This window comes from Nicotiana tomentosiformis, chromosome 10 (assembly GCF_000390325.3).
Source record: "Nicotiana tomentosiformis chromosome 10, ASM39032v3, whole genome shotgun sequence".
Lineage (NCBI taxonomy): Eukaryota > Viridiplantae > Streptophyta > Magnoliopsida > Solanales > Solanaceae > Nicotiana > Nicotiana tomentosiformis.
This window is the reverse complement of record NC_090821.1, coordinates 1,260,561-1,403,789: the sequence shown is the minus strand read 5'-3', so window position 1 is coordinate 1,403,789 and position 143,229 is coordinate 1,260,561. Positions and strand designations below refer to the sequence as shown.

Sequence of the window (143,229 nt, the reverse complement as noted above, 5' to 3'; positions counted from 1 at the left end):
TGCTATTTATTTGAAGCTTGATCAAAATAAGTAGATTATGAGTTTGAGCGATCTTACGGGGTATTTATCCATTTTTTGTCATAGTTATTGTGTTACTTTTGAAATATTGATTCGGTGATTGATTACCATAACATAATTCTGATTTTCAGAGATCTTAAGGGTATCAGGAATGACGCCAAACCAGATTCTTGGCGAGCTAGACAGATTTCGGCATAGAAGTCCAAGCCCTATGACTTCAGCAAACGTTATGTCAAATGTTGCTGGAACTGGATTAGGTGGTTGGAGCGGACTTGCGCAGGAGGTAATTGGACTTTTGATCTTATATCTGACAAGTTGTCCACATGTGGTGGAGTTCTTCTCTTAAAAGGACTGTCCCTTTACTGTCTCTGCGTTACATATAGGTTTAATCCTGTGGTGACTTCGTAAACAAATAATGCAATTACGTGGTCTACTTAAAGTAATAGATATAATTGTTGGTATATTTTTACTTCACTGGAACTAGGTACTGAGGCAACTGACGTATACTGAGCTTTGAGAAGTAATAAAAGTCAAATGGTTTCAGGCTGCAATATTTTGTGAACTTCTGGTTATAAGCATATTTCTTGTTTCTGCATTTGAGTACAACAACAACAACAACAACAATAACTACACCTCAATTATGAGTTGGTTTTGGGTCGGTTGTATGAATCCTTACTATTCGTGTCACTAAATTTAAATGAATCTGAATACAACATCGTGCAGAAATGAATCATTAGCTTTTATGCATGTTTAACTTTCAGAAGTTTCTGACACTTTTTTGATCTCATTGTTTCTTGAATAAGCACTATCGAATTGATTTGAGCACCAAGGGAGTGTGAAGACTGGAAGTCGATGAATTAAAAGAAAAAAAGCCGTAGTATCAGAGCTATACAAATCTAGATCTATTGATTCAGCAAAAAGTTTAGTAGCTGGCAGGAATTTTATGATTTTTCTCCACAGTACAAGTTGGAGGTAAGTTGTTATTAAGTGGATAATGGCTAAGTTCCTATTCTTCAAAGAGCTTAGGTTCTTAGCTTTCGATACATACCATTAAAGACGTGGCGGTAGGACTTGAACAGCTCGTTTCTTCTTCCATTAGTCATTTGATGTTTAGCTAGTTAAATCTGTTCTGAGGTACCGCCGTTGTCACGGAGCAGGTGAAGGATACATGGTAATTACCCCAAAAAGCTTCACTTGCTTTGAGGCATTTGGAGGCTCGTGCAGCTCGACAAGTGAGCTGAGCCAAGCCCAAACATTTCAGTCACTACATATTTCATGTAGACCTCTTTCTGTTTATAATGGCAATGGTCTCTGGGTCAACTCATGCACACCTCAACTAATTCACTAGGCAAACTGCTATCCTAAAGCACAGTCACCAGGTAAACTTGCCACCAAGGTCAGGGATGGGTTCTTCGCTTAGTAGGAGAATGAACAAAATAATGAATCCTGGCATTCCTCCTTTCCAATTGCATGCTAATGTCCAAGAGTCCATAATCAAGGTCTGAACAAAGGTTAGCTGGAACCAACCCAAACCTGAGATGAGCTTGCCCAAATATTTGCCTAAAAGTTGGATAGTAAAGGTTTAGATGTTAAGGTGATGATTGTTCCAACTATTTGTGACCTTTATATACGTAAAGGAGAGGATATTATTCTGCAATGATCAGGTTTGGGACTTCTCTTGGTTCTTGTGATTACTTCACATGTCATTTTTGTCCAGTAGCATCAGAAGATGGTTATCCGTTTGATCTAAAAACAAGAATATTAGGGGTTTCTGAAGTTATTGACTTGCATTCCATGTAATACCGAGGCCAAGGTTGTGAATACGATTGATTATGGACATACAATTTGTCACCGACAAAAAAATATTAGGTAACACGATTGACATGAATGTCTGATTTGGCTGTCTATCCGTACAGCTTTGGAACAAGAATGTTTCTTTCAGCGGTGGTATTGCTATCAGTTTCTCCTTTAAGATGTCAATGTTCAAGTTAAATGTCAGAATATTGACAACCTAAAAGAGTATAGATAGACCCTTACACTACAGAATTGGCCCACTAAATATTTTATTTTTATCATTTCTTTATTTTTTTTAATTATGAGGAAAAGGGAGTAAATGTGTCTGCCGGGAGTCATTTCTTTAAGCATAGCAGCCTGAAGATCAGAATGTGAAACTTATTGGTGAATGTGTGAAGATACAGATTGTTTTAGAACTTTTGAGCCGTTATATCAAGTTAGCACATCCTATAATGAAATTCAATCTCTCACACTAGTTAAGCTTTAAACTGTGTGCATCTTTATTTTGCCCATGCTGGTGATTCATTTGATAGTTGATTTTTAATGCTCAAGAATATAGCTATGGATTTTTTGTCTTTTTGCTTCCAAAGTGTCAAGCACTTTGTGTTGTGTGTTAACCGGTTTCTTTTATTTTTATTTTTTATGTATTCTCCTTATTTTATCCTAAATACCAGTTTCTGAATTTTTTGCAGAGATTAAGTGGACCTTCTGGAATGTCAATGGACTGGCATGGGGCACCAGCAAGTCCTAGTTCATACACTGTGAAAAGGATATTGCGCTTAGAAATTCCATTAGAAACTTATCCAAATGTAAGGGCTTATTTCTTGTTTTCGCGCACTGGCTGTCAGTGCTGTATAGTTTTAATTGGGGCAAATAAATCCTTCTCTGATCTAATTTCTGTTTGGATTTCAGTTCAATTTTGTTGGGCGACTTCTGGGTCCGAGGGGAAATTCTTTGAAACAGGTGGAAGCTACTACAGGATGTCGTGTATATATTAGAGGAAGAGGGTCAATAAAGGACCCCGATCAGGTAACTAATATTCTATTCTTTCTCTGTAGAATTGTCTGATTGACTAGCTCATAGTTTCATGTGTATATAAATTACCAATTATTACCTCTACTAATTGCAAAGTATCCAAGATGATTTTGTTGAGTATAACTTTCTTTTCACAAGTAGTTCAGAACAAAAGCATCTCATATATCTAATCATCCCAATGAGATGAGATAATTTTAAGTTAATGCCTGTCCAGCAAAACTTCAGCAAACTGTGTTCTTTCTTCTTTTTTTTATTAATATCTGTACAGTTTTCTGGCCTACTTTCTCTTAGTTATCTTCATATAAGAAGGATTATATTGATCTTGTAAGCTAGGTCAGTAAAGAGATGAACTGACTAATCTAAAGTGAATATCATTAAAAGGTAGGTATGATATATTTCACCATCCGTTTTGATTATTGGCTGGAGGCAAAGTACCTATTAATTAAAACAAATAAAACAAGTGAAGGAACGACAAAATCTTGATTAGATCTCCCCCTTTTACTTTTTAATAAATAGCTGGTTTTTTGGTCATCACCTAAGTTGTATATTTATACATCTATTGACTTGTTAATTATCATTTTTCCTATAAGTTCACCTACTGTATTAGTTATCTTGAGCAATAGAGAAGACTATTTCTGATATTCCAGTAGTAAACCCGAAAAAAAGGTACTCCGTAGAAATGAAGGAGGTTAAGAGAGAGAGTCGATGGGGCCTCGGGAGTGGAAATCTTACTAGTTAGGTCTAAATGAAGAAATTGTCATGAGCATTAAAAGTACTGTTAAGTTTACGAAAAGCTAAAGATTGGTGTGGATCGAGTTTCAGCCAATTTTACAGAAACTGATTATGTGATAGATTTGTATTGCACCTATTAGAGCTTTGCTACAATGATCAGTTATGTACAAAACAGGAAGTATAGGAACGTTAGCGTTCAAATATTCTGTCTAATGCTTATACTCTTAAGTATTTTTGTTAAATGTGTTGAACCAAGTTTCAGATTAAGGCTTAGTTGATTTGAGTTATGGACCGAAATTGGTATCAATAATTTTATCTATAGAGATCAATGAGGACCAACTTAGACTCACTACTCTGCAGTTGATTGTCAAGTTACCACTCTGTCTAAATCAGCTTGTTTCTTTTACTTCCTGTAAACCAGATTTACTTTTGAAGGTTTCTTTCAAAATTTTAATAGGCCATTTATTCGAGCTGATAATTGGAGTTCTAATATATTTTTATGCTTGATAATCTCAAGGAGGAGAACCTACGCGGAATACCAGGATATGAGCACCTGAATGAACCACTCCATATTTTAATCGAGGCGGATTTACCAGCCAATATCGTGGATATTAGATTGAGACAGGCACAAGAAATAATAGAGGAGTTGCTCAAGCCAGTGGTATGTATCTCCGATTACCCCTCCTTTGAGATTTGTTCAGGACTTTATGCTATTAATTAAACTGCACATGCAATTAATTACTCCTCACGAAAAGGACACGATTCTCAAAATACTAACAGCTGACTACTTTATTTACACAAAGATATTACTGTAGTTGACTATATAGGTGCTCTATGATGGCAGAGCCAGTTTAAGTATCTGACACCAAAACAACTTGTCACGCAGTAGACAAAACTTGGCTGCGATCCTTTTGCCTAATTAGGCTCATTTCAAGACAAATCAAGATAAACCAGTTTGCATGTCGTCTAAACTTGCTGCCTTATTCTTATGCAATGCTACCATTTACAGGACGAATCACAAGATTATATAAAGAGACAACAATTGTACGAACTTTCCATGCTAAATTCAAATTTCAGGGAAGAGAGTCCTGGACCAAGTGGCAGTGTCTCTCCTTTCAATAGTGGTGGATTGAAACGTCCCAAGACCGGCCGTTGAGAGTTAGTTCAGACATTCAAGTTGTTGATCCCATTTTCACTTGAATTCTTAAAGTCATGCCAGAGTATTCTTCTCAACATATCTCATACTAAACACGTCCCTTGTGCGGGCGACGTTGTGGTTGGCTTGTGGACTTCTATTTATTTTTTTTTCAACAAAAGAAACAAAAAGAAAGAGAGTATAGAGGAAGAATAGATCTCGTGGGTTATATAGTTGGCTCTTTGAATTAGTTTTGGTCATGCCAGTTCTTGTAAACTTCTTCCATTGGATTTATTTTTGTGTTAGTAATTGCAATATAAGATATTACATTATTACTGTCTCAGTGTAGTGTTTTCTAAGCATATAGGTCTTTCTTCAGCTTTGCCATTTGAGTCGAGTTACATTGAAAAATTATTATCATAGAATTCACCCATATAGTTGCTTTTACTAGACTCAGATTCATGTATGTGGTTCTTGAAAGGTTATGTGCGGATTATAGCTTTACTTTCATGCTGAGGGCAACCTGGTGCACTAAGCTCCCGCAATGCGCGGGGTTCGAGGAAGGGTCGGACCACAAGGGCTTTACCCTGCATTTCTGCAAGAGGTTATTTTTACGGCTTGAACCCGTGACTTGATCACACGGCAACAACTTTACCTGTTACGCCAAGCTTCCCTTCAATGACCCAAGAGAATAACTTTGGTGGCTTATGATGTTGAGGGTACATATACCATTGTAATTTCAGAAAAAGGCCAAAAATGCCCTCCGTTTGTTTTTGGTATCAAAAATATTTCTGCCGTCTATGTTTTGGACCACAAATGGCCCTTAAACCGTTAGACTTGTCATTGAAGGTGACATGGCCGTCCAACTAGGTTAGATTTGCTTACATGGTCATCCACCTAAGCAATCCAGTATGACAAAAATATTTTTTCAGATTTTTTTATTAAAATACAAAATCAACACTTATTCCGAAAAAAGTAAAAAAATTCCGGAAAAAATATTTATTTTAGAAATATTTATTAAAATACAAAATCAACACTTATTCCGAAAAAAGTAAAAAAATTCCGGAAAAATTATTTATTTCGGAAATTTTTATTAAAATACAAAATCAATACTTATTCCGAAAAAGTAAAAAATTTGAGGAAAAATTATTTATTTTGGAATTTTTTAATTAAAATGCAAAATCAATACTTATTCCGAAAAAGGTAAAAAAAATCCGGAAAAATAAATATTTGGGGGTTATTTTCCAGAAAAATAAAGAGAGACATATGTCGTTTTCCGGAAGTTTTTACTTTTTTCGGAATAAGTGTTGATTTTGTATTTTAATAAAAAAATTTGGAAAAATATTTTTTTCGAAAAAATAATTTTGTCATGCTGGATTGCTTAGGTGGATGGTCATGTAAGCAAATCTAACCTAGTTGGACTGTCATGTCACCTTCAATGGCAAGACTAATGATTTAAGGGCATTTGTAATCCAAAACATAGACGACATGGAGATTTTTGGTACAAAAAACAAACAAAATATATTTTTGAACTATTTCAAATAGTTCAAGGATATTTTTGGCTTTTTTTTTCGTTGTAATTTAGATCAATTGGCTTCGATATGGCATAATAAGAGTACGAAAAGGTAACCCCGTAAATGTGGAGTATGAAAAGGTGACACCATATGACAAAATCAATAAAAGTACATAAAAAAGAACCTCAAATTTAGATCAATTGGCTTCGACATGGCATAATAAGAGTACGAAAAGGTAACCCCATAAATGTGGAGTATGAAAAGGTGACACCTTATGACAAAATCAAGAAAAGTACATAAAAAAGAACCTCAAATTTGACTTTAGTGCATAGGTTGCGGTTAGGGGTACAAGTAGGTAAGTTTGGTTCAGATTTTTCAATTATCAAATTAAATTAATGGTGTCGGATTTTTAAATTTATAAACCAAACCAAATCAAACCAAACCAACAAAGTCAGATTTTTCAATCTCGTTTTTCTTGGGTTTTTGGGTTTATTCGGGTTTTCAGATTTTTTTCCGGTAAAGTCTTCATAGCATATAAAATATGTAACTTGTGCTCCAAATATTTCTTAAGTCCTAGTAAAATACAATTATATAATGTATTTTCCAAGAAACTAACACAATAATATGAGATAAGTCATAGCATTATACTAAAATATTCAATAATAAAGATAAAATAATAAAATTACATAAATATTACTAATTAATAAGCCATAATAAAAATTAACATAATCTAAAAATACTATGTAGGTCATGCTTCAATAAGTCTAGCTAATAAGTACTAATATTAATTACATAACTAAGTACTAAAGAAAAAGATAAACTAAGTTATGCATTTTCATTATAAACCAATGTAAAACTAAAATAATTATTCAACACTATCGTCATTCCTAGTATTGAATTGAATTTCTTTTGTTAGCATTAGTATTGATTTGAACTTTGTTTGAGTTACTACATTTATGAGCTTTAAAATTTATTTACTATTCAAGAATGCTAAGTCTAAACTTGAAATAATACGTTAAAAGATAAAACTGTGAAAAAGTTTAAAAAATATTTATAAATTACATTACAATAAATATTTATATGTATAAAATATTTTTAAAAATTATATAAATGTACTATTGGATTGGTTTGGTTTCGGTTTGACTCTTTTTTAGTTAAAACCAAACCAAATCAATAATGGTCGGGTTTTATTTTCCAATACCAAACCAAACCACATCGAATATTTTTTTTCAGTTTGACTCGGATTATCGATTTAGTGCGGTTCATCGATTTTGTTTGTACGCCTAGTAGTAGCCTATTACCAAACTCTGAAAACGTGACAGCCAAAATTTGGATGGGCCTATAAGGCAGCGTGTGCTGGTATATACATGTTGCTTTCAGTTTGCGTATATATATAATTAAATAATGGTTAAAATAATTCTTTCTTGGTTTAACTTTTGTGACAGTTTTTAATGATGCACGATTTTAAAGGGAGAAAAATATCACATACCAAAATATTTTTTGATGAAGAGAAACTTCAACTAAAATGTAGGAACATACCAAAATATTTTTAAACTTATAAACGTATCATGACATCTTTATGGCTGACAATAGGGCTGATTAACGGGCGGATCCAGCGGTTATTTACTCTTAACAGTTTGACTTATCGGTTATCGGATTTTAAATGTATTAATTCGCTAGCCACCCGATAAGATATCGGGCGGATTGATTAACTATTATCGGGCGGTTATCAGTTTAGTTTCAGTTAATTGAAACTTAACATAATTCGACACAGTGTTGGGCGGTACATATTGCTGGAAATTAAATGAGCTATTTCAAACCAATTGTACTGTCTTCACATTCTTGTGCATTGATCTAATTACATTTGTAACTTGTTCAATATGATCTTCACTCCAACAAGACGAAAGGAGCACTTTTGTTGTTCCACCATATGGATAGCAACCTTCATCGATCATTTCCTCTAATATTTCTAAGCATCTTTGGTACTGTTTCTTTTTAGAGTATGCTTCAAGTCTGGAAGTCCAAGTAACCACATCTGGCTTCAAGTTCTTTGCAGGAAGTGATTGAAAAATCTCTTCCATTTTTTTGATAAATCCTGATCGTCCATATGCATTGATCAGGATATTGTAGGTGCTGATATCGGCTACATAAGGTCCAACTTCGATGACAGTTAAGAGTTCTTTCATTTTTGAAAACTGACCAAGACGACCATACAAGTTGAGCATGTTGTTAAGAAGAAAAGTATCTAGTTTCACCCCTTCTTTCTGCATTTGCTAATATATATATATATATATATATATATATATATATATATATATATATATATAACGGGTTAACGGATTATCCGTTAAAAAAATTGAATAATCCGTCCCCAAACCGATAAGTCGTTAATAAAAAAAATTTAATACATTCCCCGTCCGTTAAACCGCTAACCCAATACCAATAAGCCATTAAGCTTCGATTTCAGTTCGATTTTGAACATTCCTAGCTCACAAGCAAAAGTGCCATATAAAAGAAAACAAAAAAGAGTATATCTTAGGTCGTGTGAGTTGATAAGTACACAATTCATCGTTAACCAAAGATGTCGAATCGTCTTGTTACGAATTTACTTTCAAAGCGGAATTGTCTGGTGAATCTAAATTAGTTGGGTTCCAAAGCGCATACTAGAAAATCAAAAAAAAAAAAATATATGTTTAGCCGCTCTCAGAAATAATAGGCGATAAAATATAGTATATTTTTATATATATATATGTATATCGTATACAAAAAATATATTTATTTTATATACTCTTTAGCTAGAATTTTAGCCAATCGACTAATTTTATATTTTGATCTAGAAAGAAAGAGTATATATATCTTTATTAAGTGTAAATCTTTGAGCAAGTAAAATTAATTACTTTGTTCAAAGCCACCAACCCTGAGTAGGTGCTGATCAATGACTGAAGAAGTGAACCGACAACCATTTTAGTGATTTTTCCATTTGCCATCATTTAGGCCCAGTGGGCCATTATCATTACCTACTCTAAATACAAGGTTTTCTTCATATTTTATGCTACGTGTACCCTCCTACTGCTTCGCAGTTCAGACACCGTCCATTTGTCATATCTTTTTCGTTTTTTTAACCTCGCCTCTGCCGTCCTGTATTTAGGTCATTTTAATAGTTTCCCTTATTTAACCTCTCCTTTTGCATGCAGATCCCCATTTTAGCGCCGCTATAGGTGTAAAGCCACTGTCATCTTTTTTCCTCTGCTGATCTGAGAATCTGAGATTATTACATTCTGTAGCTGCTGAAAGAAATCATCTTTTTCCAAAGTAAAGCTCAGAAACCTCTCACAGGTAACCCCTTTTCCTTTTCTTGATTTCTTGTTAACTCCTAATACCCATAAAAATTTGATCTTTTAGTGAATGATCTTCTTATATGAAAGATATATTTTTTGCTGCCTTTGTTTTTTCAAGATTCCATTATTTGAGTACTGTAGATCAACTTATTGAATGTTGATATATAGTACTGCCTCCGTTACAAATTTATGTGAACCTGATTGATTGAGCACTTAGTTTAAGAAAAAATATTTTTTTTTGTAATTTGTGGTCCTAAACAATTCAGAAGGGCCCAGAGTATTTGTGTGTTTATAAAAGCTTCATAAAATTGTAAGTTTAAACAAAATTATTTCCAAATTTAGAAAGGGGTCATTCTTTTTGGAACGGACCAAAAATTAAATAGTTTCACATAAACTGGAACGGAGGTAATAGTAAATAATAATACCAACTATTTTATTTTTCCCATTTTAGGGTGGTGGTAGAGATGGTGGCGATGTCTCAACTTTGTTACACTCCACTTACTGGCTACTCTCAGAATCATAACTTAAACCAAAGTTGTTACATTTCTGGTATCTCAAACAGATTTTGTGGCAATAAGTTCCAGCAAAAACTCTGCTTTAACCCTTTAAAAAATAGCCATATTAGTTCTAATAAGTTGGATCAAGATTTGTTGCTGAAGTTTCAAGTTCCTTGTGCTGGTGGTGGTGATGGAGGAAGTATTGGGATTGGAAGGGGTAGTGGGGGTGGGGGTGGTGATAGTGGGGGGTGGAGTAAGGGTGGAGATTCAGAAGATTCAAAGTCTTCTTGGGATAGTATTGGACCAATTGGTGCTTTTGTTAATGGTTGGAGATCAAGGGTTGCTGCAGATCCACAGTTTCCTTTTAAGGTTCTAATGGAGGAATTAGTTGGTGTAAGTGCTAATGTTCTTGGTGACATGGCATCTAGGCCTAATTTCGGACTTAATGAACTCGATTTCGTGTTTTCAACACTTGTTGTTGGATCAATTATGAACTTTGTGTTGATGTATTTATTGGCACCAACTGCATCCGCTTCGATTCAAACGCTGCCTTCGATTTTCGCTAACTGTCCGCCAAGCCACATGTTTCAGCCCGGTTCTTATGGTTTGTTGAGTAGGCTTGGAACTTTTGTGTATAAAGGAACTCAGTTTGCTGCAGTTGGATTTACCGCAGGGCTTGTTGGAACTGCACTATCTAATGGTTTAATCAAGATGAGGAAAAAGATGGATCCGAATTTCGAAACGCCAAACAAGCCACCTCCAACACTTTTAAATGCTGCAACTTGGGCAATACATATGGGAATCAGTAGTAACTTAAGATATCAAACACTTAACGGTATTGAGTTTGTGCTAGCCAAAGGTCTTCCACCTTTGGTATTTAAGTCCTCGGTTGTGGTTTTGAGATGTGTGAATAACCTTCTTGGGGGAGCGACATTCGTCATCTTGGCGAAGATGACAGGTTCGCAGAAAGCAAATGAAGGAAAGATAGTTGGCGTTGAAGACGGATTAGTTGCAGAGAAAGAGAGGTTGCTGGACCAGAATGGCAATATGCATACTGTTGATTCTGCTTCGAAGTGATTATTATCAGTATTTGTTTCTAAAATACGCCATCCAAAACCGGCTTCCTCCCTCCTGGTTGAGCATTTCTTTCGTTTGTCTCTTATTATATGATCTATAAATAAGATGAATTATGTTAGTGAGTCAACCAAGAAATTCTGGGTTCTTGTACTTCTAAGGAGCTTGGAGTGAGTCAACCATGTCTAGCTTTGGTTCCCTAGAACAGAATAGGAGTTCTGATATTGGTTTGAGGTTTGTTTTATTTTCATTTCTATGGTTGAAGATGAGATATTATGTGAAAAACATCTAACGACAACACTCTGTTTCTCAATTGCTGCATGGAAAGGTAACTAAAGAGGAAAGGCAAGCAAAATGGTTTTCCCTGTTTTGTTGTGTGTTACTTAGCTAATAGGTTTGATAGCCTCTCTTTTCTTTTTTTCTGTTTCTTTTTGTGTGGAAATTATGAGTTAATGTTTCAACAACAAAAAACCCAGTGTAATCCCATAAGTGGGGTTGGGGTCTAAGAAGGGTAATGAGTACGCAACCTTACCCCTACCTTATGAGGTAATGTTCCAAGTAGAAAAAACAAGCTTATTGTTGACTTTACATTGAGTGGTTATTTCTGTACTTCTCTAGACACTACAATGCATCAGCTTTTACAGATCCAAATTAGAAGTTACCTATTAGGGTGAAAGCTTAATAATTGAGCTGATACAACATATCGGTACTAATGTTGCGTTAAGGTAGGCTATCTACATCATACCCTTTGGGGTGCGGCCCTTTCCCTACCCTACGTTAATACGGAATGCCTTATCCAAAAGGGGTGCGGCCCTTTCCCTACCCTACGTTAATACGGAATGCCTTATCCAGCGGACTGCCTAAATAAAGTGTGTAGTCCCAAATAAAGTATGTTTTACATATCTGGAAAATAAGGAAAGTTGTATACCTTCTGAGTTGTGTGACAATACCGTATTCTACATATTATTTTTTCTAATACAAAAGATAATAAACTATTCTACATGCTAACATACAAATAATAAGCAACTATTAGCGAGGCATAGTGTGTTAATACCCTATTCTACATACTGAATTTTCTAATATACAAAAAGATAAGCAACTATTAGCGAGGCATAGTGAGACTGACACCACTGAAACTGTAACCTCCCATTACATCAGATGATAGAAATGCATCTCTGCTAGTGGTTTCGGAAAATGAAGACGATGACTTTGGTTCATTAAACTTGGCTTTAGAATCTACTGTGTCGGCTTCAGTATCTGGAATCATGTTGAGAATAGATTGAATAGTTTCCAACTCCCTGACCACTTCTAACATTGAAGGTCTGTCTTCTGGTTTGTCCTCGCAACACTTAAGGGCCAAAGCCGCAAACTTTTCCATGCATTCAGAAGGATAAGGTCCCATTGTACTGTCCATGACTGAGTACATCTTCTCCGAGTCCTGAGCCAAGTGTACCTGCCATTGATGGTTCAAGGGGGTAATTCAATATTTCCGAAAGGGACTATTAAACATGGCAGAGTTGCTCTGTTTGCGACCTATATGTTACGGGTTCGAGGCATTAAGCCTCATTGCAGAAATGCAAGGAAAGATTGTGTAAAAGGTAGTGTTCGCACTTCCCCTATCCCTTCCCTACCCGGAGGTGGATGCACCATACAAATGATGGATTCAAACACCAAGTAAAACATACATGAAAATCACTAAAACGCTAACAAATATTAAATTCTAAAAGCATCATTTGAAAAGTGCAATGTATTCAGCGGTAAGAACTAAGAAGATTAAAAGCTGAACCCATCAAGTTTAAATTTCGAATTTGCCTTTGTCCCTACCCTTGCAATAGTCATGTGCGCGGATAAACCATCTATCAAACATATGCAAGCAATTGGACTTAAGTATTTGTCTTTGAAAGATATACCTCGCGAACAATGTTTTTCCCGTGTGAGATTGGGCGCATGCCGGTTAAGATTTCCAGAAATACAACTCCAAGACTATAGACATCACTTTTATCAGTCAATTTACGGGTCAAGAAATATTCAGGATCAAGGTATCCCTGCATATACAAGTGGAGTATCAATAGAGCCAATTCAGTGATACTAGTGTAAATATAGCAAGGTCAAATGGACAAAAAAAAAGAAGGAAAAGTTTAAGCATCCAAGGAATGGTATATTGTCTTTTTTGATACTGCAATAGCTGAACTTTTAGGAGAGGAGATGCTGTAATTTATAAGGTAGAGGAAATGTTATCTTAGCATTGTCAAAGTATTAAATAAGCCATCAAAATCTTATTGTAATTTCTGTCTACACAAACAAAAAAAAAGGGGAGCCCGGTGCACGAAACTCCCGCTATGCGCGGAATCCGGGGAAGAGCCGGACCACAAGGGTCTATTGTAGCAGCTTTACCCTGCATTTGTGCAAGAGGCTATTTCTGTGGCTTGAACACGTGACCTCCTGGTCACATGACAACAACTTTACCAGTTACGCGAAGGCTCCCGTTGTCTACACAAGTAGATTAAAAAAAGAAAGAATCAGTTGAATGATTAATGTAGTTTAGACTTACAGGTGTTCCCTTCACAATAGTTGATACATGATTAGGTAATACACCTTCATCATCTTGGACAGGTGCAAGCCTAGACAATCCAAAATCAGCTACTTTAGCTGTCATTTTAGAGTCTAGAAGAATATTGCTGGCTTTGATGTCCCTGTGGAATATCGGCGGGTGAGCTTCTGTATGAAGGTAAAGGATGCCCTTAGCTGCACCCAATGCAATCTGTAATCTTGCTCCAAACTTCAAACTCTCTTTACATGTAACTGTCAAAAAAAATGGGAAGGTATCAAATGTTATTTTCTATAATCAAATTGATCAAAAGTTGAAGAATAAAAGCAGCAACCTGATCAGGAAAACCATGAAGTTTACTTTTCAATTTCCTAGATGTGGTTGTTGGCTCTTATTTAGGTGATATCTATGTAGACATAGTGACATACAACTATTAGATCAAAGTCAGCTTCTTGACATCTGATCTCCATTTACACATAAAAACAATATTTAAGAGCATATATTACCAGTCTACTGTACCAATCCAAAGATAGTAGTACTTGTTTAAGGAATATAAAAATATATGAAATCTAGCTCCAAGGAGTGGCGGTCGAAAAGCCGGATAAAATCTTAGGGGACCGAAGTTCCAATCCCAACAGAGTGAGCCATCTGCCTATGTCTCAGTAGGTAGAATTATACCTATGTTGGCGAGAGGTAGCAGGTACTTAGTGAATTAATTAGTCGAGGTGCATGCAAATTACCAGGTATTTGGTGAATTAGTTAGTCGAGGTGCATGCAACCTGATCGGGATAACAACAGTTATAAATAAAAGAAAAGAAGAAAAATATCAAATGCCCCTCCCTGGCTCTTAGCTGCCTTTAATAAAATACTAAGAAAATGAAAATGATGGATCAGAATCGACAAGGAACAGAATCCAGGGAACTCTTTCCTTACCAGAAATCCAGTTTCGCAAAGTTCCATTGCACATGAACTCATAAACCAGCATCTGCAAATGCATAAACAGGAAGACACTAATTTATTCACTTTATGACTCTTAATGCATCAACAGGAAATGAATACTTTTACATTTAGGGAAAGGTTCCTAGTAAAGTGGAGAGAATGAAAAAGAATCCAGATATAAAATGTGTCGTTATTTCTGGAATGGTCTAACAAGGAAAGTGTGTCACATAAATTGAAACGGAGTATGTAATTTGCACACTAAGAAACGTGATGTCTGAAAGATTTCTAGCAATGATTTCAGGCGTATACTAAAGAAATGTGAGAACTAATGACTCGCAATTCGTAGGAAAAGATTGAAAACTAACAAAAGAGATGCTATAGCATACAGTGTGAGTGGATTGATCATACCTGTTCTCCTTCATCACAGTATCCTAGCAACGAAACTAGATTTCGGTGATGTAACCTTGATAACAACGATATCTCTGTCAAGAATTCCTTTTGCCCTTGTAGCGATCCTTCTTTTGCTCGTTTGATAGCAACGATTGTTTTGTCAGCTAAAATTCCCTTAAAAACAGTCCCATATCCTCCTTCCCCAACTTGATTTGAGTTATCAAAGTTGTTAGTGGCAATATTCATTTCTCTGAAAGTGAAGCTTTTAATGCCATCCATTTTTATAGAGAGCCTTGAGGCTGGAATTAAGATATTAAACCTTATAAGCTTTGTCAGTTTTGCAGAAAAGAGTCGAAAGAAACATATTCGTATAAAGTAAAGGTAAAGCTTACCAAATGAGAGAACTTACATAAACGTTTCCTAGATGATAAGATGCTTTGGTATTTGGCATGTTGTCTTTTGATTAACACAGCGATAATTGTTGAAACAAATGCAGCAAAAACACCTGCTACAATTGCAGCTATCAAAGCACCTTTGCTTTTATGTTTAGCTTGAATATCAGGATTCACTGCAGCAACACACGGATCCACATGATTTAACTCAATCGAGGAATCATTTAAAGTTGGACTAGAGATACATTGAAGCTACGAAAACTTACAGTACGAATAAGGTCCCAGCAGAGTGAAGTTAAGAAGTTCATAAGGTCCGAAAAGGTCAACTACACTGATATCCCAAGATGAGAAAAGCTCGCTGATACGAATGACCTCACTTTTATTAAATGTACTGACACCAACTGCTGGGAAAACCTTCAAGTGCATTCGGAGACGAGGTCCTTCTTCCCAAGAACTTGATTCAATCAACATTTGGTTAAGGTCCAAATGAAGATCACTAGTCATATACAGCAAAAAATAATGCGCATATGGATCAAAGTAAGAAAAACTAGGACTTTTCAGCCGCCATCCAACTCTTAGAGGTGAGGCACAAGAGCAAGGAACAGGTGATGTTGGGACATATTCATAATAGTTATCCTTAGGGCATGCATGAATAGGACAAGAGCCATTTACATTCGTCGAGTTACTTGTCTCATGTTCTGCTCTGGCTTCAGAACCACAGAATTTGATGATGTTTCTTACATTCTCATTGCTGCACACAGGATTTCCCTGCAACCTAAAAATTGTCTGATAATGTTAGGAGCAGAAGAATTGCCAAAAGTTAGCAGAAATCACTTACTGAGGTTAATGTCCTTTAATCATTGAAGAATCAACCTAAATAGCCATCCACCCAATTGCGTAAACTAAAAATAGTCCGCGGACCGAGAATGTATAATATATGTATAACATGTGTATAACTGTATATAATCAATCTATAATCTATGGCTAGGAAAAGTAAACAATGAATCTGGTCTGCTATTTGTGTAAAGATTCCTTTATTATTGAAATGTGGAGATGAAGTGAGTGAGATCATACAATGAGTAATCAATGGAATCTCGTAAGTTTTCTCATTGAATATGGAAAGGAAAACCATACCTTATAGTGACATTCGGAGGAGGTTCAAGAGTACTCGAAATGTCTGAAAGTGAATTATTCCGAAGATCACTAGGTTTGCAAAGAAGATAGAAGGGTTAGAAAACTCCCTCATAAAAATCCAGACCTCTGTGAAAAGGTTCATTCCTGAAGTAAATGATAGTACTATTTAATATCACAAATTTGATGTTACTATTTGGCATCAGATCTTACATCACAAGTCTGGAAGTTGAAGTAAACTTCTTTTGCCAAATGTCGGTAGAAAAGGAACCATTCAAAAGATTGTTCTCCACTGACCTGTGACAAGGCCGTCCAGTCGATTCGTTATACATAAATTGAGTTACAAAATACTAAAGAGATAATATTGCAAGACACAGTGAAGATCCTCACAGTTTCTGCAAAGAAGGAAGAGATTGAAAGCTCTTTGGAATAGATCCATCAAGACGATTGTGTGACAGAATACTGCATTATGAATATGTACAACGCATTAGATGAGGACAGATGACAGGAAAAATACAGAGAAATAATGAACTAAAAATATGGCTGAAATGAGACACTAGATATATGAAGAAATCATGTAGCAAGAAACCGCGGAGTATACATAGTTGTCATATTGTTGGAAAGCTTATTCTGAGGTATTGATCCAGACAGTTGATTCCAGCTGAGATCACTGTATAAACAGTAAGCAGGAAGTTGAACATTTCAGAAGATTTTTTTTTTAGTCAAATAATCATGAAGCAAGAAGTATAGGAAGTAGAAGAAACTATTGTAAACTTGAACTTACAGATAGCTTAGGTTCTGTATTCTGCTAAGATCAGGAATGGATCCTTGCAACTTGCAATTTCTGAGACTTCTGCAATATTAACAGAAGCATTGCATCTCCATTTGAGTAGGTGCAATAGGATTCAACTTTACGTCTTATTCTATCTACCCAATCCATCATAATAAGATGTACTGAACATTCTCTTTCATATACATTGTCCAATATATGCATGTAAATTAAGACTACTCACGGCAGACATTAAAAAAGGCAGCCCGGTGCACAAGATATCCCGCTTTCACGCAGGGTCCATGGAAGGGCTGCACCCCAGGAGGTGTGATGTAATTAGCCTAACCTAATGCAAGCATTAGTAGCTGCTTCGATGGCTTGAACCCATGACCTATAGGTCACCCGGAGACAACTTTAACGTTGCTCCAAGGCTCCCCTTCACGGTAGACATAACAATTTCAAAAATTGATAAAGGCAGTAAACAATTTCTAAATCGCACGTAATATTAGACAGGAGGAAGAAGCATTTGAAATTTCAAAGGCGCATAGCACAAATTTAATCATCGAGTCACCTCCCTCATTGCTCTAGTAGCTACAACCTTTACTGTGCTAGTCCTTCAAATGTAAAACTAAATAATGCTGTGTCATAGAGATAAATTAACCTCGTCTGGTCAAGTGAAAAACTAAAAGAAGGAAAAGAGGATAAGAAAAGAACAAAAGAGAAAAACATGTTCAAGGAGCACTTACAGTTTCACTAATGATGAAATGTTTCCATAAGAAGCTGGAACCTCGGAACGGGTGAAATTGTTGTTATCAAGTTGGCTGCATAAGAAAATTCAGAAAGAGAGTTGCTTGTCAAGATATAGTTATACCTCTTAAGAAAAATACAGCTGATCAAAGTCACACATGAGGTTCAATATATGCATATCATATATGTGTGTGTGTGTAGGGACTTACATTATCCGAATAGACGGAAATGCTGAAAACTCAGGAGGAAGGTATCCTGAAAGATTATTATTGTCCAAAAGCCTGTTGACAAAAAAGTATCATCACAAAAACATTACTCCATTAGTTTACAGGCAAAAACAGATAAAGTTATTCTAAATTTATGAAAACAACAACAACAACAAACTCAATATATTCGCACAGGTGGGGTATGGGGAGGGTAGTATGTACGCAGACGTTACCTCTACCCTGTGAAGGTAGAGAGCCTGTTTCCAATAGACCCTCGACAAACGTGTTCTGAGAAAGAGAAGCTAAGAAGAATCTCTTCCATTAACTTACAAGTGAATCAGAGTGGAGATATTGGAAAGCTCTTTAGGGATTTGACCACTTAATGAGTTGTTGTTGAAGTGGCTGCAGACACAAGATATGTTCACATAAGATAAACAAAGATAAAACCTTAGATTTCTTCCAATTTTCATAACAATAAAAATGAGTTGCACTCACATATGTTGCATACTATTTAAATGGGAAAAGGATTTAGGAATGCTTCCAGATATCTGGTTCTGGTCTATCTGGAATATTCTCAGGTTCCAGAGATATCCAAGCTGATCAGGTAAAGATCCTGAAAATCGGTTTCCGTTCAAGAGCCTACATCAACATAATTGCACTTGGATCAAACCAATGGACAAAGTTTTAGAACATATTCTTCACAAGCGTTAGGCTTTAAAGGGCAGCCCAGTCCAGTAAGCTCCCGCTATTCGTGGGGTCCGGGGAAGGGCCGGACCACAAGGGTCTATTGTACGCAGCTTTACCCTGCATATTTGCAATAGGCTGTTTCCACGGCTCGAACCCGCGATCTCTTGGTCGCATGACAACAACTTTACCAGTTACGCCAAGGCTCCCCTTCATTAGGCTTTAACATTAGTAAATCAAGATGGAAGCAAATAAAAAGAGGAACTGAATTCCGTTCAACTTACAGAAGTTTCAAAGACTTGATTTTTCCAATCTCTCCCGGTACACTTCCAGTCAAATCATTCCACATGAAATTCCTATGAGAAAGAGAATTATAAATATATTTTATAAAATCGTAAGTTGCATATATAATAGAAAAATAAGTTAAAAATTCCATTTTGTTATTACATATCTGAATAATGTTATATGTGAAATAATATAACTCACATAATTTTAAGATGGGATAGTTGTCCAAGCTCAGGAGCTAAACTTCCAGAAAGATTCATATTCATCAAACGGCTGCACAAGGAGAAAAAGATGTTTAATGTCGTTTCATGCATTGCACTCACACAAGATAGTAGTAGTAAAGAGACATCTTTTGCTAGAGGTTGCAGCTAATTATAAAATCTCGGGAAAATATCCAAATTTACCTCTCTACTATATCAAATATCTCAATTTTATTCTCTGTTATACTTTCGACCATTCATACTGCTGCCGTTAGCAAATGCTACATATTTACCCTAATTTTAACGGAGCTATAGACGGATGTGATTCCACTTGTCTAAATACTTCGGAAAAATCTTCTTTTTGAATATATTACCCTTCATTATATTTCAGGTTAGAGCTATGTTACGGTTAAGGGTAAATACGAGATGATTTGTTAACGACTAAGGTATGACGACGACAACAATAACAAAAAAAAAAAATCCAGTGTAATCCCACATGCGGGGTCTGGGGAGGATAATGTGTACGCAGACTTTACTTCTATCTTGTGAAGGTAAAGAGTATGTTTCCAATAAATCCTCGGCTCAAAGAAAGACGAAAAAGAAGCAGTAGCAATAAGCAATAACAACAACAAGATAGATACCAGAGCGAAAGAGACAAACATGAAGTAATAGAAATCTAAAGAATCATAAAATGCGAGAATATAGGACAGCCGAAGCGAAATCAGAGAATACAAGAATATAAGGAAAGATAATATTAAGATTTTTTAAATGGCATGAGAAATACAAATTAATCAACCTAATTATGCAACAATAAAGTTTCTTCTTAGTAGATTATAAAATAGAGAAGAGTAACATACAGCTCTCTGACATGCAAGTACCCATATTCTCCAACTTTGTTAAAACAATAAACTTCAGTCCAGTTTGATAAACATGGATCAGTACCCTTCTGCCAATCCTTCAGATACTCCTTATTATCAACTAAACCACTTTTTACAGATACCAAAGCTGAGACTGCAAATGGCAATATATAGGAAATGGTTAATATTCATAATTGATCATCTCAGTATGGAAAATGTACCCATAAAATAAAATTTTCCTTAGAAATTAAGCATCAGCTCTATCAAAAAGATGCTCAAACCTGCTTTTAACATGGACTAATACAAACAAGATGCCATATTTAAGTGTGAAAGTGATTAAGAATTTGAGATTGAGGGAACTGATGAAGTTAGTGAAGTGAAGGGAGAATACATTGACAACGTAAGAGAAATGGAGTTATTGAAAGGCAAGTTTGAAATTTATGTAGTAACAAGACGAGAGAGACGATGAAACATAGTGTTAATTCCAGCGCGCTTGAGCAGTAGTTTTTTTTTTTTTTTTTGACAATAGTGGATTGCTGTGGTGGGAGCCGAGGGTCTATCGCAAATAAACTATCTACTCTTGGTTGTTGTTGTTGAGTAGTAGTATCTAGGCAAGCCCTCTAGGATAGGTGCGACTTAGGTCATCTATATGGATGACCTCCGCCAAACCAATTGGGTCATCCCGAAGGGATAGTAGTATTATTTAGTTTTTCCGAATGCTCCAATTTATGTGACACTTTGGTTATTTGAGATTCAAACATCTTAATTTTAACTGTGAATTTAGTTATAAAATCTTTAAATTTTTGAGAAAAATTAACATATTTAGAAACAATTTAAAAAGTACGATAAGTTACATATTAAAAAGAATCACGGTAATAGAAAAATTTGTTTGACTCTTGAAATGATAACACCTTTCACATAAATTATTAGGACGGAGGGAGTAGTGTTATTCTTAATTTTCCTCTTCACGAATAAAACGCTACGATTTCGCAAATTAAAAAAAATGGTGGCATTCTTGCCTTGGCTGCAATCAAAAGGAGGGGCAAATTAAACACTACGTACAATGGTGCAAATAAAAAAATGATACCAACATAAGGAGGAAAATCGCAAAAGGACAAAGAATAGAGTACAAATCAAAAATTTGTGTGGGTAAAAAAATGCAAAGAACTAGTCTTTTGAGATATACCACATGAATTGTGGAGAACAGACCATTGTGAAAGTTAGCTCAAAGTTTTGTTGCAAAACATTTTAACCATTAATTAGCATAAAGGATCTTGTAAAAAATGTATCTACTTAGATATTACTGAAAGCACTTCTATTTTTATGAAATAAAAATAAATAATTGACAACAAAACCCTTTATGCATCCAAGCATAAATTAAATTGTGCTCAAGAATTCTGTAAGAAAGATAATATAAACTTTAATTAAGAAAAAGAGAAGAAAGCCAACCTTCAGAAGGATGAGTAACTTGAGCAACTGTAAGTAGCATAAAACAATAAATTGCCGTAGTAAAAACATATCCAGAATATCTTACTCCCTCCATCTTCAAGCTCTAGGAAAATATCTGGCCAAAGATAGGTTGCCAGTTTCAATTCTAACGAGCCATAAAAAAACATTAGGAATATGGAAAGAAAAAATTAAATAGTAATGGCCAAATTTTCTTTGGACCTAATTTTTCGAGTGCAACACTTATTATAGCAGCCAAAAAATTTCGAAACAGACAAAGCTGTTACAAATGAGTTTGACTATAGTTAAGGAAGTGCTAGACGTAGTAACACTTTGCTGTTCCAGAGAACCATTCTGAATTTCTGATTAGTCAATAAGCCAAACTACCTTAGCCTAATTACCATTATTTGCAACATGCAGAAGAAAAGTTCCGAATTTGTCTGCTCAACGGTTTTAAAGCAAACAGAGGAGAAACTACAAAATACACAAACATGGTTCTTTCCAAATAAACCCACATTATTTCACCACTTATATTATAAACACTCACTACTAAAATAAAACAGCAACTAGCGACAGACAAATTCTATAGTTACACAGAAAAATTCATCGCTAATCCCATTTAACAATAGTAGCCAATTCCAATTTTTTTTTGGTGCGACTAGAAGTTGGAATAATATACCTGATGTAGAACACTAGGCGCGCAACTCGACACTCTTCGGCAGTGTAATGCAGATGTATAAGTGTTAAATTAAATAATTTGCTAAACATCGGCTCTTATACCATGTTAAATATTCAATCCAAAACATCAAGGCAATGGTGAAGTGATCGACCAAGACCTTTATAAACTCCTTTGAATATCCTTTTGTACCAAATGCAGGTATAATCAACAACAGTGAGCTTCTTATTTCGTCCACAAAATTCAAACAAGACCCATAATTTTATCTCAAAAGAGAAGAGCGCAGGCTTTATATATATATGCTTGGGGTTGTTGAAGTAATTTAGCCATAATTAATAGCTATGGAGAAGTGGGATTAAGGATTTTGTGTGGGAATGCTTTGCCATGAGAGAGATAAGAAGGCTGATGATGTGATAGTGACATGGAAATATATATATATATGTAAATACGTTCGAAATTAAGAGATGATGGCAATATTGTCCTTGTCGTGATTCCTCCAACAATAAATACATAAACCAAACAGTGGATAGATACGTACGGGAAGAGAGAGAGAGGGGGGGTTGATATATTTGGAAAAAGAAAAAAGATGACTTATTGGTGTTTGGATTATTTTAGGTGAAATAAAGTCTTTTGAGCAGTTGGCTGTTGGATACTTGGATGCTGCTGGCCGACAGTTGAGCGGATCCGGGATTTAACCTTTAAAATTTTTAATATTAAACCTATTATATTTTTAAAATTATGAGATTATATCTACTATTTACTGTAATTTTTACACATAAATTTATAATCCGCAACGAAAATACGTGGAGACATAATAAAGTCTAAAATGGCAATACAGTCGAGATTGATGAAGAGATTGACTAATGACTACTTAGTAACCGGTCTTATTTTCAATATTATGATGTATATAACTTAAGTACTCAATATTGAATATGTATCAAAGCTGGGACGATGACTGCTCTGTTGTTGTATATAAGTATAGCGTCACGCAGAGGGGAAGTTAATTAATTCTCGACGTCCAAATATTTGATGACAATGGCTTTTACGACCTTTAGTATAGCAAAAGTCCCAAAGTTGTAACAAGCCAAGAAGAATTCCTAAATCGTAGCATGTCTCGTGACGTATATTTTTGCTGATATATTGTCGCATTCCAGTTTGAATCCTAATTATGTGATATATATATCAAGCATTTTCAATTATATATGCTTGTGTAGAATATATGCTTCAATAGCTCATTGTTTCTGTCTGTGTAAAAAAATTGAACGATAAATCTTGGTTCATATGTATTTTCATCTGTAAAAGTCAAGGACACCACTGGAGATTTAATTAAGTAAAAAAATAATGTATTATATCTAAAATTTTAAATAAGATGATCACATAATTCGCGTGTTTGACCCCTAGAAAAAAGAACTGGTATGTCATATGCATATTGAATATATAACTAAATAAATAAAAGTATATTCATTTTCTAATATGGTTCGATTTTTTAGTTAGATGACCGTACAATTTAACAGACTTGTGTTGAATATATGCTTCAATAGCTCATTGTCTCTGACTGTGTAAAAATTTTGAATGATAGATCTTGTTTCATATGTATTTTCAATCTGTGAAAGTCAAGGATAGAAGATTTAATTAAGTAAAGAAAAATGTACTATCTCTAAAGTCTAAATTTTTAAATGAGATGATTACGCAGTGTTTATCCCATAGAAAAAGAATAAATTCACCATAAGCATATTGAAAATATAACTAAATAAATAAAAGTGTATTCATTCTCTAATGTGGTTCGAACTTTAGTTAGATGACAGTACAATTTAACAGACTTTGACTTCAGTTTTCTTTATTCTTTTCCCTAATTTTTTGTTTAAGCCTTGGAAATGGTATTTCCATAGTGCACATACACACTCTGCGCTTAAATGTTCTCCCCTCCTTTTTAATCCATTTAAAACATAAATAATTTAATACAATTAGTTAAACATCACAATTAAATTCAAATGATCTAAAGATCTTGTAACATAATGAATTCTTAGGTTAGTTATAATATTCGTGTGGGGCATAATCTGAATATCTAATTAAACTCAAACTTTAAGGAAATATAGATAGATGAACCTTGTAACCTTTATAACTCGAAGCCCTTACACAACGCGTATGAGATGCTCAGATAATACTCATACAATGAGAATTAAATGCATTTTTCATTATGTTACCATAAAGCTGCCAATATGGGTTTGCCCACTGCGCTACCCCAATTCAGCGCCTGATTTAATATGATTAGGCTAAGATTTTTTGAGGACATTTCAAAACGAGATTTTAAAGGTCGACCCAAGTAAGTCCGTGGCGCATGATGCTTGACCAAGGTTGTGTTGGCTGGCCCGTGGGCTTAATGACGCATTTAATTAAAAATATAGGGAACTAAAAATAACAAGAAGAGTAATCCAATCTCAAACTCGTAATATTTTTTATGTGAATATAAATATTTTTGTTCTTAAAATTTTAGTTATTTCTTAATGTTTAACTAATTAACATTGCATATATTTATAGATTTAGATGAAAATGGATATTAAGATATCTTTGTTTCACAAGAGGATTCAAATATACTTGATGAAGATGATTTGTTGGTATTGGATATGCCATGAGCACCTTAAAAATATTTTTGAGTTATTTGTTTTGAGTATTGACTTGTAATGAATGAAATATTATTCTCCTTTTTTGTGATTTATAGTAATCTATTGGAAATATTATTCTCCTTTGTAGTAATCTATTGGAACAATGTCAAAAGTTATTAAGTTTTGCAGAAATTTTTTAATCAACAAGTATGTTTTTTTGACTTGTATATATATATATATATATATATATATCATTTTAGCTTAAAATTTAAATTTTTTAAAAATGGTGGTCCGACATGTGACCCACATAAGGCTGGGTTGGGCTGATCATTTTAAGGCTCATCAAGACAATGGGTCGGCCCAACCAAGCCGTCAAATTCCAAAGCCTGCCCGGACTTGGTGGGCTAGGCTAGGCTGGGCCAACACGTATTGACAGCTCAAGACTTACTATTGAAAAAGAATAAAGATGAACAAAGAAATAATTAAAAATGTCGGGTTATCCATATATCAAAAATTAAGTTATGCAAATTAGTTGCTATTTTTATTGGTTTTCAGATCCTTAATATATACGAAGAAAAACACCATAGATAATAATAAAAACACACAATTTTAACCTAATTTCCCAAGCTATAGGAAATTATTTCTCTCGCATTTTAGAAAAAGTCATTTTATTGTATAGTACAAAAAAACTGATAGGAGACTATTTTAGCACATAAACGGCCACCTCAACATATTTAGCAAAAGCATAAGTAGATAATACAGACAGAAAGTAGTAACATAAACTCAAAAGGAAAAAAGAAAGGAAGTAGTAACATAACCAGTTGACCAACTTTAAAAGAACGGAAAGTTAAAATTAAGAAACAATCAGTGAAAATAAAACACGAAAAAGCAATACACTAATAGGTTACTTTGACTCGTTCAACTAGTTCCTGATAATTATCGTATAAAAATTTATAATGACACGTTATCATTTTCACGTCATGTGTAGTAAAGAGATTAAAATTGATGAATAAAACAATTCAATAGCATGCAAATTTTAAAAATATCCTTTGGTGATATTTTCAATGCTTGATTATAACAATAAAAAATGTTAGTATATTAAACTCTTAGATGAAATGATAAAATCACTCCTATTCTGAATTCTGCCTATACTACCATGTTAAAAGCACAGGCGTGCAAATTAGCCGCATCAACGATCTCAATATATGATTCTATCAAATCTTGATCCAAACACTTAGTTGAAGCTATTGATAATCACTTATTATTGTCATAAAAAACCAGAGTGCATATCTAATGGAACAACAACAGCATTGATTATATACAAGTCTTTTATTCCTCTCACAATTGATTCAACTTGCTTATATATTTACATACCTCGGACTTAATACTGAACCTCTGATACTTCATAAGAAGGGTAGCAAGTCCTTAGACGCATCAACGAGGCCTGATGGAGGGAATAACACCACTCACAAGCTCAAGCTCAGTTCCTTGAAAATCCATAGTCGTGGTATTGGTGGTGGTGTGTCTAGAATAAGCCGAAGCTGGTGATGACGATGACATTCCAGATATGGAAACATCTAAATCGGGTGCAGTATTATTGTCGAATGCTGGAAGCATATAAGTGATGTTCTCTAACTCTCTCACCACTTCTAGCATTGTAGGCCTGTCCTTTTGTTCGTCCAGTGAACACCTGAGGGCCAAATCCAGGAATTTCTTGACACATTCTGAGGGATACGGACCCATACTCCTGTCAATGACAGAAGCCATCGTCCCTGATTGACATGCTGCATTCACCTGTCATTAGTACCAAAGTAACTTTTCTTACTCATTCGTTCCAAAAACAATGACATTTTCACTCTGAGGAGTCAAATTAATAGTTTCTTTTTTTCCTTTTCTTTCTCCAATTTTTTAAAATATATTTAACAGCTGTCATTTATAGTGTTCCTTTTGAATCAATGTCTGATTCACATGAAAAAAAAGATGTGTTGCTCCTCGTATTCTGAACTCCCCCATTCTTTTCAGGATGGTGAGTGCTAACATTGGATTAGCTAGATAATTGAGGACTTCACATATTTATCTGGAGAAACACTTATTCGATAGTATTTGAGATTAGAGGGGTGCATATATGGATGCTGATCGTAATTTGTATCACAATGTTAACATCAAAGCATCCAACTTACCTAGAGAGGCTACATAAAGTAATGCAAACAAAATTGTTGAAGTGTGTGACCAACTCAACTTTTGGAGAGAGCACACTTTTATACTTAATTATGTCTTCAACTCATCATGAACAAAGTGAAATGCTAATAAAACTTTAGGGAAAAATAGCATCAAGTACCTCCCGGACGATGTTCCTGCCATGAGATATAGGTCGCATCCCTGTTAAAAGCTCCAGAAACACAATACCAAGGCTGTAAACATCACTTTTCTCTGTCAACTTGTGAGTAAAGAAGTACTCAGGATCAAGGTAGCCCTACATAAGTGCCAAATTTTGGCAACTGTCAGCAATCTTTGGAAAGCAGAGAAAAAATAATTGAAAAGGTAAAAAGAAATTTGAAATACAAGAGGACTATAGTATGTGCATTCATGATTAAACCTCACAGAGTGAAGTTGAGAAAAAGAGGGAAGGAAAGAAGGAAAGAGCAACCAAGCAAGTGACAGAGAGAGACAGAAAAGAGAGGTAAATTTGGCCGAGATCCACCCACGCTTCATGCTTTTCTCTATATGTATATTATATTCATTATTGTAACTTGGCGATGGAATCGTACTTGATTAGTTAAGCTCAAAATGGTAAAATATCTGAAAATCATAAGTTGCTCATTGTTAATCACAGTATAACAGTGACAGATGTTTAAATCTATAATCCGTATGAGGCATGGTATTCTGATGTTCATTCTCAAACTGCAGGTCTTATTTCATTGCCATTTTCTAGCTTTTCTATTGCAGGCTTCAACGTATAAGATGAGCAAAGCCTTACTGGAGTTCCTTTCACAACAGTGGATACATGTCCACTCGTTTCAGCATCAGGTAATGGTGCTAGCCTTGAGATTCCAAAATCAGAGACTTTTGCGGTGAACTTAGAGTCCAAGAGTATGTTATTTGCCTTGATATCACGATGAATTATTGGTGGATCAGCTTCAGTATGGAGGTAGACAATGCCCCTGGCAGCACCTAAAGCAATGTATAGCCTTGTTCCAAGACTCAGAGGTACCCTATATCTAGCTGTAAAAATAAGTAAAATCTTAATTTGGAGATACCTGTTCTAATATTCATATCGAAACTGGCACATGATTAAAATTCAGAATATAAAGTTTAACACGACAAACTTGCCAATGACCACACAAGTAAAAAAAAAACAAGGAACTAATAGTGGTGATTGGAATGAGAGAAATCATAGCTTTACTTTCACCTACGCAAGCACACTACTAGAGGGATATATCTCTCACCCTCTTTCTTAGGTAAGAAATAAAACATCCTTTCCTCCGGACGAAAGAAAAAAAGTGAAAAGAGGAGAATTGATGTGCTTGCTTTTAGCAAAAGGAAGTCAAATGACACCATAAGCAAAGGTAGGATAGATGACGTACCCGAGAGAAGATCATGTAAGGAACCATTTGGCATGAACTCATACACTAACATCTGCACGCACACATAGTCAACTATTACAAAGTCACATGTAATTCGCTTCCCAACGGTCTGTTCTGGGTTCATTTATATGTATGTATATTAATATATATTACTTTTCCAGTTAGGAGAATCTTACTTGTTCACCTCCTTCATTACAGTATCCCACCAAAGAAACCAGATTTCGATGATGCAAACGTGACAATAATTCTATCTCAGTATAGAACTCTTTTTCCCCCTGCAATGAGCCTTGATGTGCACGTTTTATTGCCACTATTGTGCTCTCTGCTAAAATGCCTTTATAGACCTTTCCATACCCTCCTTGTCCAATTTCAGTAGTGCTGCTAAAACTGCTTGCTGCTGCCTCTAATTCCTTAAAACCGAATGCCTTAACACCTTCTATTCTCATTGGAAATTTTGGGGCTACATAAAGAAATGAAGGAATATCACTATGAGTTCCGCGTGGTCTTGTGTAAATTTGTTTAAGCATGAAAGACATCAATGCCATAGAAGATTCAATTACTCAGAACTAGATATCCATTGAAAACTTTATCTTGAAAAGTTGACATAAAAAGAATGAAAAAAACAGATTAGGGTAGGGGTAAGGTCTGCGTACACACTTCCCTCCCCATACATAAAAAGAATGCAAAAAACATATTAGGGTAGGGGTAAGGTGTGCGTACACACTACCCTCCCCATACTCCACTTGTGGGATGGCACTGGGTTTATTATTGTTGTTGTTGTTGTTGAGTGTGACATTAATACAAACGAACCTTTTATATGATAGTTGGCTTCAGCTAACTTAGTTCACTTGAAGAATATCAAGTAATCCTGACTAGCAAAGAACATTAATAATAGTCTAATTAATGTACAAATAACATAAGCAATACAAAAAGGGTATTCCTTAGGTATATATGTCCAGCACACACCTTCTATTTCTTTTTTTTCCACTTTTTGTTTTAGGGGGATGGGGGATGGGCGTGGGCGGAGAGCTTACTGTAAATATGCGCAAACTTTCCATAAACTGCAAATTCTCTGCCCATGTGAAGAAGCATATTGCTTAACTCTTTTCTAAAGAAAATTCTAAAGTAAATCATCCAGCAGTATCATAGTTAAAATTACAAATGAAGGTACTAAGAAAAATAATTTGCCACATAGGAAAAGATGGTCAATACTGGCAACTCTGTGTTATTCTTGATTATATAGAGAATCTAAACAAGTAGGGTACGGAAGACAAGATTGTACACTTGCTGGCAAATTTGTGTTCTTCAGAAGCTGGAAATTGTATGAAGCACTCAAAGAATGTGGTTTCAAGTCCCTTTTTTGGTGATTCATCAGACCATCCAAGAAAATATTGATGATAGGCTAGAAATATGAGTTTTTGTCTATTTTGCACCTATTATTTGCTACACTTTAATTGTATTTGAGCTAAAATGTGGACAATTTATACTCATTACGTATTTTTTGTTGTGTAGGTTGAGATTCCGGGCTAAGACGAGTTTTTGGAGTTAGATTGAATAAAAAGAGAACTTTGAAGTCTGAGTAAAATTTTGAGAATTAAATCGGGATCGAGTTCGGGGGCCGAGGACCGAGTACGTATTTGAAAGTGAAAGAAATAAAAAGCAGAAGAGGAGGAACTAAGGAATGAAAAGTTGGCAAGACACTTTGTGTCTGCCAACGTGCCAAACATTGTGGCAATTCAAACAAACACGACAAGCCACAATTGAGCAAGTTCTGATATTCTCCAAAGTCATGGCGTGACGTCATGTCCAACAAGGGGGCTGCCTATATACTTTGTTAGGCAGAAATGAACAACAGCCCTCTGATTTTGTCCATTGGCACGTCGTGCGGCGCAACGTGCCCGACGGCGTGTCAATGCAATTTTTAGGTCTGTGCAATCCTATTTCGACCCATTAAGGTTATTTCGGTTTAAGACTATTCCTACACGGTTTAAATACACAATAAACACGTTTTTGAAGGGGATTCGACCTAGGAACGATTGGAAGAGCATTGGAGGCTTCAAGACACAAGATTTCATCATTTTTCCACCAATTCAATACGGAAGTTTGGATTGCAATGCTGGATTTATTTTTTCTTATTCTTTAACTCTATTTGTGATGACTTCCTCCATGATTATGGAACAGTTTACCTTAGGATTTGACATGATTTGGTGACTTGATTGTTATCTGCCGATTTGATTCTTGTTTGATTGCTTGAATTTGTTGGAGGAGCTTTAACTCTAGTAGTAATTTTATTCATTATCGTGTTTAATCGGAAGAGGAGCATAATTTTGAATATTGTTGTATCGCATGCCTTAATTTATTTTGGTACTTCTTTAAAGTAATCGAAAGAGCTTTGTGATCTACCTTTTGAATTAAGATTGAGAAATATTCGCGAGAAATTTCTCTTAGACCATTCCTACCAACAGATTCTTGCAAGTTTCACCGCACTTCATATTAGCTTATTTGAATGGTTTAAGTTTAATCGAGAGAGGAACCTGAATCAGAATAATAGGATAATAACCCGTTGAATTCGTGAGAATCAATAGAACATTAAGAGTGAAATTTAACAGTGCCAATTCCAAGATAACAATCTTGCACTTATCATGTCATGTCCCTTATTTCTCACACTGGTAACCAACCAATTATGCTAATCTCTAGTTCTTCGCGATCAATTGTTATTTGCTTTACTTTTAATAGTTAATTGTGGTTCATAATTATTCCAATCAAAGTGTTAATCCTCTTGGATAGCAATTAACTAGAAATTATTCAAACATTATTTAAATCTAATCCCTGTGGAGACAATAATTTTACTATACTATCTTTGACTAGCGAGCATAAATTTTCTTGTGTGTTTTGCGCTTGTCAAATATAAACCTATTGACTACTTAACCAACAGGTTCTCGAATGGGGTGAGTGAAAGAGATGGAGAAGAAACTCTCCATAGCTGAGCAAAAGTCAAATACGATAACTGAAGATTAACTCACATGGTTGATCTTTTGAGACATGGAACCTCCGACGCATTTTAAGCAACACAAATGCTATGGCCGTAAGTATCACAGCTGCAGCACATAGGGACCCTAAGATAATTCCAACCAAGGTGGCTCTGCTGATTCTGCTTCCTCCTTCCCCTACCCCCACCGGGGGAAAAAGGACTGCAAGAAGAAAAGCATTAGTAATTTAACCGTGAGAAAGCAGGAAGTAAGACAAGAAGAGAGCAAGTTATTCTCTCTCTTATACGATAGCATATTTTGAAATTACCATATGGTTTAACTAAGATTTTACTTAATTAAGTACTTACAGTAATGTCGTCAATTCAGTTTTAGTTGACCCTACTGAATATCTAAGAGATCACTAGCATCTCTGTCAGTTTAGCATTTTTTATGAGGATGTTGAGAGTCAGAGCAGACACGGTGCCTAAAGAATTTCATTGGTTTCATACTTGCATACATCTATGACAACAAGAAGAGACTATGCTCTGTATCACAAGATAAACGATATAAATAAACATTTTCAGAAACGAAAAGGAGCACAACGGAAAGATAATTTTTATCTGAGCATGACTAGAAAAAGAAAAAAGAATTTAATAATAATCATAATAATTATATTCAAGAATCAGCAAGAATAAAATAAAAATTAGTCGTGCAGGCACATAAGAGTTCCAGAATTCCATTCTAGTTGAAATATATCCGAGAAGGCATTAAACACAAAATAAGAACTGAAGAAACAAGTTGTAAGATAATCAAAGGCATTTCTCTCAGCTTGCATGCTAATCTCAAACTTGGGTTCTTGTGCCTCCCTAGAGAAATTTGAACTAAAATTTGTATTTATCACTCTACATTCGTGACCTCAGTTGTAAAAAAAACGAGATTCAAATTGGTTTTACTTTAAATTCCTCAGGAAATCATTACACAACTACAACTAAACACGTCCACATTTTAATGAATTTGATCTGTCAGTAATATTACAGATTATATCCTACTTACGCAAAAACACAACGGGTTTGGAAACATACCAGAACTATACCCCATGGCAGTGAAATTGAGCAGATCATATGGGCCAAAGATATCAGTTCCAGTAAGATTAAACAAAGCAAATTTGTTTGCAATCCGTACTATCTCGCTGTCATTAAATTTGCCAAAATCATTTATTCTAGAATCATTTGTACGTGGAGGGTAGAATTTCAGAAACATCCCAAGCCTAGGACCGCTTTCCCATGCGACCGATTGAATGAATAATTGATAATAATCCAAGTTAACGCTTTTTGTTATCCACTGTTCAAAGTCACTATGATGTGGTGGAAAGTCTGAAATGCTGGGGCTTCTTAAACGTAAACCAACTCCAAAAGGTGCTGCACAAAAGCAGTCATCCGTTAATGCTGGGACATGTTCGAAATCCTTGTTGCAAGGCTGCTGTGCGGAACAACTTGGAATAGAGTTGTTCAAGCTTCCATACTCTTCATCTTCATGTTTTGATTTACAAAATTGTATAATCTGATGCTCATTTGCATTTCCACAAACAGGATTTCCATAAAGCCTGAAGTCATTCCATTAAAGCATCATCATTTATGGAATAATTAAGTCAGAACTCAGAAATATCAAGGAACTTCACTCTAACGTGTAATTCCACACTGGATTCAGAGTATGTTTCAGATGAATGTTAAAAGTATAAGATGAACAATATGAACATTTCATAACCCAATAAAATCAAAATTGGCTTTTGGTCCAGAAAGAATTTTGCACATCCGTTAAATATAATAAAGTGAAGTTTTCCTAATGAGGACTGCTGTAACGATTAACGGACAGCCCTTGCCTGTCATTACTCGTTTCTAACTTCAAGGTTTACAGAAACTTTACAGCTAGTGTAATGTTAATATCTATAACTTAGCTAATTAACACAAATGTTGTCATGGGAAGTTCTATAGCAAGTCTGCCTGAGAGTTCTTCATGTTAGTTATTCTGTTTAAAAGGGCAGCCCGGTGCACTAAGCTCCCGCTATGCGCGAGGTCCGGGGAAGGGCCGGACCACAAGGGTCTATAGTACGCAGTCTTACCCTGCATTTCTGCAAGAGGCTGTTTCCATCGCAGAAAATAGAAACTAAAGACTCCACAGAATTATTTCAGATATTAAAGCTTATAAAAAAACAGGACCATGAGCGATAAATAGCAATTGAGTTAGGGGAGCTTGATTCGCCACATACAATTATAAAAGCCGAGAACTGAAAGTAAGTACAATAATATATATGTACAAGATTATCGGAAATAAGGTCTTACATAATATCGACATTTGGAGGAGGATCAAGAATCCCTGAAATATCTGAGAGTAAATTACGTTGAAGGTTCCTGCACAAAGGAGATCAACTGGATAAGCCTGGCAATCTGATAAATTAACATTTGAGGGGCCCTTTCTAGTCAGACATGGCATGGTTTAGTAAGAGGACAAAATACACACTTTATTACCTACCTCTAACAAAACAAAAAGCAGACAGATTATTTTTTTTTATAAGGTTAAAAAAAAAAAAAAAAAGACAGATTTTTCCTTGTTGTATTTTAAGTTTTTAACTAGAAATTGTTGTTGCCAATGGAAACATTATTCCTTGAATGTACTTTATTTTTCAGGATACATTCTTTGTCTATCCAAAACTACATGTGAATTGAAAGCTACCAAACTGAAATTGGCACATAAACTTGACTTGATTAACTACAAAAAGCTTTTATCTTGGCTCCCAAGGCCTTGGTCTGGTAGTAAGAGCACAACTTGTGACATATGGGTTAGGCGCAAGTCACGGCTTTGATCCCTACTGCAAACAAAAACCTGGAATTTAAATGGATAAGGGTAAAGGACCATTACCCACCGTGTTTCAAACCTCATGGGCTCTTGGGGATTTCAAAAAAAACTTTTATTTTGTCTCTTATGGTTACTAACTTAAACAGCCAATAGATTGTGGAAAGTACAGAACATAAACATGAAAATAAAGTACTGATAAGAGGAATATGTACGAATGAGACTCTTACAATCTAAGTCGCGCGTCTGGGGAAAATGTCATATTCTCCCAAATGGTAGTTGGCACAAAACCACTTAACCTATTATTGTTGAGTGACCTACAAGAAAAATAATTTTGACGGAAGGAAATGTCAATACTGCATTTAATAGAGTATCGAATGAAATTTAAAACCTCCTGAGAAACAAGAAGCAAAGATTGAGCAAATGAAGCTCCTTACAGTTTCTGCAGACTTGGAAGGGCAGAAAAGTTCGAAGGGATAGAACCATTGAGCATGTTTCCAGACAGAATGCTGCAATCATCGCCAAAGTACTTAGTCCACTATTGAGAGTCTGATACCAAGAGTAAGTTACTCAAACATGAAAAAGAAAAGGGTGTGTATTAAGAACTAATGTACATTCAACCGCCTACTGGTAGATGTCGATAGGGAGTGGGGGAGGGGGAGGTGAGAAGAGGAAGGGAGTGAGATAAAAAGATGAGGGAATAAACCAGGAAAGATTTGAGCAGTTTCAAACTTTACCAGAAACTTACATGGTTGTTATATTATCAGACAGCTTATTGGAAGGTATATTTCCCGTGAGTTGGTTTCTGCTAAGGTCTCTGTGACATGAAAAATTTATATCAGATGAATCGTCACTGGTTGTAAATTTAACTCTCTGAATATCAGCACAAATGAATTGAGTGGCAGATGAGTTCAACTTCATCTGGTATAGAAGAATTATTATGCAGAATTTCACCGATATCAACACTATCAAGAGGTTAGCAAAACAGAAACATTTTAACTGGACAGAGAAATTTCTCGATGAAGTATGCTTACAAGTAAAGAAGGCCTGGTATTGTGCTCAGATCAGGAACTGTTCCTTGCAAGTTGCAGTTCCTAAGACTCCTGCAGGTTTGATGAAATATTATACTACGTAATTTTCATTAAGGAAAGGTTAATAAAATCATAGTATCATTACATTGTAAGCTTCATAGTATAGTATAGATTTCCTCCAACAATCTTTATCACTTTCTTTAAATTGTTACTCCATGTTATGTAAAAAGCCACTCTTTAAGAATGAAAACATTAGTGTAATTTTTCTCGTTTCGTGTGAGGGGGGGAGATAAAGACCTTTATGAAAATAAATTGATAATCATGGGAAGAAAAAGTTTTATTAATCCTCTTTTATGATGCTACCGTCTGTCAAAGGTTACATCAACGGGGATAATATTTATTTCAGAATATTCCACTTGGGGACTTATTTTCTGATCAAAATTTGGGATAAATAATCTTTAAGTGATGACAAACATCCTTTAGAACTATATATTCTTGCTTTGTGCAAACAGGCATCTATAAACAGCAGAACGAGAAGGGGGATATAAACCAATAAATGTAAGAGATGAATAGTAACATACAACTTCAAGAGTTTGGACATATTGCTGTAAGAAGCTGGAATCACAGAGCCTTCAAAGTTATTGTTGTCAAGTTGACTGCAAAAGTTGTTATTGTGGGGGAAAAGGGGTGTTGGGGTTTGCTTATTAATGCTGAAATGACATTAAATTATTGAGAAAAATCAGCAAAAGCTTAGAGTTAAAAGAGAGGTGATACAGAATCTTTAAGCTCGGCATCTGTGCAAGCTCTGGCGGAAGGTAACCTGATAAGTTGTTGTTGTCCAGAAGACTGAAATAATGCACATCCAAGTAAATCCAAACATGAAAATTGCAGAGAAAAAATTCCTAGCTCCTATGGCATTGTAACTCTGCTTGCCAATTTAGTCATACTAGGTGTTGTAGGTTAAGTGATTCTTACAAGTGTTGAAGCGGTAAAACAGAAAGCTCCGGAGGAATTTGACCGCTTATTGAATTGTTATTCATATGGCTGCATTCATAACAAGAAGGATTAATACAGAAACTAAACATATCCATACCACCATAACGAGCAGAGAATCTTTGGGTTCTAGTGGAGAACTCACAAATGCACAACTTTTGGCAATTTTGCAAACGATTTTGGTATTGGTCCCGATATAGAATTTAAGTCCAACTGAAATTTACTTAAGTTAGGAAGATAACCAAGCTCTTCTGGTAAAGGACCTGATATTTGATTTCCACTCAAAAGCCTGCAAGAACAGAAGAAGTGCACAATCCATATATGTTGAATACATGCAAGTTGTTTATTAGATATCTTCAGCTACAACATCTGTAAGCAAAAGCACTGATTGTAAACAGTAAGGCATATGCATATTCGGGCTTCAACTGAAGCAAGGATTCGAAAATGTTGATTGAAGTTTATATGGAGAAGTGAAATTCCAGTAAATGTTTATGTAACTTCTTATGATAAAGATAAGACTTCATTTCTCAATATAGATAATTTAAAAATTAGTTTTCTCTAACAAACTAATTTTTTAACCATTATTTTAATATTTCTTCAATTAGAAAACGCAATACACGAGTCAAAATAACACTTTAAACTCTGTCCATTCATACACTGTTACATTTTATGTTTTCTGTATTTTTTTAAAAATCCCGATCATTAGAAGCAATCTTCACTAGCACAACGACCTCGTCATAGCAACCTTCACTACGGTAGAAAATGACAATGAGTACACGAAGGCCATAGTTTTGTCCAAACTATTGATGTTTTTCAAATGATCATATCAAACAAAAAGGGGGTTCTCTTAACAATGATTAGAATGAAATGGAGGGAGTAATGTTTTTCCTAATTAAGCAGTGAAGAGACATACAGTAGCCTCAGAGCAGTAATGTTGCCTATCTCCTTCGGTATGCTGCTGCTAATGCTGTTCCACATGAAATTCCTATGAAAAAATGAGAAAGCAACGGAATCATTATCACCAAAACCAAAGCTGAAATAAAGGTAGTACTAATTACTGATACTTGACAAATGCTAATTAATATCAAATGGATGTAATATAATTGTAGGGACTCACAAGATTTCCATTTGTTTTAGCTGGCCAAGCTCAGGAGCTAGTGTACCAGATAACGATAAATTCATCAGACGCCTGCATTTCCGCATGAAACAGAAAAGGAAAAGCTTTCAAACACAATGCATTATGAGATGTTTGGTTGTCACAAATTTTGAGTAAGGTTATTCACCCAATATTACTACAGAAAAATACATAAAACAACATAGAGAGGGAGAGAGGAGATCGAGGTGCGTACAATTCTTTGACGTGCTGATAACCGTCAGTTTCGTTTTGAACACAGTGCACAAAAGACCACGAAACGCATGGGTCTTTCTCCTTTTCCCAATTCCTCAGATAACCCACCGGATCTTCTACTTTCCGGCGAATCGCCTCTAACGCCGTCACTGCACATTCCGGTAATGTCACACCAGTAACTAATTGCTACTACTACACAGTTATTTTTTCATCTACTACTTTTTTGTTATGTGACAGTTAAAAGTTAAAACTTATGAAAATTTAACTTTAGCAGTAGATAAATATTACTTTTAAGGGCTCATTTGGTACTAGGGAATAGGGATAGAGGTCTCAAAATTAAATTTAAGATAGTTTATCTTACGTTTGGTCGAGATAAAATCGTGATATAACTAATTTCCGAATTAGTTATCGTGCGAGTGTAGTGTTATTTTTATTACCAGGAGAGAGTGAGATAACAATCCCAACCAAACGACCCCTTAGTTCTTTCTAAGAATTAAAAAAGGCAGCCCGGTATACTAAACTCCTGTTATGCGCAGGGTTCGGGGAATGGCCGAACCACAAGGGTCTATTGTACGCAGCATTACCCTACAAATTCTATATTTGATACAATTTAGTTTTAATTTTTTCGATTTACGTTTAGTGAAAAGTTTCTATAATCATACAAATATTGTGGCTTGTTTAAGACCATAAATTTTAACAGTCTTTTTCTTTATTCTTATAGCCTCACAAATGTTGAATGTTAAAAAACATAAGGTTCAAAATTCTTTCAATCTTAAATTTCATACTATTAAACTACCTTACATAAATTTAAATGGAGGGAATGTGCAGCTTGATTCTTTTTTATTTTATTTTTCACCGGATAATTTAGTTAGTGGAGCATTAGTTAAGGTCAAAATTCCTTGAAGAGATGCGATAAAATAACAAAGAAAACAGTGAGAGAAAGTACATTCATTTGGATACAACAAAACCAGTTTAATGTGGTTTAAGGAGGGTAGACCTAGAGGGTTTGTTTCCGATAGATCGGCTTAAGAAATAGTAAAAATAAAGCAAATTACATTCATTTGGATCTGGAAGGAAATTATGAAGTGAAATTTAAGGAAGAAATGATAAGGAGGAGAGAAATTACCTTCATTTGGATCAGTGATCATTGATTGTCCATAAGCAGACCAAAATGTTGAAAGAGCGACAACCAGTAATATCAACTCACTGTGTCTTATTACCACCTTTCCTCTTCTACCTCTGTCCATCTCCAAATATCCTTAAACCAAAATATTATCTTTTTAGTTCTTTGAAAACAAATATTTTTTTTTCTAAGTTGCTAGGAAAATCCAGGAGGAGAGCCTTGGTCACGGGTTCGAGCCGTGGAATCAGCCATTAATGCTTGCATTAGGGTAGGCTGCCTACATCACATCCCTTGGGGTGAGACCCTGCGTGAACGCGAGATGCTTTGTGAATCGGGCTGCCCTTTTTTGATAGAAAAATACATCATGAAAACATTTATCTCTCATTTTGAATTAGTGTAGAACATAATTTAATTTCTAGATATTAATTATTGAACCTCTTACCAGAAACTTGAGAGAAATCGAAAAGTTAGAGAACTCAACCAATGTAGAAATGTCTGCATAAACAGTAGGAAAGAAGTAATCATTCTAAACATGTGGATGTAAGATATGGGAAGTTTGTTGAGAGTTGACACTGGCAATCTTGAACTTGTCAAGTTTTCCTCTTTTAATATTCACCAGAAAACGAAAATCAGCTAGTAGTTGGTAATGGCATTGTCAATATGAGTTGACAAAAAAAGTAATTGGACATAGTGATATATAGTAATGGCAATTTGCTGCACAAAATTTCCAGTTATCTGGTGTGGGGATCAGAATAGCTTGTCAGGGAATAAACAATGACTTATATGAACTAGGCAAAGGGGACTTGGTCTTTTCTACAGACCAATTAAGTACAACATTGGGCAAATGTTCTCTTGGTAGGTAACCTCAGCTTTGTCTCAAAAGCTATCTGATTCTGCTTCTTTATCTTGTATACACATTCTGCTGTTGGAATGCTTCCCATGTCCAGTTGACTCCCTATTTATCGAAACAAATAATACTTTTTATGCTCCAATTTACATTAAACTAAGACCAGATCTGTCAAGTTAGAAATGCAGATTTCTCATAGTAGAACATGCATGGCGCACTACCTCAAGCAGAAAGACAAACTGATATAAAGTTATTTTTTCCTCTGCTGCTGCGTGTATCATACTATATTATAAGTGGGAAGATTTTTAGGTAAAGTTATTTTACTAAAATATTCTTTAAAAATTAAATGACCAAATTACCCCTTGCTTAAATACTACCCTATAATATTCTTATACTAAAAATTAAAATTACCTTCCAAGAAATAATAAATTTATATTATGACTATGATAAATGAGAAGAGAGGCGTTAGATCCATGCAATAACTTAGTGAAGCCTATTCGCCTATTCAAATTCTTGGTGTTGCTTTCTCCTTCCAGAACATTACTGCAAATAAACTATCTTAACCTTTGGCATGCCTATTCAATATTTGGTTATTCATCTTCCAATAATTGTTACAATTTCATTCTTTTTTAACTTTATAAAGTGGACAACTAAATCAAGTAAAACAATTCTTCCCCTATCAAACCATTGTCAAATGGAAAAATCTTTTTTGATTCATAAAAGATACTTTTTTTATTAGCCAAATCTACTCACCATTTGCAACACAGCCCATTTACAAGTCAAATCAGTAATTATTTTCCTTTTCCTATTAGTTTTTATGAGTGTTATGCTAATTCTATAGTTTTTATATGTATTTTTCATTATTATTGTCATAAAATGAGTATCTTTGTTTAAGAAAATTATTTGAATATACAATACAGTCCTAGCTAATTTTCATTAGGAATAGTGCTTATTTTTTACTTAACTCCTTTTTAACGTAACCAGAAAATTTAATTTCAGGAATATGCTAATTATCGTCCATTAGCGGGCTTGACTTCTTTACGTCATCTTGTTTTTTTCAATTTCACGGTAAATATCTTGGGATGGGACAATATCCTAATTGTTTCCTTCTATTTTTTCTCCTTCATTTGTGTTCTTTATTTTGGTGTGGCTTGCTTCATTCCGGACAGTGGCGGAAGCAGGATGTTATTTAGTAAACAATATATTTATTTATATCATTTTTTCTGTTTATGTTTGTTGAGATCAATCGTGTTGTTTTTAATATAGTAAAATAAATTCTATAAAGTTGTAATATAGTTTATTAATATTTATTTTATTTTATTAAGTTTTATACAATTAACATGGAATACACGTGTGTCCGAAAACTAGTTTGATAAAAGAGAGCACTTTGTCATTGTAAATTGAGCCGAGGGTTTATTGGAAACAACCTCTCTACCAGGTAGGAATAATATCTGCGTACATACTAACCTTCCCAGACCCCACGATGTGGGAGATTACACTGGGTATGTTGTTACTTGTGCATTACTCAACATCATGTCGTCGAACATGTAAAGATAAAAAAATATGACTACTAATTTAGAAAATGGAGAGCAGCAATTTGTGCCACTATCAAGATCAGCCAAGGCAAGAAGCACCTCTCTTATAGTCCGACTTTATCAGGTGAATCCTTTATACAGTAAAGAAGCTCATTAAGCAAGATCTATTAAAAATTAATGAAGATACATTTTAATCAAAAGCAACATCTAATAAACTATCAGAAACCTAGTCCTTGTGTATATATACCGACATCCTCTAACAAGAATACAACATGACCCTCGATACAATCGCAAAGGTTCCAAGGTCATTATAATGTACATTACAAGATGGCCAAAAAGCTCATAAGCTTCCGAAGAATGCTGCATGTTGTTGCAGAATCCAACAGCCACATTCCCGCACCGCGCTGAGGAATTTGTACAGAGCAAGAGGCCAAAACTGTTGGTCCAACAATACATGCCTAATACATTGGATACCAAAACATTCCCTTAATACCCTCTGGATCAGGTTCAAAACCTAGATTCTTATAGAATTCCACAACTGCAAAAAGAAAAACGAAAGTTGCTTCAGAAGCCTATTTAGGTTAATGGAGAAACTGTAAGAAAAGATAACTTTTAAGATATAAGATTCAAAGAAGATTTAAAAGCTTTTCAACAAAAACTAGCCAATATGATTCAACACCAAACAAATCTTTACCGATCAAAGACCTTGGTTCTAATGGTACCTTGACTATCCGCGAACAATGAAATATTTCCAATGTCTCTTTGGAGAAGGGTCCTTATCAGTTTCTCAATAAGAGCTTTTCCAAGTCCTTGTCCCTTTGAATGTCAAAAAAATCCATCAAATCGACTATGTTAGTTCAAAATTAACTTCGAATTACAAGAAGATTATCAAGAAAACCATCAGTAATAGTTCCACATAAGTTTGAAAATAAGACGCATCCAATATACAAACATGTGAAGATAATGGTTATCATATAGCATTTACAGTCATTTCCTCTTCAAGATAGATAAGCATTTCCTAGTTAAATCCATTTTTAGTTCAATATTGCAATCATGGGAAGGATCAACAAGAACATCCCAAATTGTTGCATTGAAAGCATTTGTATAGGAGTGAACGTTGGACCCCTAAGATTCAATATATCCACAAGACGTCACAGAAATGTGAACGTTAAGCTGGATCTATGTTATATGGGAGTGAACGTCGGGCCCCCTAGTTGCTTTTAGTCTTGTTAGAGACTTGTATAACAATAGAAATTAAAGAGAACTCCTAGTGCATGAGAACTTAAATCTTAAAATATTGTACTTATACGCGTCTAAATGGAGCGACATGGTTAGTGAAGATTCATTCAGCCGACCCCAACTAGCTTGGGATTGAGGCGTAGTTGTTGTATTGCATTACTAGGAAAATGAAGATGTAAGGTTGACAACTTCGACCAATCCAAAAGAATCCGGAAAAAATACCTCTGCGCAAAAATCACTTGAATCATTTAACAAAAAACAAAAATTGTGCTACTACATGAAAAGTTTCAGGAAACCTATCCTGATTCCTGACTAGTACAAGCAATGACCAGTAGCCTCTAATTAAATAGCTATGACAGCACGGACAAATTTCTTTAAGGCGCACAGAGCAGATACCTGATAGGAAGGATCAACAAGAACATCCCAAATTGTTGCATTGAAAGCATGATCTGATGTTGCACGAGCCATGCCTATCAGCTTCTTTTCTCCGTTCCCCTCTGCCAAGTAACTTGTCCAAATAGACTGAGACTTTTATCACTTACTTATAAAACTCATTTGCAAGCAAATTCAGATAATTGGGCATAATACTAAAAGACAAACATATGAATCCCACAATAAAGTTGTTCTACCTACATACCTTCTCCTGAAGAGAACTTCCTGGAATGCAAAGTTGCAACTATATAGCTATTTTTAAGAGCAGCAGCTAGCTTAGACAGTGGTCTTCGAGGCCATCCAACCTGTCAAACCAATCACATCCTATAACACATAAGTTTAGTTTTGCAACATCTAAAAGGGGATTATTTACTCACGTATCAGTAGGAGCTTGAAAACACACAACTTTGCAGAACTTAAGAAGTGCTGGGTCCTAGTAATGAAAAGTTGCTTCAACAAAATAAACATCCACGGAAAGAATACACTTTTTGAATTTCGATTTGCATTTTGTTATCCTTAGCATAGCTACCCAAGTCCCTGTCTTAATTGAAGTAACAAAAGTGGCATATTAATTAAAAGAATCACTTGTTTAATGTGTCACTAGCCTTTAATTCTTTAGCAGACTGTACCTTAAATGATCCCATCTAAAGGAGAAACAAATGCTGGGAATAGACCTCCCATGCACTAAAGGAAAAGTACATAGACTAGTATTCTTGGAATCTGGTATGGAAAGAAGGAAATCGAAGTGAAAGGGAACTATCTTGTACGAAGCAACGATAGTTGGCCCTCTATCATCTTCTATCAGGTAGACTTGATAAAAGGGCCCCAGCTTATTTCCAGAATTAGAGTTCGACCGCGGCTTTCCCCATGGAAGAAAGCAACTCATAATTGCGGCCATTCTGGAGCTTACCTGATAATTAGGAGGAAAGGAAGAGGAAGGGCTTTTTATAGATGTTGTGAATAGGGGACACAGCTTGAGGCTTCTCGGCTGCAGGAATAGAAAGCAAAATCCTCCAAAAATGAAATGAGTTCGCCATTACTACCACAAGAAAGCTTGACGGGAATAGACCTCCCGTGCAATAAAAGAAAGTATATAAGGACCAGGATTCTTGTATCTGTAGATGAGGAACTAGAGAGATATTTTGGCACCGCAGCTAGCTATCACTCTATCTCGTCAATCTTGCTTTGGCTTCTTCTTTCTTTATGTTGTACTTCAAGCTCCTCTGCTCCACCTTTCCTTTGGAACTCAAAACTTGATGTCCAATTAGTTTCCAAAAAACGGACATTTACCAGGCAATCAGTACCTGTTGGCTTGAATTTTGTGTATTTAAATTTGTCCCCAACTCATGTTGCATTTCCATATATTGTGAATAAGAGGATTAAAAAAGTGCCAACAGAAGGTAAAACGGGTTCACCTTCTTGCTTCTTATTTTAGAGTACATGGATACGGCCCCCAGAATATGAATGAAATTTCTCGTGCCTTCCTGCTAGACTATTAACAAGTACACATGCTTCTTTCGTTTCACAAAGGACAAAATCATGACTGCAATTGTTCCTATAGCCTATAGCAGTATGAACATTTTCAAGTCAACCCTTAGAAGGGATGAAGAGGATGAACTTCACAATACTAACATTTTGTGTTATAGCATGTTGTGCATTGTAATTTCATATCTCCAGGCACCAAATCATCACTGTTTTTTCAATTGAAACTTATGTTGCCTAAACCTCTAATAAGAAAGCACCAAATTTTCACCCCAGTGCAAATGAAATTTGACAAATGTAATCACCTTATCACATAAAGCTTGGAGATCATACACATCAACATCTCCGCCAGAAGAGAATATAATCTGTTCAACTGTTCCATCTGGTTGAGTCTTTTCAATTAGCACAAATTCCTCAGGCAAAGGCTCTTCTTCCTCTTCTTCTTCACTGGATGGTGATTCTATAACCTGTATGGTGTTATTCTTAACAAACCTGCACTATGGAGCATCATAAGGCTATTTAAGCTTTATAAGTCTAAGTTATAACTCCAAGACGATCTTATTAGATCTTATTAAGGAAATTAATAGAGTCCACATGAAACATCCTGGAGACAGCTGTATAATCATTGTGTATCAATCAGTCTTGATTTGGGAAAGCACTTACGAAAGTGAACCTATCCCACCACATTGCACTTACTTCACTACTCAGAGCATGCAGCCTTTTTGTTGTTTATTTTTCCTTTTACTATTTGGTCAATAAGCATGTATCCTTTAACATCTCTTACGGCAAGATCTTGGCAAGTTTCCACTTAGCACAACAATAACAGCTTAAACTCAATATCTTGTACCAGTCTCATACCATTTCTTCAGACACATCACAGAAAATTAGCATAACCATATAATTGCCTCTAGTGAGGTTGATGGGAAAGCGAAAAATAACTTTAAGGAGTTAATATGTTGGTAGCAAACATTCCAAATATAAGCTTTAATGCACTTTTTGCCAAATGGAAAGCTTGTTAAACAATTATTTCAAGTACCCGGATCTGATGGATTCCCAAAATCCAGCCTTCAAGTTAGAAACCTTTGATTGCCTCTTAACTGCAAATACAATGAGAAGTAAAAGTAACTTTGCATTAGGAGACAAATTCTTGAAATTCAATAACTAAAATAACCATTATGTCTTTCCTGTCTGCTTGTGTTTGGTTTTTTCCTCTATTTCATTTTACGCAAGTCAAGCACCATGAAGTTTCCTACTATGTCAACTAAACAGAAGAATCAGTAGGAGACGAACTAAGGTTTGACTCAGATAAGAAATCAAGTTGAGGAGGAAAGACAAAGTAAAGAACCCCGATAATCAGGATTACGACATTGGAAAGGAAACAAGTTTTACATCCAAGAGTCACCCATGTACTTTCGACAATTTAGCAACTTACGATCACACAGTTACAGTAACTAAAAACCCATTACACATCTCAGTTTTCATCTACTGATTAAAGCTTTGAAACCATATTTCGACACTGAAAAGGAAACAGCTTTTACATCCAAATGTCAGCCAGATATTTGCCAGTGCAACAACTTCCAGAAGAATCAGCTTTCACAATGATGTCACCTTTACAATCACTCATCACACATCCAGATTAGAAAACTATAAAACTAAAATATGTTTATACATCACAAAAGGGAGCCTTGGAGCACCAGTAAAGTTGTCTTTGTGTGACGCATAGGTCACGGGTTCGTGCAATGGAATCAACCTCCGATACTTGTGTCAAGGTAGGCTACCTAAATCACATCCCAATGGAGTGGGGCCCTTCCACGGTTCCTGCGTGAACGTGGATGCTTCATGCATCTGGCTTATACATCACGAGGACTACCCACTGCCTTTAAATACTAGACCACCTTAACACATCTCAGCTTTCATATACCCGCTAAAACTTTTCAAGACCCAAATGGAGACGCCCCAACTGCCCTTGGGGCTTTTGCTACAGTTTTTCCTTTTGACAACACTGTTTATATCCAAATGTCAACCCGGGATCTTGACAATTTAACAACTTCCTAAAAATAAGGCTTCACAATGATCTTGCATCAAACAATCACTAATTGCCCATTACCAATTAAAGCTTTTCACACAAAATAGAGACCAATAAATCAAGATTGGAAAAATGGAACATTAGCTAGTAACACCAAAGTCAACTGCTTTGAAATGATAAATTGGGAGGGATTTTAATATTATTATTTTTTTTAAAAATGCTTTGAAATGCCAGCAAAAACATATTTTTCACAAATGAAACTAAATAAATTAAAAAAGGAGCTACCTTTCACAAAATCCAAATTAGTCTTGCAGGGAAATGGCAATGGATTTGAAAATTGACAACGGCAGCAATTAAGAGAAACAAAATTGGACCTGTAACACAACAACAAATATAACTATATTGAACAAAAAAATCAAAAAAAAAAACTGACCAGTGATTGGTCGTTACTTACAGTGAAGAAGAAGCAGTAACGGGAGAAGTGGATAGTAAGTAGAGAGTTTGCATTTGCATATCTTTTTAATGGAATTATTTGGGTAGGAAAGGGGATAATTCCTGAAAAAATATGAACGGTGTTTGCGTCCTTTGTGCTCTTATATTCCAAGTTCCACGCTTTATTTGTTTTTTTTTTCTTTCTAGACTTCCCATCCAAATTAATTTTAAGGCCTAGCTTCACACCCAAAAGAATATTTTTAAAATTGGTCAAAGATTACTTTTGGCTTAGGGATGAAATTATTTATATTCGATAGTAATAAAAGTATATAATTTTTTTTGTATATTTTTGTAATTAGTATATATAAATATATATATATATATATTTCGACTATTATTTTGAGAGCGATTAATTTTACAATTGAAATTATACTGAATTCTAACTCATAATCACAGAAAGTCGTCATGAAAATATACGTCACTAATTGAGTATATCATGAAAATATAGTTACGAAAACATAGGTCGCCATTGTAAATGGCCACTATACTACTTTTGGTCGCCGCTGGAAATGGCCAGTATACTACTTTTGGTGGCGACTTTTACCACCTTACCAGTTCTTTATGCTCAATTCGTAGGTATTTTAGTTTTTGAAACATAACATCTTCATTTAGTCTTCAATTTGTACCCCTGAATGCAAAACATGCTTTGAGTTGGTAAATTAACCAGCACAACCATATTATCCCAAAAGAAGAAGAAGAAGAAGCGGCTATTTTCAATTGCTTGAGATTAGACACGAAAAAATCTTAGAGAAAATGAGTGGACCACTGGCTACAACTATATATAGTGTCTTAAGCCCGTGTAGAAGACTAAGACAACCAAGAAAAGCAGACAACTCAAGACCCATATGTAAACTTGAAATCTTTAGCTTATTTAGACCGAGAGTTCTTTTTAAGATTTCCGTTACAACAGGAGCAAAATTGAAAGCAAGTATGTGTAAGTTATTGAGAAACAACTGAAGTTCTCCATGACTTTCTTCCTCAAGAAATTTAGGCATATGTATTGAAGATCCAACATCGAAATGTCTTATCTCTGACATTGTCCAGATCTCCAGAGGGGGCTAAGTGTCGGTCTATTGATACTTCCACAATTTGGCCAGTAAAGGAGTTTTGTGTATGTATGCAGTAATATATCTCAAATGCTCAACTTGAGGTATTACATTAGAGAAATCATGTTCCATAAAAGATACGTTTAATGTCTTTAAGTAAAAAGATTTCAACTATCATGCTAACTAAAAAAGATATATTATGAGGAGAAAATCAGGGATTGCATAATCAACCACATAGTTAAAGCGAGTAATTAACATGATTCGACTTTTGTTGTTGTCATTTAGAGATATTCTCCAAATCTCATCTATGACAAATTGAAATCTCCTACCCTTTAGACTTCGATACACAATTATCGCTAGTTGATCATGACTCATTTTATTATGGCTTCTAGTCCTATCTCGGCTAATTAAAGAGACAAGTTCTAGACTCATTTCTCTCATTATATTCTTCTAAGATAATGACCCATGAATGTGTATCAAATCGATAATGAATTGATGATTCATCATAACGTTTTTTAGTACAATTAGCTCATCTGTTTGGGCTGTGAGTCGATCTAGCAAGGATGACTCAATAAAACTAGTGGCTTAAACCCAAACTTTAAGAAGAGGTCCTTCTTCTTCTTTTTCCGTACTTTTTGTGTATAGTTTAGTATTCTTACAAAATATAATATCAGTATTCACATTGGTAAGAAAATTCAAGTGAATAAGATATTAGTCACGTGTTTGTAATATTATAGCTTGTATATTATTGTAAAAAAAATTCATGCACTAATACGAAGATTTGTGTAGCTTAATTCAAAGTTTTCTTCCTACTTTTATAATGATTTCGTACTTTTGTTCTATTTACTTATAGACACCTATTGAACTAAGCGGTCGTTTGGTAGGATGCACTCGATAAAATAATGCATACATTAGCTTTGCGTATTAATAATACCTTGTTTGGTACACATTTTGAACTTATGCATTAGTTATGCAAGTATTAGTTATACACCTTATTTGATATTATCGTATGCATAACTAATGCATAGGAAACCATGGTATTAACAATACATTGGTTTTAATGCATGCATTAGCTTAGTTAAAAACAAAATTGTCCTTCAAAATTTATGCTTGATTAAAATATACTATTATATTAAGGCAAGTTTGAAATAATCCAAGAAAGTGAAAAATAAAATTATATCCCTAGTAAATAAATAAATATTTAGCATATTTTTTTTAGGCCAAATAGGTGTACGGCCCCTTAAACTTGGCTCCAGTTTCCATTTTGACACCTTAACTTAGCTATTTTCCTATTGAATTCTTTAACTGTACTTTGGACTATACCATTTAAACACAATGCATGACCGGGCTATAAAAACTTAAGCGCGTATTTTTAAACGCTTCCCCCGTGGAATAACATACCAATAATAGTCTGACACGTGTTTATTTATTCAGGTCGGATAAAAAACCCCGTTTTTACCTTACCACATACCTCGCCTCACTTAATTGATCTTCCACCCAAAATTCCCTTTCTTTAGCCTAATAAACCCTAATAAACTACATTAAAACCGATTTTCGGTGGAATATTCATCGATTTTGAGTTAGATTCAACTGTCCGTCAACTATTTGGCCATTATATTACTAATACGGGTAATCGTTTGCTTCTTTTGACAGTGGTGGTGAGTGGAGTTGGTCGTAACTAGAGCTGGTCATGACTGGAGTTGGTCATGACTGAAGTTTCGAGGGTCTAGACATGTCTGCAGATGAATATATTCTTGTCGATTTTCACCATGGTGAACATATTGTCAAGGATCTTGTCCCGAGATATGTAGGAGAGAGGGGTGAGGATGGTCACATGATAGACAAGGACCACTTTTCTCTTTTTTGAGCTTCTGTCCTATACAAAGGATATGGGTTATGCTGAGGTAGAGGGTTTTTATTTAATTAATCCTAAATCTAATGACTTTGTCTTGATTGAAAATAATGAACAACTGTATAATATAGTTTGTCACCTTAATCATCTTGATCATTTAGATTTGTATATTAAGCATGTAGTTAATGAGCCTGTGTTGCTTGATGAGACTGTCCCATGTGGCCTTTTATGTGGGCCAGAAGTTATTGAACCAAGTGAAATATATTAAATAAAGAGGCTAGGGCAACATCTACTGTTCCAGAGGATATAAATGTCCAAGAAAGTGCTGCAGATAACACATCTGTGCCTGAGAAAAATCTAGCTGATGTTGGGGTTGCAGGTGAGAATTTACAAGGGGCTGAAGAAACAACAAACATAGATGCTAGTTTGGCATTAGATCTGTCAAGTAGTGAGTCTGAATTAGATAACATTCATGATGATGATGATAGTGATGTGAATGAAAAGCTCACTTCATTAAGGCATGAAAGAAGAAAGAAGAAAAAATAGAAGAAACAAAGAAAGAAACCTACTCCAACTGAAGAGATTATTCTGGGAGAAGCTGGAATAGATAAAGGCTTTGAGGATATTGGCAAACCATCTAAGAGGACAGGTTTGATGAAAAATTAGGATGGGATGAAGACTACTACACCAGTTCTGATATTAGAAGTGATGATAGCACAAATGAGTTAGATGTTTTAGCTGAAAGGGGTATTGACTTACCTCCTAGAAGGAGAAGTAAAAAGGTAAGATTTGACCCTGACTGTTACCTTGCTATTTTTGAGCTTGGTGTGGTATTTGAAAATGACGTAGAGTTTAGAAAAGCAGTAGCCTCATATGCTGTGGAGAACAAAGTGCAACTAACAATTAGGCCTAATGAAAAGGATAGGGTTAGAGTTAAGTGTAAAGGAGCCAAGTGTAACTGGGAATTGTATGCAAGCAATTATGGAGATTCGTGTGACTTTACTGTGAAGAAGTACCATCCAGCTCATAAGTGCAACACCAAAAATAAGAATAAATTATGTACTTCTAAGTACATTGCCAATAAGTATAAAGATAGGATTATTTTTCAGCCAAATATTAAGTTGTGGAAGATTCAGAATTTGGTGAGGGATAAGTTAGGTTTGTATGTTGGAAGGACTGTTTGTTACAGGGCTAAGTGTAGGGTGATAAGTCAATTCATAGGTGACTGAGGATGGAATTTAACATACTTGATGATTATGCTAATATTATTAAGCAAACAAATCCTAGGAGTTCATGCTGGATCAGAACAGATAGTGAGACTATTCCTGGCAAGAATCTGTTTGTCTATTTCTATCTATGTTTAGATGCTTTGAAAAGAGGATGATTAGAAGGGTGCAGAAGAATTATAGGATTTGATGGTTGTTTTCTAAAGGGAATCTGCAAGGGTGAGTTACTTGTTGCAGTTGGTAGAAATGGGAACAATCAAATATTTTCTATTGCATGGGCTGTAGTTGATCAAGAGACAAAACACTCCTGGAGCTGGTTCATCACATATTTGATTGCAGATTTACAGTTGGGATATGGTGTTGGCTTAACTGTTATGTCAGATATGCAAAAGGTAAAGTTACAATCAACTTTTAATTTTTCTTTTTCCTGCTTTATATATATTGTCCACTAACAGTTATTACTATTTTTTGTAGGGACTAGTACTAACTATAAAGGAATTACTACCAATGGCAGAATACAGAATGTGTGCTAGACACATTTGGTCTAACTGGTCCAAGAACTGGAGAGGTGAAGAAAGGAGGAAATAATTCTGGAGATGTGCCAAAGCATCTTATGAAATAAAATTCAAGGAAGAACTGGAAGCAATGAATAAGCTTGGTTATAAGATATGTGAAGAATTGTTAAAGTATGATAAAGAGTATTGGTGTAGGGCATACTTTAGAGAAGATTCAAAGTGCGATGTCATTGAGAATAACATGTGTGAAACATTCAATTCTTGGATAGTAGGTCCTAGGCACAAGTCTGTTATAACTATGTTGGAAGAAATTAGACATAAAATCATGAATAGGACTATTGAAATGAGGAAGTTTGCTGAGACTTGGGTGTATGTGAAATGCAGAACATGGGTTTGAAGTTGATGAAGGTGTGTACAGATTCATTGTTGATTTTAGGACCATGATATGTACTTGTAGATCATGGATGTTGAGGGGCATTCCATGTCAACATGCAGTATGTGCATTCTATGATAGAGAAATAGACCCAGATGATTATGTTGCCTACTGGTATAGGAAGGAAACTTTCCTTAAAGGTTATCAGCATTTCATTCAACCAATTCCCAACATGAAGATGTGGTCGGATTCAACAAATCCATCGATAGAGCCTCCGAAACCTAAACCTATGCCAGGTAGACCAAAGAGATGTAGGAGAAAAGCCAAGGATGAACCAAGAAAAAAGCATGGTAAACTATCAAAGAAAGGGGTAAAGATGACTTGTTCAAACTGCCAACAAACAGGACACAACAAATCAGGATGCAGGAAAGGGGTAAGTTCTGATATTTGTAATCCTGTCTTTTACATTCTTTTTTTGCAATTCTGATATTCTTTTCTTTTACTTCTTTTAGCATGTTCCAAGAAGTGCTACTCAACAAAGTCAAAATATGCCACCACCTCCACCAAGATCATCTCAGGAAATACCATCTCAACAAAGCAATCCATCCTTTATATGCGAGGATACAAGTGTTGTCAAAAGACAAAGCAACAACCAATCAACTGGGCTTGGTAGAGGAAGAGAAAGAGGAAGAGGCCATGGACTAGGTAGGGGAAAAGGAAGAGGAACTACACTAGGAGGAGGCTCGGCTAATGCAGCAACCATTGGACATAAAAGGCCAAGGCATACTGGTTTTGGAATTTTCACTGACACTATGACTGGAACTACTATCCTGAATGTAAGGGTGTATAGTTTATTATAATGCAGTTTTGTGGGCTGGAATTGTTCTATTTTTTTACTAATTCATTGTATTTTACAGCCTGGTATATCACCTGAGAGAGTCATATCAGATGGGGCATTCAAGGATACATCTGCAACTAACATAGACATTGGATTTAAGCCCCCCGGATTGAAGTTTAAAGGAAGAAATGCAGTGACAAGGTCACAACTTCAGCAAATGAGTGCAGCAAGGAAAAAAGGTTTTTCAAGTTAAACAAGTTCAGTTGCATCTACACTGTGAAGCAGACCAGTTTTTATTTATGTTATCTAAGATGTCACTACCAGTTTTTTGTTTGGGCAGTTGTGCTCTATTAGAGTTTACTAGTTTGGGCAGTTATATGTTTGGGAAAATAATGCTCTATTTTTTGTAATTTGTAGACCAAAACAATGCTCTATTTCTTAGCTTGGATGTAATGCTAGTCCATCACATTATGCAATGGAATGTTTAGGCAGTTATGTTTTCAATTCATGAATATGAATTTGCATTTCATTCATAACACATTATGGAAGTGCAGCTGAACTTAAATTTGCATTAAAAATTAGTCATTTCCATTTCATTCATAACAAGATAGTGTACATTAACAAAAGGCCAAATTCCTAGTACTTACTTCCAACATACTATATTTTTCTTGAACTAATAGCAGCAACTACAACACTATTAGCACTAGCATATCATAAAAATACTATATTGTTCTTCAAACCACCAGCATCACCAAAGCCAAATCCATAGAAACAGCACTACCACCATAACACATAACCACTTCAACTACGCAACTGTTTTCTCAGTTCTTTCGACTCTTTTCAACAGACCCCGTATAACCCTCTTAGCTTGGTCAGGCACTTCATCATCATGCCATCTGAAATATTTGTAGCCACATCGACCCTACAAAATTCAAAAAGAAATGCGGCCAAAAAAATTAAAAATAGATTTCTTTATTAAGAAATTCAAGGGTCTAACAAAAATAATACGATCGACTTACCAATTTACAACCATAAAATCGGTGACCTGGGTTTGCAGATGACCATGATATAGTCAGTGGCGCATTAAATCCACAGTGGCAAATTTCCATTCCATTGCGAGAAGTTGTTGATTTTTATGACATGGAACTGATAAACGAGAAAGATGAGGAAGAAATCAGATCAAGATTCAAGCTTGGGCACCTAAGCTTTAGTAGAAGGGGAAAATGGCGAATTTGCAAGGGAAGAAAACGAAAGAGGAATTAGGGCATTCTTGAGAGAAAAAATGGGAAAATCGGGTGTTTTAAAGTGGATCTAACGGGTGGATTTTATTTTTACCGTTGGAATATCCACCTAAGCAAATATTAATAACATTCACGCGCTTATTATGTGTGGACATAACGCTCCTTTGACCGGACATGCGTTGTGTTTAAATAGTATACACCAAAATAGAATTAAAGTGTTCAATAGGAAAAGCGCTAAATTAAGGTGTCAAAATAGAAACCAGAGCCAAGTTTAAGGGGCCGTCTATATATTTGCCCTTTTTTTATAAATAAACATTGAGTTTTATACTACAATATAGGCAGACAAATTAAATAATTTTTTAAAATTTTTTCATATAAAAATATTCCTCAACATATGTTTCTTTTAAAAAGATAAAATGATGAACTAGTTATGAGGGTATTTTTATAAAAAAATAATTCTTTTAGAAATTGTGCTACGCTTTAATACATCAGACCTAACAATGGCTAAGAAATATGTCAGCATAACTAATGCAAACATAACTAATGCCATCATAACTAATACGAACATTACTAATACACCATATTCAGCATTATTCTTATGCATGTATAGGGTAAAATATATTCATATTAAAAGCTCGCATGATAAAGTGACACGTGGAGCCGAAGACAAAAGGCAATCAGGTACGAAGGCAGTAATCTCATTTGTTCCCGAACGGAATGGTGTTCATAAAGGCGAAATAAATGTCTGCCACCTGGTAGCATTTAATGGATAATATTCTATAGCATTAAGTACATGGTCTGTTACAGAGAATATGGTATTCACTGCCTATCGTTACACATTCTTCAATAGCCTTCATAATTGTCATTTAAGAGGGGCTTGATTCTAGGACCTTGTTCCCTAGGTGCAGCTATAAATAGTGAGCTCTACAACCATTGTAAGGGACACGAATTTTCTGACAAGCATATACTATACTCTGTTCAAAGCTCAATAATATTTTATCTTTCTGCTTATTAATATTGTTACTATTGCCTCCGGAAGCTCTGCTCCCGAAACTTTACTATTTTATCTTGATTTCAATACTAAGTCCTACATTCTCGTTTAATTTTTTAAACATTTTAGGGTCAAATCAATTCACTTGTCTATAAACCACGTATAAATTCAACTATACCATTTTACGGGCAAACTATTTGGCGCTCACAGTGGGGCTTAGACAGTTGTATAATTGAGTTGATCCTTGCATCTATTACTAACCTGTTTGATTCTTTGTTCTTAGCAAAAATCATAGAAAATGGCAGATAATGATGTCAACATCGCACACAACGTTGAGGCCCACGGTAATCAACCTTAGCATGAAGATTCGATCAGACTCGCAACGAGGGGGATGAGTCCACGCCGGTTCATAGCGGGTAATATCCACGACATGTTCGAGAGGCAACTCCTTATGATGCTAAAGACGAGCACGTCGTTGAAACAGTAAGGATCCTGAGGGAGCAACAAAAGGCCATTATGGGCCATCTGTCACGACAGGATCAAGTCATGACAGAATTGAGACAAGCATTATCATACACTTCGAACAACATGAATGGACGAGGTCCCGCCCCTCCCTGTGCTCCCGCAAATCAAACAACGCAGAGGGTCGACAACAATACCCCGAGGGGAGAAGTTGGCTTTGACAGGGCCAGGGGAACGGTAGCGGATCCAGTAACAATAGTGAGAATGATCCCTTTAAAATTGAACTCATGCGGTTTGTGAGGGAAATAAATGCCTGAATGGATCACATTGCGGGCGCATAACCAGTATTAAAAGGACCAGACTCAAAGAAGTACACTCGATTGTCGTTCAAACCAAGCGCGGCACCAGAGTTGATCTCTAAGCAGTTCAAAATGTCAGACGTCCCGAAGTATGATGGGACTTTGGATCCTCAGGAGCACATCACCACCTATATAATGGCGGTGAAGGGAAACAATTTAGCTCTACATGAAATTGACTCTGTCTTATAGAAAAAATTCGGGGAGACCCTTATAAAGGGGCCCTGACATGGTATTCGCTCTTGCTCGACCACTCAATAGATTCTTTTGAGATGCCCGTAAATTCCTTCATCAAGGCCCATGCCGGGGACAGAAAGGTTTAAGCCCGAAAGGCCGACATATTTAGGATTGCACAAGGAGAGTCTGAATTGCTGCGAGAGTTCGTGACCAGATTTCAGAAAGAAAGGATGTTGCTCTTAGTCGTACCAGACGAGTGGGCAGCTGAAGTATTTAGTAAAAGGTTGAATCCGAGAAGTTCTGATTCTTACCGAAAGTTGAAAGAAAGTCTGATGGAGTTCTAGGAAACAACATGGGCAGATGTTCACAACCGGTACGAGTCAAAGATAATAATTGAGGATGATCATCTCGATTTCCCGGCATCAACCAAGGGTCGGGACCGGAAAAAGAATAAGGAGAAATTAAAGGATGATATTGACACAGATCGATGATATTCAAGAGGTTGGTTTTTACCTTATGAAAGGGTCGAAGGACGTGGTAGAGGTTTCCGTTCGACGGATAGATTCGCTACCAATAGAAGTGTTGATCACGGCCGGAATAACAGGTCATTGCAGGATAAGGAATTATTAGGTTCCCGAGATTCCTCTTACCTAGGCTTTCCGAACACAACTTCAATGTCAGCGTAGTGGAGTTGGTGTCGGCTATGAGGAATATTAAGAAAGAATGGTTCCCAAAACCGATGAGATCCGATCCTAGTCAGAGGGATCCTAGTTTGTGGTGTGAATACCATAGGACCAATGGTCATCGGACTGGGGACGGCGGGCATTTGCACGAAGAGATGGCGATGTTGCTAAAAAATGGCCACCTCAGAGAATTCTTAAGTGATCGGGCTAAAAATAATTACGGTCGCAATCGTGATAACCTGGAATCTTTGAAATCAGGAGAAGATCCTCCATTTTTGACGATCAACATGATTTTTGGGGAAACAAGATTAATGGTGTGATATTTTTTGCGGCAAAAAAGACGAAGGTGTCGGTAACCCACAAGTGAGACTCCGGGAAGTCGCTGAGGACGATATTACTTTCACGGAAGAAGATGTAGATGGACTGCTGCTACCGCACAACGATGCTTTGGTAATATCTTTAAATGTCTTATATTTTAAAATTAAACGCGTTTTGGTGGACATAGGAAGTTCGGCCAATATTATTCAGTGGAGAGTGTTGGAGCAAGACAAGTTGACTGAAAGTATCATTCCGTTCACAAAACTCCTCGCCGGGTTCAACCTGGCAAGCGCAACAACCCCAAGAGAGATCTTGCTGCCCACGAATGTCGGGGGGGTGATGAAGACGACCTTTTTTGAGGTAGCAGACGGCGATATGGTGTCACGACCTAAACCGGAGGTCCAGGACTAGCACACGGGTCCTACTCAACCGAGTGCCACGTACTTTATCCTTGTTTACTGTCATACTTGCCACGTGCCATTACAGGCCATATATATATATATATATATAACTAATGATATTAGAACTTAACTCGCATAACTAATTTAAAAATATTTATATAGATACATAGGGGTCGACAAGGCTGTTGACATGTCAAACCAAAAACTATACACAAGACATTGTTTGCAAAACCTCTAAGAAAACATGACCATAATATATAAGTCAGGACAGGGCTCCCGACATCCTCATAAAACAAAATAACATATACAGAACCCTGACTCGGCAATACTTCAGGAAGAAGTGGAGCTCACCAACCAAAAATTGATATCTGGAGACAGCCTACAGTGGAGGATCCTCTCCTTGTCTATCTACAACTGTGTGGCATGAAACAAAGCGCCCCCAGGCAAATGGATGTCAGTACGAAGAATTTACTAAGTATATAAGGCAGAACTGAAACATAACAATAAGTCAACATGAGTGAGAGATATATAAGAATTAACCTGAACCTCTGAAGTGCCAGTGAGGGCCATGATATGCATACTAATTATACTTATATATTCAATGTTTCTCTTTGGGACTATTACTCATATCATAAAATGACTGCCCAAGTGATCAGTGGTAATTGCCCTACCGGCTGTAGCACGGTGGTATGCATGTTGCCCGACTGGCCATAGCTCAATGGTAAATGAAGATGCATGACTGCCCAATCGGCCATAGCTCGGTGGTAAGTGCATGACTGCCTGACCGGCCATAGCTCGATGGTAAATGAAGATGCATATGACATTACATTATGACCATTAACATATTTATCGTCTGCCTCAATAGGGAATTAGAAATATACTTAGACGGTCTTGAATATAATTTTACATTGAATATCGTCCTTAACTACTAAGAGTAGAACCACTTATAGAATAACATTACGTTTACGTTTCGTTACTTGGATCATGCCCAGAGAAGGAAGGATTAGTCTTAACATACCTCAAATTCATCTTTGGATGACTTAGTGTTGCTGCTATTAATGGAAAGAGAATGCTACTGCTATGTTGGAAAGGAAATAGTGTTGCTACTATATCTCAAATCACAAAATATTGAGCCGAATTGAAGAAAATCAAATTAGAAGGTGTTGCCTCCATAACTCACGTTTCCACTGCCTAATATAAGGTACTGCATATGTATTCCTTAAGACCTCCATCTCCTAAAGTAAAATAAGCTACATATGTATATATATCACTCCCTCCTTCTTACACGTGGGATCCTCCCCCTTCCACTCTTTCCTTAATTGATGACACATGCTCATCTAAAACAATATCACAATAACATATATAAGATGATAAACCCCCTTACATGCACCTACATGGTTATTTTCCAATTAATTTATCTAATTCATTTAATAATCAACTCATCATATTTCTATTATTAAAAAATCATAAATGCTTTATAAATTTAATCTATACTAATATATCATAAACATTATGACATCTAGAAAATATATGTTATCAAATTATAATTTCTCCATCCAACTATCAGTAGTACAAATGTTTGTACTATAAGTTCTCAAAATGGTAAAAAGATAACTTTTTTTTTCTTATGAGAAGATAATTTCTACCATTATAATAAAGAAAATCTCATTTATAAACTTCTTCATATCACGTGTATAATTTAAAGCCTATCTAAAAAAATAGTAATATTAATAACTATATAAAATTATATTTACCAAACTTCTAGAATAATTGTTGCACTTAAAAGAAAATACAATATCAAGGCAATAGATAATGGTTTCGAAATTCATCAAACTTACGGGGTCTTATATCTATGACCTTATGTACGACCTTAATCTCTTCCAACTCACATGGTTTTTACTACGGCGCATCCAAATACTAAGGTACGTGGTGTTACGTTATATTGACGAAACTTATTCTCTTCTATTCGTTTAACTTCTAAACCTTCCACCATGTGCTATACATGGTTTTAAACACTCATATACTTAATAAATTTCTTGCTCTTTGTGCTTACCTGGACTAACTTATGATGAACTCAACATATAAAATTATATGATGTAACATATGGGCTATAATATTATCCTGGAGAGACCATGGTTGCACGAGATGAAGACCGTGCCGTCGACGTATCATCAATTACTGAAGTTCCCAACTCCTGAGGGAATTAAACAAATAAGAGTAGACCAACCGTCAGCAAGGGAGATGAATGCAATCTTAATTTTCAGTAGCAAAGGGAAGGAACGTGCAACATAGCAATTACAGGAACTAGCGCCTGCTCCCGAGCCGAGCGGAGTCAACCAGGGAGAGGAGTTGTCGAAATCCTATCAAGTACCAAGATATTTCCAGTACCAGAAGAAATAGTCGCAACAAAATCCACATGGAAGAAATTGAACAAATTGCGTTGTTTGAAAAGTTCTTGGAGAGGAAGTTTCACTTGGGACATGGCTAAACCTCGAGCTCAGGTCTAGATTTATGAATTTCTTAAATTCAATGTTGACTATTTTACATGGTCATATGCGGATATAACAGGTATCCCCCTAGAAGTGGTCGTGCACAAACTAAGCCTGGATCCCAACATCCCTCCAGTAAGATAGAAAAAACGTCATATTGCCGAGGTAAGAAACAAATTCGTCAAAGAAGAGGTAACTCGTTTGCTTGATATCGGTTCAATCTGAGAGGTAAAGTATAGTGACTAAATAATAAATTTTACATGTGTGTAGACTATAAGGATTTAAACAAGTCGTGCCCAAAAGACTCGTTCTCATTGCCAAGAATTGATCAAATGATTTATGCGACGGTCAGGCACGAGTTAATGAGTTTTCTCGATACTTACTTCGGGTACAACTAAATCAAAATGAATCCGGAGGTTCAGGAAAAAATTTCGTTCATAATGAATTTCGGTATGTATTGTTATAATGTGATGGCTTTCGAGCTAAAGAACATCGGAGCCACTTATCAGCGGCTCGTAAACAAAATGTTCGAGAAACAAATAGGGAAAACAATGGAAGTTTACATAGATGATATTCTAGTCAAGTCTTTGAGCGCACGTGATCATTTTAAACACTTGCAAGAAAGCTTTGACATCTTAAGAAAGCACAACATGAAGCTTAACCCCGAGAAGTATACATTCAAAGTCAGCTCTGGTAAGTTCTTGGGAATCCTGGTGTCGCAACGGGGGATCGAAGTTAACCCCGATAAAATTAAAGCCATCGAAGACATCACTGACTAGCTTTCAAGTATAAAAGAGGTACAAAGGCTGACAGGAAGACTGGCCGCTTTAAGCAGATTTATTTCCCGATCTTTCAAAAAAATTCCATCACTTCTTTTTGCTCCTAAAAAAGAAGAACAACTTTGAATGGACTCCGGAATGTCAGCATACCTTGAAGGATTTGAAAAATTATTTGTCGAGTCCTCCACTACTGTCAAATCCAGAGAAAGGCGAATAACTGCTTATCTACTTGACGGTCTCGGAGGTAGCGGTAAATGGTGTTTTAGTCTGTGAGGGAAAAGATAGGTAGTATCTTATCTATTATGTTAGTAAAATTTTAACTGGAGCAGAAACTCGCTACCCACATCTTTAAAAATTGGCCTTGGCTCTCGCAGTTGCTTCTCAAAAACTTAGGCCTTATTTTTCATGTCATCTGATAGCCGTGGTGACCACTTTTCCCATGTGGAATATTCTTCATAAACCTGAACTTTTAGGTAGGTTGGCCAAGTGGGGCGGTCAAAATAAGTGAATTTGACATAGAGTATAAACCTAGGACTACAATTAAGTCACAAGTTTTTGTTGATTTCAGTTCGGGACTGTTACCTTTAGCTACCAAAGAAGCAGTGATGGTGTCAAAATCAACATCAGGAGTTTGGATATTTTTCACGGACGGAGCTTCCAATGTGAAGGGGTCCGGGCTCGTCATAGTGCTAACCACGCCCTCGGGAGAAACCCTAAGGCAGGCCATATGAGCAGTTCCTCTCACTAACAATGAAGCAAAGTATGAAGCTTTGATTGCAAGACTCGAGCTAGCCCAGGGACTGTACTCTGAGGTCATTAAAATTAAATGTGACTCCCAATTGATAGTAAATCAGGTCTATGGGATCTTTGAAGCCAAAGAGGAATGCATGCAACTGTATGTAGTGAAAGTCGAGGCCCTGCTCGCACGGTTCAGAGAATGGTCAATTACCCACACCCCGAGATAAGAAAATGCAGAGGCATACACACTAGCCAATTTGGGATCATCCATAAAAATGAAGGGATCGGACTCCAGTACGGTCATGCAACATATGCATTCGGTATTAGACGCAGACAACTATTACAAAGTAAACGCGATCAATTTGGTCTGAGGCTGGCAAAATGAGATCATTGACTATCTCAAGCATGTAAAACTGCCTGAAGATCCCAAGGCATCTTGGGTACTGCACACTAAAGCAGCTCGGTACAACTTCAAGGGAGGTCAACTATATAAAAGATCCTTCCAAGGCCTGTTGGCCCGATGTTTGGGAGCTTCTAAAGCTAACTATGTCATGAGAGAGTCCACTAAGGGGTCTGCGGGAATCACTCAGGTGCATATTCCTTGGTGTTAAAGTTAATCCGAGCAGAATACTATTGGCCCCGAATGGAACAAATCGCTAAAACTTATGTACATAAATGTGATAAATATCAACGCCACACACTATTGATACATCCACCGGCAGAACTACTGCACTCGATTTTGTCTCCATGGCCGTTCATGAAGTGGGGGATGGATATAGTCGGTCTGTTACCCCGACCCCCAGTAATGTAAGATTTTTTTTGATTTTAACTGACTATTTTTCTAAGTGGGTTGAAGCAAGTCTTTATCAGAAAATCGAAGAACGCGGAATGGTAGATTTCTTGTGGGAGAATATAATTTTCATATTTGGGATACCAAAAGAGATAGCCTGCGACAACGGGCCATAATTAATAGGCGCTAAGATCACAAAATTCCTTGAAGGCCTTAAAATCAAAAGGATCACATTATCACCTTATCACCCGAGTGCAAACGGTCAAACATAATCAACAAACAAGGTGATTATTCAAAATCTCAAAAAGAGATTGGAAATAGCTAAAGGCAAATAACCCGAAGAACTACCAGGAGTGTTGTGGGCATATTGAACTATGGCCAAATCAAGCACCGGGGAGACTCCTTTCTCTATTGTGTACGATGCGGAAGCCATGTTCCCGGTGGAAGTAGAGGAACCTACCTTGAGATATTTCCGGGCGGACGAAGAAACAAACAATGAAGCAATGTTGGTCAAATTAGAGTTGCTCAACGAATGTAGGGACTTGGCACATATAAGGATGACAACCTAGAAACAGAAAATGGAAAGATATTACAATCGAAAAACCAACCTCTGTTATTTCAAAATAAGAGACTTGGTTTTAAGGAAGGTAACTCACAACACTCGGGAGCTCAACGCAGGGATGTTGGGCCCGACGTGAGAAGGCCCCTATCGGTTTTTAGGTGTCGCTGGAAAAGGGTCATCCAAATTGGAAAATCAAGACAGAGTAAAGTTGCCGAGCAACTGGAATGTGGCACACCTCAAAAGATATTATTGCTGATGAGCCTCGCCTATACTGAAAGTATGTGCTGCACTCTTTTTCCCTTTGCTTAGTTTTCTTCCCAATTGGATTTTTCTGACAAGGTTTTTAATAAAGCAGCAACAAAAAGCATACTACAAATGAAGCTTCCTCAGCAGGAATAAGACCTTTAAATGACAAGGCATGCGAGCACCAGGCCGCTATGAAGCGGTTAGATAGCCTTTTGCTCTATAGCAAAATTCCTACCGGGAAGCAAAGTTTTCTATGAGCCAAGAGTTACCTGACAGTTCACGAGTGCAAGCCACTAGGAGATTGTTAGATAATCTTTGGCTCGATAGAAAAAGTTCCTAAGGGGAAGTGAATCTTGCTATCGAACTAAAAATTATCTAACCATTCACTAGTGGAACCTTTAAAAGGAGAAAGACTTCCAGTGTTCCAATTCACATTCTTTACATTCAAACACTGGGGGAATGATATAAGAATATGGCAGTATGAATGCCACATCGACCGGGATTACAAAAACCATGAATAGTTGTATCATCGGGACCAGGGACTGCACGGCCAGTCCCGGAGAAATAAGTTGTACAAGTTAGCCACAAGTAATAGCAATTTCTTTGTTAGCCACAAGTAATGACAATTACTTTCAGCATAATGAATGCTTATATACTTTTGGAAATGGAAGGAATAAAGTAAAGTCCTTCTATGTTTATCTTGTTTCTTGTCCGTATGATGAATTAATTTTATCATTTGAAAGTTAAACAAGTACTTTAAATGCTAGTGTCATAATGAACATGAGACATCTTCTTCAAGAGCACCGTAAACATAAGAGGTCCCTCTCTTATTAAACCATCACGGTAAAGGGATGATTCCGGAAGAGTTTATACACGGAACCCAAGTGATTTCAGGAAACAATACACCTGAAGCCTCGCATAACTCGACGCAAAAAAGTAAAACTTGTGCAATACTTAAACGAAAAGTATGCAAAGAGAAAAACTTGCTCAATACTTAAACACTTCTATAGACAATAAGTGTGCGAAGCGGCACAAATACAAAGGTATGGAAAAGAACATAAACAAGAATCTAAACTATTGCACCCTCGGAATTCGGAGGAAGAGAAGCACCTGCACTCCCGGCAGAAGTAGGCGGATCCACCGCCGACTCAATATCTCGGCCTTCACCATCTTGTCCTTCAGCATCATACCCTTCAGGTTCTTATTCAGTTCCCGAGAACTAGGAACCGAAACCATAAGAGTCGGTAGCAATATGTTGGACCGAGAGACCTTTTTGGGTAGTTGACTCCAACTTACGAGCCTTGGCAATTTCGGTATCAAAGTTAATGAAGCCCGCTTTGGCCTCTTCCAAGGTTTTTCTCCTCATGTTGTACATAATATATGTCTTTTCAACAATGAGGGAAGTCGTTCGGCATTGAAGTTCTACCTTAAGGCAGTCAACCTCGGTCAAAAGTTTATCTTGCGCATATCTAGCGGCCTAGAGGCTGACATCAAGGTCACGGACAGTGGAGTTAAAAACTTTATTGTGCTCCATGACTCTCTTATGCTTCTCTGCCTCCAAATTATTCAATCTTTCAATAGAGGCAGCTTAGGGATCGGCAACGGCAAGAACAACATTCTGAACCTTAGACGATTTAGCCTTGGCTTCTTGGAATTGTGCACTTAATTGCGAGGCTTCCTGGCCGAGGGATATTACTTCTTCTTTGCTGAGCCGCAACCGATCCTCGAGATCATTCGCTTCGGCGGTCTTCTCTTTTAATATCGGAGACACGTGGTAAGTTAATCCCTCTCGGCCAATAGTTGATCCTGCTCGGATGTAAGTTTTTATTTATCGAGGATCAATTTCTGAAGGCCCTTGGAAGCAAGGAAGTTGGCCTACAAAGCAAAAGTTCAACTCAAAAATCTTGTCATAGCAAAGCTAGAAGAAACAGTAGAGAGAGCAAACATCATACCGTTGCTGCATGGTGCATGGCGTTGTTTATCATACATTCTCCTGAGAGGGAATATATTATTCGTATCTTCCTCTAAAGCAAAAAGATTCAGATAATTAGCAAGTTCCACTGGCCGGGATAACATATGACACCTAGTAGAGACCGAGAGGGAAACGCTCTTCCTCATCTGAGGATCTTCGGAGGGGGAAAATAATTATGCCCCAAATTCCCATGGACTAGGGACTGGGGAGGAGGGACATCTTCCTCTCGGGTGTCTGCGACCTGTGGAGATGACATAGCAGTTGCTGTGGGAGAAGGCAGAGTTGACGGAAAAAGGAGGTAAAGCTGATGGCGTTGCAGGTTGAGAAGCAGTTGCGCAAAAGTATTGCTAATTATTGGTTGCTCATCAACCAAAGATAGAAGAGACCCGGTACCTAGTCTCACTATACCGGGAACAACGACTGGGACTCAAAAATAGGAGTTGGCATCTTCCACTATATCACATTCCTCCCAAAGTGCTCGGACGTCGTCCTCGGATGGTGTAACTAACTCGATAGGTTGAGCGTCTTGTTGAGCTGATGAACATCATTGTCTTCTATGTATAGAATCCTCATCATCACTAGCTTTTTCATCATTATCGATCACCACAGTATCTGCGGCTGGCTCGGTCGAGGCACTCTTTGCCTTCTTATTTTTGCCCCCTGCCGAAGAGGAGCGTCGCCTTTTTGGTTGCTTATTCTCTGGTCGGAGACTCTGAGAGGAAGAACTTGCACCAGAAGTAGGCCTGACAAACTCGTTTAAGCAAAGGCCTCCTGCAACAACCTCGCCGCATCTAAGGGATCGGCCAAAACGTCCTCCTAGGGGATGGAAATAGAGCCCTGCGGTAGACTTGAATTCAGTATAAAAAGAAGTTAGCCAAAAATTCTTTCACGAAAGATAAAATGAGGTTAATTCGGAAATTAACTTACCATGATTTTTGGCCTTCCACCCGTATTTGAGGGTCAGTTCTTTCCATCGGCGGGTCTCAGGCATGGTAATATCTAGAATCTTCCGGACCCACTGGTCTAAGACCTCGACCCTTAGAGGTATACACCGAGTTATTGAGATAACAAAAAAAGAAGAGTCGGAAACGGCGTGAACAATTCTTAATCATAGAAAAGGGTAGATATCGAATTTACGTGTACGATTCCAAGATTTAGGAAAGGATGGAGTCATGGCCGGGATGATGTCCCTAGTGGCAACTACAACGAACCGCTTCATCCACCTACGGTCGTTGTCATCATCCATACTGGTAAGCAAAGCATGGACCACGTTTGTTGAAGTTTATCATTCCCCTACGAAAAATCTTGGGGGAATAAAGGTTCATCAGTCGAGCCAAGGAAAGCTCTTCCCCCATCTCCTGGCATAGTCGTTGAAGGCATACTACCTTCTGCCACATAGAAGGGCCCACCTGTGTCAAGCAGACTTGGTAACGAAGACAAAACTCTAAGATAACGGAGTCAAACCCCACACTCAATGAGAACGGGCCCAAAGTAAAGGGATACATATAAACATACGTAAAACCCTTCTTGTAGAAGGTCACTCGCTCTGCCAGGTCAGTAGCGATGATATTTAAATCTTGACAACCACACTCTTCCTTCACAGCATCTTCACAATCTTCACATCATGGATGCTAGAAGGACGAATGGAAGAGAGATATACGCCAACAACCCATGTTCGAGGGTTAGCAGAAGGGTACTTCTCTTCAAAATCCTTAGTTATAATAACCTTTCTCAGAATGATGGTGCTCACCATGGGAGGAGCAGCATTATCAGCACTTTCTTTGTTTTTTGAAGCACTGGAATATTTGGAAGAATAGGCCATTGTTATCTGAAGAAGAAGACTAGAGGAAGTGAAAAACAAGTATGAGTTTGAGTAAAGAGAGATTTAGAGAGTTTGGAAAGTCATGAAGTGTAAAAAGAGAAGGATGATACGTATAAGTAAAGGAATAGGCAGTTAAAATCGTGGCCATTTTTACCTCGATAACCGGCAAGAGTGTTGTTGAATCGTGGGACGACGCATTTTCGAGGCATTAAATGTGAAGAGACGTACGTCTAATCAACTGTCACAAACTTTTCAGAGGGGCTAAGAGAATTTTCCGCCAAGAAAGGTATCTTTACCAACTTCCCAGTGACACAAGGATATGTCACCGAAAAGAAGGGGGACTATCTGTATAGGGCAAAATATGTTCATATTAAATGCTCGAATGATAAAGCGATACATGGAGCCGAAGACAGAAGACAACCAGGTCCGAAGGCAGCGATCTCGTTTGTTCCCGAAGGGAATGGTATTCTTGAAGACGAAATAAATGCCTGCCACCCGATAGCATTTAATGGAAAATATTTTATAGCATTAAGTACATGGTCCATTACATAGAATATGACATTCAGTGCCTATTTCTTCAATAGCACTCATAATTATCATTTAAGAGGGGCTTGATCCTAAGACTTTGTTCCCTAGGTGCAGCTATAAATAATGAGCTCTACAACCATTGTAAGGGACACGAATTTTTTGACAAGCAAATACTATACTCTGTTCAAAGCTCGATAATATTTTATCTTTCTCCTTATTAATATTGTTACTATTGCCTCCGGAATCTCTGCTCCCGGAATCAGGATTTCTCTTTATCTCGATTTCAACGCTAAGTCATACATTCTCGTTTAATTTATTTATCATTTTAGGGTTAAACTGATTCACTTATCTATGAACCACGCGTAAAAATCAATGCACGAGGCTCATCCCACAGTTAGCATTTTCACTCGATTAGTTTGAAACGTTGTACTCTAAGTCTAAGCTATTCCCTAAAATAATACTGTCATGATATATAAATAGATAGATAAATTAAAATTAATTTTCTAGATAAGTTGAAGCAGTAAAATAAGCAGAGAGATTATCCAAAGGCAAGAGGGATTGATATGGTGGGAAGAGTTCCTATTTCCAACATATGAAAAGGTCTATTTTTATAATTTTGTCAAGTAACAAAATGGAATGTGAAGTAACTACCTAGCAATAGTTGCACGGAATTTTGGACAAGTAATGTCACAATTTAATCTTTAACCTTTTTTAAGTAATTTTATAGCTCAACTTTACGACAACAACAACAACAATAAATCAGTGTAATTCCAGTGCAGTATGGGTAGTACAGTGATTATCGATACCTTATATTTCCTAAACACGTTCGGCTCAAAGAACGATAGCTCTAACTTTGTGATTCAAAATTTTAGCATCATTATGTGGAATATAGTAGTGCCGAGATTTAGTTCAATCTTTCATACTTACTATAATTAGCCGATCTACGAGGCGAATCCTTGTGTAGAATTACTTTCATACTCCAATAGGATATATAAAACCGCAAAAAAGAAATTTTGATGAGCAAATACTCAAAGAAAAGACAAAAATAAGGAAAAGTTTGATTTCTCCAAGGAAATGGCAATTTGTCGGTACACTTTGTTTGCTACTATAGGGAGCTTGAAAATTGAAAGGTTCTTCAATTTCTTCTTATTCTACTGTTCATTATCTAAATATTTTCAGACAGTTCAGATTCATACTATACTTATGAGTAAGAGGAATTGCAATTACTCAAGCTGGGGTGCGCTCCTGCTTCTCTGCAGAAAAGTATTACATGTCCTCTTTTGTAAATTCTTGAGGTAAAACATTCAGTTTTTGGTTTCTTTTTACTATTTAACCAATATAGATCCGTTGTATTTTAATCTGTTATAACATGTAATTTGCTTTATGTATTTTGTTAGTAATCTCACTTTTTAGCGTAACTGGTATGGTTGTTATCATATCACCGGTAGGTCACTTTGTGGCAATATTTTTTTAACTTGATAATGTCAAATTCTATTGCACTATGTGAGTATAGAAGTTAAGCTCTTCTATTTATGCCAACTTTTCTTAAGGTATGTCCTAGGATCACTTATTAGGAGCAATGGACGTTCCTAAGTTTCTAATATCATACTGAGAATACAAGTTGTTTTCTATTTCTATTTGAAGATTTCAAATCCAATGAATGATGACAGCCTTAGGGGTCGTTTGGTTCGCCTAGCCCGAATGTTGCACCCTAGATGCCAAAAGTCCAGTAGCCGAAAGCATCACTAGCTTAGGCTCTAATCGCGTGCCTGTTGAAGAATGAGTCGGCGACTCATAGGTTGTGGCTTGGTTAAGTGAACCCACTGGAGTCGTAGTGAAAGCGAGTCTTCATAGGGCAATTGTCACTGCTTATGGACATGAACCTGGGTGATCTATCTATGACCAGGATGAAGCTTGGGTGAAACTAAGCGGAGGTCCGACCGATTGATGTTGAAGAATCAGCGGGTGAGTTGTGGAAAGATATCCCATGGGGTGGGATAACTAGAGGGTGTTTGGCTAAACTTATAAGCTGATCAAACTGGCTTATAAGCATATTTTGGCTTATCTACGCGTTTGGTAGACACCCAAAATGCTTATAAGTCAAGTGCTTATAAGCTAAAATCAGTCATAAGTCATAAGTTGGTCACCCCCAACTTATGGTTTTTCAGCTTATAAGCACTTTTGGTTTGACCAATGCTTTTACTAGTTTATCCTTAATAATATTTTTAATTTACAACATACTTGTCTCAAAATAAATTTTCTAACTTTCTCTTCGTTCCATATTCGTTGTTCATCCTTTTCTTTACAAAGTGACTTTTTAATTTATAATCTTTTATAAAAGATGTAAGGGTATTTTAGTCATTTAAATAAAAGAACAACTTATCAACACTTTTCTGCCAAACACATCAACTGTTTATTATCAATTTCAGGACAGTTTCAGCACGTCTATCCAAACACGTAAATGTTTAATTAAAAAATCATTTTCAGCACTTAAAAATACTTTTCAGCACTTTAAGTTTATCAGCAATTTACAATTAGCTAATCCAAACGGGCTCCTAATCCCACCATTTTAGTGTAAAAGTTATCCTGGGATTAGTTATTACCCCAAACCAAACATGGGATAAAGTTAATCCCAAATTTTTCTCCAGAATTATTATCCTTATGTCATGTAGCAAACTAACTCTTAGGGTGTTTTGTTGAAGAGACTTTCCACTTTGGTACTTTCTTTAGTAATTCTTACTTTTCACTTTAACTTTTTTACCACATATGTAACAAATGAAAGAGTGCAGATAAAGAAAAGCAGGGAGCTAAGAAAAGTAGGAAGCTTTCTGTCAGTGTCATGTAATAGTTTCTAGTGTTATATGTTTTATTAAGGCCTTGCCTCTTCTTACTATTTTCTTTATTATATCAGAGAATTTTTTATTTTTTCTTGGTCGGATAATCTATAAAGGAACTGTCCCTTTTAGGACATTTGATAAAATTGGAACGTTACAGTGAAGATTAGCATGACCTGCGCAAGAATGACATGCACAAATAGAGAAATTGTCTCAATTTTTACTTATCTGAAAAAATAATATATAAAGGAATTGGTAATATAGAGTGCATTTCAATAAGTGTGCATATTTTTTGGTTTTTTGTTTGTAGACTTCTATACTAATGCTCTATTTCTAATGCTTTGAAGCCAAGGACCACTATCCATCTGACAGTTAGCATGTTATCATTAAGGAGAAGGGTCTGGTTTTATTTTTTCACAAAGTTTTCTATTGATAATGACATCTGAGCCAAATTTGAAAGCCATATATCACAAGTTAATATCTGCCTTTATTCCTTAAGGTCAAGGTTATTAATTTGATCAATTTTCTTTCAAGAAGAAATGCATATCGATAATTGTTTTAATTGTTTTGATAAAAGAATAGAAATATGAATGTGTAGTTGCAGGGGACAGTGGATCTTTGCTTTCAAGGGTAGCTTTGATCATTCCCTCCTCAACACTTCTGTCCATTATCTTAAGCTTGTTGCTTATTCAGAAAAACCTCGGACACGTCCTGATGTGTGTGTGTGTATATACATATATATATATGCTAGGTTGTTCAAGATAACCTTAACTTGTCCATTGACTTGCCAACATGGTTAACCAGGAGAAAAATTTTAGTTCTAAATTCCTTTTTGTGGCTGCTAGTTTTCTACTTATAGTATGTACAAAGTATGTAAATCGTGCTCCATTCGATGAAGCAGTGAATCAGTTCCATTTTCTTGTTATGTTTGTAGGATTGTTTGTTTCTCTAAGTTTGATTTTGCATTTTTGAATGGATATAATGACAGGGGAGAGATGGAAGATGGAGAATGGACAATGGTGCAGAAAAGTGGGAACCAATTTGTGGTGAATGGCCAACCTTTTTATGTGAATGGATTCAATACTTACTGGTTAATGGTGTTTGCTGCTGATCAGTCCACAAGGGGAAAAGTTACTGAGACGTTTCAGCAGGCGTCTGCTGTCGGTCTATCAGTATGCCGGACTTGGGCATTTAATGATGGCCAATGGCGAGCTCTTCAGAAAACTCCTTCTGTTTATGACGAAGACGTTTTCAAGGTACTTACTTATCTTGTCGCCCAAAATTTTCGTATATATACATATGCTAACCTTAAAAGGACTGAAGTAACGTGGTCAGTGGGGATTCATTTAGCCGATCCCATCTTGCTTGGATTGAGACATAGTAGTAGTTATTGTTGTTGCAATACATATGCTAACCTTAAAAGGACTGAGGTAGCATGGTCAGTGGAGATTCATTTAGCCGACCCTAGTAGTAGTAGTAGTAGTAGTAGTTGTTGTTGTTATAATACATATGCTAAGCTTGAAAGGACTGAGGTAACGTGGTCAGCGAGGATTCATTTAGCCGACCCCAACTTGCTGGATTGAGACATAGTAGTAGTAGTTCTTGTTAAACAGAAAAGCTAAAAAGTATTGATGTTCTTGTTATTTAGGCTCTGGATTTTGTGGTGAGTGAAGCCAAGAAATACAAGATCAGACTGATACTATCACTAGTCAACAACTGGGAAGCGTATGGCGGAAAATCCCAGTATGTAAAATGGGGTAAAGCTGCTGGCCTGAATTTAACTTCTGATGATGATTTCTTTTCTCATCCCATACTCAAAAGCTACTACAAGGCTCATGTGAAGGTACTATTTTGAGTATTTTCTATTATAGTACCTTTTAGTGAACTCCACAATGCAGCATTGTCTTCAATGTCAAGTCTGAATTTGTTTTAATCTGTTTTCTACAGGCTGTGCTCAATAGAGTGAATACCTTTACCAACATAACATACAAAGACGATCCTACTATTTTCGGTTGGGAACTGATGAACGAACCACGTTGTGAATCAGATCCTTCTGGGGATAAACTGCAGGTTTGTCGCACTTTATTGTCAAAGCAAATACTAACTAGGTTTTGCGCTTGCCACTTAGATGTCATTCTTTTTGACAGAAGTTATTGAATACTGATATATCAGTACCTATTGATATTTTTATAGGCTTGGATAGAAGAAATGGCAGTTTATGTGAAGAGCATTGATCCGAAGCATTTAGTGGAGATCGGACTCGAAGGTTTCTATGGTCTCTCAACTCCTAACCGGGCTCAGGTCAACCCAAATTCCTATGCTCAACAAGTTGGAACTGACTTCATTAGAAATCATCAGGTTCTTGGGGTTGATTTCGCTTCAGTTCACATATATCCAGACTCTTGGTAAGCATACTTAAATATTGCACTATCATATTCAGAGTGAGGTCCAGGATTTAAATTTTATGAGTTTTAACTTTTAAAGTTCTTAACACTGAAAACATTGCACTTTTTACCTGTGTTCATAAATTTATATTTGTTAAAATTATAGTGACTTTTCACGTACAATATCTATGTTTCATGTCGAAAATACTGAGTTCAGTTGAACCCATTGTCTATAAGCTACATCCAGAGGTGGAGCCATGATTTCAAGCTTATAGGTTCGGGATTCTAATCGTTTTAAGTTACTACGTTCTAAATTAATAATTTATATATATTTAATGGATCTTTTAAGACAAATAGAAGGTTTGAACCAAAGCTAGTGGGTTCGTCCGAACCCGCTCCCGGCACTCTAGCTCCGCCCCTAGCTACATCTGCCTCTGATCATATTGATATACCCCTAATTTGCACGACAGCCACTAACTTTCTGTACTGTCTCAGGATTTCAAAATCGATTTCTGATGCTCATGTCGAATTCACCAAGTCATGGATGCAATCACACATTGATGACGCGGAGAACTATCTCAACATGCCAGTTATATTTGCAGAGTTTGGTGTTTCCGCGAAAGACCCTGGCTACAATTCGACTTACAGGGATACACTAATCGCTACAGTTTACAAAACAATCTTGAATTCGACTAAAAAAGGAGGAGCTGGAGGTGGAAGTCTTTTGTGGCAAGTATTTCCAGAAGGAACAGATTACATGGATGATGGTTATGCAATAGTACTTTCAAAGTCACTCTCAACCTCGAACATCGTCTCTCTTCATTCTAAAAAGCTAAATACCTTCAATTCCTTCTGTTCTTGGAAATGCCACTGGGGTTGCAGAAAGAAACATGTCCTACTAGACGACTTCCAATCTCGTGATGAGCTTTAACATGTTTGTGTAAGAAGATATGCCATTTGAATGAGATGTTTGCACCAGCTGTAAAAGATTACTACATATATGCATCTTAATGTGGAACATAAATCAAGTTTGTCTTATAAGAAACAACTATAAGCCAGATTGTGTGAATAAGGAATTTGTAAAGTTCATAGCTGCATTTGTTGCTGATTTACGTTGTCGTTATACAAAAGCTATCGCCATGCCCTTGGATCTTTTTTTTTTCCTGATGAATAATAATTAATGGAGTATTTTGGCGATGAAGGAGAGTCTTGGCGTAACTGGTAAAGTTACCTCCATGTGAATAGGAGGTCACGTGTTCAAGCCGTGAAAATAGCCTTTTGCAGAAATGCAAGGTAAGTCTGCGTACAATAAACCTTTGTGGTCCTGTCATTCCCTGGACCCCGCGTAAAGCGGGAGCTTAGTGCACTGGGCTAGGGCTGCTTATCGGGCGTATTGTGCGGTTAATTACTCTTAACGGTTTGGCTTAACGGTTATCGGCTTTTAAATGTATTAATCCGCTAGCCACCCGATAAAATATCGGGCGGATTGGTATCGGTTTAGTTCTTATCGGGCGGTTTATCGGCCTAATTCAATCTATATTACGTGCATTAATTGTTTGTTGACCGCCTAGCATACAAATTCAGAATAGGAAATTACACATTGAGTCCAGGCATACATGTTTGTTAGCGCCTACATAAGAATGATGTAGTGTGTCATGTGGTGTAGAGTGAAAAAAGCAGAACACATTGTAGTCCACATTACATCCCAAAGCAGACTATGAAATGATGTAATTAAGGAAAAAGTAGTTCTAATGGATATGCCACTGTAACTCTTGCTAGCTATAACATGGATCATACAAGGATATCAAATTTTATTGAGATAACTATGTGATTGCCTGGGTTTAGATGCAAAGGAACAATTTCAGTAGTTTAGCTCATTAAATATAATGGTATCTAAGCTTTTATTAATTTATTCATAGCACAAACAAAGCAAAATTACAATAAACGTGCGGTCCTTCCCTTTTTTTCTTGTTCATTTCTCTTAGAAAGGTAACAATATATTAATAATTAACACAAAGGTTGTGCTGGAGCCATATTTACAATTTTAAAAAGCAAAAATATGAGCTTGCTCTTCATACTAGGGCATTAAGATACAATGCTGGAAGCCTGGAAGTCGACGAGATAGAGTACTGCGGGTGGCTACTGGAGTACTGGTTGAATTTCTACTGAAGCTGGTTGAATTATGGTCGAATAAAGAGAACCATAATTCTGCTGGTGGCTGCTGGTTGAAGTTTAGGCTTTAGGGTTCTGATTATTTAGGAATTAAGCGTTAGAACTTAGAGATAGAGTACCGGAAGAAGTGGAAGGGTTTTTATATATATATATATATATATATATATATATATATATATATATATATTCTTAACGGGTTAACGGATTATCCGTTAAGAAAATTGAATAATCCGCCCCAAAACCGATAAGCCATTAATAAAAAAATTCAATCTTTTCCCCATCCGTTAAACCGTTAACCCGATACCAATAAAATTCGATTTCGGTTCGGTTTTGAACACCCCTACACTGGGCTACCCTTTTTGCTAATAAAATAAGCCAAGTTCAATGTTGTGGTATGCCATGTTCCACATCTGTCAAGTTTCAAGGCGTATAAGTGGCTTATTTAGTGAAAAATACATTTTAGCTATATACAAAGGCTTAAAAATTCTATAAAATTTCTTTTAAAAGGGTGACAGGTGACTCCTTTAAATTAAGTAGCAAGTCTTTATTATTTCAAGTCTTATCATTTGAGAGAATTCAAATACAGACTATCAAGGGAAAAGAAGATAAGGTCATCCTTTGAAATTTCAAAATGCAACAATCAGCCATGAATCTCATTTTAACAAACAGACGACCTAACCAGTCGTCGTAGTATCATACACCTGATGCAAGGTCTAAGATAAGAAGCCTCTGAATCAGTACCAGAAAGAAGAAACTGCAAATGAAACAACTTAAATAATAGAAGGATAGGTTTCAGTTTCCTGATAATGACCTTAACTGACTACTACATCCTATAGAGAAAATGAAACAACATAAAGTGTCATCCTATAAATCCATCCTAGCACAAAGGACTGCTCCTCTGGAGAAAGGATGCAGCAGGCCTCACGTAAGTATAACCCTGAAAAGGGTCCCCGTTATCCTTTGGACTGGAAACTGGAGAATCTACCAGTGACATCTCTGTCCAGCACTTATCGAAATTGGCAATGCAATGTATTCCAGCAATTTCAGGACGGAAACTTGGCTGTATCTCCCTCGCCTCCAACTTCTTCCAATTGATTGGTCTGAACCATTTATGGCCCTTGATATCATCACTTCCCTTCAGTGCACTGCCAAGCCGTTTACTTGGGTCTTTTTGCAGCAGCTAGAGAATTGGGAATATAGATTAATCTTATGGTAAAGACAACAAAAAAACTAAACTGAGAAAACATGAATAGCAGCATTTCTCTATCCAGGCAGGCATGACACTGTTATAGAATTGTAAATAAGTCATGAAATTCCAGCCTTCATAGAACTGTCAACAAGTTAAAAGATAACATCTTTACTTAACACATGGTGCGAGGATGAAAAGGACAACTACATCTGGTTTTCAGAAACAAGTGTACAAGTGACGTTCCATTCATAAAGACTCACAGAGAGAATAAGAGGAGATGAGGAAAATTACCCCTTTAAGCAGAGCATGTGCTTCACTGGACAAAAACGCTGGCAGCTTGAGTTTGTCTTTAACTATCTTCTGCTGAATCTTTTGCCTATTTCCACCCGTGAAAGGAGGCTGCAAATACAGAAAGACAAAGCATTAGCAGGGAAATTACAATTAAGTTTTCTGAAGAATGCGGCATTTTCTTCCAGGAAAATAAACATGCAACTGCAGAGTTTCTTGCAATCAAAAGAATCTTAATATTTGTTAAAAAAAAGTCCAATTGTTTCTGCTAATGATAGATTCCTCCCGTGCCCCACAAGTGATAGAAGTGATATATTACAAATTATTTAGTAAATTGTGCTCCAAATTAAAGTGGCGACAATGTTCTGGTGCAATCCCCACAGGACATCCCTTTATTTCTGCATATGTGAATATAGTTTGATGAGATTGCGGGAACAGGTCAAACCGAGAAAGCTTGTAGGAACAGCAGGTGGCTCTTAACGCAAGTCTAAGAACATAGTCATGCAGAATTCTTCTCATAAATAAAATGATCAAGTAATGCCTAAGACTTGAGACGAAAGGAACTTGTTCTATAGCTATATGTGCAGACACATGAATAAAGATGCTGACCTTCCCGGTGAGCATCTCAAACAACAAAATTCCTACACTCCACCAGTCTGCAGCCTTATCATGGCCCTTCCCGAGAATAATCTCGGGTGACATGTATTCTACTGTTCCACACATGGAGTTTGATCTTGTATCCTCCTTGAATTGCTTGGCAAGTCCAAAATCAGTCAACATGGCCTACAACAAGTAAGGGAATCGAGTAAATTAAATGCATAACCTTTACATGGAAAGGAAAAAATTGGATGGGTGAAGACGCGCATGCATTACACACACACACAAATAGAGGGAGAGGGGTGGATATACATGGCCATCGACATCCACTAGTATGTTTTCCGGTTTGAGATCCCTGTGCATTATTCCATTTGCATGAAGGTGAGACACTGCTGATACAATTTCTGCTGCATAAATTCGTGCCAGATCCTCTCTGAGAAGCAAAGCAGGAGTTAAGTAACTCACAGTTTCAGCTTTCACAAAGTGACAGAAAGCAAGAAGGGAGAATCTACCTGAAAAGGCCTTGTTTATAGAGCTGAAAGAAGAGGTGGCCACCATTAATGAAGTCTAGCACAAGGTAAAGCCTATACTTTGTCTGCAAGTTAAAACCATGAAAAGGGTGTCTGATTATCAAAAAGAGTTACAAAGTTAAATGATTGACTTACAATCATACAGTTCTAAAGATTCAAAACAGTACTATCCATGTGTGGTTGCTCAATGATTGAAGACCTATTGAATGAGAAAGTCTAGGAAATCACCTGGAATGAGTACCTAAGCTGGACTACAAATGGGTGATCTATCTTTGTCAAGATATCTCTTTCTGCTTTCATATATTCAGCATGGTTCTTCTCCATAATCTTATCCTTTCTCATCACCTTCATTGCATAAATTTCTGATGTGCCCTTCTTTTTCACCTGAAATACTTTCCCGAATGCACCCTGCCCAACAACTTTCATGACTTCAAAATCTTCAAGGCAGATGGTTCCAGCTTTTGCTAAATCAGTGACAGACAGCTCCTGGTCTTCCTTAATTGTCTGTGTGATAACATTCTCTACCAGTTCCAGTGAATCTTCTGTTTCATGAATGGTCAGCCTCCCAAGTTTGAGTGCTTGATTTTTGTATGAAGAAGGACCAACCAAGGAATGTGACCTACTGTGTACAATCTCTGGATCATCATAGACAAATTCACTCATATCTGCTGGAAAGACCATGCTTTCACATACTCCATTACTAGTTTCATTTGAGGCCAGAGAAGGAGGACCAAAGACATCAGAGAAATCCAGTTCAACCTGCTCTGATGGAACAACATTGGGGGCACTCAGTGGTAAAAGCAACTGCCGGTGCAAGGACTTCTGAAAGTTAGTTTTTGTCGGAGCAAAGAGCTGAGAAGAGACCATGTTTCCGGTTACTCTTTGAGGGATGTAGGTGGCCAAATATTAATACTATAGCAGGCAAGCCTTTCCAAATGCTTCAAAGGAGTGAACTACCAACAAAATCCTATAAATAGCCGTAATTGAAGTGAAGTCCACGTTCAGCGTAGCAGTCTTAAAGAACTTAGAAAGCAAGCACAACAAAATCCAGCAGAAAAATCCGTTCTTGTTTCCCGATTTACAGGAAACTGCAGATACCACAGTAGTTCTAGTATTCATGAAGATTCTGAAGTCAAATCTGTCGAACACGTCAAAACAGAGAGAGTGAGCAGCAAGTTAGGAAGATGTAGCAGTCGAATGCAAGTCCTGTTAATACTTTAGAAAATAGAAATTACTGGAAGAAAAAACCTGCAAAGGATGCAAACTCCGCGAACTATAGAATTCAATGCAGTATATAGAAACTCAATGCAGCACTTTGAAGAGATGTTCATCTCATCATTCAAGAAAATGAAGAAAAAGAACTTACTTGACAGATTTATCCACACACACACACACGGAGGGAGGAAGTAATATAATGCAGATGAATTATGGGCATATGCTGCACTATCTGCCTTATAAAAAAAAAATGCACTATCCCGTTTAATTCTGTAGTATTACCACAAGAACATAATCAGCAGATGAAATACGCTTCATTATCCAGTGTGATTCTCTAATATTATCACACAAAAACATAATCATCAGACGAAATATACTGCACTATCTAGTGTACTTCTCAATCTCTAGAAATATTGCACAAAATTTCTGTCTATCTCTCTCAAATCTCCTGCATTATTAGGCACATCTAGCTTATATATACACACTCAAAAATCAGGATTTAACAGAAGAAACCACGTACCACTTATCATTAATACCTTCTCTAGTCCTAAAAGGCAAGTCCTAATTGACAATAAAGAAACTCAACATCATTGTTCTACATGTTAAGAAAAATCTGCTCACTAGCATATTGAGTCAACAACAATATGTTACTTGTATTAAATTACTTTCCTTTCGTTTCAGAACATGTCTAGTCCTATTCCAAATTTAGGTCGCTCTTTCTTCTGCATTCCTTTTCTTTTATCCACTAGAAGGAGGAACAAAATACGGAGATTGTTAGAATGTCCCACACTGGTTGTCTCCTTACGTGGTATTGGCAATCCTCACCTCACGAGCCAGCTTTTAGGGCTGACTAGGCCCAATGTCCATTTTCTTAGCAGAGATAACAAACAATCTAGCAACTAAGACTACAATATTACGAATCAGAACATTTCAGATCTAATGAGTTCACTGAATTTAAGACCAGTTCCAACTATTTGCAGACTATATTGTACTAAAACAATAAAAGAAATTATTAAAGTATCATAACTAAAACTTATTAAGGTGCCAAAGTTCAAAACTACGAAATTTCAGCCAAATAACAAATATTGCGCCTATAAATCAACAGAATAATAACGAAATATGCAACAAATACTTTTTTTACTGGTCTAGGGAACATAAAATATGAAAACACGAGAACTTGCCGAATTAATTTATTTTCAGAAAGACAAAAAAGTGAAAAATCTGAGATCTGAGCCAAATACATCAAAATAAGAACAATTAGAATAGAAACTGTACATATGAATACATAATTTCATAAAAAGGTGACTTTTTTAAAATTCTAGATCCAAATCTGACAGAATTTCTATTGCTAACTAAATAACAACGATTAACAAATACAAACCTAAGAAAAAAACAGAAGAAAGAGGAGAAGGTAGAATCGTACCTTGGGAGAAGGAAGATGGAGATTTTTTTGTTTTCAGGAGAAAATGCGTTGTTTATGACGGGACCCGTCTAAAAATGCAAAAGAAATGGCGTCGCCGTGTAAATATGGAGGGAGTGGTGGCTAGTGGGTGGGGTTGGTGGGTATAGCTACACGTAAAAGGTGGATCACATAACACGCTAATCAAAGAGGTCAAATTTTTTATTTTAGTTTTTTGTTGATAATTGACTCAGCTGATGTGGCGTGATTCTAGTGGCTTAAGTGACCCAGTATTCTTAGCATGCATGTTAAAGCTCAGCATATTCTTTGAGGATTCCTAGCAATTGGTTGCATGTGGAATGTGTTGCTTCTTCAATTTCCTTTATTTATTTTCTTGCATTTATACGAAAAAAACCAAAAATGAGCAGGAGAGTCTAACATGGGCTCGTGGCGGAATGGGTATTCAAAATTTGTAACTTTTTTTTAGATACTCTAGCAGCCATTGACCTCGACTCGGAGTATATATAGTTTCATAGAAAAATTGAAGAAGCGAGAAAGCACCCATCATACTTTATGTCGGGTGGGTGCTTTGGTTAAGGATGAGCTTCCGAAGGTTTATGGAAGATTAGGGGGCGAGAGTTCCAATCCGACACCCAACATGCCTCTCTTTTTTTTTATATAAACTGGACAATTTTATTAAACAACAGTTAGGGCGTACAATAGTTATGATCCTGGGGATCATTACAAGAGGTTGATAATTCATGCATTGCATGCTCATTACCAACTTTGGCTACAAGTCTACAAGCAAAAATAGAGATAGTCTTTACATAAACATTTTCTCCCTTGTCCGCCAGCATCCTGGCCATGACATAGGGTGGGGGAGAAAACAAAAGACATATTTTATTGGAAGCAGTAAGGGTCTCTGCATGCTTTGCTAATAGATGAGCTACTTCATTGCTTTGTCTGAAGTTATGCTCGATCACACTACAAGAAATATGAGATACGACGATATTTAATTATTGACACTCGTAATAAATATTGGGAAAAAGTTAATTTCTTGACGTTTTTCAAAAAATGTTATTTAAATACAACATTTAATGAAAAATGACAAAAATATTCTGACATTTGATTTAAATGTCACATTATTAGGAGTAAAACGACATTAACAAGTGACATTTATAATAAAATGTCAAAAAGTAATTTCTTTTTCCAATATGAGAAATTAAATCTAAGTTTAAAAACATTGAACCCTATTTCGAGGGTATTTCGATAGGTTTAAAAGCTGGTCAAACTAGATTTTAAGCTTTTTTTATTTTGTGGAGTGTTTGGCAAAAAACAAAAACTGCTTTAAAAAAAAAGCTAAAAAGTGCTTTAAAAGGTCAAAAGCAACAAGTTGGGTGACCCCAACTTTTCCGATTTTGGCTTAAAAGCCATTTTAGTTTGACCAATAAAATTACTTTTTTTGTCCATTATAAGTTTTCATAATACTAAAATTACCCTCCGTCAAAGAAACCCTAAAACATTTTACTTCTTCTGAAGACAACCGTTCCTTTTCTTTCCTCTTCCTCTCTGCTTCATCTTCATTTTTCTGCACTTTTCCTCAAGTATTTCAGTGGAAATCAATCCTCGTTGTTTTCTGACTCAAAACATGATGTTGAACAGCCTACCTTCTAAATGAGTTACTAGTTAGCAAAAAAACATATTAAAAACGAGGACCCATTACTGCTGCTAATTATCGTATTAGAATCAAGGACCCATAACTGCTTTTTCCATTCATCACGCCCAATTGTATTCACTCAATGCTGATTTTAAATGCATACTGTGTTTCCTAAATCTCTTAGGACAAAAGAACAAACATGACACAGAATATTAGCATGCCCGAAATCCACAACTTTTAGTAGACATTTGTCAAATTTATTGAAATATTTTTATTAAGAGAGAAATTTCTTCTTTGTCAAGAGAATGGACAAAAAGGGAAAGAGGAATTCAATAAAATAATTTGATATTTTAAATAGGTTTGAGACTTTTATGAAAGTTTACTTGATTGAAAGTGGTGATAAATGAGCATTCAAGAATCATATTTATAAAAATTATCTAAAGTAATCAATTAAATTGAAATTAAATTAAAATATAAATTATTTTTTATTTGAATTAATTTATAATTAAATATATTGTAGTAATCAGTTTCTTTATAATGTTAACAATTTTAAGGATATTTTTATCTTTTTAATAGAAAAAAGTGTTTGCCAACACTTGTTTATCAAACACTTCAACAACTTTTTTTAAGTTTCAACACTTTTATCCAAACAAGTAACTATTTATTTATAAAATAAGCTCCAACACATTAAAAGTTATTTTTAAGCAAAAACCACTTTTTTTAAGACAATCCAAACTGCTCTTCGTCTAGGACTGTTCAAGCCGCCGAGGCACTATGAAACTTTCATCTCTACATCTTCCATTCATTCTTATCCCAATTCGCATGTAAAGGTATTTCAAATCAATCGAAGATTTATAAATCTCAATCTTCTATATTTTGATTCGTGGCTGCTTTTGACTGTTTGTCCTTAACCCTAGATTTGTGATCTATTTTGATTCTTTGAAACGTTTCAAACATAGAAGGGCCGCCAGCCAGATCTAAAATTTCAGCCACTAGCCGTTGTCAGTCTCGCAATTTCCGATCAGATTCATCTAATATAACTCGTGCTCTGTAAGTTTATCTTTTTCTTTTCGAGTGAAATGAGATTTGTGCTATTGTGATAACTAAAGCCCTTGAACTTTTTGTATCTCTTTCGTTGTTTATTTTAATCTTCTATATATTGGTGAATTAGCCGCAAAACAGTTTATAAGCATGGTAACTGTGACTTCTTATCAGGTAAACTGACATTAATGTTGTTTTGCCTTAATCTGTTTAGTGATAATTTTCTTTTTTGATTTCAGACCTTGGATACATTAGTTTTTTGAAGTTTGTGAGATCAATTACTATTGTGAAGAACCTTGTCTTAGAGAAAGCATGGAACACTTCATCAGGAAAACACATGGATGCTTGAAGCTTTGAATTACTGGTGTTGAAGTTTTTTAGGAAAAAGTTATGATTATGTAATTGTAGTTGCATGTTGATGTAATTGTTGTTTTATTTTAATTATCTATGGTGTTACTGGCGTGTGGTTATATGCCTTTTGGAAAGTTTTGAAATGAACAAAAATTAATTTATTGCTTTCTACACTACATAAAAGAGCAAAAGAGTAGTAGTTTTGACACTTATAACAAATGTATTTATTCTAATGGTAACCATAAATATTGATAGTGATATTAATATTCAAATCATATGTGAAAAAACTATAAATAATCTAGTGACATTTCTATACATGTCACGAACAAGATAAGTTAAGAGCTTAAATTATTAACATTTGAAAATGTCGTAAATAAATGTCGGTAGTGAGTTGCCGACATTAATTTAAATGTCGCAAATTAACGACATTGAAATTTTCGATAAATGTAAAATAAATGTCGGTAAACAAGTTTGTGATATTTAAGTGACTTATGGCGACATTTATAAAATGTCGTCGTATCCCGTATTTGTTGTAGTGTCACCACCATGCCCATTACAGATATTAACAACCTCGATTAGGGCACGTATTTCCTGACCCCTTTTAGTGAACTGCTGGACCGTGACTATGTTATGGTTATAGAGGATAACCATACCACCTGCTTGCCCTTCTGTCGGGACTTCTATAAGTTCTGAGAAGTTGAATTCATTGAGTAGGGTTGCATGTGCCGTCATCCTAGTTTCTAACAAGGCAACCATGCATGGCCTATGGGTGTCAATAAATTCCCTAAAATTCCTACGAAACTCGTCATTGTTTGCTCCCCTAACATTTCAGAAAATAATGATGGTGGCCCTAATCATTTCTAAGGTTTGGTGTTGGTTGACATTAGCTTCCATTTCCACATTGTTGTGGTTCCTCCTCCTCGATGGTACAAGTATCACTGCTTGTTTTCCCACTGTTGGATCCTGTAGTGGCCTTATGTGCATTGAGTATTTGTACATTGTACTGGGGCAGCTGAAGATGTACTTCTTGCTCCACAATTCTGGGAAGAGCAATATTTTTACCTCGTTTAGGCTTGAAAACTCCACACTCGATTCCATACCTTGTTGTGGGAGTTCTTCTTCTTCCCCTACTTGATTTGGCACTGGGTTCATGTTTGGTTCTTGTACATTGGCTTAGTGATTCGGGTGCAAATTGACTGGGTTGAGATTTATTGAATTGGCATGTTCTTGCTTTGCATGGAGGTTCCAGGGCATGAAGATAGGATTTAGGTTTGTATTTTCCTCCGATGGAAAGAAGGGCAGGTTCACTGGGAGGTTCATTGGTCTGTGTTGGTTTGGAATTTGTGGTAGGTTCCACTGGTCTTGCATTGCATGAATTAGTGTGTGATGCATGTTGGGAGCTAGTGGATGAAGGATGTTGTTGATCCATACTTGGTTTGTATAGTTGTTCATCGCTAGATACATTCCCTCCGAGATTAGTTGGGCTAGGCATCGTGAATTTTGAATTATTATCACCATCTCTTGGCCGTTGATTTGGATGTTGAAGGTGATGGCATAGCCCAGTAGACCCGCTTCTAGCCAAGAGTTTGGTTGATAATTTTGTGATTGTGGAGTGGATGTGAAGAAGAAAGGTTGATTGGGGAGATGGGGTGGCAGTGGTGGTAGGTTGCCCATTTTTTGGTTCCTTAGTTGGTGAGGAACATGTACTAGCCTGGACCTCCTCCTCGCTGTAAATGGTAACCTTGGCATCTTTTTATCTAGTAGAGGGGCTTATATTGGTATTTTCCTTGGTATTTAGTGGTGCAAAGGTAGTGATTATTTTTTTAGGTGTAGGTTCAATTTGCATGGAGATTGATTGGAGTGGCGTGTGAGATTTAAGGGGATTTTGTGAAGATTTGTTTGATGCCACTTGTTCCAGTGTTTCTTCCATTTGGCAATCCATCTTTGCCATAGACAAGCGATTTTTGACCATATTAGGTTTGGTGGTGGGGCTAGTGCTAGGAGATTGCCTATTGGAAGATTGTGTAGATGAATTAAATAAATTAATATTATTAATAGTAGTAGATTTTGTAGTATTATTTTGTTTTAATAGGTTTTGTTCCAATTACTAGGGTGAAGTTTTCAAAGTTTTAACAGTCTCCTTCACGTGTAAGGAGATAATATTAAGGGTGTCCATTTTCATGTGCATGCATTGGTTGGAGTCTTGTGTAACCGGTATTCTGGTGGTAGTTTTGTCACAAACCATAGGTAATTCTTCTAGAATGGAAAAATGGTTTGAAGACTATAAAGCTTGTTTGGAGGGGGGATTACCGGTTCTCCAAGTAGATTGCTTGATCTTGTTGTCAGGATTAGAATGATCAAATGCTTCATTTTCAATATATCTAAGTTTTTGAGTGTTGAGAAATTTACCTGTGTCAGCATCAAATATTCTTGCATTAATACCCGATGTTGTTGCCTTGGATGGTGGTGTGGAACGTGTAGTGATTGCCTTATTTTTGGAGAATGAAACTGTTATCCAATCTCCTTGACAAATGTCCCGTGTGAGTGTGTCTTGATTTTCCTGTAGCACTTTGGGCTGGATAGGCTGCATATTTGAGAATTGGCATTAAATACAGTTGTGGACTAATCTATCACATTTCTTGCATAAAAAATTTTCTCCTTCGTAGTGAATTTGTTGTTTATATTTCTCAATGTAAACAAAAGGCTTAACAGGCATATCCATCGGAACCGCCACACACAACCTTGCATAACGAGCTCTTAATGTTGATTAAGTACATGCATCAATTCTAAGCAACCTTCCAATTTTATTCTCAATTTTTGTAATATGGTAGCTTCATAAAATTCTGTTGGTAGTTGAGGCAGACGAACCCATACTGCCGAGAATAATTGTTTGGCTTAACTTGCTACAAATTGAGGTTCCATTTTTGTATTGAAAAGAAAAAACCATTTATGAACTATGGACCATTGTTTAAAACCTTAGACATGTTTTCCTCCTTATTGAATTTAACAATAAAGTAATCTGCTTCAAGGTCCATGAGGTTGAAATTTTCAGTAGGCCTCCAAAATTAATGTATTTTCCTCTAGAGATATTGGTGGATGATGCGCTTACCCATAAGCTTAATAATGAGTGAAAATTTTCAGGGTTGGTAAATACGTTGGAGATCTTCTACTGATAGGTTGATTCTTAGATTTTCACTAATTTCTTCAATTTCTTACGTACACAAACTTGCCTGGGCTAGATCTTTCATAGGGGTATCGAGTTGCATAGATTACGTGTGAGGTTCTTCAGATTGCATAGATATATGTGGTATATGTGTTGCTTCTGAGTCCATTAGTAGCATCTCCTTGAAGGAGAGTGTAGATGATTGGGTTTATGTGGTCGAAGTAGTAGGCAGTGATTTAGTCTCTCCTAGGACAATTTTATAATTACCTCTAACTGCAATGGCGATGTCAGGCGGCTTAGGGGAAATTTTTTGGTGTTGATTGGGGGAGAGTGGGGGGTTAGTCATTAATACAAGAGGTTGAAGATGATGATGTTTCTAGAAAGAAGTCAGACCTTCTCTCTCTATAAACTTTTGATCAATTTAAGATAGAGAAAATGGCCTTACCCAACATGCCCCTTTACACATGCAAATAAATTTCTTATACTCTTATATTTTCAAGCTACTTTCTCTTATTTGTTCTATGCAATTTTCACTAGCTACTTTTTTACCCAACTAGTTTTAATATACGCGCGTTGCACGTGTGTATAGTGTCTATCAACTAAAAATATATACATGTGACGTTAAAATAAAATGCAATATTTATTTAAATGATGAAAATATTTTTTCTCACTCTAACATAGTTGTTGTATTCATTATCATCTCAATATGCATAGATGATGAATTTAGTTAAATTAATTATATATATTATTTTATAATTATACATATCTTATAATATGATATACACATATGTTAAATTGTGTCTCATCTGATATCTTTTTTAAATAAATTTTGTCTTCTACTATTTTATCCTAATTTCTTAAAGTTAAAATTTTAACCATTTTAATTCTTAATACTATAACTGATTTTATTTTATATTATAATTGTTTTTATCATCGATGGTATTTTTATTAAAAATAATTATGTACTCTAAGATTTGTGTGAACTTGAAAATTTATTTTACATATACATAAGTTTGGAAAGGAATAAAAAATTGGATTATTTTGCTAGTCGGTTAATTTAAATCCGGGGAAAAAGTTGATTCAAATTTTTAGATGCCAAGTGATTAGGGTTCATGAATTGAGACCCGTGAATTGTGTGAGCCTTGAGGTTTGGTACCTCGTGGGGACTATTGAGTAAACCTGACGCGAAAGCAGTTACTCTTATCAAGTTGTTATTTGTCTTTCCTTTGTTTGTTTTTCATTGGATTTAAACTGTAACCAGCTTACTCTATTGTGTTATTACTTGTGGTGTCCCGTTGCAAATTGTTGCTTCTATTTCCTATTGCAAGCACCGTATTATTGTTGTCGTTATGCGTAGTTCTGTAGATATATCATACTATGTTAGTCCTATGCCTATACTTGTTCAGGTTATTTAGTCCAGTAGGTGTCTTGACTGTCCCTCGTCACTACTCTACTGATATTAGTCTTGATACTTATTGGGTACCGTTGTGGTGTACCTATACTATACTTCTGCACATTTTTGTACAGATCCAGGTAATTCAGAGTTAGTCGATCGCTAGCTAGCTATACGGATCTTGCTGTGGAGACTCAAGTAAACATGATGTTGCGTTCACAGGCCTCTGAGTCACCTTCTATATTGTACTTGCACTGTTTATCTTTATTTCGAAATAGTTGTATTTAGAGGATTTTTGTAATAAACTCAGTAGAGCTTATGACTTGTACTACCGGTTTTGGGAATTAAAATTGTGTATAAAATTTTTATTTTGTATTCTTCGTTTGATGGTTGATTTCTTCTATTAATTCAGTAAGTGCTAGGCTTACTTAATCTTAGATACTAGGTGGCGTCACGACATCCTACGGAACAAAACTGGGTTCGTGACCTAAATAATACTAACAAGCTTCAATATTGCAAATTTGTGATCGCTTGATCTTGGATAAATTAGTTGCGGTTACTATAAAAAAAAAAAATTAACAGTAACCTAGAGCCTGCAATCAAGCTTCTGTAAATAAAACGAAATGCCATATATCTTGAGAGAGAGAGAAAAGTAAAATAAAAGACAAACAAAAATAAAAGGTAGATATTATGAGCCAGTACCAGAATCTAGGATAATGAAATCAGGGGCGGAGCTAGAGTATTGGGAACGGGTTCAGCCGAATACAGTAGCTTTGGTTCGAACCCCTATATTTATCTTAAAAATCCATTGAATATGTATAAGTTATTAATTTAGAACTCAGTAACTTAAAAATATTAGAATTCCACCTCTGAATGAAACACAATAATGAAGATACAGATGCAATGAGAAACCACACAGATTTGGAGGTATTATTAAAAAAGATGGAATTGGAGATTTATAGGCTGGCTATTGATCAAATTTATTAAAGATAAGAAAGAAAGAATTAGAGGTATGCATTGACCGGAAACGTGGTACAACATCCGAAACTAATAAAATATGAAAAAACTTTAGATATTTTTTAAAGCAGGTGCCAAAATAAACGTCTCATCACATGAAAAAAATGCAAATTATTTGTTTCTACTGGCCCATGCAGGTCTCGGAACCTGCGACCTTCGCGTTATTAGCACGACGCTCTAACCAACTGAGCTAATGGGCCAAATTATTCGGTTTTTCTGTTATGTTTTTAATAATGTTGTTTACACCTTTTAAACTTTCTACACTCTTCAAAAATTGAAAGATGATGTTATTGAAGGAAAAAGGTGGGGGGGGGGGGGGGAGGGAAAAGGTGGGACAAAAATTGAATGGAGATTGGAGAATCAAAGGGATGACAGATGATGTTATAAAGTTCCTCTTTTTTGATTCTTTCCAATAAAATAAATTAGCTAGCTAGTTTTCCCTTCTTTAGCTCCATGTAAGTCTACATTGTTGTGTTAATGTTCATTCATTAAAACAATCAAGCATTAGACTTGCAGTAATATTTCTTACTTCATATTTTCATTGCAATCATGTTATTGAAAGCCAATTCGAAGCTTTAATTAAGTCGATATTCATGTTTATCTCATATGTCTACGGGTTAATTTCACATATTATCACAAAATTTATCTACTATAAAAGTGCGTAAAGTGATAACACTATTTTTTGCAATGTTAAAATACGAATAATGTGTGAATTACTCAGAAGTACAAATAACTATAGGTTAAAGTATTGGCACTAAGTTATGACACGTCACTCGCATGTCAATACTTTGTCACTCTATCATTTCACGTCAAAAAAGGAATAAGCAATGCTTTAGTACATATAGTCAAATGTATGGGGTAAAATTGATTGATAATAGATGATCGAATGGTAAATTAACGCGTAGAATCGAAGATAGGCAAATGACGAGTTAGGAAACAACCGATACCGGATATAACGTGTGTGATCGGTACCGAATAATTCCGCACGTAGACGACGATAGAAGTTCAAAGATTTGTCATCTGATAACATTAAATGAGGGAATATTCGCTAACATTAAATGAGCGACTGTTGCAGAGAATATTTACATTAAATGCATGTCGTTATATGTTCATCAAATATCAATGACTCTTTTGTTCTCTTTTAAGAGTTTGATCATAGGATCTTGTTTTTCTATGTATAGCTATAAATAGCGGGATCAACAACCATTGTAAGGACATAAAATATTCTGTACACAAAAGTTATACTTTACTATTTTGCTCTCAATTTAACAACTTTATCATCGCTTTATTATTATTTTTGTCCCTGTTCTCGGAAAGGATGAGTTCGGAACCAGACTTGTTTTCTTCTTTAATTTCAATTGTTAAATCTTAGTTTTAATCTTATTTCGGTATCATTTTTTAGATCAAATCGATTCTCTTATTTATAAACCACGTTACAAATTCAACTGTACAGTTTTACGGGTAAATAATATATGTAAACATTGAGATGGTGAGAAGTTTGAGAGTACCACTAGTGTGTTTCCTACATATTCGATACTTTATATGAATAGAATACAAGTATTCTAATGTAAAGTTTCCATTAGTCTAGACACATAAGAATGTTCTCCCTGACAGGTATGGGGGAATTTGATCCAAAATAGCGTTAAGAATAGAACTTATTTCGCTCCCGTTTGGCTATAGATTTTGGCTTCATTTTTATATAAAAAAATATATGTGAAAACAATATTTGTTTATAAAATATGATCATGTTTTGGGAAAAAAACATTCAAAAAAATTCAAGTTCCCAAAGACGGGTTTATGGCAGTTTTAATTTTGGGTGGAACTTTTTCTCCCACTAACAAAACTTAAACTTTTCTTCAAATAAAATGCATGTTCAAACACAACTTCAACTTTCGAAAATTATTTTTTAACACAACTTCAAAAACTTTTTTTTTCAATTAAATCTATGTCCAAACACTAGATTCATATTTCACAAAGTAATATTTCAAGCCATATAAAAAATACTAAATTGGACTTTGAGAAAACTATTGCACCTACCCGTCCTTAATCTATGAGCTAAGGTTTAGGTAGTGAGATATAAAAATTTATTTTCATCTCCCATTTAATGCAGGTTAAAATAAATATTTCTATTACACACAAAAAAAATACTCATTTAATTATTCAAACTAATAATAAGGTATCTAACCCTAAACATAAATTTAATTTGTACTCTATCTTAAAGACTTTTCATTAATGATGATTCTCCTTTATCATACTGCATTATGTTTTCTCAAATTGGACTTTGAAAAAAAAAAATCATTAAACCTACCAGGAAAAAAAAAGTCTAGGAGCTAATTGTTGAATTTTGACAAGATTAATGTGAAGTAGTGTGAATATTTGAAGCCCTCTTTTAGGAAGAAATTGGTAGATGCATTTTTCATGTATTTACATTGCATGTTCACACTTAATATGGTGTCATGCATGACATTATTAAAATCATTTCCCTTCTATAAATATCAAGGGTTTTGTTCATTTGAAATCATCTCTCACTTGCCTTCTTATCTCCTAAGGAATTTGAATCTTCTTTCTCTCTTGTAGTATTTCACTTGTATTTTTGGAGTAAAATAAATTTGAGTTGATTGTGTCCGAGGACTAGGCAAAAATCAAATTTTGCCGAATCTCGTTAATTTCTGGTGTTTATTTTATTATTGTCTCATTTACTATTTATTGGCTACATTTAAATATAGTAGTTGTGATTTAATCACTCTCTATATATTCGGCTTCCGCAACAATTGGTATCAGAGCCAATATTCTATCTTAGTATGCTCTGTGGTTGCAGCATAGTCTGAACTTCCACATCAGAAAAGAGTTACTTTGGTGTTTTGTACTGTCAATAAATAAATAATATCTGTAGCAAAAATGAGAGATAATAAAAATGAAGAGTCCACATCGGGTGTCAGTAATACGTCGTTGGCATCTTTGTTTATGACAAGAATTATGTCAAATGCGAAATTTGCAGTTAAAATTTTTGACGGGACATGATATGTCGGGATGTGGAAAGCTGAGGTTCTTGATGTCCTTTTTCAACAAGGGCTAGATATTGCCATAGAAGAAAATAAACCAGACAGTATCAGAGAAGAAGATTGGAAAATTATCAATCGCATTGCTTGTGGTACCATTTGATCTTACCTCGCAAGAGAACATAAGTATTTATACACAAAAGAAACTTCTGCAAGTAAATTGTGGAATGCATTGTAGGATAAATTCTTGAAGAAAAACAGTCAAAATAAACTTTACATGAAAAAAAGATTGTTGCGCTTCACATATGTTTCTGGTACTACAATGAATGATCACATCACCAATTTTAGTAAGTTGGCGACAGATTTGCAGAATATGGACGTGACCTTTAGTGATGGAGATATGGCCTTAATGTTATTAAGTTCACTTCCCGATTAGTACGAGCACCTCGAAACTACTCTACTTCATGGGAATAATGAAGTATCTCTCAAGGAAGTTTGTTCTGCCTTGTACAACTATGAACAAAGAAAGAGAGAAAAACAAAAGAGTGGAGAATGATAAGCACTGGTCGTGAGAGGTCGTTCTCAAAAATCATATGAGAACGAAGAAAAGAAGATCCAAGTCAAGATCGAGACCCAACAAAGATGAATGCGCCTTTTGCGGGAAAAGGGCACTGAAAGAAAGACTGTCCCAAGTTAAAAAATAAGGCCAAACCTAACAATGGGAAGGTTGTCATGGATTAAAATGTAGCTGATTGTGACGACTCTGATTTATCACTAGTTACAACTGAGCCATTCAAACCATCTGACATATGACTGATGGATTCAGCTTGTAGCTATCATATGTGTCCCAACAAGGACTGGTTCGTTGATTTTCAAGAAGGAGAATGTGGAGTTATTCACACCGCAAATAAAAATCCTCTTACCGCATATGGTATTGGTTCAATCCTATTAAGGAACCATGATGGATTGATCAGAACATTAACAGATGTTCGATACGCACCGGATTTGAAGAAAAATCTCATTTCTGTAGGAGCCCTAGAGTCAAAGTGGCTCAAAGTCGTTGCAGAAAATGGGGTAATGAGAATATGCTTTAGTGCACTAGTGGTAATGAAGGGAATTCGGCGAAATAATAACATGTACCACTATCGCGGTAGTACAGTTATTGGAACAACAATAGTGACATCTAGTGATGACAAGGAGGCAGAAGCAACCAAGCTATGGCACATGCGCTTGGGACATGCTGGAGGAAAATCCTTAAAAATTTTATCAGATCAAGAATTGTTAAAAGGAGTAAAGACTTAGAATTTAGAGTTTTTGTGAGCATTGTGTCAAGGGGAAACAAACAAGGGTTAAATTTGGAACAACAATCCATAATACTAAAGGTATTTTGGATTATGTTCACTCTATGTTTGGGGTGCTTCCAAAACACCTTCATTAGGTGGGAAACACTATTTTGTAACCTTTATTGATGACTTTTTCCGGAGAGTATGGGGTGTATACTATGAAAATCAAAGATGAGGTATTGGAATTTTTTTTCAAATGGAAGGCGATGATAGAGACTCAAACAGGCAGAAAGATAAAGTGTCTTCGCACAGATAATGGTGGAGAATACAAAAATGATCTTTACAATAAGATTTGTGAAGATGATGGCATTTTGAGACATTTCACCATCAGAAATACACCATAACAAAATGGAGTGGCAGAACACATGAACCAGACTTTGCTAGAGAAAGTTCGGTGTATGTTGCCCAATGCTGGCTTGGGCAAAGAATTTTAGGCTGAGGCAATAACATATGCATGCCACCTCATTAATCGTCTACCATCTGCCGCTATTGGTGGCAAGACACCATTTAAAAAATGGTATGGAAAACCTGCTGAAGATTATAATTTTTTACATGTGTTTGGCTCAATTGCATACTATCTTGTAAAAGAGTCAAAATTGGATCTGAGAGCAAAGAAAGCTATATTTATGGGGTTTACTTCTAGAGTCAAAGGATACTGATTATGGTGTCTAGAGACAAGAAAAATTATATTCAGTAGAGATGTTACCTTTGATGAATATGACATAACAGATAAGGTGACAGTTGAATATGTCAAACAAACTGATGGTGCTTCAAAGTAGGTGGAGTTTAAGGAAAAATTAATTTTTCCAACACAGGGAGAAAACGAGGAAACGATATAAGATTTTTCCCTGGAAGAAGAGTCAGTGGAATGGGAGATTCTAACTCAGGAACCCCAACAACAACTTGAATCAATAGCAACCAGCAAACCAAAAAGAACAATAAAGAAACATGTTCGTCTCATAGAGACGGTGGCTTGTATAGTCTCAATTGTAGCCAATGGTGTTCCTACCAATTATAAAGACGCAGTCCGAAGTTAAGAAAAAGATAAGTGGAGGATTTCCATGAATGAAGAAATGCAGTCCCTTCATCAGAATTGCACATAGAAATTGGCCAATCTCCCGAAGGGCAAGAAGGCAATTGGGTGCAAATGGGTATTTGTAAAGAAAAAAGAATTTCCTAACCAAGAAGAGGTTCGCTACAAAGCAAGATTGGTGGCCTAAGGGTACACTCAAAATGAGGGAATTGATTACAATGAGGTATTTTCTCCGGTCGTGAAACACTCATCCATTAGAGTTTTGTTGACTTTGGTAGCACAATTGAATTTATAACTAGTTCAGTTAGATATAAAAACTGTATTTTTATATGGAGACTTGGAAGAGAAAATCTATATGACTCAGCCATAAGGATTCAAAGTTGCTGAAAAGAAAAATATGGTGTGCAAACTTGAAAAATCATTGTACGAATTGAAATAATTTTCTAGACAATGGTACGAACGTTTTGATAAGTTTATGTTGCGGCAAAAGTACAGAAGAAGCAAATACGATCATTGTGTGTATATTGCGCAAGCTTGAAGATGGATCCTTCATATATCTTCTCCTATACGTTGATAGCTTCCAAAAGTCAAGAGAAAATTGAGAAGTCGAAGATTCAACTACGAAAGGAGTTTGAGATGAAGGATTTGGGTAAGGCGAAGAAAATTCTTGGCATGGAGATAAAAAGAGATAGACATTCAAAGAAACTCTATCTATCTTAAAAAGAATACTTGAAGAAAGTAATAGATCGATTTAGCATGAATGAGAATACGAAATCGGTTAGCACTCCTCTTGCTCCTCACTTTAAGATTAGTGCTGCTATGTCGCCGAAGAATGAAGCTGAACGAGAGTATATGTCAAGAATGCCATATGCGAATGCTGTTGGTAGATTGATGTATGCAATGGTTTGCACAAGACCTGATATTTCACATGCTATCGGAGTTGTAAGCAGGTATATGCATGATCCAGGAAAGGAGCATTGGCAAGATATGAAATAGATTTTATGGTATAGTTGTAATACTGTAGATATTGGATTGATTTTTGAGTAGGAAGATAGTTAGTATCTTATTGGATATTGTGACTCGAATTATGCGGGTGATTTGGACAAGCGTAGATCAACTACTGGTTATGTTTTCACTTTTACAAATACACCAGTTAGTTGAAAATCTACTTTGCAGTCAACGGTTGCTTTGTCTACTACTGAGGCAGAGTACATGGCAATTACGGAGGCTGTAAAGGAGGCAATTTGGCTTCAAGGATTGTTTAGAGATCTTGGTATTGGTCAAAAAAGCACCACACTATTTTGTGATAGTTAGAGTGATATCCAATTAGCCAAGAACCAAGTTTATCATGCAAGGACGAAGCACATTGATGTTCGATATCACTTTGTACGAGATATTATAGAAGAAGGTGGAGTCATGGTGCAGAAAATTCGGACTACAGACAACCCTGCCGATATGCTAACAAAAGTAGTGACTACGATCAAGTTTCAACATTGTTTGAACTTAATCAACATTGTTGAACTTTGAAGATTGAAGTTGAAGACACAATCAAAATTTATGAGTAAAAGAAAATTGCAAATGTGGAATCTTGCCAAGGTTGAGATTTATTGAATTTTGAAAAGATTAATGTGAACTAGTGTTGAAACAACCCCTCTACCCCAGGGTAGAGGTAAGGTCTACGTACACACTACCCTCCCCAGACCCACTAGTGAGATTATACTGGATTGTTGTTGTTGTAATGTGAACTAGTGCGAACATTTGAAGTCTCCTTTTAGGAAGAAATTGATAGATGCATTTACATTGCATGTTCACACTTAATATGATGTCATGCATGACATTATTAAGGCCATTTCACTTCTATAAATAGCAGTGATTTTGTTCATTTGAAATCATCTCTCACTTGCCTTCTTATCTCCTAAGGCATTTGAATTTTCTTTCTCTCTTGTAGTATTTCACTTGTATTTTTGGAGTGAGATAAATTTGAGTTGGTTGTGTCCGAGGACTAGGCAAAAATTAAATTTTGCCGAACCTCATTAAATTCTGGTGTTCATTTTATTATTATCTCATTTACTATTTATTAGCTATCTTTAAATATAGTAGTTGTGATTTAATCACTCTCTATATATTCGGCTTCCGCAACACTAATAAGGTCCAGATATTGTGAAATAGAAGGTTTCATTTTCATCTTCCCATTTAATCGTAGGTTAAAATAATATTAATCTCGCCGCACACAATAAACAGAAAAAAAATAATTCGAGCTAAGTTGTCTAACCTTAAAAACAAATTCGTACTCTATCTTAGAGGCTTTTCGTTCATGAAGAATCTCCTATATCATACTACTACAATATATTTTTCTATTCATTCCCTTTTAAATAAATTTCTATGCTGTAAAGTATATTTTCATTAATTGGGACACCTTTTTATATTGTCCATATAAAAGATTTTGTTTAGTAAATAAGAACGCATGCTTTATTACACGGTGATGCATAAAATTTAGTTACAACATGTTTGGGTGAACTGATTAAAAATAGTTGATAAATATTAGATGCTAAAAGCATTTAGGTGTTACACTAGCTAGATTTAAAAATAAAATAGTCCAATTTGGGAACATTACATTACTGTGTTATGCTCTACATTTTTACTAACCATAATTAGTCTTTTATGTTATCATTTGGATAGCAGAAAACCAACGCTTCTCTTCTTTACTTACATTGTTTCCCTTTGCTTTGACAAATTATTGAGAATGAAAATTGCATGAGTATGGTTAGTTTCAATTTTATAGAATTCTAATTTGATATTTATCACATAATGTTATTCTGTTGTATCTTCTTTACTTGGATGAAACTGAAAACTTTCATTAGACTCATTTATGCATGCAATTATGGGTTCGAACAAATTTAGTAGCATTTGTTCAGACTATGTATTTGTATTTAATTACGAACCTAATAATTATGACTAGCTATGTGTTCAGTGTCAAGTTCAGAACCATAAACTTTAAATTATGGTTCCACATCTATATACATATGTAATGTAATGTGCTAATTTCTCCCAAACTCCACAAATCAAGTCTGACATGGGAAGCAAATTTGAAATTAAAAAAAAATAAAAGGAAAAATCAAGGTATCTCTCATCTATATCTATACTATATTAAATGCACGAAGGTCCTTAGCGAAATATCGTTCGTCTTTTTTGCCCTTTTAGAATAGAGTTTATACAAGACAAAATAGTCATTTAATTATTCTCCTAGCTAATATTTAAGAGTTTGAAATTAAATTAAATTTTACTTATTTAATCTCCCCTTTATTTAAATTATGTATGAGGTCATAACCTTTAGGACTACCTCATATAAATCATTCCTTAATTTAAGCTACATAACATAGTATAATACTTTCCATGTCCACCCTTATAGGATTCGATTGATATTAATTTTTCCCTTATCTTTTGTAGTTTGTATTATTGTTAGCATGAGTAGATATTTAGTCGAAAGAAAAATTTCCCACAAACTTGATTATTAATAGTCTTAAATTGTAAAAAAACTAGGTAAATATCTCAAACAATATAGCTTACTTATTTACAATACTTACTTGACTCGATTTTTCTCTTTATATTTTCATGCTTCATTGCTACAAAATTTTCATTGTGACATTAATATCAGTCAGTTCAAGCTTTCATGTTTTAGCATTATGTTTAGTGCTTTTCGGTTGGTTGAAGCATATATGCATGATTATTTCGCACCATAATTGTATATAATTTTTCATCTCGAGATCTCGCATGTTCATCATTTTCAGGATTATAGTTAATATGTTTATACAGTATTATATCAAATTTTGTTGTTTACATTGTCACTTAATTTATTCATAGGAGTTATAGCGCCAATTTCTTTATTCGTAAATCTCTAAAAAGATCAAAGTATTCAAAACTTTACATAATCATAATACAAGTATTTTTGTGTTATTTGTTTGTCTTAAGTATTAGATTACATGCATAACAATAATATTCATAAGATATTCTCACATAAAGTTCTCAAAAATCACAACAAGACATATGAGGACTTATGCGGGGCATGATTTCTTTCATTAGTGAACTAACTACATGTGATTGAAAATCCTATTTTTTAAACTTTCACTTTTCCTTTAATTTTTATTTATTACTCAAACAAATTATATAATACTAATATTATGTAATTTTTAAAAATGTGTACTCATTGATATGGGGACACGTCTAAAATGCATGTCCAAAGACTAAAAAAAAGGCGTGATAACAGTAAAATATAAATAATAAAATTATAAAATTAGAGTAAATTTTAAGTTAATATATCAACTAAGATGATTAAGGACTTCTATAGGCATATTTTCTTCCTTTTTTTGAGTTGGGAGTTGGAACTTATACTTTTTCCTTTACCCTTCATTATTTAACTCAAGTATAATTTCAATATAATATTTATGTGTTTTTTGAAAATTATGGTTATAGAGATAGAGTAGTAGCATAGGACTAGTAAAAAAAATACGAGGTACTGTGAAGAAAGCAAAGGCTAATTGCGTCATTTAGTACGAGCTTGTGCTTTTATCTATTGGGCATATTGTAACTTCCAATAGTTTAGAAAACAGATAAAACTCAATAAAAATAAAGAGTAACAGCGGTGGGGGAAAAGGGAGGAGGGCAGAGACCGACGAGTTAAGAAAAGAAAAGAAAAGAAAAGAAAAGAAAAACCAAATAAAAGCCAATATTTCTGCTCCTCCACTCTCTCTCTCTACACACTTTCTCTCTCCTCTTTCCGGTCGATCTCCGTCTCCGTCTTCATCACCATTGTTCAAAAACAATAAAAATTCAATTTCAGACAGCATATTATTCTCTCCTATAAAAACAGGTTCTAACTTTTGCGTTTTCCTTTTAGTTTTTTCGATTTTGTTTTTCGTTCTGTAAATTAAGCTGATCAGATGTCAATATGTGATTCTAAACTCAAGAGATCTCCATTTCTAGATCTGTCATTTTCACTTTTGGATTTTATTATCGGGAAATTTACGTATTGCTTAATGCATTTGATCCTTTTTATTTGCAATTATGTCACTTTTTGAGATCTAGTTAATCACTGTTTATTCAATTTGAACAGTTTTTCTTTTCCTCATTAAATTACAGATTTACAGGGGAAAAATCATCTTTTTTTTGGTGGATTTCCTTGACTTCTGCAAAATCAAAGGCGTTTTGAGGATTAAGAAAGAACTACCCCTCAATATTGGGATACAATTGAACACAAGGCCTTGTTGATGATTTGTATTATGGTTATAGGGCATTTCAATGGCAAACCAAAGTAAGTAATTCAGCTAACAGGGGTTAAAAATATGCGTTTTGGAAGTCCATCTGGGGATAATTAGGGGTTTAATATTAATCTCGGGGTTTTAGTTTGATATTCTCCAATGTGATTTCATTGGAGGTGTATTTATGACTTCCGGCAAGCCATTGCTGTCGCCATCTGAGCTTTCTTCTGCACCAAGTCCTCGTCATCATAATAATTCATCGTTAGGGATCTGCTCGTTGGGATGTCTCCCCCAGAATGCATCAGCTTCTGCTGATTTGGATGAGTCTCCGGGGACCAATTTATGTGATTTGAAGGAGGAGGTGGTGGTGGACAGTAATCAACCACTAGATGATATATCAGGTGTAGGAAATTCTAGGCTGCATTCTTCTTCACTTAGAAAGGGGACAACTGAGCTACAGTCGAAATGCCCCTCACGAGAGAGAAAACGCTTTGTGTCATGGGGTGGTACAGAAGACCATCCACACGAGCAAACGACCTTTGAAATATCCAGTGATATTTCAAGGGTGGCTTCATCTAGAGCAGCATCCACCCGGCCGTCATCTCAAGGACATTTTGATGAGTCCAGGGATTCGTCTCGTGTCCAGGATAAGCTAAGCAAATCCCAGAGGCTTCTTCAGAAAAGTATGCAGCTGGAGAATGACTTGTTACATGGAAATAATGCTAGGTTGATCCATGTTAATGATCCAAAAAAGACCAATGATCAGTTTGAATTCACTGGAAATGAGATCCGCACTAGCAAATATACAATAATAAGTTTCTTGCCAAAAAATCTCTTCATTCAGTTCCACCGGGTTGCTTATTTATACTTTTTAGCTATTGCTGCTCTGAATCAGCTTCCACCACTTGCTGTTTTCGGGAGAACTGTATCTCTATTTCCTCTTCTTTTTGTGCTTTCTGTGACTGCTATAAAAGATGGTTATGAGGATTGGCGACGACACAGATCAGACAGGAATGAGAATAACCGGGAGACTCTAGTACTTCAATTTGGCAAGTTTCAGTTAAAACGATGGAAGAATATTAAGGTTGGTGAGGTTGTGAAGATCCTAGCTGATGAGACGATTCCTTGTGACATGGTGTTGTTAGGAACAAGTGATCCTAGTGGGATTGCTTATATCCAAACAATGAATCTAGATGGTGAATCAAACTTGAAGACAAGGTATGCTAGGCAAGAAACAACTTCATTAGTCAGTGAAGTGGAGTCAATTTCAGGAGTTATCAGATGTGAACAGCCTAACAGGAATATCTATGAGTTCACAGCCAACATGGAGTTGAATGGGCATAAGTTTCCGCTCAGCCAATCAAACATTATCTTACGTGGTTGTCAGCTGAAGAACACAGAATGGGCAATAGGAGTGGCGGTTTATGCTGGGCAAGAGACCAAGGCTATGCTAAACAGTGCAGCATCTCCTTCTAAAAGAAGCAGGTTGGAAACCTACATGAACCGGGAAACCCTTTGGTTGTCTGTATTCCTTTTCGTCATGTGCTTGGTAGTAGCATCCGGAATGTGTATATGGCTGAAGCAACACGAGAAGCAGCTTGATACCCTGCCTTATTACCGGAAAATTTACTTTGATGGGACACATAATGGTAAAAAGTATAGATATTATGGGATTCCTATGGAAACTTTTTTCTCCTTTTTGAGTTCCATCATAGTTTTCCAGATAATGATACCTATATCTCTCTACATCACCATGGAGTTGGTTCGCTTGGGACAGTCGTATTTCATGATTGGAGACAGGCACATGTATGACACTAACAGTAATTCAAGGTTCCAGTGCAGATCCTTGAATATCAATGAGGATTTGGGTCAGATACGTTATGTTTTTTCTGATAAAACAGGAACACTTACTGAAAATAAGATGGAATTCAAAAGAGCAAGTGTGTGGGGAAAAAACTATGGGAGACCCCTTTCTGCTACAGGTGAATCATTAAACACAGATTTTGAAGGTATGTTTATCACACACAATGTACTTTTAAAACATAATTTGATTCTTTTAACCTGTATTACTGTATCATTAGCATTATTAGCATTATTAGTCTACATACAGTCAATGATATAGAATACTAATAGTATATTTACCTATTATGCATCATGACAAGGAGGTTATTTAAAAACTAAAAGAAAGAGATAGAAATGCAGAATGTAGTCTTTTTTTCATTGTTGATGTTAGTTAATCTTTGATTTCACTACATCAGAAATGTCAAATGGTTAATGTTCATCCCTAGATAGCGCTGTATCGCGAGTTTGTATCAACATTTTATTTGCAAGTTCAGCTGCCTATTGAATTTCTTGATTGTGACCTCACATTATGGAGTGTATAAACTATAAAGTAGATGTCTATGACTAAATAACAAATTTATAACTTCAGCTTCAAAAACTCCAATCTGCCACGTAGTTGGTTTGAGCGTTGCTTGATGCAGTTCCTGTCCTTACCTTACATTTGGGTTTATTAGATATTGCGGAAAGAGCTCTTTCATTGTCAAATGCAATCACACAAGCTATACAAATCTTGTACAATTTTATCATTTTGTTGTGTAGTCCAAAGGCTTCAAAGAGTTTGTACCTAGAGATGATATCATGCAGTGACTGTCTTTTTTCATCAAACTACAATAAGTTCTCACTTTACACCAAAGAGAAAAATTTCACACAACATGCCTATGGCTTATTTAGACTACAAGTTTCAAAAGTATTTCTTTCTTAAACTCCGTGCTGCCCAGTCAAATAAGGCCATATAAAATGGGATGGAGGGAGTAATATCTATGCTAATAGGGTAAGTTAACTTTTTTTAATTAAATAGAGAATCTCCTAAAGTATCCTATAGATTTTGCTTTCTCAAATACGATGAATCTTGACATATAAAGCCAGACATGTATAAATCTAGACACGTATTCTCTTGATATTCTAACATTCCTGAAAATTGAAAGAGATGTCTCAAAGTATCAGTTCTATTTCATGTATTCTTTAGCTGTGAAGAGATTGCCCACGTGTATATATGATTCGGATAATCTGTAGACCATTGTGGTTTAGACGTTTAGTTGTACATATATTTGTTAACACCGTCTTGCTGTGATATTAATTAAATTAATTTGAGTTGTGAAAAATAGGTGAATGGCCGTCCTTATCTTTTATTGCCAACCTTGAAATATTTTATCTAACCCCCTTTAGCTGTCTTCTCCTTGAGTCTCCTGAAGGCTTCTATCATGAATAGGAAAGTAGCAGAGACAACAGAATGCAGTGACAATGAGATTTATGGTTTGTCTACTGTCCTCATTGTTTGGATAGTTAGTGTAAAACACTATGGAATTCTTATTACGCTGCTTTTTCTTCATTTCTTCTCCTCTATGTCTTATGTGGTCTATGATGCTTATTTATTTAACTACTGCTAGTTAATAATATGCATTATATTATAGAAAATTGTGGTCATACATATCTTTGCAGATTAAATAATATTGAAGTGCAAATCATTACTTTACGTGATTCTTTTCTTTTGAGGTTTCTATTCCTCTAGCTATGCTCGTCTTGCAGACAAGTCAATTACTCCTGTAATCTTTTGTGCAGAACCAACAGAAGCCCCTTCAAGTCGACGAAGATTGAGGCTCAAGTCAGAAATTCCTACTGATTCTGAACTTATGGAATTGTTACATACCGAGCTAGCTGGGGAAGAGAGGGTTGCTGCGCACGAGTTCTTTATGACGTTGGCAGCATGTAATACCGTAATTCCTATTCTTAGCCATAGCTCATCGTCACGTGCTATACTGGATGAAGTGCATGACAATGTTGGCACCATTGAGTATCAAGGTGAATCTCCTGACGAACAAGCACTAGTTGCTGCTGCTTCTGCGTATGGATATACACTTTGTGAGCGAACGTCTGGTCATATTGTGATTGATGCCAATGGTGAGAAACTAAGGTAGATGGCTGTCTCTCTCAAATTTCCTAATTTGGTGTTAGTTGCACATGAGTACAATTTAGCACTTCTTGACTAAATAATGTGGATTAGCCTAGTAAATGTTATGCATTCTATCTATGACACTGGAACTTTTTCATCCAAAGCATAATTTCCTCTTTCTCCTTAAATTTCGCCTTTTCTTTTCTTGCTTTCTTCTGTGTTAATTTGTAATTAGTTGTGGTAAATCTTTTTTAAGCAATAGTTCATTCTCTGTCCTTGGGAATTGTGGACTGATATATTGGCCGCTGCAGATTGGATGTCTTGGGACTGCATGAGTTTGACAGTGTGCGTAAAAGAATGTCTGTGGTTATTAGATTCCCGAACAATGCTGTAAAAGTTTTGGTCAAAGGGGCTGATACTTCAATGTTTAGCATTTTAAGGAAAGACCACAAAAGCCATGCTGACATACAGAATACCACTCTTAACCATTTGAATGAGTACTCATGTGAAGGTTTGCGGACCCTGGTTGTTGCTGCAAGGAATCTCACGGGAGAAGAACTGGAAGAGTGGCAATGCATGTATGAAGATGCTAGCACATCTTTGACTGATAGATCAGCAAAATTGCGCCAAACAGCAGCTCTTATTGAGTGCAATTTAACTCTACTAGGGGCCAGCGCAATTGAGGACAAACTACAAGAAGGCGTACCAGAAGCAATCGAGTCTCTGCGCCAAGCAGGAATAAAGGTTTGGGTTCTTACTGGAGATAAGCAAGAAACAGCAATTTCAATTGGTATGTCTTGCAAACTTTTGACCTCAGACATGCAGCGGATCATCATTAATGGCACTTCAGAAAACGAATGCAAGAGACTTTTTTTTGATGCTAAGACCAAATTTGGAGTAAAGCCTGCAAGTTGTTTTAATCAAATCTTAACATGTCAGAGCGATGCAGAAAATGGTTATCATGAAGTTCCTGTTAGTATGAAGTCATCTAATTTACCAGAGCAGCATGCAGGAGAGGAAGGTGTTTCTGGTAAATCTTTGGCACTCATAATTGATGGGAATAGTCTTGTATACATATTAGAGAAAGATCTCGAGTCTGAGGTATGACGCATATCTTCTAAGGCTTTGTTGTGGTAATATGCACTTTTGCGGGTATATGTTGCCTCTCTTTTACTGTGTAGCTTGAGTCCTAATGTGTTAATGCCATGCTTCCGCAGCTATTCGACCTTGCGACATCATGTAGGGTTGTGATTTGCTGTCGTGTTGCGCCCTTGCAGAAGGCTGGAATTGTTGACCTAATAAAGAGCCGCACAGATGATATGACGCTAGCCATAGGTGATGGTGAGTTCGCTATATCTAATGCCTTGTCGGCACAAGGGAAATCTTATGTCAATTTTTGTTGGTTGTTGGAGGAACACAATTATATGATTTGTGCATATAAGGTTTTGCGGTTATTTTTTAAGTACTCATGTTTTAAGGTTTATTCGTGTGTGTTATATCGGTGTTTTGCAAGATGCATTTCATGGGATGATTTTCTGGATTTGTTTGCACCTAATTTTAAAAACTTTCTCAGGGGCTAATGATGTTTCAATGATCCAAATGGCGGATGTTGGTGTTGGAATATGTGGTCAAGAAGGGCGGCAAGCAGTGATGGCATCGGATTTTGCTATGGGACAGTTTCGGTTTCTGAAAAGATTGCTCCTTGTGCACGGACATTGGAATTACCAGCGCGTTGGTTATTTGGTTCTTTACAACTTCTACAGAAATGCTGTTTTTGTTTTCATGCTTTTCTGGTATACTTTTTTTTCTCTTTGGATCTGCATTCTTTTGTATGATATTTGGGAAAAATGCATTGCCGTCCCTCTGAAGAGAAAAGGAAAATATACAGTAAAATGGCTCATTTTTTGATAGGATAAATAATTTTATTAATGTAGGAAAACTCCCGTATACAAGCATTGTTCCAAAAAGTATAGAACCTTCAGAAAACATTAAAATAACTGTTAAACAAGTTGAATGTGTATATCATGCTTGAAAGGAGCTCATGCCTGATATTTTCTTTCTTTTTTGTCCAAGCTCATGCCTGATCTAAACTACTTTTTTGTTTAATACGCCTTGTATATTTTCTTTGTCAATGAACCTTGTAATCTCTATATAAGCTTTGTCACTTGAACATTTGAGATGTCAAAAAACTCACATTAGGTCTGCTATAAGCCAATAGTGTAATTAGCATTAAACATAGGTGTTCAGCTTTATTGTTTTTTTGGTGTAACATGGCAGTTGCAAATGATAGAGAAACCATGGTTGATTTTTTAAGTTCATAACATAATTTGTGATGTAGCTTCCTGCCTTCCTCTTGTAAGTACTACTTGCTGAATATCAATAAATTAAATTTACCAATCAAAAAACAGCGTCCCTAGGTTAGACCATCGGTGTGTTTGAGAAGAGGGATGATGGACTGTTTTCAATAATATGAGGATGTATAGATTCTGAAGTCTGATGGGTTTGGAAGATGCTGCTGCTATACATGTGTGTTTTAGCTTCCAATATAATGGGGAATTTTGAGAGGGGGTGGTTGTAAGCTTGACTTTTGGTGGCAGAGATACTGAACCAAAGGAAGTGTTTAAGGATGTTATTGTCACTCCCTCCGTTTCAGTTTATGTGACACACTTCCTTATTAGTCTGTTCAAAAACATTTCTATATTTGGAAACAATTTAATTTAAAATTTTTCATTTACCTTTAATGAGAAGCTTTTATAGCCACACAAATGTTATGGTCCCACAAAACTTTTACCTTTTAAGCTTTAAAGACCACAAGTTTCAAAAGTCTTTTTTTTTTAGAACTCCGTGCCAAGTCAAAGTACGTCACATAAATTGAAATGGAGGGAGTACTTTTTCTTTTGATCAAGTAAGTGCTTAAGGATGCTATAAGTTAGATCAATTGCTGCTTGTCTGCTGATGCTATTTAGTGGGTCATGGCTGAATGTTGTGTCTTGTTTAATAAGGGTTTTGAGGTCTGCTGGTTGATAATGGTAGTTAATATTTGTGTTGACTATCGATTGCTGCTTCATTCGTCACTGAAAAGTTATCAATGATGCGATGCTCTTTATTGTAGCATTCAATTTCCTTTTGGGGGTGAGGTTGGTCATGGTGCTTTCATCGAGATCTTAGCTAGTCTTGGTATCCTCTATGGAATCCATATTTACCTTGAAAGGATTCGGGACACATTGACAATGCGTTGATAAGCTAAAGCCAAGTTCTTCTACTAATGGTGGTCAACTTTAACGGACATTTGAGCAGAAAATTAAAATGCTGAAATTCAAAGAATGAAAGGAAACTAGTGGGGTAATAATGTCTGTTGGTATGTTCGATGCTATGGAGTACGTGTCAGAACATACGGAAATTGTTGATGGTACCAGTGGTGAAGGTAAAAATTATTCATATTCTGGCACGGTTTTATGGATGTTGGTGACAACATTACTGATAACGTACTTGGGGCTGCTCAGGAAAAAAAACTTAAAGGTAAAGACAGAGCAGCTGGTAATCGACATGTTCGGATAAATGTTGAGTTGATGGAAGAGGCATTATCTTTGGGGGGGGGGGGGGGATTACATAACTTACGCCTACATTATCTACTATACATGCATACTATTACTTGTCCCTATTTTGCATGTAGGGGACCTTGTTCTTTTATAAGAAATGATGAGGGTTTCTTATGTGAAGCAAAGGAGGGGGAGAGAAAGTGTCATTTAGTAGATTGAAAGAAGATAAAAAGTCCCTGTAAATTAGGGAACTAGGAATAAGAAGATTATTGATGTTCAATATATCACTGTGGAAAGCGGTTATGGAGTTGATGCTGGCGGATTTTCATTCTATAGCTTGATGCTTAGAAGGGCTGGCCTGAATCACCGTACAATGCGGCATCAATCCAAGAAAAGAGGCTTTTCTCTGACAGTAGTGTCTCTTGACCTAAGAAAGGGAAGGGAATTTTAGGTGAGTTTGCAGTTCATGTGTGAGGAGAGTGGAAAGCATATTGAATTATCTGCTTCTTCTTTGTTGTCATGCTTCTCAAGAACATTGGGGCTGATCTCCAGATGGTTAATGTGAGGGGGTCATACTGGGTGGCATTGACGTTGATATGCATTTCTAGGTCAATGGAAATGAAACTGATACTCTTAACTATACTTGGTTAAAGTATGGGGAAGGAAGACTTACTAGTTTTTCTTCTTTAGGTGAAGAATTATCCATCCCCTTATGTTTAGTAAGACTGAAAAATCAAGTAAGAGAGATTTACCTACCCATCTCTGTATACCCTGTTCTTTGGTATCATCAATAAATTTTAGTACTAAGAAAAGGAACTCTGCAAACTGCGATGGAGAGAATGGGTTCTTCCCTTTATAAGTTGTGCTTTCTGACAGTTTCTTGCTAGGCTGAGGATGCCTTCTTAAGATTTTTTTCTTACATGCTGAAAACCTGTTGATTTATCAAATCCATAATGTTTTCATGCATTGGAGTCACCTCTTCTTTGAATTGTTGTTAAATTCTCATGTTTGGTGATACAATACTAAAATTATCATGAGTTTGTCATCTGACCTTATTCTTATACTTGGTATTTTTAGGTACATATTGTACTCCGCTTTTTCTACAACATCTGCGTTGACAGATTGGAGTAGTGTATTTTATTCTCTCATCTATACTTCCATACCTACTTTAGTCGTTGGTATTCTGGACAAGGACTTAAGTCATAAGACACTACTGAAGTATCCAAAACTCTATGCTGCTGGCTATAGACACGAGAGTTACAACATGAAACTCTTCTGGGTCACAATGATTGATACAGTGTGGCAGAGTCTTGTTCTCTTTTATGTACCATTATTCATCTATGATCAGAGCGATATTGACATATGGAGTATGGGTAGCTTGTGGACGATTGCTGTTGCGATCCTTGTGAACATGCACTTGGCAATGGATGTGCAGCGATGGATAATATTTACTCACATGGCAATATGGGGGTCAATTGTTATCACGTATGGCTGCTTGGTGGTGCTGGACTCGATACCTGTCTTTCCCAATTATAAGTTAGTATTTCCATGTGAATTCCTATAGTGTCCCCACTTGTGGGATTTTACTGGGTTGTTGTTGTTGTTGTTGGAGGTCTATGGCATGGTACTAACTTACTTTTTTGTCTTTTTGCAGTACAATCTTTCAATTGGCAAAATCACCTACTTACTGGCTCTCAATTTTGCTTATTATAGTTTTGGCTTTGCTTCCTCGCTTTATTGTCAAGGTTATAAATCAAACTTTCTGTCCTTCGGACACCCAGATAGCTAGAGAAGCAGAGATCCTGAGGAAAAGCCACAGCTATTTTATGTCTAAGCCAGATCATGATAAAAGCTAGTGTCTCCTGTTTATGTTGTCAATCACCCCAATTTGGTGTAGCTTCCTTGAGTTACCTTGTATTTGGCTTCCCATGGCATGCAGGATTAGAAGTAGGTAGGTAAGTAATTTTTCTCCTGACATTTCTAGAGTTTTTTTTTCTGTCTATCTTTTTGTATAGTGCGTATGATCTCGTTTTGTTTCCTATAGCTTCCCTTTTTGTTTGAGTTGGAAGTAAATGATAACTCTACCTTCATTAGGAATTTTTTCTCTAATGTTTCGTATAGCTTCCCATATTCACTGTCATCTAGTTAATGCAGATAATTTTAGAGTGAAAATAACAGTTATAAAGAAGTTGAGCATCCTTTCCCATAGTGTTAAATTTTTGTTAACCAAAAGTATCTTCAAAGTAATGCTAAAAATTACAAATGCCATCTTTCTGATTCCTGGCATTAACATGCTACCCTTCTCAAAATATATCTTATATGAAACCAGAGAAGTGAGACAGTAGTGTTAAAAACCTATTGGGCTGAAGAAGTTGGTGCTAACTTCAATTTTGTACGGCTGCAAAATTTATGTGTCACAGGTTTTGCTTTTGTCTGTTTGTGCTTTTGGGGGGAGGGGGAGAGGCTGAGGAGAGTGAACAGAGCATGCAATCTGGGACATCAACTGTTAATTGTCCCACATTGGTTGAGGGAATGAGCTGTTGTGTCCTTATATGGTCGTGGGCAATCCTCACCTCATGAAGCTAACTTTTGGGATGAGTTAGGTCCAAGTTGCATTTTCTTAACATAGTATTAGATCCAGACCCATTCCAATTCTTGGTTTATCCCATGTTAGCCCCATGTTATGCACTAGATGTTTAGAAGTGGTTGTGCCAGTGGAGGGTATTAAATGTCCTTATTGATTGAGAGAATGGGTTGTTGTCTCCTTGTATAGTCTTGGATAATCCTTATCTCAGAGCTCGCTATTAGAGTTCAGTTGTGTGCCAGTTTCATTTTCTTAACATAGTATCAATCGGGACCCATCCCAATTATTGGTTTGTCCCCCCATGTTATTGTTGTCCATGCTCTAGATGTCTAGCTTTGAGCATGCCCGGGGGAGGGGTGTTAACTTTAGTATCCCACATTGGTTGAGAGAATGAGATGTTGCCTCCTTATAGTCTTGGACAATAAGGAATGTCTAGTTGAAATGTTTAGTTGAAAGTCTAGATCAATATATGGAGTTTTTGGATGTGCTAAGCAATTTGTAACTGGAAGTATGCTGTTATAGGTGTTGTCTGATTTAGGTGTAATTTTATGTTCCATCTTGGTACTTTTATCAATAAAATCTTTACCTTATCAAAAAAAAAAAAAAGTCTTGGATAATCCTCATCTCATGAGTTAGATTTCGAGGTTAGGCGCAAGTTCCATTTTCTTAACAGCAACAACTGCAACAATGCCATCAGTCAAAAGTGAACCAAAATCCATCATGTTGGTTGTGATATGTGCTGTAGAATATTTTTGTGTTCAATGCATTTGTGCTATTTTTGGTATGTGTCACTTTTTAGCTATAGCTGTAGCCTGCGTGAAGTTCTGAGAATTCTTTGGTTGCTTCATACATGATATCTTACACTTGCTATGCAAAGGTTTATCTCCATGGAAGAACTTATTTCAAAATTTTGTAATACTGAGTGGAACGTGCTTATGATATCTTAAAAATGCTTCAGATGAGCTACCCCAACTCAATGTCAGCAGGTGAAATTGGTGACAATCTGAAAGAAATGAAGTGACAATGTAAAAAGAAAGGGGAGCTAGGTTAACTCAAAGCTAAGTGTGTCAGACAGTTGGAGAAAAGCAGAAGAGGATTTGGTCGAGGGGCCGGGGGGACAAATGAAGGTTTTGGGATGGTTTTTGTAATTTGTTGTTAATAACCATTGGGCTGTGTCCAAGAAGTGAAAAATGATAGTCTGCTTGTTAGATATTCAGCATAACTCCAGTGATTCCGGTATAAAGAAACAGAAAAGAAATGACAAGGAGAGTAATACAAGTGTATCATAGTTTACCTGTAAAGATTGAGGTTTCTTATCATTACCCTTGTAACAAATTAAAGGAAAAAGAAATTACTCATGAACATATTTAATCTGAAAATCTGTGCATCTGCATACTTTAAGTTATGTACATTTTTGGATTTAACATGGGGCTTTTTTTGGACTATATTTTGTTCTTCTTGATCATTATGCAAGCATATCAAATTCTTTGATTAAAATATGCCTGCATAATGATAAGGTGCTGTTCCTTTTGTCTATGCGTCAGCCTTTCACCAATTTCTTCTTCAGCTTAATAATTTGTTTCTCCTTCTCCTTTCCAACTATTTGTAAATACTTAGGTCTTTCTCCAGCACCTCAATGTCAGGTTCTATTCAGAAATGGTAATAGTCACTAGAGGCAGATCTAATATTTAAATTTGATGGGTTCCCACCTTCATGTTCTTAGCATTAAATCCTTTACTTTTCCGAAATTTAAGGTTTAGAATCTTATATTTGTCGAAATTTAGTGGTTTTCTACGTATATATCAATGCTTCATGTTTATACTCTCTATCCGCTGTCATAATGAGGAAGATAGAAAAAACTAGATTGAGGAAGAAAGACTCTTACTAATAGCATTAAACTGTAAACTTATCCGCACTTTGTGTTTACATTAATCCATAAGTACATGATACATGTATTTATATATACTGTTATCACTAAATCATAAAAGTAATTAAAACATATTTTTGCTTTAACTTATGGCTTAATCATAGTAATAGTATAGTGTAATTTAAACACTGCGTGCGAATAAAGTGTTTTATCGCAAAATTCTCGCAGAGAAATCAGCATTTGGCATTAGTTTGCATGTGTGAACATGGAGGATAGACAACCACATGATGTTGGATTGACTTAAAAAAAAGTGGGTTTTAAACAGAAATAACTTTTAAGCCAAAAAGTATTAAGTTGAGGTTGTCAACTTATTACTTTTGGCTTGTTTTAAGCGCTTTTAAATTTATTTTAAGTATTTTTTAACTTTGACAAACATTGAAAAAAGCTAAAAAGAGCTTAAAAACTGATTTGACCGGGTTAAATGCCATTCCAAACACTCTCTAAGTCTAGATGAGTTGGATCCTTTTTATTATATCGTCTTTATTTAGTTTTCTTGACGTAAAAATGACATTAGCTAGATGTGGCCAGTTATAAATTGACTGAGACGTAAGCAAATGTATGTAAGATCCACTTCTAACAGTTTTTCGTTTCAATTAGAAACTGTGTAGCTAATCAATTCTTGAAGTTATCAAATAATTTCTTCTTTTTCTTTTAAAAAATATATATTATTTTTTGATTCTATTATGATTGTTTCTTTCTAATCACTAAAACCACATAAAAGAGAGGTTGAGAGGGAGCTCACTTGGTGAGTTTTCTTTTACGATTAAATGTGGAGCATTTAATTCCCATCAATAGCGTAACATTTTCTTTACCTTTTCACATCCCTTTCTACTGATGTAATAAAAAAATAAAAGAAAAACTCGCAAGGATTAAGATATCCCCAACCCCACAACTTTTGACTAAACCATTACCAATTAATCTATAGTTAAACAGCAATGCAACTACCATTTAATACTTGCCAGGTGGCACATGGATGACGATATTAAGGTGACAACATATTACAAACGTCAGTAGCTGTGTGTTTGTTACATTTTCTTAATGTACACTCATTGCAGGAAATCAGATTTACTCGATATTTTTGTGCGTATGGGCTTTCATTTTCCTAATGTGAGAAAGAATTTATCCTTTGAAAGCTTTTTAATTTTTCCGAACCCCTAGCCTTTTCTTCTTTTCCATATAAATAAGTCCACTGTCTCACAGTCCATGACTTCTTGCTATAGTTGCTACTACGGTCTCGTTTGGTGCGAGAGTTAAGGGATGATTAATCCCGAAATTGAATTTGAGATGAGTTTATCCCATATTTGATTGAGATAAAATTATGGTATAACTATTTGTAATATTTTTTTTATCCCCATGAGAGGGTAGGATAACTAATCTCGAGATAATTAATCATGTGATAACTTGTTTCCCAACCAACCGACCCTAACTCCTAAGCAGGGGCGGCCCAACCTCACGAGTAATAGAGCAATTGGCAGATTAAAAATGAGTTTTATAGTTCGACTTAACTCATTTTTTTTAAATCCATATATATATAATTAATGAACATCGTTTTTAAAAAAATTAGACAAGTGAGGATGTAGAATTAAAAAAAATGAGAACTTAGTTTTATAAAATACAGAAAATTAAATGAATTTAACGTTTGCATCACAACTGAAATTGGTGAACCCAGAAAACATAAATGATATTCAAATATTGGAACCAAACCAAACCAATTAAGTCGGTCTTTATCGATTCGGTTGATGTCAGTTTATGTCGGTTTTATCGATTTTTCGGGTTTTCCGGTTATTTGTCGATTTTTTCTTAAATCTGAGACATACACTATCAAACACATATTCCGGCGACTACATTTTCAATGTAACACTATCAAACCAATTGCTCATTTGAGAAATCTATCATTTACTAAGATATATTGATAATAATTATATTAAATAGTGATGAATAATTTAAGGACTCAATTAAAAATATATTATTTTTAACATGAAATAGATTCTTGTATTTAACAAAAGAAAACTACCAATCTAACTAGAACGTAAAGGCAAAAAAGAAGGGCAGCCCGACGCACAAAACATCCCGCATTTACGTATGGTCCAGGGAAGGCAAAGAACTAGATTATTAATAATAAATTTTAAATAGTTACTTCTATAGTCGGTTGGTTCTAATTTTTTCTTTTATTTTTTTTTATTGAAATTAAAACCAAATCAAATTCAATCGATTTTTAAAATTCAAAACCAAAACCAAACCAAACCAAAAAAATATCGGATTCGATTTTTCGTGTTTTTATGAACACCCCTAGTTGCTACAAGTATTAATATCATACATAATTAATATGGAGTCCCTATGGATGGAAAACTCATCAGTTGATATGGAAAAGTTAAGCAAAGAGTTGAATTGTGGCCAGAAATTCACAAACCAGCTAAGAGAGGTGATCAAGAAACGACCTCTAGGCACAAATCAACTAAGAGACAAAACACATCGAATTATCAATTCTAGAAACACAGAAGAAGAGAAAAAATAGAGGATGAAAATTGTGAGCACATGCTGAGCTCAAAACTGATCTTTAGAATGAATTGTATTGTATACAAAATGAGTAAGCTAGCCACTATATATACATGTATATAAGTACCCTAACTGACTGACAGCTGTTGACAGCTGGTAACCAGCTGTACACTCAAAACTTCCACGAATTACATAATTAACTACTTTAACTAACTTCCTATTCAGCTGACTCAACAACTAACTATGGTACATCAAGGCAAGTAGCTAACTCCTTCACATGGAATAACAAGCTAGGCGCTATGAAGATATTCTTCATGCCTAGCTTGGATAATTGGTAATTGTGTTGTGTGATGCCTAGCCCCTAGGTGAAAATATCATCTGGTTGGTCTGATGAAGAACATGGAAAAGTTGAACTAGGCCAATTTGTACCTTTTCTCTAATGAAATGACAACCGATATCAATATGTTTGGTGCGTTCATGAAACACTGGATTAACAGCTATCTGGATGACAGATTTACTGTCACAAAACATGGATATAGGTGTGTGTGGATGTGCACTCCCAATTCCTCAAATAAACAAGCCACCCAACAACTTCAGCTACTATCGAAGCCAAGCTGCGATATTCAGCTTCTGCTGAACTTATTGATATGGTTGTTTGTTTCTTGGGCTTCCATGAAATGATAGAATTACCAAATTTGATTAAGTATCCAGTGATTGACCTCCTGGTATTTGGACAAGTACCCCAATCAGTATCACAAAAGGCTGTGAGCTGAGAAGAAGCCTCTGCAGATAGCAAAACTCCAAGGCCAGGTGACTGTTTCACATACTTGACCACCCTGATGGTTGCCTCCATGTGGAACACTTTGGGGCAATGCATTAACTGGCTAAGACATTTCACTACAAAAGCAATGTCTGTCCTAGTCATATTCAAATAAAGAAGTCTCCCAATCAACCTTTGGTATTCACCAGGATCATCAAGAACTTTATCATCACCAATGCCAAACTGAGTATCAAACTCACGTGTTGTAAGATTCTGATTGACTTCTAAAGGTACCTTAGCTGGTTTGGATCCGGACAACCCCATATCTGAAATGAGTTCTAAGGCATACTTCCTTTGGTGTATTAGAATTCCTTCCTTACTCCTTGCAAATTCAATGCCTAAGAAAAATTTCAGTTTACCTAAGTCCTTGATTTTGAAAATATGTTGTAAGTATGCTTTAGTCTGGTGAATCAAATCAGCATCGTCTCCTGTGATTAGCAAGTCATCGACAAAAATCAAGACTACCACTATTTTCCTTGACTTTTCTGGTGAATAGGGAGTAATCCAAGTGGCTTTGAACAAAACCAGAAGCTGTTAAAGCAGATGTGAGCTTGATGTTCCATTGCCTAGAGGCTTGTTTAAGCCCATACAGTGATTTAAGTAGTCGACAAACTTGTTGATCTCCTGCATAAGAGAAGCCCAGTGGTAATTCCATATACATTTCCTCAGTTAAATCACCCTGCAAAAAAATGTTATAAACATCCATTTGGTGAATGTTCCATTTATGCATAGCTGCAAAGGAAAGCACAGTTCTTATTGTCACCATTTTAACAACTAGGAAAAATGTTTATTGATAGTGTAGTCCCTCTCTCTGATTATAGCCCTTTGCAACTAATCTTGCCATAAACCTCTCCACTTCTCCTGTAGATTTGTACTTTATCTTATAAACCCATCGACAACCAATAACTTTCTTACCTTTTGGTAAAGGAACCACAGTCCATGTCTTGTTGTCTTGCAATGCTTGGATCTCTGTTTGCATTGCCTCTATCCATATGGGATCCTTAGATGCCTCTGCATAAGACTTAGGCTCATTGGCTGCAAAAAATTTGGTGATGAAACTTTGATACTTAGGGGATAAACAGTCATAGCTAATGACATCTGAAATAGGATATAAGCATGTATGTGCTCCTGATTTCTTCTCTTTCCTCAGATAATCCTTAAGCCATATTGAGGGCTTAGTTGTTCTGGAGGACTTTCTTTCAGTCAAACCTGTTACCTGTGATTCTTCAACTTCTTCCATGTGATCAACCTTATCTGCTGTATCTCTATGAGGCTCAGAAATCTCAACATTCTCCTGATGAAGCTGTGCTGAAGTATTGTGGTCTTCCTGTGGCATTTGATTATGTGGTGGCATGATGGCTTCAGTGTGTTGAGCAGGTAAAATGCTTCTACCTGCAATATCTGGATCATCCACCATATAAAATCTCTGCAATTTTGTTATATTTGTGACTGGATCATTTCAAGTTGTTCGACAAATCTGAAAAGGAAATATACTTTCATGGAACACAACATCTCTACTGATAAAACATATTTTTTTTATAGATAAATCATAAAGCTTATATCCTTTATTATAGACACCATATCCTAGCAAAACTGATTTTATTACTCTTGCACCAAATTTATCCTACTTTGGCAGTGTAGTTGCATAACAAAGACATCCTATAACTCTCATATGAGACAAAGATGGTGGTCTATTGTATAGCATTTCAAAAGGTGATTTTCCCTTAAGGACAGTAGATGGAATTCTGTTTATTATGTATGCTGCTACTTCAACACATGATCCCCAAAAATGAATTGGCAAATTAGCTTAAAATCTGATTGCCTTTGTTGTTTCTAGAACATGTCTATGCTTCCTCTCAACCACTCTATTTTGTTGAGGAGTGTATGGGCAGGAGCTTTGATGCAAGATCCCATGATGTGTGAACAACTCATTGCAAGTCGTGTTAAAAAACTTAGATCCATTATCTAATCTGTAAACTTTAATCATTTTTTCAAATTGATTAAATATTATTGCAATGAAGGTTTTAAGAATTTCAGAAACGTCTGACTTCACCCTCATTAGAAACAACCATGTCCATCTAGTATGATCATCAACTAGAGTAAAAAAATAGTTCATTCCATTGTAAGTTGTGGCCTTATAAGGACCCCACACATCCATGTGTATCAAATGAAAAGGTGCTTCTGCTATACTAGTGCTAACTAGAAAAGGCAACCTTATTTATCTAGATAAAGGACATATATCACAATGATGTAAATGAAAGGCTTCTTTATTCCTAAATGCAAAAATTCTTCTAATAACTGCCATAGGCACATGGCCTAATCTTCTATGCCAAACTTCAGGTTCCGTCATTTGTTCTACTGCTATAGATTTTATTCCATTCAATCCAGCTTCTTTACAATGTGTCCTCAGCACATACAGACCCTCTTTTTCACTACCAGTTGCCTTCACTCTCCCAGTGCAAAGGTCCTGAAACAAAAAATGTTCAGGAAAGAACATTGCATAACAATTTAATTCCTTGGTCAGTTTGGACATTGGCAAGAGATTAAACTTAAAGATTGGCACACAAAGTACATCCTTGAGGACATCACCTCCTGTTAAAGGACTGTATCCTACTTTTGTGACCTTAGCAGAGTCTCCTGTGGGCATTTGTACATTCCCAGCACCGCCTACTTTACCATCATTCAATAATAAGAAGCACTTACCTACCATGAGTGCACTTGTCTCAGATGTGGAAGATTTATTGAGTATGTTAAGCAACATTTGTATTGTTCGTGTGTGATCATTGGAGCAGTATTATTGGCTTGATTGTTTGCATTTGTTTCAGATTCCAGGGGACTGCCATCAACAACATTGGCTCTAGCCTTATGCTTGAAACCTTGAGGGTATCCAATTAACTTGTAGCAGTTCTCCTTGTGATGTCCCTTCTTGTTGCAATAACCACAATGCATCAGTTTAAAACAACCATCCCTTGTATGCCCTTTTCCATGACAATAGTCACATTCAACATTCCAGTTTCTTTTCTGCCTTGGCATATTATTTCTAGTTGTGAACATAGCCGCTGACTCCATTGCTTCTGCAGATACATGATTACTTCCTGCCACTAGTTTATGACTCTCATCCTGAACAATTAGAGCATATGCTTGGTTCACATTGATCACCTTCAACTTCATGAGGATTTGGCTCTTTGCCTGGCTATATCCTTCATTTAATCCCATCAGAAATTACAGTAAACATTGATATTGCAGATGCACTGAAAAATCCTTTGCCTTTTCACAATCACATGAAGGAGGTGGCATCATTGAATCATACTCGTCCCATAAATCTTTCAACCTTGAATAATACACAGATACTGCTGATGTTCCCTGAGTTAAAGTGAAGATCTCTTTGTGAAGAGAATACAGACGTGATCCATTCACCTTATTAAATCGTTCCTGCAATTCCTTCCAGACCAAATATGCATTCGAACGAAAAAGAATTCCACTCAACAATTCTTTACTCACATTACCAGTAAGCCATGAAACAACTATTGCATTACACCTATCCCATTGATGCCCTAAGGTTGGCCCAAATGTGTCCCTAGTGATCGTGTCATCTATAAAATCCAGCTTATTCCTTCCTAGGAGTGCAACTCTCATCGCTCTGTCCCACAAAGTGTAATTCTCCATACCTACGAGCTGAATGCCAACAGATAATGAACCAGGAGCATAAAAAGAGTGAAGATACAGAGGATGATTATGGTCAATGACCACTAGAGCTGGAACAAACATCCCCAAATCTGATATCTCATCAATCGCCATTAAAATTTTCAATTATACAGAATACAGAACTGTAATTCTGACGAAAAATTAAAGAATTATGAACAAAAGTGAAAATAACGAACAAATCTAGGGTTCGTTTAAGCTACGAATTAGGATTCAAAATTATCACGAGAAATGTCGATGAATCTCTCGATCGTCTTCAATATGCGAAGAACAATTCCTAGATCCTATCGGCGGGAGGCTCTGATACCATGACAAAACACATCGAATTATCAATTCTAGAAAAGAAAAGAAGAGAAAAAACAAAGGACGAAAATTGTGAGCACATGCTGAGCTCAAAACTGATCTTTAGAATGAATTATATTGTATACAAAATGAGTAAGCTAGCCACTATATATACATGTATATAACTACCCTAACTGACTGACAGCTGTTAACAACTGGTAACCAGTTGTACACTCAAAACTTCCACTAACTACATAATTAGCTACTTTAACTAACTTTTTATTCAGTTGACTCAGCAACTAACTATGGTACATCAAGGCAAGTAGCTAACTATGAGTGCACTTGTCTCAGATGTGGAAGATTTATTGAGTATGTTAAGCAACATTTGTATTGTTCGTGTGTGATCATTGGAGCAGTATTGTTGGCTTGATTGTTTGCATTTGTTTCAGATTGCAGGGGACTGCCATCAACAACATTGGCTCTAGCCTTATGCTTGAAACCTTGAGGGTATCCAATTAACTTGTAGCAGTTCTCCTTGTGATGTCCCTTCTTGTTGCAATAACCACAATGCATCAGTTTAAAACAACCATCCCTTGTATGCCCTTTTCCATGACAATAGTCACATTCAACATTCCAGTTTCTTTTCTGCCTTGGCATATTATTTCTAGTTGTGAACATAGCCGCTGACTCCATTGCTTCTGCAGATACATGATTACTTCCTGCCACTAGTTTATGACTCTCATCCTGAATAATTAGAGCATATGCTTGGTTCACATTGATCACCTTCGACTTCATGAGGATTTGGCTCTTTGCCTGGCTATATCCTTCATTTAATCCCATCAGAAATTACAGTAAACATTGATATTGCAGATGCACTGAAAAATCCTTTGACTTTTCACAATCACATGAAGGAGATGGCATCATTGAATCATACTCGTCCCATAAATCTTTCAACCTTGAATAATACACAGATACTGCTGATGTTCCCTGAGTTAAAGTGAAGATCTCTTTGTGAAGAGAATACAGACGTGATCCATTCACCTTATTAAATCGTTCCTGCAATTCCTTCCAGACCAAATATGCATTCGAACGAAAAAGAATTCCACTCAACAATTCTTTACTCACATTACCAGTAAGCCATGAAACAACTATTGCATTACACCTATCCCATTGATGCCCTAAGGTTGGCCCAAATGTGTCCCTAGTGATCGTGTCATCTATAAAATCCAGCTTATTCCTTCCTAGGAGTGCAACTCTCATCGCTCTGTCCCACAAAGTGTAATTCTCCATACCTACGAGCTGAATGCCAACAGATAATGAACCAGGAGCATAAAAAGAGTGAAGATACAGAGGATGATTATGGTCAATGACCACTAGAGCTGGAACAAACATCCCCAAATCTGATATCTCATCAATCGCCATTAAAATTTTCAATTATACAGAATACAGAACTGTAATTCTGACGAAAAATTAAAGAATTATGAACAAAAGTGAAAATAACGAACAAATCTAGGGTTCGTTTAAGCTACGAATTAGGATTCAAAATTATCACGAGAAATGTCGATGAATCTCTCGATCGTCTTCTATATGCGAAGAACAATTCCTAGATCCTATCGGCGGGAGGCTCTGATACCATGACAAAACACATCGAATTATCAATTCTAGAAAAGAAAAGAAGAGAAAAAACAAAGGACGAAAATTATGAGCACATGCTGAGCTCAAAACTGATCTTTAGAATGAATTGTATTGTATACAAAATGAGTAAGCTAGCCACTATATATACATGTATATAACTACCCTAACTGACTGACAGCTGTTAACAACTGGTAACCAGTTGTACACTCAAAACTTCCACTAACTACATAATTAGCTACTTTAACTAACTTCTTATTCAGTTGACTCAGCAACTAACTATGGTACATCAAGGCAAGTAGCTAACTCCTTCACAGTGATCAAGCATCCTGTGTTCACACAAGTTTTCGGGAAAAGGCCGCACCCAAGGGGTGTGATGTAGACAACCTACCCCAATGCAAGCATTAGTGGCTGCTTCCACGGCTCAAACCCGTGACTTATAGTCCATAGAGAGACAACTTTATCGTTGCTCCAAGGACATCCTACCCTAATACAAGTATTAATTGTTACTTCTACGGATCGAACCGTGACCTATAGGTCACACAGAGACAATTTTACCATTTCATGTTCCCCTTCAATTGATGTTAACTGTTGATTTTGACGTTTTCTTTTGACTTTTGAACTATAGATGTTTCCTCAAAATTTTTCTTGTTTGTAGGATTTGGGTAAGTGGTGTAATATTTTTTAATTTACAGCTTGTTTGGATGGTTGTTACCTATTGTATTATATCGTATCGTTACTTTAAATACAATATTTGTTTTGATTGTTACTTAAATTTTATTGTATCGTATCGTTAAATGTTTAAATCCATCATTACGTAACGACGAAAAGTGCCACATTATAGAACAACAAGTTTGGTGTGGCATCGTTACCTTGCTTTTTTCTCTCATTTTTCCCTTTCTTATTATTAAATAATTATATCTTATCCTTTACCTGATTTTTTAATATAATAATTCTACTTTATATCATATTTTTTCTTAGTAATATTACAATTTTATTCTTGATATTATTGGTACATGACATCATGAAATGACGACAAACGATACAATTTGTCCAAATGTTATATTCATCAAACAATACAATACAATGCAGTACTATACAATACGCTACTTTATGAAACGACATATAACAACAATCCAAACAAGCGGTTAGTTGACATTGAACTTGTAGTAAGATGTTACAAGCTTAATTTGACACGGAAAGATGTTTTAACACCTATAATTAGGGGTGTTCATGAAAAATCGAAAACCTGAAACAAACCAAAAACTACTCAAATTGACACAAGAAATTGATAATATTTTGGTTTGATTTGGTTTTGGTTTTGGTTTTGAATTTTAAAAAACTGATCAAATTTGGTTTGGTTTTAGTTTTAAACAAAAAATAACCGAAAAAACCGAATCAAACCGACTATAGAAATACTTATTTAAAACTTTATATATATATATATATATATATATATATATATATATATATATATATATATATAGTTTTTAAAATTTTGTAGTAGATATTTAACCGTTTGCACTCTTAGTTGGTAGTCTAGTTTTTTGCTATTATAGTAATCAAGTTCTTTGCTTTTTACATTATAGTTTGATGATAGTTTTATTTTGCTAAGTCCAAGAATCTATTTCATGTTAAAAATAAATTATCTTTAATTGAGTCCTTAAATTACTCATCACTATTTAGTTCAATTATATATTATTATTAGCTCTTAGTAAATGGCAAATATACTTAAAGAATAATTGGTTTGATAGTGTTGTGTCAGAATATAATCGGTGGAATATGTGCTTGACAAATGTCTCATATTAAAAAAAAAATGGATAAAAATAGAAACAATCGAAAACCGATTAAAACCGACATAAACCGAACCTATAAAAAACGGAGTTAATTGTTTTGATCTGTTTTTAATATTTGAATAACCCACTTAATTGGTTTTAATTTCTTTTAAAGAAAATCCGACAGAATCAAACCATGAACACCTTTACCTATATTTTTCTTCCTTGCTAGCTTCCACGTAATTTTTAGACCAGTCAATGGAACTCAAAATTATTTAAAGGAAAAAAAAAAAAGCAAAACAAAAGAAAGAAAGAAGTTAACTGTTTATATTGGTCAACTTGCCCGTCGTGGGAAATAGAGATTAAAAACATAGAAGGTGCTAACAATGTTCTTCCAAGTTCTATATTTAATTATCATAGCGCGTTATAATGAAATCAAAATCTCATCGTCATCGTCATAATCACCATCATTATTATCATCACTATCATAAGATAAGTATATTATTCTTATAATTAAAATCTCATAGGTCACATGTTGTGTACTCTATCTAATATATCTTAATATAGATGTAGATTCTAGACGAATCAGCAGTATTTCCTTCATCATTTGATTTGTTCTTCGATGTCAATCTCTTTCTTGTTACCGAGCTAAAACGTACCTTATTGATTGAAAATTCTATTAGTGGTTGTCTGTCCTCAATAATGAATTCTCGCTGACCCTATGGGGATCAATCAATAGCAATAAGACTAGTTTGAAGAGATTAGGAGCAAACATCACTCAAAGTCTAACGTTGAACTGTACATGTGAACATGCCCCTCAGTTCAAATTAAACTACCCCTTCTTGCATCCCCATTATATTGTTTAATTTCTTATTATGGGTTCAAAAATATAGAAGTATATATTGTTTATTGAATTCAAGTTGGTCTGTGTTTATTCTTCCTTGCAGGATTTTGAATTGTTTATGATTGGTTCTGCTTTAGCAGATTGGCATATGCCTATCCTCTGCTTACACGTTCTTTTTCAAGATTCTTTTTGTTCCTAACCTTAATTTGTACACATGCACTCATCGTCACTTTATCTCGTTTAGCGGGTTGGGTTGGACGACTCGTTAACTCAGCCTACTTTGATCCAGCACACACATCTCAACTCATATAAGGTTAAGCGAATTTTTAGCCAAAATTGATAATAACTTTGCTAAAATATCTTTAAAATAATTCATTTTTTGTTTGATATGTTATCAGGTAGCCACTCTAAAGTGTTGTATTTAGGAATTAATCAGCGCGTCCTGAATTTTAGTTTTTCATTTCAAAATGCAGGACGAAAATATCATGAAGTTAAAATTTCTTAAAATTTCAGGACAAAAATAAGTACTGATTAATATTTAAATAATATCCATGCGAATGGCTATCTGTGCATTTGCCCCCTTGGACGAGTCATTGACCCACCTATTTATTGACTCAACATATTTTAATCCGTTCAAAATCAGTCCAACCCGTCCATTTGACACCCTTACCCTTAGTCCTGACAATTTTTGTAACCACCAAAACCGTAGGATCAGGAAAATGCAACTACACAACTTGCAATAATTATGACTAAACAACTACTCCTACTACCAATTAACTATTGTTAAACAGCAGTTGACATTTTAATTTAATTCTCGCCAGGTATCACATGGATGACGATATTAGGGTGACAACATATCACAAACGTCATTTTTTAGTGTGACATTTTTTTTAAGTGTTCCTTGCAAGGCCTGATTTAAAAATATCTCGCCATTTTAAATCAAACCAAGCAATTTAATCTAATTAATTAAAAAATTAACCAATAATACTAATTATTTAATCATAATTAAATGATAAAAGCTCAAATACAAACATGTCTTACCTTTATTAAGTTTAGTAAAATACTAAGTGAGAATTCATAAAATATAGCCCCATTATTGTCTCCGGTTATTGATCAATAAAAGTATTAATTTGAAAAGTTTTTTATGCACGTGGAGTTTGAAATTTCTTGGATCTAAGGACAAATTTATCCTTAAAATTAAGATTCTTAAATTAACCTCTTACCATCTTCTTTCCCACAATAAATAGGCCCTCATTTTAGTCCTTGACTTCTTGTAGATAGTTGATAGAATTAATATCACACATCATATAAATGGACTCCCAATGGCCAGAAAACTCATTGGCTGATCTGAAAATGTTAATCAAAGAGTTGAATTGCGGCCAAGAATTCACACACAAGCTAAGAGAGGTGATAAAAAAACCTCTAGGAAATGGATACACGAATATTTTCGCTGAGAATTTGGTAGGGAAAATCATGAGTTCATTTTGCAAGACTTTGTCAATACTAAACTCTAGCAACTCCAATGAAAATTCTCCGATTCCGGTGGTAGCCGTTTTTCCTTGTCGGAAAGACGGCCGGATGTCGCCGGAAGACTCAACGGGCAGTTGCAAGAAATCATCATCAAAAGATCGAAGAGGATGCAACAAGAAAAGGTAAGGTTTTCGTACACCTCACCTTTCCCTGATTCCACTTGTGGAATAACACCGAGTATATTGTTGAGTGAGTCACTAACAAATGATTGGCAAATATTTCTAACAGGAAAATTTCAGTGAAAAGCATAAAAGAAACCTCAACTTTGGTGGATGATGGACATGTTTGGAGAAAATATGGCCAAAAACAAATTCTTGATTCCCCTTATCCAAGGTCATGTCTTAACACTAAGCCTCTTTCCATTAAGAAAATTATTTAATTACATTATTTTGGTTAATGATCATTATATATTGAGATTGAGATTCAATTGATTAATAAAAAATGCAGTCGGGTGTACAAAATATCCTGCATTCACGTAAGGTTCGTGAAAAGGCTGCATCTCTGAGGGTGTGATGTAGACAATCTACCTTAATGCAAGCATCCATTTGGATTGGATTTAAAAAGTGGCTTTTATGCAGAAATAACTTTTAAGCCAAAGAGCAATAAGTTGGGGTTGCCCAACTTATTGCTTTTGGCTTTTTTGAAGCAGTTTTTAACTTATTTAAGTACTTTTTAACTTTGCCAAATAGTGAAAAAGTTTAAAATAGCTTAAAAGTTGATTTGACCAGCTTAAAAGACAATCCAAACACCCTCTTAGTGGCTTTTCTACGGCTCGAACATGTGACTTATAGATCACACGGAGATAACTTTATCGTTGTTCCAATGTTCCCTTCATTTAATTAGTTGATTAATATTGACTGATTTATTGGTATGTGCATTAATATGCAGGCATTATTATAGATGTACCAATAAATTTGATCAAGGATGTGAAGCAATTAAACAAGTGCAAAGAATTCAAGCCAATCCACCACAGTTTCGGACAATATACCAAGGTCATCACACATGTAAAACTCACCCCACAGTTTCTCGAATGCTCTTAGATTCTTCAATAGATTATGAGGATACTTCAATCCTACTCAGTTTTAATTCCAAGGATAATCATTATTACCATCCTTATAATTTTCCCACATTATTTTCAACAAAAAAAGAAACCAAAGAGGAAGACTCTCTAAGTTGCTTCTACCCTAATAACAACCAAAACCAATCATCAACCTCCGACTACTTTCTTCCGGCCAATGATTCTTGGACCCCGGTAGCTGAAACTGTTATTCCCGTCAATATTCCTGTATTTGTAAATATTAATTCTGCAAAATATAAGTTAACGTAATGAAACAATAATAATAAATTCGAGCCCACTGAATTCACAGTGTTTCCTTAAGGAATTTAATCCCCTCCTAGTACCCAAGGTAATGGATTATTTCCTCCCAGGATAGAACGAATAACACACTGGTGTAGCGGTACTTCAAACCCCAGTGTTTCGGCGAACACAAAGTTCGGTAGCAAATCACACTTACAGTTGCTTTGTTTGAAGTTAAAAACAATGCAGAACGAAGGAGTATATACTCAGAAAAACGTATGGAAGTTCTGAGAGGAAGGAATGCAATGTATAGCCAATTTGTTGAGCGAATTGTATGTTGAGTTTTTTTTTAGTTTTTTGTATCTCTTCAACATTTGCTGCTCATATATATAGCAGCCAAGAAGGAGTGCAAGACCAAACGTCCACCCTTCATGGTGGAGCAAGCATTACATGTTTGTGGAGCAAGCACTTCATGTTTGTGGAGCAAGCACTTCATGGTGGGAAGACCATTATCCGGCTGCCAAATTATCAATACACGGATTGGAAAATATCCGTTTACAAATACGGATAATCTTACGTTAATATTTACTATTAACAAATAAATTTGGTCCAAAAAATTAATCAATCAATCGATCATTTGACCAAATCCAAATCCAAATCCAAATCCAAATCCAAATCCAAATCCGAAGCCGAAGCCGAAGCCGAAGCCGTAGCCGTAGCCGAAGCCGAGCCGAGCGAGCGACGACGACGACAGCGCGAGGCTTGCTTTCTTCTTAACTCTTTAAGAGCTACAAGAAGAGCAATTATATATATACCCACCAAAAATGTCTTCCACTTCCAATATGGGACAATGTCTCATTGTTAAGAGGGGAAACTTAAAATTTTACTCAAAATTTTATTTTCCCTCCATTTCCCATTCACCCTCATTTTAAGAATATTACATCTTAAAATGAAACCTCAACAATCCCCCACATGAATGGGGAATGGCTATATCATGAAAGAATGCATGAAAAACTGTGTGATTTACAAGCAAGGATTAATTGCATCTGGATAAGTAGGTTTCCCTTTGAACTTTCCGTAGTAAACTTATGTCGGATATACTCGGTCAATCGGTAGATTTGATATCTTTGAACCGTCGATCTTTGGTGTATACCTAGACAACCATAAGTCACACAATCAACCCTTAACCGTCTTTGGTTCTCATTGTTGTGTTCGTTTCAGCCATGAACACCGCCTGGTTTCATAAGTGCGTAGAGAACTGGCCTTACAGAGTTCTCCTTGAAGCGGCTCACACTTCACACTTAAATAGGTGATTCCTAAACGTGTCATCCTGTAGATACACTATTTGATATACCCCGTATCAAATTTAGAAATCATTAAAAAGCCTTAATGCTTTATCCTTGGTACTGAACATTGTCTCATCACGAGAATGGACTAAAATTTTATTTGACAATGTTGAACCGTCATTAATGACTTTGTTTGATCTCTTTGAACCTAGATCTTGGGATTTCCAGTCTTCTAGATAGAGTTACCGCCACAATGACTTGTTCTCGGCCATAGCCCCATTCCCCTTGATGATTTCTCAACTACCTCTCTAGTTAGGCCTTTTGTAAGTGGATCCGACACATTATCACTTGACTTTACATAGTCAATTGTGATAATTCCTCTAGAGAGTAATTGCCTAACGGTTTTATGTCTTCGTCGTATATGACGAGATTTACCGTTATACATGACGCTCCCAGCCCTTCCAATTGCCGCTTGACTATCACAATGTATGCATATTGGTGCCAACGGTTTGGGCCAAAATGGAATGTCTTCCAAGAAATTCCAGAGCCATTCAGCTTCTTCACCGGCTTTATCTAAGGCTATGAATTCAGCCTCCATTGTAGAGCGGGCAATACATGTTTGTTTGGACGACTTCCAAGATACCGCTCCTCCACCAATAGTGAATACATATCCACTCGTGGACTTAGAATCAGTTGAATCGGTGATCCAATTTGCATCACAGTATCCCTCAATCACCGCAGGGAAATTACTATAGTGCAATTCAAAGTTCTGGGTATGTTCTAAATATCCCAAAACTCGTTTCATTGCCATCCAATGAGATTGGCCTGGATTGCTCGTATATCGACTCAGTTTACTTATAGCACAAGCTATGTCTGGTCGTGTACAATTCATGATATACATTAAGCATCCCAATACACGAGCATAATCCAATTGTGATATGCTTTGGCCTTTGTTCTTTGCTAATGCAAGATTCACGTCAATTGGAGTCTTTGCAACTTTAAAGCCCAAGTGCTTGAATTTTTCAAGTACTGTCTTAATATAATGAGATTGTGACAATGCCAGACCTTGAGGAGTCTTATTGATCTTAATTCCCAGAATTAAATCAGCAACTCCCAAGTCTTTCATATCAAACTTGCTATTGAGCATACGCTTAGTAGCATTTATGTTGGCAATGTCATTACTCATTATCAACATATCATCCACATATAGGCAAACAATGACTATGTGATTTGGAACATTTTTAATGTACACGCATTTATCACATTCATTTATCTTAAAACCATTTGACAACATTGTTTGGTCAAATTTCGCATGCCATTGTTTGGGTGCTTGTTTTAGTCCGTAAAGAGACTTAACAAGTCTACATACCTTCTTTTCTTTACCTGGAACCACAAACCCTTCAGGTTGTTCCATGTAAATTTCTTCCTCCAACTCTCCATTTAAGAAGGCCGTCTTAACATCCATTTGATGAATTTCAAGACCATACACTGCAGCTAATGCTACTAACATCCGTATGGACGTAATTCTTGTAACTGGAGAGTATGTATCAAAGTAGTCTAGACCTTCTCGTTGTCTATACCCTTTGACTACGAGCCTTGCCTTGAATTTATCAATAGTGCCATCATCTTTGATTTTTCTCTTAAAAATCCATTTAGAACCCAAAGGTTTATTTCCAGGAGGAAGATCAACCAATTCCCATGTATGGTTGTTCAATATGGATTCTATTTCACTATTGACTGCCTCTTTCCAAAACAATGATTCCGAAGAAGTCATAGCTTCTTTAAATGTTTGAGGCTCATTCTCCAATAAGAAAGTCACAAAATCTGGTCCAAATGAAGTAGACGTTCTTTGACGTTTACTACGTCTTGGATTCTCCTGATTACATGTACTTTCTTTTGTTTCTTCCCGAGGTCGTTTAGATCCTTCACCAAACGACTCACATTCCTTTTTATACGGATATATATTTTCAAAAAACTCAGCATTATCTGATTCTATAACCGTATTATTATGAATGTCGGGATTTTCTGATTTATGAACCAGAAATCGATATGCTTTACTATTTGTCGCATATCCTATGAAAACACAATCAACGGTTTTCGGTCCTATCTTTACCCTTTTGGGTTTAGGAACTTGCACTTTTGCCAAACACCCCCACACTTTAAAATAATTCAAGTTGGGCTTCCTTCCTTTCCATTGTTCATAAGGAATGGATTGTGTTTTGCTATGGGGCACTCGATTTAATATTCGATTAGCCGTAAGAATGGCTTCCCCCACAAGTTCTGTGGCAAACCAGAACTTATCAACAACGCATTCATCATCTCCTTTAATGTGCGATTCTTTCTTTCCGCAATCCCATTAGATTGGGGCGTGTAAGGGGCTGTTGTTTGATGAATAATTCCATATTCTAAACATATTTCTTCAAAAGGAGATTCATATTCACCACCCCTATCACTTCTTATCATTTTTACTTTCTTGTTAAGTTGCGTTTCAACTTCATTTTTGTATTGCCTGAATGCGTCTATTGCTTCATCTTTACTATTCAGTAAGTAAACATAGCAATATCGAGTACCATCGTCAATAAAATATCATGAAGTTAAAATTTCTTAAAATTTCAGGACAAAAATAAGTACTGATTAATATTTAAATAATATCCATGCGAATGGCTATCTGTGCATTTGCCCCCTTGGACGAGTCATTGACCCACCTATTTATTGACTCAACATATTTTAATCCGTTCAAAATCAGTCCAACCCGTCCATTTGACACCCTTACCCTTAGTCCTGACAATTTTTGTAACCACCAAAACCGTAGGATCAGGAAAATGCAACTACACAACTTGCAATAATTATGACTAAACAACTACTCCTACTACCAATTAACTATTGTTAAACAGCAGTTGACATTTTAATTTAATTCTCGCCAGGTATCACATGGATGACGATATTAGGGTGACAACATATCACAAACGTCATTTTTTAGTGTGACATTTTTTTTAAGTGTTCCTTGCAAGGCCTGATTTAAAAATATCTCGCCATTTTAAATCAAACCAAGCAATTTAATCTAATTAATTAAAAAATTAACCAATAATACTAATTATTTAATCATAATTAAATGATAAAAGCTCAAATACAAACATGTCTTACCTTTATTAAGTTTAGTAAAATACTAAGTGAGAATTCATAAAATATAGCCCCATTATTGTCTCCGGTTATTGATCAATAAAAGTATTAATTTGAAAAGTTTTTTATGCACGTGGAGTTTGAAATTTCTTGGATCTAAGGACAAATTTATCCTTAAAATTAAGATTCTTAAATTAACCTCTTACCATCTTCTTTCCCACAATAAATAGGCCCTCATTTTAGTCCTTGACTTCTTGTAGATAGTTGATAGAATTAATATCACACATCATATAAATGGACTCCCAATGGCCAGAAAACTCATTGGCTGATCTGAAAATGTTAATCAAAGAGTTGAATTGCGGCCAAGAATTCACACACAAGCTAAGAGAGGTGATAAAAAAACCTCTAGGAAATGGATACACGAATATTTTCGCTGAGAATTTGGTAGGGAAAATCATGAGTTCATTTTGCAAGACTTTGTCAATACTAAACTCTAGCAACTCCAATGAAAATTCTCCGATTCCGGTGGTAGCCGTTTTTCCTTGTCGGAAAGACGGCCGGATGTCGCCGGAAGACTCAACGGGCAGTTGCAAGAAATCATCATCAAAAGATCGAAGAGGATGCAACAAGAAAAGGTAAGGTTTTCGTACACCTCACCTTTCCCTGATTCCACTTGTGGAATAACACCGAGTATATTGTTGAGTGAGTCACTAACAAATGATTGGCAAATATTTCAACAGGAAAATTTCAGCGAAAAGCATAAAAGAAACCTCAACTTTGGTGGATGATGGACATGTTTGGAGAAAATATGGCCAAAAACAAATTCTTGATTCCCCTTATCCAAGGTTATGTCTTAACACTAAGCCTCTTTCCATTAAGAAAATTATTTAATTACATTATTTTGGTTAATGATCATTATATATTGAGATTGAGATTCAATTGATTAATAAAAAATGCAGTCTGGTGCACAAAGTATCCTGCATTCACGTAAGGTTCGTGGAAAGGCTGCATCTCTAAGGGTGTGATGTAGACAGTCTACCTTAATGCAAGCACCCGTTTGGATTGGATTTAAAAAGTGGCTTTTATGCAGAAATAACTTTTAAGCCAAAGAGCAATAAGTTGGGGTTGCCCAACTTATTGCTTTTGGCTTTTTTGAAGCAGTTTTTAACTTATTTAAGTACTTTTTAACTTTGCCAAATAGTGAAAAAGTTTAAAATAGCTTAAAAGTTAATTTGACCAGCTTAAAAGACAATCCAAACACCCTCTTAGTGGCTTTTCTACGGCTCAAACATGTGACTTATAGATCACACGGAGATAACTTTATCGTTGTTCCAATGTTCCCTTCATTTAATTAGTTGATTAATATTGACTGATTTATTGGTATGTGCATTAATATGCAGGCATTATTATAGATGTACCAATAAATTTGATCAAGGATGTGAAGCAATTAAACAAGTGCAAAGAATTCAAGCCAATCCACCACAGTTTCGGACAATATACCAAGGTCATCACACATGTAAAACTCACCCCACAGTTTCTCGAATGCTCTTAGATTCTTCAATAGATTATGAGGATACTTCAATCCTACTCAGTTTTAATTCCAAGGATAATCATTATTACCATCCTTATAATTTTCCCACATTATTTTCAACAAAAAAAGAAACCAAAGAGGAAGACTCTCTAAGTTGCTTCTACCCTAATAACAACCAAAACCAATCATCAACCTCCGACTACTTTCTTCCGGCCAATGATTCTTGGACCCCGGTAGCTGAAACCTCCGGCGATGTTATGGCGGTGGCGTCATCGTCGGGATCTGATAATGTGGATTATATCTCATCTGGATCAGTTTACTCTTCTTGTTGTACTAGCACTCATAGTTTGGAGATGGATATGATGTTGGGTTCAATTGATTTTGACGATTTGCCTTTTGAATTTTAAGGATAGAGGTAGATTCAGGATGAGTTCTTGTGAATTCAACTAAGTCAATTACTTTCGGTTCTAATTATGTATACATAAGTTAAAATAATTTAAAGTGGATACATATAATAATAAAATTGAACTCATTTTGTAAGGTTGATGCTTCAGCTGCGCGCGGACGATTGTTTGATCACTAATGAACTATACATTTTTCTCATAAATTTTCTTGTATAAGTGATGTAATATACTTTTAATTCGTTACGTTGACATAAAGTTTATAGCAAGGTATGTTACATGCATTCGAAATTATTTATATTCATTAACTTTAAAAATGCATAAAATTTATATATTTTTATGTATATATATATATATATATATATATATATAGGCAAGCCATTGAGCCTTTTCTTGAACCATGCTCTAGCAAAAATAGCTCCTTTCTCCACGACAATTATTTTGATTCTCTCTGTCGAAATAGAAACTGCAAAAGGGTATATAAACGAGCAGCAACTGCCGAACACCGCATGTGAATCAGAAGCCGACGACGAAGCTGAGCCAATGACTATTATTATCCCCAGACCAATTTTGATGAACCCCATTGAAGCTGTAAGTAGTTCATAAACAGAATTTTCCTCATGCATAGTTCATAAACGATCCAATTATTCTTCCCAAATCCCTAATTTTCACCATAAAAATTCTAGATTTTGGGTTGAAATCTTATGAAAAGTAATGGAAAAATTGAAAGAAAGTATGTTAGAATCACTTACCAACAAATTGGGGAAGAAAAGTTCTTGGGAGAATCGCCTCTAGGGTTCTCTCTCTCTCTCTCTCTCTCTCTCTCTCTCTCTCTCTATATATATATATATATATATATATATATATATATATATATATATATATATATATATATATATATATATATATATATATAATATTGTTATAAAATAATAAAAGAAGAAAAAGAGTATTGCAGAGAAAAGTAGAGAGAGAGAATTCTTATTGATTTGGGATGAATTACAATGGAATAAAACCCCTCTATTTATAGGGAAAGTGACTTAGCCACCAAGTAACAAACCCTAAAATCTCTCTAAAATATAAATATTCAACTTAAATATAATTCTATTTATAACACTCCCCCTTGAATGTCTATTCATCAAATAATGTGCATCGTTAAAACCTCCATACTTCAGGAGGAAGAGATCGTCGAGTTCAACTTCCACTAGTAATGGTGATTCCTTCTTGAAAAACAGTATCTTCAGTTGAATCTTCATATTCTAATAATAAGATCGAATCAATTCCTATTCGAAAAGAAGATTTCATCATACCTGGCTTTCCTAACCTTACAACTGGCACTGAGACTTTACTTTATCAAGTTGGAAATAGGGAACTCCTTTTTGGAACTGCCTTTGATCTTAGGCTCGCAGCTACTAGGTGCGAACCCTTGAACCTAGCCCTCTTTCGGGGCACATGCATTGAAAGACGGCTTTTGTAACTAAAATAAAACCCAATAAAAAAATATTTTAGAGAAAAAAAAAGAGTACACATATTTAGAAATACGCCTTTTGGTTGCCTCGTTAAAAACCTAGCAAGGAAAACCCGGTTGGACAAAACCTTGTAAGGGAAAAGAGTACAACGCGTATTAACTCCCCCCCGATGAGAGCATCAATTTACATCCTTGAGCCTTCGCATCCCAATATTGTACACTAGCTTCTTAAATGATGACGTCGGCAGAGATTTGGTGAATAAATCAGCCATATTAACTCTAATGAATATGTTGCACCTTGATATATAATCATTCTTGATAGATATTGTGATGACACAATATGTCATCTTTAAATTTAATATTTATTTCTGTATTCTGAGACCTCAAATAGCACCATTTATATTTTCTCGACTTACGTGCGCAGTCCGTATATTTTTTCGAAAAGTTTTAATATGAAATAGTGCTTTAAAACTCACTTAAGTTGAATTCGGTCAATATTTTGATCAAACGAACCCGAATCAGTGTTATGATGATTTCAATAACTCCGTATGGTGATTTTGAATTTAGGAGCATGTCCGAAAAATAATTTGGAAGTCCGTAGTTAAGAGTAGGCTTGAAATGGCTAAAATAGAAATTTAAGTTTGGAAGTTTGATCGAGGAGTTGACTTTTTGATATCGGGGTCAAAATTCGATTCTGAAAATTTGAATAGGTCTATTATGTCATTTATGACTTATATGCAAAATTTGAGGTCAATTAGACTTGATTTGATAGGTTTCGGCATCGAATGTAGAAGTTGAAAATTCTTAAGTTCCTTAAGCTTGAATTATGGTATGATTCGTGGTTTTGGTATCGTTTGGTGTGATTTGAGGTTTCGACTAAGTTCGTATGATATTTTAGGACTTGTTGATGTATTTGGTTGATGTCCCGGGGGCCTCGGGTGAGTTTCAGATGGTTAACGGGTTGAATTTTGGACTTGAAACTTTGCTGGAATTTTTCTGATGCACTATCTGGTTTCCTTCTTCGCGTTCACGAGAGAGGTCTCGCGTTCGCGAAGGGGAACTGGAGGCAGGCGAGTTATCGCGTTCACGAGGTTGCCTTCGCGTTCGCGAAGAGTAATTTTGGGCAGCACAATTTTGTGCTTCGCGAACGCGAGGGTCTTGTCGCGTTCGCGAAGAAGAAATCCCTGGACAGCAGAACTTAAGTTCTAGAAATGCAATTTCATCCCATTTTTCATTATTCACGATTTTGAGCTCGGGTATGACGATTTTTGAGCGATTTTCACGAGAAAATATTGGGGTTAGTGTTCTTTATCTTATATTGATTATATTTCATGATTCAATTCTCATTTACATCATGAATCCATGAATCTATTGAAGAAAATCAGATTTTTATAAAATCTTCCAAAAATGTAAAATGAAGATTTGAAGGTCAATCCGATGTCGGAATTCGATAATTTTTGTATTGTTGAACTCGTATCGGAACGGGTGTTCGGATTTCATGAGTTTTTCTGAGATTCGAGATGTGGGTCCCACTATCGATTTTTAAAATAAATTTCAGATTTTAATCCAAAAAATTAGTAAACTCATATGGAATTAATTCCTTCGATTCGTGTTGAGTATATTGAATTGTTTGTGACTAGATTTGAAGCTTTCAGACACGAATTCACGAGGCGAAGGTTTATTGGAATCTTGAAATTGGTTGAGAAGCGAGGTAAGTATCGTGGTTAACCTTAACTTGAAGGAATATAACCCTTGAATTATTTGTTATGTGAAATTCATGTGAACGACGTATAGACGAGGTAGCGAGTGTCTATACGTCGTCAAACTAATTATTTTTATAATTATATCAAAATCAAAAATCATTTTAAATCATGAATTAATCATTATATTAATTGTTTTTCTCATATTTTCTGCTCAATGTTATGCCTTGAATCCATTCTATAATTGCTACATGCTTATTTGATTTATGTGACTTAATTGCTACTTGACATTTAGCATACTAATTATTAAATTACCTATTTTATCCTTAATTTCCATAATTAATTGCTACTTGTCATCACTTATTTCTAAATAAATCATAATTATTATATGCTTGTTGTCTTATAATTTTATATTAATGGTTGTATTTATTGTAGTAATTTCTTTTATAAGAATTGGTAAATTATATTATTTGAGGAGCGAGTTGCACGCCGCAACAGAAATAAAAATGAATATATTGGAGGAGCGAGTTGCACGCAGCAACAGAATTGATTGAAATGAATATATTGGAGGAGCGGGTTGCACACCGCAACAGAATTGATTGAAACGATATATTGAGGATTAGGTTGCATGCCACAACAGGATTAAATAAAAATGAATATATTGTGGGATCGGGTTACACGCCACAACAGAAACTTATTGAAATAATAATTGGTTATGACTGCCGAGTTGGCTTCTGCCGTTGAAATGAGTTACCTGTTTTATTTCTAGTATTGTTGTTATTATTATTATTATTGCGTACAGGTTAATGTAAGTGACCTGCCTTAGCCTCGTCACTACTTCATCGAGGTTAGGCTCGGCACTTACTGGGTACATGGGGTCGGTTGTACTCATACTACACTCTGTACTTCTTGTGTAGATACCAAAGTTGATCCTAGTGGCGTACAATAGATTTGCTCGGATTCAGCTATTTGCAGGAGACTTGAGATATAACTGCATGGCGTTCGCAGTTCTGAAGTCCCCTTCCACTTTATCGTAGCTGTGTATTTCTTTCGGACAACTTCATTTTCATTCAAATCTTTAATTGTATTATTCGAGTAGATCATGCACTTGTGATACCTGTTCTGGGATGGTACTTAGACATCGGTATTATTATGGATTATTCACAATATTTCAAACTTTATTTTCATATTTGTTTCTTTATTATTAATTAATTTAAAATTATTTAAAAATGGCTAATATTATTCTAACGTTGGCTTGCCTAGCAAGTGAAATGTTAGGCTCCATCACGGTCTCGAAGGTGGGAATTTCGGGTCGTGACAAGTTGGTATCAGAGCACTATGTTACTTAGGTCTCACGAGTCACGAGAAAGCTTAGTAGAGTCTGAGGGATCGGTACGGAGATGCCTGTCGTGTGATTTTATTTTATCATCGATGATTGAACCATTCTATTCTTATTCTCTCGCAGATGGTGCGAACACGTAATACATCTAATGACGGACAGGGATCGGAGCCCCCAGTGGCAACTATGATCAGGGGCAGAGGTAGAGGCCGAGGTAAAGGCAGAGTTAGAGCTTAGTCTAGAGCTCGAGCAGCAACACCTGTTGTAGAGCCTCAGGTGGACGAGCACAAACTACCACTACTCCGTCTCTTGAGAAGATGGCTCCCCAGTATCAGGCTTCAGCAGTCCCGCTAGTTGGGGTAGTTAAGCCAGTTGTTGCAGCACATGCCGGTGATAGGCCTGCTTTATCTTCTGAGGCTTTGTTGAGGTTGGACAAGGTTACCAAGCAATTTTCAATCCATTTCAGTGGTACACCTTCTGAGGACCCTCAGGATTTTCTTGACCGCTGCTATGAAGTATTGTAGAACAGGGGGATAGTCGAAAGCAATGGGGTTGATTTTGCAGTGAGCAGTTCTCGCAGCTATTTCTGGAGAAGTTCCTTCCTATCACAATGAGGGAGAATTACCGCAAGTAGTTTGAGCATCTCCAGCAGGGCAATTTATCAGTCACTCAGTATGAGACCCGTTTTGTGGATCTAGCCCATCATGCTCTTCTTCTGCTTCGTACCGAGAGAGAGTGGATGGGGAGGTTCATTGATGGACTCGTTCAACCTATCAAGCTACAGATGGGCAAGGAGACTGGGAGTGATATTTCTTTTCAGATGGCTGCTACTGTCGCTTGGCGGATCGAGATGGTTCTTTCATAGGAGAGAGGGCCAGTGTCAGATAAGAGGCCCCGTCATTCCGATAATTTCAGAGACGCCTCATCTGGAGGCAAGGGTACTTATGGTAGGGGTCATCCTCCCAGGACATGTTATTCAGCACTTCAGGCATCTCACGGTGCTTCAGGGAGTCACAGTCCTATTATGCCTTACTCTGGGCAGCCGACATTTAGTGCACATTCAACTCCTATCAGTGCACCACCACTCCAGAGTCATTATGGAGGCTATCCGACCCGTTCGGGTCAGCTTCAGCAACCACGACAACAGGATGGGTGTTATGAGTGTGAGAATATTGGTCATATCAGGAGGCATTGCCCTAGGTTGTTGAGCAACAGATCTCAACAGAATTCTCATGCCATTATACCGGCACCGGTTGCTCCACCGCCCGCCCGACCAGCTAGGGGAAGGGGTCACACTGTTAGAGGTGGAGATCAAACTATTAGAGGTAGAGGCCAGCGAGCTATGGCCTGTCCCAAAGATGTAGTTCAGACTGGTGGGGCCCAGCCCCGATTTTATGCTTTTTCAGCTAGACCTGAGGCCGAGTCATCCAATGCCGTGATCACATGTATTGTTCCAATTTGTCATAGAGATGCTTCAGTTTTATTTGATCGAGGATCTCTTTACTCCTATGTGTCCTCCTACTTTGCTTCATATATGGTTATACCTCGTGATTTCCTGAGTGCTTCTGTGTGTGTGTCCACACCGGTGGGATATTCTATCATTGTTGATCATGTTTATCATTCGTGTGTTGTTACTATTGGGAGTCTTGAGACTAGCGTGGGTCTTCTACTTCTTGATATGGTAAATTTTGATGTTATCTTGGGAATGAATTGGTTGTCACCTTATCATGCTGTATTGGACTGTCACGCCAAGACGGTGACCTTAGCCATGCCAGGGTTACCTCGAATAGAGTGGAAAAGGACTCTTGGCCATTCCACCAGCAAGGTTATCTCTTACGTGAAAGCTCGACGTATGGTCGAGAAGGGGTGTCTAGCTTATTTGGCTTATATTCGCGATCCCAATGCGGATGTTACTTCTATGGATTCATTCCTAGTTGTCCGTGAGTTTCCAGATGTATTTCCTGTAGATTTGTCGGGGATGCCACCCACAGGGATATTGATTTCTTTATTGATTTGTCTCTGGGAATCCAGCCTATTTCTATTCCACCATACCGTATGGCCCCGCCGAAGCTAAAGGAATTGAAGGAGCAGTTACAAGACTTGCTTGATCATGGATTCATTAGACCTAGCGTCTCGCCCTGGGGTGCACCGGTGTTATTTGTAAAGAAGAAAGATGGTTCAATGCGAATGTGTATAGATTACCGACATTTGAACAAGGCTACTATCAAGAACAAGTATCCATTGCCAAGAATTGATGACTTATTCGATCAACTTCAGGGTGCCAAGGTATTTTCGAAGATTGACTTGTGGTCTGGCTATTATCAGTTGAAGATTAGGGCATTTGATGTCCCTAAGACAGCTTTTCAGACTCGGTATGAGCATTATGAATTTCTAATGATGTCATTTGGGCTGACAAATGCCCCATCAGCATTTATGGATTTGATGAACCGGGTATTCAAACCCCATTTGGATTCTTTTGTGGTTGTATTCATTGATAATATCTTGATTTACTCCAGCAGTCTAGAGGAGCATGAGCAACATCTTCGGATTGTGCTTCAGACTTTGAAAAATAATCAGTTATATGATAAATTTTCAAAATGTGAATTTTGGTTAGACTCAGTTGCCTTTTTGGGGAATGTTGTATCGGCAGAAGGCATAAAAGTGGATCCTAAGAAGGTTGAGGCAGTTCAGAATTGGCCTAGACCTACTTTAGCTACACAGATCCGAAGTTTCCTATGTTTGTCAAGTTATTATCGCCGGTTTGTGGAGGGCTTTTCATCTATAGCATCCCCATTGACCAAATTGACCCAGAAGGGTGCCCCATTCAGATGGTCACATGAGTGTGAGTTGAGTTTTCATAATCTCAAGACCGCTTTGACTATGGCGCCAGTGTTGGTATTGCCCATAATTTCAGGATATTATACGGTGTATTGTGATGCATCTCACATTGGGCTTGGTGCAGTATTAATGCAATATGGCAGAGTGATTGCATATGCGTCACGGCAATTGAAGGTTCATGAAAAGAATTACCATGTTCATGACTTAGAATTGACCGCCATTGTTCATGCGCTGAAGATTTGGAGGCATTACCTTTACGGTGTCTCGTGTGAGGTATTCACTGATCATCGTAGTCTACAGTATCTGTTCAAACAAAAAGATCTCAATTTGAGGTAGAGAAGATGGTTGGAGCTGTTGAAAGACTATGATATCACCATTTTGTATCACCCCAGAAAGGCTAATGTGGTGGCTGATGCTTTGAGTAGAAAGGCTGTGAGTATGGGCAGCCTTGCGTATATTCCGGTTGGTGAAAGACAGTTAGCTACAAATGTTCAGACTTTGGCTAATCAGTTTATGAGGTTAGATGTTTCAGAGCCTAGTCGGGTTCTAGCTTGCATAGTCGCTCGGTCTTCCTTGTATGAGCATATCAGAGAACGACAATATGATGATCCTCATTTGCTTGTCCTTAAGGAAACAGTGTGGCACGGTGGTGCCAAATAGGTTGTTGTAGGGTAAGATGGAGTTCTGCGGATGCAGGGTCGTATTTGTGTGCCTAATGTAGACGGACTTCGTGAATTAATTCTTGAGGAGGCCCACAGTTCCCGGTATTCTATTCATTCGGGTGCCGCCAAAATGTATCAAGATTTGCGGCAACATTATTGGTGGAGGAGAATGAAGAAGTATATATTTGCATATGTAGCTCGGTGTTTAAATTGTCAGTAAGTTAAGTACGAGCATCAAAGACCTGGTGGTTTGCTTCAGAAGTTAGAAATTCCTGAGTAGAAGTGGGAGCATATCACTATGGATTTTATTGTTGGGCTCCTACGGACTTAGAGAAAGTTCGACGCAGTATGGGTCATTGTGGATAGGTTGACCAAGTCAGCACATTTCATTCCAGTAGCAGTTACCTATTCTTCAAAGCGGTTAGAGGAGATTTACATTCGCGAGATTTTCTGCCTTCACGGTGTGCCCGTGTCTATCATTTTTGATCGAGGTACGCAGTTCACGTCGCACTTCTAGAGTGGTGTACATCGTGAGTTAGGCACACGGGTTGAGTTGAGCACAACATTTCACCCACAGACAGACGGACAGTCAGAGCGCACCATTTAGATATTGGAAGATATACTTCGCACTTGTGTTATAGACTTTGGAGGTTCTTGGGATTAGCTTTTGCCACTTGCAGAGTTTGCCTATAATAATAACTACTAGTCGATCATTCAGATGGCTCCATATGAAAAATTATACGGGAGTCAATGTCGTTCTCCCGTTGGATGGTTTGAACCGGGAGAGGCTCGATTATTGGGTACCGATTTGGTATAGGATGCCTTGGATAAGGTCAAGGTTATTCAAGATCGATTTCGCATAGCTCAATCTAGGCAAAAGAGTTATGCCGACCATAAAGTTCGTGATATTGCATTCATGGTTGAAGAAAGAGTATTGCTCCGGGTTTTACCTATGAAGGGTATAATGAGGTTCGGAAAGAAGGAAAAGTTAAGCCCTAGGTATATCGGGCCCTTTGAAATTCTTGAAAGGGTGGGTGAAGTAGCCTACATGCTTGCGCTACTACCTAGTTTATCAGCAGTTCATCCGGTGTTCCATGTGTATATGCTTCAAAAATATCATGGTGATCCGTCCCATGTATTAGATTTTAGCTCAGTCTACTTGGACAAGGATTTGACTTATGAGGAGGAGCCGGTAGCTAATCTAGACTGGCAGTTCCGACACTTGAGGTCTAAGAGTTTTCCTTCAGTTCGGGTGCAATGGAGAGGTCAGCCGGTAGAAGCATATACCTGGGAGTCCGAGTCGGACATGCGAAGTAGATATCCACACCTTTTCACCAGCTCAGATATTTTCTAATTCCGTTCAAGAACGAACGTTTGTTTTAGAGGTGGAGAATGTGATGACCCAATATGTCATCTTTAAATTAAATATTTATTTCAGTGTTCTGAGACCTCAAATAGCACCATTCATCTTTTCTCGACTTGTGTGCGCAGTCCGTATATTTTTTTGAAAAGTTTTTAATGTGAAATAGTACTTTAAAACTCACTTAAGTTGACTTCGGTCAACATTTTGATCAAATGGACCCGGATTAGTGTTCTGATAATTTCAATAGCTCCGTATGGTAATTTTGGACTTAGGAGCGTATCCGGAAAATTATTTGGAAGTTCGTAGTTCAAATTAGGCTTGAAATGGCTAAAATATAAATTTAAGGTTGGAAGTTTGACCGAGGAGTTGACTTTTTGATATCGGGGTCGGAATCCGATTCTGAAAATTTGAATAGGTCTGTTATATCATTTATGACTTGTGTGCGAAATTTGAGGTCAATCGAATTTGATTTGATAGGTTTCAGCATCGAATGTAGGAGTTGAAAATTCTTAAGTTCCTTAAGCTTGAATTGTGGTATGATTCATGGTTTTAGCGTCGTTTGATGTGATTTGAGATTTTGACTAAGTTCGTATGATATTTTAAGACTGATTGGTGTATTTTGTTGGGGTCCCGGGGGCCTCAGGTGAGTTTTGGATGGTTAACGGGTTGAATTTTGGACATGGAACTTTACTGAAATTTTTCTGATGCACTGTCTGGTTTCCTTCTTCGCGTTCGCGCGAGAGGACTCGCGTTCGCGAAGAAGGGACCGCATTCGCGAAGGGCCGATGGTAGTGTTCATCGTGAGCGCGTGAAGGCGTTCGCGTTCACGTAGAAAAGCGAGGCCAGGCCCGGTAATGGGCACTAAAGCTTCGCGTTCGAGGAGGGGAAATCACGTTCGCGAAGGCCAATCTTGGTAAGGCATCGCATTCGCGAGGTTGCCTTCACGTTCGCGAAGAGTAATTTTGGGCAGCACAATTTTGTGCTTCGCGAACACGAGGGTCCTGTCGCGTTCGCGAAGAAGAAATGCCTCGATAGCAGAACTTAAGTTCTGAAAATGGGATTTCGTCCCATTTTTTATTATTCACGATTTTAAATCGGGTAAGGCGATTTTTACGGAAAAATATTGGGGGTAAGTATTCTTTATCATATATTGGTTATATTTAATGATTCAATTCTCATTTATATCATGAATCCATGAATCTATTGAAGAAAATCAGATTTTTGTAAAATCTTCAAAAAATTTAAAATGAAGATTTGAAGGTCAATCAGATGTCGGAATTCGATAATTTTTGTATGGTTGAACTCGTATCGGAACTAGTGTTCGGATTTTGTAAGTTTTTTCAAAATTCGAGATGTGGGTCCCACTATCAATTTTTAAAATGTATTTTGGATTTTAATTCGAAAAATTAGTAAACTCGTATGGAATTAATTCCTACGATTCGTGATGAGTATATTGAATTATTTGTGACTATATTTGAAACTTTCGGACACGAATTCGCGAGGCGAAGATTTATTGGAATCTTGAAATTGGTTGCGAAGCGAGGTAAATGTTATAGGCGAGGTGACGAGTGTCTATACGTCGTCAAATTAATTATTTGCATAATTATTTAAAAATCATAAATCGTTTCAAATCGTGAATTAATCATTATATTAATTGTTTCTATTGTATTTCCTGCTCAATATTATGTCTTGAATCCATGCTATAATTGCTACATGCTTATTTGATTTATGTGACTTAATTGCTACTTGACATTTAGCATACTAATTATTAAATTGCCTATTTTATCCTTAATTTTCACAATTAATTGCTACTTGTCATCACTTATTTCTAAATAAATCATAATTATTATATGCTTGTTGTCTTATAATTTCATATTAATTATTGCATTTGTTGGAGTAATTTCTTTTATAAAAA

General features: G+C 36.1%; 12 protein-coding genes, 1 long non-coding RNA gene and 2 other non-coding genes across 22 annotated transcripts in view; 8 read left to right on the top strand and 7 right to left on the bottom strand.

Annotated features, from left to right (window-relative positions):
• Positions 1–5,044, top strand: part of LOC104107128 (KH domain-containing protein At3g08620-like) — a 6,652-nt gene extending 1,608 nt beyond the window's left edge. Inside the window, exons 3-7 of the mRNA XM_009615854.4 lie at positions 150–301; positions 2,505–2,621; positions 2,725–2,841; positions 4,097–4,240; positions 4,589–5,044. Coding sequence (XP_009614149.1) covers positions 150–301; positions 2,505–2,621; positions 2,725–2,841; positions 4,097–4,240; positions 4,589–4,735 — 677 coding nt within the window. The 3' untranslated portion in view covers positions 4,736–5,044. The remainder of the gene's footprint in view (positions 1–149; positions 302–2,504; positions 2,622–2,724; positions 2,842–4,096; positions 4,241–4,588) is intronic.
• A 4,260-nt stretch (positions 5,045–9,304) lies between these two features.
• Positions 9,305–11,507, top strand: LOC104107127 (protein RETICULATA-RELATED 3, chloroplastic-like). The gene is made up of 2 exons (XM_009615853.4): positions 9,305–9,564; positions 10,018–11,507. Exon 2 carries the CDS (start codon positions 10,031–10,033, stop codon positions 11,138–11,140), a length of 1,110 nt encoding a protein of 369 aa, XP_009614148.1. The 5' UTR covers positions 9,305–9,564; positions 10,018–10,030; the 3' UTR covers positions 11,141–11,507.
• Positions 11,508–12,011: 504 nt separating this feature from the next.
• LOC104107126 (probable LRR receptor-like serine/threonine-protein kinase At1g06840) lies at positions 12,012–22,814 on the bottom strand. 2 transcript variants are annotated; one of them, XM_070187647.1, is made up of 22 exons: positions 22,411–22,814; positions 21,735–21,849; positions 20,286–20,439; positions 19,430–19,501; positions 19,228–19,299; positions 18,755–18,898; positions 18,590–18,661; positions 18,263–18,334; positions 18,053–18,127; positions 17,322–17,390; positions 17,139–17,207; positions 16,928–16,999; positions 16,751–16,834; positions 16,541–16,609; positions 15,673–16,181; positions 15,424–15,582; positions 15,033–15,313; positions 14,619–14,670; positions 13,689–13,939; positions 13,048–13,182; positions 12,206–12,590; positions 12,012–12,141 (listed from the first exon to the last, which is right to left on the bottom strand). In XM_070187647.1, exons 2-21 carry the CDS (start codon positions 21,826–21,828, stop codon positions 12,240–12,242), a joined length of 2,856 nt encoding a protein of 951 aa, XP_070043748.1. In that variant the 5' UTR covers positions 21,829–21,849; positions 22,411–22,814; the 3' UTR covers positions 12,012–12,141; positions 12,206–12,239. The 2 variants fall into 2 exon arrangements, with proteins under 2 accessions (XP_070043748.1, XP_009614147.1); XM_009615852.4 differs by having other exon boundaries at positions 12,012–12,590.
• A 3,434-nt stretch (positions 22,815–26,248) lies between these two features.
• On the bottom strand, positions 26,249–39,491 carry LOC104107125 (probable LRR receptor-like serine/threonine-protein kinase At1g06840). The gene is made up of 21 exons (XM_009615851.4): positions 39,351–39,491; positions 38,912–39,043; positions 37,787–37,934; positions 37,555–37,626; positions 37,351–37,422; positions 36,583–36,726; positions 36,420–36,488; positions 36,219–36,290; positions 36,026–36,100; positions 35,448–35,516; positions 35,162–35,230; positions 34,851–34,922; positions 34,644–34,730; positions 33,903–33,971; positions 32,646–33,166; positions 31,618–31,785; positions 28,771–29,054; positions 28,595–28,646; positions 27,988–28,232; positions 27,349–27,483; positions 26,249–26,804 (listed from the first exon to the last, which is right to left on the bottom strand). The coding sequence occupies exons 2-21, from the start codon at positions 39,030–39,032 to the stop codon at positions 26,445–26,447; spliced, it is 2,904 nt and encodes a 967-aa protein (XP_009614146.1). The 5' UTR covers positions 39,033–39,043; positions 39,351–39,491; the 3' UTR covers positions 26,249–26,444.
• A 1,878-nt stretch (positions 39,492–41,369) lies between these two features.
• Positions 41,370–47,079, bottom strand: LOC104107124 (histone acetyltransferase TAP1). The gene is made up of 8 exons (XM_009615850.4): positions 46,924–47,079; positions 46,755–46,843; positions 45,480–45,540; positions 44,749–44,935; positions 43,167–43,266; positions 42,926–43,026; positions 42,013–42,106; positions 41,370–41,828 (listed from the first exon to the last, which is right to left on the bottom strand). Exons 1-8 carry the CDS (start codon positions 46,980–46,982, stop codon positions 41,749–41,751), a joined length of 771 nt encoding a protein of 256 aa, XP_009614145.1. The 5' UTR covers positions 46,983–47,079; the 3' UTR covers positions 41,370–41,748.
• A 21,031-nt stretch (positions 47,080–68,110) lies between these two features.
• Positions 68,111–73,734, top strand: LOC104107123 (mannan endo-1,4-beta-mannosidase 6). Of its 4 annotated transcripts, none has more exons than XM_009615849.4 (6): positions 68,111–68,496; positions 71,189–71,456; positions 71,849–72,043; positions 72,148–72,270; positions 72,394–72,605; positions 73,080–73,734. In XM_009615849.4, the coding sequence occupies exons 1-6, from the start codon at positions 68,441–68,443 to the stop codon at positions 73,513–73,515; spliced, it is 1,290 nt and encodes a 429-aa protein (XP_009614144.1). In that variant the 5' UTR covers positions 68,111–68,440; the 3' UTR covers positions 73,516–73,734. The 4 variants fall into 4 exon arrangements, with proteins under 4 accessions (XP_009614144.1, XP_009614142.3, XP_070043405.1 ...); XM_009615847.4 differs by having other exon boundaries at positions 68,111–68,661; XM_070187304.1 differs by lacking the exon at positions 68,111–68,496 and adding an exon at positions 68,712–69,331.
• On the top strand, positions 70,322–70,422 carry LOC117279384 (U6 spliceosomal RNA). The gene has a single exon (XR_004509796.1). It is a non-coding gene; the product is annotated as a U6 spliceosomal RNA (small nuclear RNA).
• Positions 73,735–75,388: 1,654 nt separating the features above from the next.
• LOC104107122 (serine/threonine-protein kinase AtPK2/AtPK19-like) lies at positions 75,389–80,173 on the bottom strand. Its single transcript, XM_009615846.4, has 7 exons — positions 79,999–80,173; positions 77,589–78,498; positions 77,343–77,425; positions 77,143–77,263; positions 76,843–77,016; positions 76,237–76,344; positions 75,389–75,936 (listed from the first exon to the last, which is right to left on the bottom strand). The coding sequence occupies exons 2-7, from the start codon at positions 78,225–78,227 to the stop codon at positions 75,634–75,636; spliced, it is 1,428 nt and encodes a 475-aa protein (XP_009614141.1). The 5' UTR covers positions 78,228–78,498; positions 79,999–80,173; the 3' UTR covers positions 75,389–75,633.
• Positions 80,174–82,303: 2,130 nt separating this feature from the next.
• LOC104107121 (uncharacterized) lies at positions 82,304–83,175 on the top strand. Its single transcript, XR_688705.2, has 3 exons — positions 82,304–82,461; positions 82,549–82,681; positions 82,912–83,175. It is a non-coding gene; the product is annotated as an uncharacterized lncRNA (long non-coding RNA).
• Positions 83,176–88,721: 5,546 nt separating this feature from the next.
• TRNAI-AAU (transfer RNA isoleucine (anticodon AAU)) lies at positions 88,722–88,796 on the bottom strand. Its single transcript has one exon. It is a non-coding gene; the product is annotated as a tRNA-Ile (tRNA).
• Positions 88,797–98,579: 9,783 nt separating this feature from the next.
• LOC104107120 (phospholipid-transporting ATPase 1-like) lies at positions 98,580–110,680 on the top strand. 4 transcript variants are annotated; one of them, XM_009615845.4, is made up of 9 exons: positions 98,580–98,838; positions 99,108–101,235; positions 102,848–103,199; positions 103,490–104,279; positions 104,396–104,519; positions 104,752–104,971; positions 107,795–108,253; positions 108,372–108,668; positions 110,288–110,680. In XM_009615845.4, exons 2-8 carry the CDS (start codon positions 99,411–99,413, stop codon positions 108,571–108,573), a joined length of 3,972 nt encoding a protein of 1,323 aa, XP_009614140.1. In that variant the 5' UTR covers positions 98,580–98,838; positions 99,108–99,410; the 3' UTR covers positions 108,574–108,668; positions 110,288–110,680. The 4 variants fall into 4 exon arrangements, with proteins under 4 accessions (XP_009614140.1, XP_009614138.1, XP_009614139.1 ...); XM_009615843.4 differs by having other exon boundaries at positions 110,260–110,680; XM_009615844.4 differs by having other exon boundaries at positions 108,372–108,672.
• Positions 110,681–117,766: 7,086 nt separating this feature from the next.
• Positions 117,767–118,342, bottom strand: LOC138900608 (uncharacterized). The gene has a single exon (XM_070187713.1). It carries the CDS (start codon positions 118,340–118,342, stop codon positions 117,767–117,769), a length of 576 nt encoding a protein of 191 aa, XP_070043814.1.
• A 1,032-nt stretch (positions 118,343–119,374) lies between these two features.
• Positions 119,375–119,950, bottom strand: LOC138900607 (uncharacterized). The gene has a single exon (XM_070187712.1). It carries the CDS (start codon positions 119,948–119,950, stop codon positions 119,375–119,377), a length of 576 nt encoding a protein of 191 aa, XP_070043813.1.
• Positions 119,951–123,305: 3,355 nt separating this feature from the next.
• On the top strand, positions 123,306–125,746 carry LOC104103471 (WRKY DNA-binding transcription factor 70-like). Its single transcript, XM_070187414.1, has 3 exons — positions 123,306–124,431; positions 124,538–124,642; positions 125,198–125,746. Exons 1-3 carry the CDS (start codon positions 124,091–124,093, stop codon positions 125,634–125,636), a joined length of 885 nt encoding a protein of 294 aa, XP_070043515.1. The 5' UTR covers positions 123,306–124,090; the 3' UTR covers positions 125,637–125,746.
• A 3,686-nt stretch (positions 125,747–129,432) lies between these two features.
• LOC108947920 (probable WRKY transcription factor 70) lies at positions 129,433–131,967 on the top strand. The gene is made up of 3 exons (XM_070187757.1): positions 129,433–130,647; positions 130,753–130,857; positions 131,413–131,967. Exons 1-3 carry the CDS (start codon positions 130,307–130,309, stop codon positions 131,948–131,950), a joined length of 984 nt encoding a protein of 327 aa, XP_070043858.1. The 5' UTR covers positions 129,433–130,306; the 3' UTR covers positions 131,951–131,967.
• Positions 131,968–143,229: the final 11,262 nt, after the last annotated feature.

Bases quoted from the DNA above. Each gene is read 5' to 3' on its own strand.
- LOC104107123 (XM_009615847.4), top strand. From the start codon at position 68,441: ATGGCAATTTGTCGGTACACTTTGTTTGCTACTATAGGGAGCTTGAAA. The intron at 71,457-71,848 runs GTACTTACTTAT...CTTGTTATTTAG, and splicing joins ATGACGAAGACGTTTTCAAG to GCTCTGGATTTTGTGGTGAG. The intron at 72,044-72,147 runs GTACTATTTTGA...TGTTTTCTACAG, and splicing joins ACTACAAGGCTCATGTGAAG to GCTGTGCTCAATAGAGTGAA.
- LOC138900607 (XM_070187712.1), bottom strand. From the start codon at position 119,950: ATGGCGATTGATGAGATATCAGATTTGGGGATGTTTGTTCCAGCTCTA.
- LOC108947920 (XM_070187757.1), top strand. From the start codon at position 130,307: ATGGACTCCCAATGGCCAGAAAACTCATTGGCTGATCTGAAAATGTTA. The intron at 130,648-130,752 runs GTAAGGTTTTCG...ATATTTCAACAG, and splicing joins AGAGGATGCAACAAGAAAAG to GAAAATTTCAGCGAAAAGCA. The intron at 130,858-131,412 runs GTTATGTCTTAA...ATTAATATGCAG, and splicing joins CTTGATTCCCCTTATCCAAG to GCATTATTATAGATGTACCA.
- LOC104107127 (XM_009615853.4), top strand. From the start codon at position 10,031: ATGGTGGCGATGTCTCAACTTTGTTACACTCCACTTACTGGCTACTCT.
- LOC138900608 (XM_070187713.1), bottom strand. From the start codon at position 118,342: ATGGCGATTGATGAGATATCAGATTTGGGGATGTTTGTTCCAGCTCTA.
- LOC104107120 (XM_009615845.4), top strand. From the start codon at position 99,411: ATGACTTCCGGCAAGCCATTGCTGTCGCCATCTGAGCTTTCTTCTGCA. The intron at 104,520-104,751 runs GTGAGTTCGCTA...AAACTTTCTCAG, and splicing joins GACGCTAGCCATAGGTGATG to GGGCTAATGATGTTTCAATG. The intron at 108,254-108,371 runs GTTAGTATTTCC...GTCTTTTTGCAG, and splicing joins CCTGTCTTTCCCAATTATAA to TACAATCTTTCAATTGGCAA.
- LOC104103471 (XM_070187414.1), top strand. From the start codon at position 124,091: ATGGACTCCCAATGGCCAGAAAACTCATTGGCTGATCTGAAAATGTTA. The intron at 124,432-124,537 runs GTAAGGTTTTCG...TATTTCTAACAG, and splicing joins AGAGGATGCAACAAGAAAAG to GAAAATTTCAGTGAAAAGCA. The intron at 124,643-125,197 runs GTCATGTCTTAA...ATTAATATGCAG, and splicing joins CTTGATTCCCCTTATCCAAG to GCATTATTATAGATGTACCA.
- LOC104107124 (XM_009615850.4), bottom strand. From the start codon at position 46,982: ATGCAAATGCAAACTCTCTACTTACTATCCACTTCTCCCGTTACTGCT. The intron at 46,844-46,923 runs GTAAGTAACGAC...GTTGTGTTACAG, and splicing joins GTTACTGCTTCTTCTTCACT to GTCCAATTTTGTTTCTCTTA. The intron at 42,107-42,925 runs GTATCTGCTCTG...TGACATTCAAAG, and splicing joins TTGTTGATCCTTCCTATCAG to GGACAAGGACTTGGAAAAGC.
- LOC104107125 (XM_009615851.4), bottom strand. From the start codon at position 39,032: ATGGACAGAGGTAGAAGAGGAAAGGTGGTAATAAGACACAGTGAGTTG. The intron at 36,291-36,419 runs GTAAGAATCACT...GCATTATTTCAG, and splicing joins GTTTTACCGCTTCAACACTT to TCTTCTGGACAACAACAACT. The intron at 34,731-34,850 runs GTAAGGAGCTTC...TTTTTCTTGTAG, and splicing joins CTTCCAAGTCTGCAGAAACT to GTCACTCAACAATAATAGGT.
- LOC104107122 (XM_009615846.4), bottom strand. From the start codon at position 78,227: ATGGTCTCTTCTCAGCTCTTTGCTCCGACAAAAACTAACTTTCAGAAG. The intron at 77,264-77,342 runs GTAGATTCTCCC...TTTGCTTCTCAG, and splicing joins TATAAACAAGGCCTTTTCAG to AGAGGATCTGGCACGAATTT. The intron at 75,937-76,236 runs GTAATTTTCCTC...CCAATTCTCTAG, and splicing joins CACATGCTCTGCTTAAAGGG to CTGCTGCAAAAAGACCCAAG.
- LOC104107126 (XM_009615852.4), bottom strand. From the start codon at position 21,828: ATGGAGGGAGTAAGATATTCTGGATATGTTTTTACTACGGCAATTTAT. The intron at 16,835-16,927 runs GTGAGGATCTTC...GCCTTGTCACAG, and splicing joins CTTCCTTCTTTGCAGAAACT to GTCAGTGGAGAACAATCTTT. The intron at 16,182-16,540 runs GTATGGTTTTCC...GACAATTTTTAG, and splicing joins CCTCCGAATGTCACTATAAG to GTTGCAGGGAAATCCTGTGT.